The 144,179-nt window shown below is 31.5% G+C and overlaps 1 pseudogene; it reads left to right on the top strand.

The window, feature by feature from the left end:
- Nucleotides 1–38,989: 38,989 nt before the first annotated feature.
- Nucleotides 38,990–138,559, top strand: LOC143637784 (cadherin-9-like; annotated as a pseudogene).
- Nucleotides 138,560–144,179: the final 5,620 nt, after the last annotated feature.

Genomic DNA, 144,179 nt, shown 5'->3' with positions numbered 1-144,179 from the left:
GAGCAGTTTATAGTAAAGAGATTTCCATTTAATAAAATTAATCTCAATAAATTACCTCTCAGGAATAAGAATATTTTTTTCTTAGCATATTAAGATTCCCTAGGATGAAAATTTACAATATAAAATCCATAATACTTTTATTATTGCATAATCATTGTGAGTAAAGTTGGCTCAAGAGTAATCTGAAAATTAATACAACATCTCCTTTGTAGATTATAAAACTACCATCAGGTTTAACCATGAAAAAGTAATATAAATGATTGATGATCAAAATTTTCTCTGTGTTAGCCACTCAATGTCCAAACAACTATCATACTGGTTTTCATTAATGTCAGTAGGGATCAATTATTTTAAAGCAAATTACTCAATTATAGTGAGATAATTATTTTTGTCTATTATCTCCTGTTATGTTTTCAGAATTTTCACAGTAGCAAATTTAGAACCTTGGAAAAATTAAATCTTTGATTCTCCTCTTATATTACTAATGAACAGCTTCTAGAGGTATAATTAGATGAACATAGTAGTTTAGTATAATTGAAGGAAATATAATTTTCTTGTGTTTTATCAAAACATTTACCATGATGTACACTAGAAATTGTGATGTCCACTCTGTTAACTACATGGCCTTCTGAGGCAATACTGTGATCCTGACCTTATACATGAGTCCTAGTTTCCTGTCACTTGAGCAAATTATAGTGCATTTCTATTTGTGTCTGCTGTTCTTACCTCAAAATATAAGATTCAAAAATTGTTATTATACTTTTCCTTTCTCTCTCAGTACTCATATCTCAGAATAAATACAGGATATAAGAGTAAATTTTCCTTAAGGTCAAGTCCAACCAACAATCACTGATGTCTCAAAGATTCATTCTTCACTCAAATCTGCATTGAAATAGTCTGCATTGTTCTAGGTTATCATTTATTATAAACAAAATGCCCTATAAATAATACAATTATAGTATTATTATTAATATACTATACTTCAAATTACTATATTCAAATTATTATATTTCAAATTTGTCCAGAGTTGCTATTAATTCTAATTTATTAGTGTAAAATCTGATGCTTAGAGAGCTCTGCCACCTTGCTCATGATGTCATTGTAGATGAAACTGGAAAGAAATATAAAAAGAAAGGGAAACACTGACATTTATGGGCAAAAAGAAGAGGGAACATCCGTGAGATAAGGAGGAAGACTGCACAATTGAGAGGAGATAAAGAAGATTGCAAAGTATCATGGTGTCAACTGAGTAATACCATCAAATACTTATGCTATTAAATATTAATGTTTATTAAGAAAATAATGTATCTTGCTATTGATTTTTTATGTTTAAAATAAATGACAACTTGAACTCTGGTTTTCTTTGATTTAGTTAATATTTTTATCTATTATTAAGAAATTTATAAACTATAGGATTTTGAACATGATCTTGAAAATATTGTTTCTACATTGATCTGTCATAATTGTTCATTTTTACCTTTCTATATGCAAAGTCTAGTAGAATTTTCTGCTCAGTCCAATATTATAACCAGTTGCCATCTTTGATTACTAAACACTTGAGGTCTCACTAATATGATTGAAGAGTTGTATTTTAAATTTAAATTTAATTTTATATAGCTTCTTTATATTTTCCAATTTTTTTCTTTTACAAACAACACCAGTAGACTCTTACTGAGTCTGCAATCTTACCAATTTAAACATTATTTTATTCTACTTATCTCTCTTTGCTTTATGGGCCATATATATATGTGTGCTTGTGGATTTATGTGTGTGTGAGTTCACAACCCATGTTCTCAGCTTCATATATTATTCTATTGAAAGCATAGTTCCACAGAAGGTCCTGATTCTGTGAATATATTGTATTCTGTAAGTTAATACTCCACTTAACAGAATCTTGCCTCCAAACTGGTATTTATCACCTCACTCCCCATATGACTCTTATTCCTATCTGGTCATTTACTTCTGGCTGGCATTTTACCTCCTTTTCTGTGAAGTGCGTGTACTAATTAAACAATATACTGTCTAGGGTTTCATGTCTATGGATTTGATATTCCCCTAGCTCCTGGATAGTGGTTCTGGCTGAGCCTCTGTAAGTAAGAAAAATAAATCTCTAACTGAAATAGATATATATTCTTGTTTTAATGAACTTCTGGCCCATTGAAGATGGAAGAAACCCAATGTAGTTAACTGGCAGCAATGTAGCCGAATGGTTTTCTTCAGGATGGTACCAAACAAGGAGTTGGGAATTAGTCTTTTTTGATAGTTATTTTGGCATAAAGTTAGGAAGTACCTCACCTTTTTAAATCTTGCTCAGACTCCATCAACTGGACTTGCAGTATCTCCCTCTTTTTATAGTATTTACCCCATGGAAATTAATTGAAGGAAGGGTAATAGTATAACCATGAAGTATGTTGTGAAAGTCCATGTTATCAGCTCATGTGTTTACTAATCATATTGATCCCAGATACACTATTTCAAAGTAACATAAACTATTTCTATGCCTGCCCAGCATCATGTTTTCATAGGTATGAGAAAACAGAGCTCACAATGGTTATTTTGTGTCACAGGTGAGGACCAAGTAGCAGCCAGGAGTTGTGTCTCAAAAAACATAATACATATAGTTCTCTGGCTGTAGGTACCATGATTTGGTTCCTGATTTCCAGGGACTTATATCATGATTTTCTCATTTGGTTTTGCCATAGAATCCACATTTCTTATAATGCTTTCCAAAAAAGAGTGCCAAAATATATGGTCCACACATCAGGGCAGCTTATATCACAGACTGGAAGTACTGTTGCTTGGTCTTACTGAGAGCTTGTAATCTGCCTAGATGAGAGCAGTACTATTTGAATTGTTTGTGATTTGTAATTTTTGAGGTGTAATGATATATGTATTTCTCATCTCTGAAGCACATAATTTTTATTTTTGTTCATTTATTGTGTACACCTAGAACTATAGCAAGCTAGACATCTCTTGTACACCCTACCTATCAGCCTGATATCACTGATATAATTGAGCATCCTGGGAGATGGACATACAGTATAAACAGATATGGACACTGTTATAATGTAAAAGAAGGAGAATTGTATAGCTATGTCCAAATAGTAAGGAAAATTTTTGATTACTCCATGTGAATGAAGCATTTTTTTTCCTTTTCCCTGACTTCCATAGTTCAGAACATGTTTGTCCAATAAATAACCATATACCATGTATCTCAGCCCCTTTAATCTATCTTAGCAATGATACCACATCTAGCCCGCAGCTCTGATCAGGACTACTGGTTGGCTCAACTTCTGTAATATACAGGTATTCCCCAGGATTCATGTTGTTGCTCTAGTAGCCACATTAGTGAGTTAAATGAAGATTCAATAGAGATCACCAGCACCGGATTCTATGTACTTTAAATGTGTCACGGATCTCTGAAATTTGGAGGACAGAGCCTGATTCCTTAGCCACATTTCCCTTTAGAGACTAAAATATGTACTAAGTTCATCATGGGGAGAACAGTTTTTTTTTACCATGAAGTTTTCCAGGTTAAGCCATTGTAAATGCATATTGTCAAACTGAAAAGAGATAAATAATATTTTGATCTGCACTCTGGACTCCTCAATCTCTTTGGATATCATTTTAAGACTTATTTCATCAACAGCCCTCTGAGTTATGGCAGTTTACAATCTGGTTTTAATTCATTTAGGGTTCAAAAATAAGTCCACTAATGAGCAAGTACAATGACTACATCTTCTACCCTCAATATTGACCAGCAATGGAAACTACTCAATGAAGCTGATACACTCTCCACCAGCATAATTCTTAAAGAACTAAGATGTAGCCTGAAATACAAAATAATCTTGGTATGCTCTAGGAACTGAGAAAAAATAGTATAAATAGAAAATAAGACATAATAATTAGAAACATAGGGAAAAGGTAAGACAATGAAATCTCCTATAGCCTGGAGAGGTAATTTAGTTTTATTTCATATACACAAATAGTCAGCAAATGATTTTAGTCATATAGAATATGTAACTTCACTATCTTCACTAAATATTCAGCTTGTTTAATCAACAAATGTAGAGGTGGTAGAGAAAGCTGAAATAGAGATATTAGTCTTACAGTAGTCCTGGAATAGTTAGAGAAGAGTATATAATGAGGTAAAGGATCAACAAGCATATGCAAATATATTTGAGCTGTTAATGTGAATATGAATTGAGTAATTGTTTTTAAATCTTTTTTCATTATCCCCTTTTAATTAATTTTTAAAAATAAATGACAGTGGGATGCATTACAATTCTTATTACACATATACAGCACAATTTTTCATATCTCTGGTTGTATATAAATTATGTTCATGACAATTTATGTTTTCATGCATGTACTTTGGTTAATGATGTCCATCACATTCCACCATCCTTGCTAACCCTCTTCCCGCTCCCCTCCCATCCTACCCCTCTCCCCTATCTAGAGTTCCTCTATTCTTCCTATGATCCCCCTCCCTACTTAACTATGAATCAGCCTCCTTATATCAGAGAAAACATTAGGCATTTGTTTTTTGGGGATTGGCTATCTTCACTTAGCCTTATCTTCTCCAATGCCATCCATTTACCTGCAAATTCCATGCTTTTATTCTCTTTTATTGTTGAGTAATATTCCATTGTGTATACATGCCATATATATATTTTTATCCATTCATCTACTGAGGAGCATCCAAATTGGTCCCAGAGTTTAGCTATTGTGAATTGTGCTGCTATAAACATTGATGTCACTGTGTCCCTCTAGTATGCTGTTTTTAAGTCCTTTGAGTATAGACCAAGGAGAGGGATACCTGGGTCAATTGGTGATTCCATTTCCCAGTTTTCCAAGGAATCTCCCCCCATCCTCTTCAACACTCATTGTTGTTTGACTTCTTATTAGCTGCCATTCTGATATGAGTGAGATGAAACCTTAGTTTTGATTTGCATTTCTCTAATTGCTAGTGATGATAAACTTTTTTTCATACATTTGTTGATTGATTGTATATCCTCTTCTGAGAATTGTCTGTTCAGGTCTTTGGACCATTTATTTATTGGGATATTTGTTGTTTTTTGTTTGTATGTTTGTTTTTGTTTGGCTTTTGTTTATTTGTTTGTTTTGGTGCTTAGGTTTTTGAGTTCTTTATATACGCTAGAGATTAGTGCTCTATCTAATGTGTGAGGGGTAAAAATTTGAAGTGACATAGGTTTCACTTCACTGATTGTTTCTTTTGCTGAGAAAAAACTTTTTAGTTTGAATCTATCCCATTTATTGATTCTTGGTTTTAATTTTTGTGCTATAGGAGTCTTATTAAGGAAGTTGGGCCCTAATCCCACATGATGAAGATTGGGGCCTACTTTTTATTCTATTAGATGCAGAGTCTCTGGTTTAATTCCTAGGTCCTTGATCCAGTTTGAGTTGACTTTTGTGCATGGTGAGAGAGAAGGGTTTAATTTCATTTTGTTGCATATGGATTTCCAGTTTTTCCAGTACCTTTTGTTGAAGAAGCTATCTTTTCTTCAATGAATGTTTTTTGCACCTTTGCCTAATATAAGGTAATTGTAATTTTTGGGGTTAGTCTCTGTGTCTTCTATTCTGTACCATTGGTCTACCAGTCTGTTTTTGTGTCAATACAATGCTGTTTTTTTTTTTTTGTTTGTTTTTTGTTTGTTTTGCTCTGTAGTATAGTTTGAGGTCTGGCATAGTGATGCCACCTGTTTTACCCATCCTTCTAAGGATTGCTTTAGCTATTCTCTTATATTTCCAGATAAATTTCATGATTGCTTTTTTTTTCTATTTCTATGAGGAATGCATTTGGGAGTTTGATCGGAATTTCATTAAATCTGTATAGTACTTTGGGTAGTATGGTCATTTTGATAATATTAATTCTGCCCATCCAAGAGCAAGGTAGATCTTTCCGTCTTCTAAGATCTTCTTTGATTTCCCTCTTTAGGGTTCTATAGTTTTCATTGTATAGATCTTTCACCTCTCTTGTTAAGTTGATTTCCAAGTATTTTTATTTTTTGAGGCTATTATAAATGGGGTAGTTTCCCTCATTTCCTCTCAGAGGATTTTTCACTGATATACAGAAATGCCTTTGATTTTTGAGTGTTGTTTTTATACCCTGATACTTTGCAGAATTCATTTACTAGTTCTAGAACTTTTCTGGGGGAGCTTTTTTGGGTCTCCTAGGTATAGAATCATATTGTCAGCAAATAGTGACAATATGAGTTTTTCTTTTATTCATCACATCAATGGACTCAAAGATAAAAATCATATGATTATATCAATAGATGCAGAAAAGGCATTTGACAAAATAGAGTACCCTTCATGTTCAAAACACTAGAAAAACTAAGGAAAACAGGAACATATCTCACCATCATAAAGTCTATCTATGCTAAGTCACAGGCTAACATCATTTTAAATGGAGAAACATTGAAGGCATTCTCTCTAAAAACTGGAACAAGCCAGGAATGCCCTCTTTCACCACATCTATTTAACATAGTTCTTGAAATACTGGCCAGAGCATTTAGACAGATGAAAGAAATTAAAGGGATACATATAGAAAAATAAGAACTTAAAATAACCACTATTTGTTTTCTAATCTCTAGGTCACTTATATACAGAAGTTATCACATTTAAATCAGCTGGAAGAATATATCACTGACAACAGTTCATATTAATTAATAGTGATATTTAGAAAATGATTTCTCAGTGAATATTCAAAGTAGTCATTAGAGTAGCTTAAGCCAACTGGCTTATTATAACATAAATATCAAGTTTCTATGGCTAATTCCTTTGTACCATGTCATAACTACCTCTGTGTTTATCATAACTCCTGTCAAAATTCAATATTTTCACCACAACACACCTCAAATTCTTTAATATTTCTTTGTCCATAAAATATAATTTTCTTCAGGACAAGAGAGATGTAATTCATCTTGTTTATCTTCAGATTTTGATAATTTTTCAACACAAAATATGTGTTCATTATTTTTTTTAAAAGGGAAGTACTATTTTAACAGGTTGAAAAAAATCTATTTATATTTATATGTGCATTTTTGTTTGACTAGTGATATACTTTATTTAAATAACAAATGGTAAGTTATCAATTTATGTTTAAAAAATAGATTCAGACATGTAGATTCATACAGAATCTGAACCTATAATTACTTTTTTACTAAATATTGATAGTAACTGAGAAAATAAGTCAGTTACAGAGTTATAGTTATCAGTTGAGAATACAGGACCAGGAAAAATTATCATAGACATTGTATAACTTTATAAAGGCATAGACCAGGAAATGGAATTTTGACACATTTTAAAGAAATGTCTCTAAAAATGGACCAACAAAAATCATAATTATTTCTAAAGTTAAGTATAAAGTCAACTTTTTTCAGAAAACAAAAGCCAATAAATGTTTTTCAGGTTTGGAAGATATAATACAAGCACTAGTGTTTATAATAATGTTAGAAATACAGGTTGAACTTAGGGCAGAGACATCATCAACATCAGAATAGCTATTATTTTAGAGCAAGAAGACCACCATAAAATATCTTAACTAGAAGGTCTAAAATGGATGTTTCTCAAGATGTCAATTGAAAGTCTCTGAATTGTGCCTGTGCTTGTTTCTCCCTGCAAACTTATTCAGAAAATTAATTTTTTTTTCTTTTTTTTCTCCGTATCTCACTGCATGCCTCTAATCTGGAATCACACTGAGTAGGCAATCTGGGAAATGCAGTTCTTAGAATCTTGTGTGAGTTGCAGAGATATCATAGATGGCAGAAATTTTTAGTGAACCCAGGGAATGAGATTCCAAAAATTTAGTTCATAACCTCTCTTATAACATTCAAAGAGAATACAGATCATGGACAGTCCTAAAAAGCCATACTGAAAACAGATATGTCAAAAAACAACTGTCAAGTCAGTATCCATAGAGTAATTTAAAACATTCAGTTGCAGAATGAAGTTAAAAAATTATCCCATATTATTTTTATGTCACCAAGCTTGATACAACCTTTCCTTGTTAAATCAAAGATATATATATATATTCCCTTCAAATGGAGATGCTAAATTTAAAAGTTTTCTTAATCTTTGAGTGATAATCATATACTTAGTTTCCCAATCAAGTTCACTCTTAAACAGACTGTAACTTCAATTTTTAAGTGTCTAGTTAAGAATATATACATCATGTATGCACGTATATTAGAATACACTCTACATTCATGTATATCTAAATAGAACAGATTTTTTAAAATATTGAAAATACAATTTCTTGCCTAATCCTAAAAAAAAGAACAATCATTTTATTAATTCAAGGAAAATGTGTAATGAAACCAGTGGTGATATAAAATTACAAAAGAAAATATGTTTACCTATCACCATCATCAACTTTGCAATGTGCTATGTGGTTATGAATAGTATCTATAATTTATTTCTATTGTATTATGTTACCCCCTCCCTTTTTTGATGCCTTAATTGGCCATGATTTTGTACCTGGAAAAGTAAGCCAAAGCTTTGTTGCAGAATTAGATTTACAAATAACAGTCCTGTTTTCTTTCAAGGAGCAAATTTTCATTACTTTTTATCTATCAGCATAAGGAGTCAAAGCCCAGATAATCTTCTAGGCTTTAGAAACACATCTCTTCTTGCTCCCATTATATAGCAATTACTTTATTCCATTTTTCCTGACACTTATAATTGAACTATTCAATATAATAATCATATTTTTTTCTTTTTTGAAATTTTAGTGGCAAGAGTGACAGAATACTCAGGTGATAGTCTTAGCTTTCAGATCAAAAGAAATGTTGTGTTTCTCTATTCCAGTGGATGCCAGGGTATAAGGAGGAGGGACAGAAAATAGAGAGAGGAGCCACTGGAATTTCCACATTACTACTCCAATTTGTCTGATATGCTGACTATATGAGTTTAAAGCATACTAATGTGTTGCCAATAAAAAGCACATATTCCATCATAGGATAGCCCTTGAACTCTTTTTTTACCTGTCACCACACCTGTGTCATGACATGGTCAATGGCAGAGGCTGACTCTCTTGTTTCTTTGGGACAGTGAATATGGAGGACACTTAAAATTCTGTTAAACTCCATGTCTTCTTCCTCTAAAATGAGTACTTTGTCTAAAAGTGATTTTGGAAAGAGTAAAATGATTAGGAGCAAATAATATTATGGAAACCCATTGATGGTGCTCTTGAAGAAATAGTGTGAGCCTGGCATACATACTCAGAAATAAGTATGTCTTTATTCAGTACAAATCAATGCCTTGTCTAATATTTACACTGGAGTTCAATGCAATGAGTATGTCATCATATGGCTAGACAATATTAGAGTTCAGGGGATCAGTTTTTTTCTCTGCTTTTCAAAGTTTGGAATTAAGCTGGGATCATGGACAGATTATTCACAGACTGTTACAGAGATTTCTGTTCTTTTTCTGAACTCTATTAACAATCTTATAACAATTTGTGTATTATTTTGTTAATAGATCCAAATAATATACACAAAATTATGCCTCAAAACTATAAAAATTCTACTAAAAATTACTCTTTCTTAGTGTGAGAAATAATACAGGGGGACATCTCAACATAGCCCACTGGGAACCTATAAATCTCACTGAACTATAGGATTTCCAATTTAACTGGCATTTTCCCTACTTGCTCCCCTATAAGACATAAAAGGTATACTCTGTGGTTTTATTACCATGTCTAATTGGCATTGTCACATTTTTAATGTATATTATCTAGCTTTTCACTGCTAACCTGAGTGCTTTTTACAAGCACACTTTGCTACATATGCAGTACACTGAAAATGCTGTGAAACTGACACCCATCTCTCAGGAATAAACTAAACAAAAGACTGAAGAAAGCAAGATGTGAATATTACAGTTTACTGCATCTGCTAAGGCTTTGAGTAAATTAATTAAGAAATACATGTTTTATGTTGGCTCCTGAATTTCCTCCATGACATTAGATGCCAGGTACTAACAATGGTAACTTCACTGATAATAGTACAGTATAGTGTACCTTCTTTTAAAATAGTTCCTTTACTTAAGATGAACTTGAAATAAACTCCTTGGAATCAACTTGATATCTTAAGATCTGATTGGAAAGACAAATCATGACAATAAATTTTCATTGCAATGCCTTCCACAAAACAGTCTCATAAATAAATTGACTTGACATTGGTCACATACTAAAACTAAGACAAGATAATTTAATATGATGTAGAAGGAAAGTTGTTTTTATTTGCTTGGGAGCTAGACAGCACCCACATAGGCAGTTGTAACATTTAATTTTGCTGCTTTTGATAATTGACAGATGACATAGTGCCATAAAATGTCAATTTTTCATGTCTACTAATTTTTATTAGATTAGCTGCTTATGAGGGATTCTATTTAGACCAATGCTTTTTAGTAAATTATAAGGGATAAATTTTATTTTTGTAACTTAGAATAAAAGTTGGTGTATGTAGGAAATTAGGAAAGATACTTTTATATACTCATCAAACTTAGGAGGCAGCACAGGTGCGATGATTTCTTGAATATTAACTCTTTGCTAATAATGTGTTCCAAACTTGAAGTACCTTTAAGCAAATAAAAATAAATAGAAGAAAAATAGAAACAGTAGGCAAGAGGGAAGAGTACAGAGGAGGGGGTGTGAAAAGAATGCTCATCTTCACAAGGAAATATGACACTTTGTCAATGACTTTGAAAATAAACCTAGTAGTAGTCCAATTTCAGTGTATTATTTAGTCTCCAGGTATTAGAGGAAGTCCTATATTTGTTTAATCATTGATTTCGAATTTAATTTCATTGTGACCTGATACAATGCAGGATGTTCTCTCTCTCTCTCTCTCTCTCTCTCTCTCTCTCTCTCTCTCTCTCTCTCTCTTTGTATTTGGTAAAAGTTGCTTTGTGGCATACAGTATGATCAATTTTAGAGAAGAATCCTTGCTGACAAGAAAGTGTATTCACTCATTGATGGAAGAAATATATTTTATATATGTCTTTTATGTTTAAATTACTGATTGTATTATTTAGTTCTATAGTTTTTTTTGTTGAGTTTTTGCTTGGAGGATCTATCTAGTAGTGAGAAAGGTGTGTTAAAAATACCCAGTGTCATAGTGTTTTGCTCTATTTGATTCTTGAAATTGAAAAGGGCCTGTTTAATGTATGTACATGCCACATTGTTTAGGGCATAAATATTTATGATTATTATTTCTTGTTGATGTATAATTCCCTTGAACAGTATAAAATGTTCTTCTTTCTCTGTTATGGTTAATTTGGTTTGAAGTCTACCATTTCTACTATGAGGATAAAAACACCTGCTTATTTATGAGAAGCATGTGAGCAATATGATTTTACCCCATCCTTTCCCTTCAGTCTGTGAAAATATTTGCCTATGAGGTGAGTCTCTTAGAGACAGAATAATGTTGGGACTCATTTTTTAATCCAATCTGCCAGCCTATGTATTTGAATTAACATTGAAGCATATTATTGAAATATGGTTTCTATTCCTGGTAATTTTGGATTATTACTAGCTTGTAATTTGAATTAGTTTCTCCTTTGATTGACTAATTAGTGTACTTCCTCCATTTTCTGGTTTTCACTTTTTTTTTCTTTTCATTTCTACTTCATAGAATAGTTTGTTGAGAATGTTCCATTGTGCAGGCTTTCTAGTAGTAAATTGTTTTACCTTGTATTTATCAAGGAAGGTTTTTAATTCATTTTCTAATCTAAAGCTTAATTTGGCTGGAAATAGAATTATTGGTTGGCATCCATTTTCTTTCAGAATATACTTTATTCCATGATCTCTTAGCTTACAGAGTCTAAGTTGATAAATTAGCTGAGATTTAAATTGGTTTCCCCTGTATGTAATCAGATGTTTTTCTCTTACAGCCTTTAAAATTCTATCCTTATTCTGTATGTTAGGCATTTTCATTATAATGTGTCTTGTGTGACTGGTGTCCTGTAAGCCCCATGTATTTGATTTTTTTAATTTCATTATTTATGTTTGAAAATATTCTGATACCATTTCATTGAAAAAAATTTTTGCATTCCATTGTTTTTTTTTAATATCTCTGCCTTCATCTATTCCAATAGATCTTAAATTTGGTTTTTCTATGTTACCCATAATTCTTGGAAATTCTGTTCATGGTGTGTTACCATTTTCTCTGAGTGGTCAATTATATTTTCAATACTATATATTTTAATTATATTTTCAATATTGTGTATTTTGTGTCATTGCCTGAGTTTCTGTGTTCCAACTGGTCTAATCTGTTGGTGATGCTTTCCATTGAATTTTTCAATTTGGTTTATTAATTCCTTCATTTTGAGAATTTTTTCTTGATTTCCTTTCAGAATCTCCATCCCTTTATTGAAGTTAGTCTTTCACCTTCTGAAATTTATCTCTGATTTTATTTCTTACATCTTTGTTTACATTGCAGATCAGTTTAACTATGTACATTATAAAATCCCTTGCTGACATTTTTTTCTACTGTGTTGTTGATGCATTGTATTATTGGAGCATTTTGGTTTGTTTGGGGTGCTTTTTTCCTTTGTTCTTTCATGTTGTTTTTGCATCTGCCCATCTACCAATGTGGATCTGAAGCAATACAGTTTATTCCCTATATAGTGTCCCTGAAAGATTCCAGTACCTTGCTTTTAAAGGCAAAACAAATAATAACAGCACCCAATGCAAACAACATACAGCCTTAAACCAAACAGGTCCTATTAAGACATGTGCACTTTTGTCACATGAAACAGAAATGATGTGTTCAATTATTGTTCATAGAACACACATTAAGTTTGCTAAAGGGTTTACAATTTCAAATGTTAGAGAAGAGAAGAGATGTAGGTTGTGACTTTTATGAGGAAGAAGAAAAGGTAGAAGTAAAAATTTGTTAGAAAGAGTGAGAGAGGAATCAGTAGAGGTTGGTTTTTAACAGAAGATAAAGATAAAGAGAATCAAGGGAAATAGAAAAGTGAAAGGAAAAAAGTAAATCTTAAAAACAAAGCAAAAAAATTGAAAAGAAAAATGTAAAAATAAAAGAATATACAAAAGTACTGTAATATACTTTTCAGAAATCCCAGTCATCAATAAACCGATGAATGAAAAAATGCTTGGTTTCAAAAATGGTAGGAATGTGAGAGCAGAGGTGGGGAAAAGGATTTTAATGAATAATTGAACATTTTTTCCCTGTTGTTATTCAAAAGTTTCTCAGCTTCCCTTCTCAGCAGTTAGGTACTATTGTCTGGACTTTGATGCTAACTTCACTCTTAAGATGGTTGGGGTTGCTAGTATAGGAGGGTTAGTCCTGGAGAGGGGACTTGTGGAGGTGGGTATAGTCTTAGTTATGATCTGGTCTTTTTGCTGGGGCCTATCAGCCTGGAGATTTTAAGTAAGCATACTTTCAAGGCCCATCCATTGCTGGTTCATATTGGAAGACTTCATCCCATGAATCCTCTTTCATTTTAACTTGTATGGTGTAGGGGTCTACTCATACCCCCATAGGCATATGGACTCCACAATTCCTAGTCTCCAATTCAGTCCCTGAACTCATTCTCTCCTAACCCCACCTTTGTAATTCCCAGTTAGCAGCTTCTTCCCCTCAGGTCCTGCAAGCTACCAGATTGGAAAGGAAGGGGTAAGCCATGTAGCTACCCAGAACTAATATTCCTCCTGTGTATAAACCTTTCTCCACATTTGCTTTTCTCCTGTTCACTTAGGCAAACTCTCTGTTACATAGCATATGTTTGTTCTGCTCATTTTGTGGGTATACTCAGGTCTGCTCATAATTGGCTTCCCAAGCTGCCAGGCCCTACAATGCAGCTGCAAAATGGTTCCTTCCACTATCATCATTCCATTCCACTTAAAGAGGTAATGAATTCTCTCCTGTACATGGACACTATGGAGCATAGCTCACTGTTGTTTTTTTTTTTTTTTTGAGAAGTTTCTCTGATCTCTAAGGTCTCCATAACTTGACATGCCTCAGTCTCCCAAGAATGAGAGTCCCTTTAATTCTTTGTTGCTTTATTGTGTTCACATAGGGAGTCTTCTCGTTTGCATCACTAGCCACTGTCACGGCAGTGAGGTTGAAATCTTGCCCCCTTATTTTGTTATACAAGATCTCCTGAGTCCCTGAGCAATTTTGAGTGTCCAGTATTAAATTCCAGTAAAGTACCCTCCTATTTCTTGATCATTCACCCACCTTGTTGAAAAGCTGCCTGTCTGCTTTTCTTGGTACACACAATGATCCACCAGGGAAGTGACCCATCTGTTCTGCCATCTTCCTGCTACCTGAGTGTTAAGGGTTGACAATGCATTCACCATTCATATTGAGTTTGAAGCTGCAGTAGAGAGAGTGAAAGATTAAAATGAACAGGAAACTTTATAGTCAGATGAAATTAAATATGGAAGTAAAAAAAAGGAAATGACATGCTGTATTCCTGGAAAATTGGAGCACATGAGTTGGATTCAGGCATGTGTGCAAGCATGGATATTTTATACCATAAGGAGTCACATCACATCAGCCATCTGTATAAAAAAGAGATAATAACATCCTTATAAATTGCTGCTTTCCCTCTTGGAGTTGATTAATTTAGAAACTAATTTTTCTCTACCAGAGCTCTTCATAAATATATGCAGTATATAATAAAAAAATTCTGAGCAATTACATTAAAATATTTTGAAGAATAACTCTTGAATTTTAGTTTGCTTAACATAAATAAATGCAGAGTTTATGAATGAAAGTTTATCAGGCTAAAGTATACTTGGTAAAAATCATACAGACTTTTCCTTTTTGTGTGTCCAGTGAAATCAAGAAAGTAAAATGCTCAAGCCAAAATGACTTCCTCTGAGAAAGAGGCTTCACACATGTTATTCAAGATACTCTTTATTACTCCAAAATAAAAACATATTCTTATATGAAAGAAATAAAAACAAACAACACAAACTGAAAAGTCACATCTGACTGATTCAGGTCACTGCCAAAAGAAGGACAGGGTTCATATATTTCTTAAATATTTATTGAAATGTGTTTTTTGATGTTGATACATATTTTGACAAATCAGTTTTCTAGTTGTACATTATCATAATATGTTCTCTAGACTTTTTTTCCTTTATCAAACCTAAAGAAATAAAAATTCATTATGATAAAATATATATTTTACATATGATTACATGCCTGAACCACCTGTAGAATATCTATTGTTTGTTGGAAAGTGACACTCCCAAATTCCATAGCACTTTCCTTCAGCTCTCTGTGCACTGGCAATTTTTCTAAATTTCTTTCTAGGTAATTCAAAATAAAAGCAAGAATAGAAATCCATAATTTACATAAAACATTCTATTGAAACCTCAAGAAAAGGAAACAATCAGGAGAGTGAGAAGAAAATCTACAGAATGGGTCAATATATATGCAAGTCTTCACGTGATAATGTTAATATTCAGAATATACAAAGAACTCGAAAAAAACAACAACAAAGTAATCCAAATAAAAATGGGCAAATTATCTGAATCAATATTTCTCTTAAATAGAAGCACAAATGGTCAATAAATATGTGAAAAATGCTCAATATCATTATCTACCAGGAAAATGTAAATGAAATGTACAATGAGATAATATCTCATCCCAATGAGAATGGTTATTAGTCTAAAAAAATACAGCTTAAGATGTAGAGAAAAAGAAACCTTACACACTGTTCATGTAATAATGTAAATTAGTATAGCCACTAATGAGTGCAGAATGGAGATTGCTCAAAAATTAAAATAGGTCTACCATATGACCCAGTTCTTACTCCTGGGTACATATCCAAAGGGAATGAAATTTGCATACAAAAGAAATAAAGAGATACTTGTTTATTGTTCGTTAATCCCAGAATCTAAATATCAGAATCAATCAAATTTCCCACCAATATATAAATGAATGAAGAACATAGTTTGGATTAACTTCTATGATAATTACAGTAAAAATATGTATTAAATTTAGTGACTTACTTTGATGTCTACTTGGCATCGGAATACTTTATATTTGACAAGTTAAGTCATTTTGATTGTTTTAGACTACCATTCCTAAATGACAGTACACAAAATATAACCAATGATTAAACTCTTCAGTCAGTATAATTCTACTTTTTTTTAATTCAAAAAAATAATGTGGCCATTTTATTTCTGGTCATAGTGGATTAGCTGTTAGTGAATTTTACTCCAACCTAAAACAGATAAAAGATCTGGACATTTTTCATATATGATTGCAAATAGATAGATAGATAGATAGAACGATAGAACTAGAACAGCAAATTCAATGCCATAACAATTAAAATACCTGGGATATTAAAGGTGGGCTCCCTATTTACACATTTATTTGTCTCCTTCATTTATTTCTTCTTCTTCTTCTTCTTCTTCTTCTTCTTCTTCTTCTTCTTCTTCTTCTTCTTCTTCTTCTTTTTTAGCTTACGTATATTTTCCAAAGGTGGAAAGGAAAACTTGCTGTTTTCCCATGAGTGAAAGAGTGAAACAGATTGAAAATAAAGCCAACCAGGGTAGTAGAGTTTGTTTTTTTGTTTGTTTGTTTTGTTTCTTTTTAAGAGAGAGTGAGAGAGAGAGAGGGAGAGAGATAGTTTTTTTTATTTTTTAGTTTTTGGAGGACACAACATCTTTGTTTGTATGTGGTGGTGAGGATCGAACCTGGGCCGCACGCATGCCAGGTGAGCGTGCTACCGCTTGAGCCACATCCCCAGCCCAGGTAGTAGAGTTTTGAAGGCAGAATTCTGGAAAGGTAGAAACTATGTTTAAGGTGTCCACAATATCTGTATGAAAATTCCAAGATACCTTTTATTAACTTATTCAACACCAAAATTGGGCACATTTTAGTGGAAAACAGATTCTGCATGTTCATATCCAAATTAAAACATGAAAGATTACACAGCACTGAGAATAATTTGGTGTACAGACCAGTTATAATGGAAATAAATTATCAAAGAGTCTAAATACTCAATTGAGACACTGAAGGATACCAGTGAAAATAATATAAAGAAGTGATACATCCTAGTGATCCTAAAATGAAGTCTCAAAGAGATTACAGTGACCAATGAGAATACAAGAGCAAATATACACACTCTTCAGAAGACAACATAATTCAAATTCTCCAAAAAGTATTATTCACAATGGCCAGTATAAGATAAAAAGTTTGTAGACATGGTAAGAGATTCATTTATCAAGTTATATTCAGGAGGCAAATGTGTCAATTGAAGCAAATCTGAAAATATTTCCATTATTGGAGTAAGAACAAGAGGAAACATAATTAATTTGTTAAATAGGAAATTATTTGATGAAATTGATTTAAAAGATGACTTAACACCGGTTAGTATTAGTAAATGGAAAATTGGGTTAGAAAACTTGAAGTTAATTAAAAAGAAAATATTCAGTCTAAGGACTGGGTATAGTGCTCATTGGAAAGTGCTTTTATCACACGTGAGAGGCCCTGGGTGCAATCCCCAGCATGTGTGAGCATGCATGCACACACACACACACACACACACACACACACACACACACATATATATATATATATATATATATATATATATATATATATATATATATATTCCCACACATACCAAATATATCCAATCTGAAGTAGTGCAAAAAGAATGAAAAAACAGATAAAAAGCATAGGAGAAATGTAGCATATGACCAAAAACTAACAAACATATAATTAAGGTCATATAAAAAAAGAGAGGAAAATTAGGCAAAAATAATTAAGTGAAAAAACATATTTTCCAAGCCTAAAAAGACATGCACTATATATCCAAGAAAATGAATGAGCAAACCACAAAATGAAATTCAAAAGAAACTACAGCTAAGAAAATCTTAACAAAATATAAAGAATGAAATGTAAAGAATAAATCTTAAAATTATCCAGAAGACAAAAATATTTATTTCACAATCAATAATAAAAATAAACCTTGTTTCATAACAAAATTATCTCAGCTCATGACAATGGAATGTCACCTTTACAGTGCTGAGAGAAAATAAGCCTGTTAACAAAAAATTCTATATCCAGCAAAAATATCCTTCAAAAGTGAAGGCAAAGTAAAAATAGATTTATACAAATAAAACCTTTGTTTTCAAATATTTAAAAAATGCCACATTCCCCCCAAAAGCAGAAAAATATAAAAAGAAAACACTATTGAAAGTTGTAAAAATATGACTAAATATAAAATAGTATTATTATTTAAATATTTAAAACAACATTAATTTAAAAAAATCTTATGTACTTTAACTTAAGCAATATTAAAATATGTAACAAATATGTGCAAAAAGCTAGTAGAGGAAATGAAGCTAATCCATTGGAATAAGTTTTGCATTGTTTTAGGTATAAAAATACTACCAGTTTATTGCTAGGAATATAAATATGTGGTGTTGTGTCTGACATGCTAAGGCTGTGTTTTCAATTTAAAAGACAAGTAGAAAAATAAAAATGGAAGATACAACAACAACATCATAAAGGTAGTTATAGAAAATGAAATAAATACTTAATATAAAAGATACCAAGAGGGGTTGAGTTGTAACTCAGTTGTAAAGTACTTACTTAGCACATGTAAGGTACTGGGTTCAATCCTCAGCATCACATTAAGATAAAAAAATGAAATAAAGGCATCGTATCCGCCTACAACTGAAATAAAATATTTTTTTTAAAAGATACCAAGATAAAAAAGGAAGCAGTAAGTGACTCATAAATACAAAGAATAATAAGGAAAACTTGAAAACAACATTTTCAGCAATTGATGATCTAAACATTTCACTTAAAAGACTAAGATCTTCAGGATAAAAATAACAGCAACCCAAGTCATTTTTAAACACATACCCACACAGATGCATTAAAAATAGTGAATCACATAAGAAGTCTAACACATCCAAAGTCATGTATTACTGTTAAAATATGTGATATGTAAAGCTCCTAGGAAACTTTTGTTTAACACACAGTTCAGGATACTTACAGTATAAAGTATAAATATAACACTGATTATATTACTACTATGCTTTTTTTTTTTAATTACTCTGCTTTTCTCCTATGTAAGAAAAGGTATGTGTTCTCATGTGGAATATTGTAGTTTTTCAGCAAATGCAATTGAATTTCCTTTGGTTTCCACTATAACAATTTTGGAAGACTTTTGTGTTTGTATACAATACAATGATTTTCCCATTATCCTTCTTTTGCCACATTATACATAACTGAGTTCATATTCCATGAACAAGGTTGGTCAACCTTACCTTATAGTGTCATCTTGAATTGTGAATTGGGGTAAAAGTCAGACATATGAAATTTTATTTGTGAGTGAGCTGATGTTAGCTATGGTCCAGGACCCAAACAGTCGGTATATACAACATAGCACATGCTGATATAAGCAGGTCAGTGGGAAGAACTTTTGATGCAGACAGGTCTTGCCTCTGTTGGTGCTTTAAAAGTACTATCCTGGGACTGACATTGTGGCTCAGCAGTAGAGCACTTGCCTACCAGAGGTGAGGCCCTGGGTTAGATCCTCAGAATCACATAAAAAATAAATAAACAAAGTAAAAGTATTGTGTCCAAATACAAATAAAAAATTTTAAAAAAGATTTTTAAAAAGTACTATCCAGAGTTGATCATGATCCAATGTAGACAAAAAACATCACATTTCACCTTATAAATATGTTCAAATAATATATGTCAATCAAATTTTTAAATAAAAAAATTAGAAAAAAAAATTGATTTTGAGGCCACTCATTTGAAACCTAGTTCTCTCTAACAATGTCATTATTTTATTTGGTCCTCATGACAAATCTCTGTTCAGAGCCTTAATTCCTCCTTTGTGTTGTCAAAACAGGCTATGATCATGGACTAACTTGCCAAGATCCACAAAACATGTGACAGAATTTTGAATGACCAAAATGATCAATTACCATATTCCTTTAGGGTAAACTACATAAGCAAATTCAGTTGTTTGTTCCAACAAGATGTAATCTGATGTTCTTTTGTACAGCATGCTAGATATAGCAAGAGTGTCATGCAAAAAAAAAAAACCTGGGTTTGATCACAGTCATGCACTGCTAAATATCCAATTTGGGCATTGCATTGACCATTTATGAGCATGATTTCTAATATGTATCATGAAAAAATTAATGTATGCCTATGTATTTTGTTGTGGAGATCCCATGAGTTAAACTTAAGGAGTCTAGTGTCATAAATGTCATGGTTGAATTATTTCAAAAACATAGTAGCATTTATTGTTTAAAAAAATTCAACAATTTCTTAAAACAAAATAAAGAGAAAATATACTCTAATTATTCTTTCTGCATTTTTAAGGCTTGAAAATATATGCAGGTATTAACATACTAATCTTTCTACATCAATAGCTGAACTTTTCTAATCAGGTATGGACATATTCTATTTACTTTTAAGATGTGTCTGCAGTAGTATTACTGGAGCTTTACATTTTCAACTATTTTGCTGCATGAATAACTTTAGTCATATTTTGCAAATAATAAAGTGATTTTAGATAACTTCTCTTTTAGAAAAAAGATCTGAGATTTTATTATTAAACAATATAGTAATTAAAAATTTAGAGAGCTCTTTTTAGGAGTCCTGTTGTATGCCAAGTAACAATGTTTATGCTGGTAATGTCACAAGTACAAGTGAGAAAAGATCACAGTCTCCAAGGAACTCATAGATTGATGGTTGGAAATAGACCTGTCAACACCAAACATAAAGAGGCAGAATAAAATGTGTGTCCACTATGAGTACCTAAAAAACAACTTGTAAATTGTTACCCAGAGAATAAGGAACTCTGTCACAGAATAGGTGCCTTTTATACTGTCTTGAGGGATGAAAAAACACACAGAATAGGGCTTTCTTGGTTGAAGAAACATTGTATGTCAGAGCTTACAGGTACAAATGGAAATAACTACAGACATTCAGAAAGATGTGAGCAGTTCCATTTACCTTGAGCACAGCATGCTGAGATTGGAATCATTGGAACCTCCAGACACTACATGCTCCATGAATCCTGAACATAACAGCGGCTGGAATTGCAAACCTATGAGATTATGTCCCTAGCCTGTAGTTGTCTATTTGACAGAGACAGAGATTGCTAAGATCTTGTTTTTACCCTAGAAAAATTGATTCAGTGTCTCTGGACGAGGAGATGGGCAAAGGGCATCCTAAAATTAAACCAAGACTGAAAAACACTGACCCAGTTACTCCAGTCTGATATAAATTACCCTTTCCAGTAATTAAGAAAATAAAGGCTTTCTCCTCTGGTGTGCTAGTGTTTCTAGCAAAGTACTCTGTTCAATAAAAGTACTCCTTATTTGTTTGTTTATGCAAATGATGTTATAGTTAGTGTTTAACTCAGCTATCACTATGTTTTTGGCTGTGCAACTATGGCAGATCTAGCAATCTATTTATCTACTTATTATCTATCTAATTAATTATATTTATTGTAACTATAAAATAGTGTCTGATATATACATTATAAAATATACAATATAAAATTTTTCAAGAATTAAAATATAAACTAAAAAAATGTAAAATTTTAAAAAATTCTAAAACAAATAAAAAAGGACTAATAAGATAATTTTTGTCTTCAAAAGATTTGAAAGTTAAAAACAGAATGGAACATGGTTAGCTAAATTCTTTGTCAGACTTTTATCTCAAAGGAACAGGTGACTCATGATAAAGGAACTATTAACATTTGCTATTAACTGAATACAACATCACACATAGGGATAAATATTCAGTGGAACCTTTATTTTTAATTTCTACCATTTGTGCTATTTTCATGGGCAGGCTTCTCTTTTAAAGTTTTGAGGTATTTATTCATCATAAATCAAAGTTTTTAAAATTTAATTATTAATACCACACTTTTAAATACTAAATCTCTCAATAGATATTTTTCTTTTCAAACTTGAAGATAATGCCATTAATTTTGATGTTCTTCAATTGTTTTTCTAGTTTACTGATGAAATAAAATCTTAGCACAGAATATGGAACCATCAGAAAATTGAACAAATATATATATATATATAATTTTTTAATTTCCTTTCTGATAAACTAAAAAAGTATATTTTTAAAAATGTAGAAATGTCAACAAAGGAGAGAATAGTAACTAAACATTTCAAATTTGAAAGCAGATAAGAAAAGTGATTCATCAAAAAGTCAGATCTTAAATTGTCAATGAGAAGAACTCATAACCTGGCTCCCAAATCACTGTCCTATGACTTTTGGAGTATAGGGAAGGTTTACAACATGGGTGGAGCCAAAGTAATGGTTATGTTCTAATCTTATTTTGGACATACAAAAGGCCATCATACAGTTATTCTTTAAACTGCGTGTTTTGTAACCATTAAACAATCAATAAAAATACATATGCATTATACTTTATACTTTCCTTTTTGTTTCATCATTGAAAGTTAAAACAGTCTTTCTTCTAATCAGAATTTATTTAATCCCTAATTTGTTGTCATCTTTCTTAATAGAGAAAGGAATGATCATGTGTGATGAATGCAGGTGAATTCAATAAGCATGTATGACATTATGTCTTAGCCTTATGTTTATAGACCGGGACACATCCTTTAGAATAAGAGTTCACAAGAAACAGACAATGCTTTTTTTAAAATCCACTGATAAAGTAAGCAAGAGGGTCAGACCAGACTAAGTTTCATCATAGATTTTCAAATTAGACTTTTTTATTATTTTTTTCTAATTAGTTATACATGACAGTAGAATGTATTTTGACACATGATACATTAATGGAGTATAGCTTATTCTTCTGGTTGTACATGATGTACAATAACACTGGTTGTGTAATCATATATGCACATTGAGTAATAATGTCCAATTCATTCCACTGTCCTTCTCACCTCCATACAGCCTCTCCTCCCTTCATTCCCCTCTGTATAATCCAAAGTATTTCTCTTGTTCCCCCACCCCCTCATTATAAATCAGCATCCATATATCAGAGAGAATATTCAGCCTTTGCTTTTGGGATTGGCTTATTTCACTTAGCATGATATTCTCCAGCTCCATCCATTTATCTGCAAATGGCATAATTTCATTCTTCTTTAAGGCTAAATAATATTCTGTATACTAAAATTTATTTATCCATTCATCTATTCAAGGTCACCAGGGTTCGTTCCATAGTTTAGCTATTGTGAATTGTGCTACAATAAACATTGATGTGGCTACATATGGTAGTTTGCTGCTTTTAACTCCTTTGGGTATAAACCAAGGAGTGGCATCACCAGCTGAATTTAAGCCAATCTAGATTAAAAGCTAGATTTAAATCAAAGATTAAGAAGTCAGTTTTGTTGTTGTTGTTGTTGCTATTTTTCAAAACTGGATTGAATTAACAGAAATGAGGCATGGTGGCAAGGAGTTGTATTTCTGTAAGTTATACTTTTGTGATGTTGATAACAATACCTACATCTGCACTTATATCAAAGATGAACTCTAGTCTTTATGTAATATTATTGTATGTTCTGAGGCATTATGTCTCAGATCCATCTTTGGGATACATTTATTACTTAAGAAAGAAAGTAGAACTCATGTTTGTTTATCTCTTGTCTGGAACATTTTGTATTGAATAAAATCAAATCTACAAATATTCAAGAATATTAGTGTCAGGAGGTGGATTTGACATATCAGTTAGGAAAACATGCCAGGAAGCTATAATTATTAAGGTAACAAAGTGTTGTTTTCATAGAATTTGGGGTAGATTTTTTCCCCATTATTATAAAACAACTCCCAAGAAAATGAGAAGATGGCACACAAAATGACCAGCTTCTAGTAAGAGCAGGGAGCTTAGAGAAATACATTTAGAAATCTAAAAGACGAAGGAGATTTTGTGATAGCAGATAAAGGTCAATTTGTGGGTGCCATTGTTCTGAGAGGATTCCAATGAGATTTGAAGAAACAACAAACCACATAGTATTAAGAACCATGATTATGAGAGATGATTGAAGATACTAAATTCCTTACATGGACAAGTATATGTAGGTTGTGAAGAGTGATGGAATTAACATTAATTTTTTTTTAGGAAATAGGAGAAAATTTATAATTTCTGCTCTATTCCTAATTAAAATTTAATCTTAAGTTTGCAGGAGCAAGCCCTTTGATTTTTTTTAAATATCTTTATTTTATTTTTTATTTATTTTTATGTGGTGTCGAGGATTGAACCCAGTGCCTCACGCATACAAAGCAAGCACTGTACTACTGAGCCGCACCCCGGGCTCCAAGCCCTTTGATTTTAAGGTCTGATTTTATATGTTCAAAATAGTATCATGCAAGCTGGATGTGATGGCATACAACTGTAATCCCAGCAGCTTGGGAGGCTGAAGCAGGAGGATCATGAGTTCAATGCCAGCTTCAGTAATTGAAAGGCACTACACAACTCAGTGAGACCCTGTCTCTAAATAAAATACAAACTAGGGGTGAGGATGTGACTCAGTGGTTGAGTGCCCCTGAGTTCAATCTCTTGTACCAAACAGACAAAACTAATACCATGCAAAAACTGTTGTGCAAAACATTCTAGTTTTATATGGGGAGGGGTGAGCATGACTCACCATGAGCAAGGGTCTTAGACTCCAGAGTGATCTTTTGAGCGATATAATCACACAAGGGGCTTCTGTCTAAAGGTGGCCTCAAGATAATGCACATAGCTTTATGAACCCATTTCATAACTGTAGAAAAAAATACGGCCAAGTGCTCATTCTTTTTATTTTTTATTTCAATAAAAAGATGAGCTAGTGCTGTGTCAATTTTACTTTAAAATTTCTTTCTCAATAATTTGTAAAAGGATTATTGTATAATAGAATAATAGTTATAGTAATAAATTTTTTAAAAATGGAATTTTCCATGTGGCAGGGGTACATTAGTATGGATATAATTAAATAAATGGAAAACTTAAGTATGAAGATGCATTAAATGAAAAGAAAAAATGCATAAATTTTTTTTGCAGTAAGGTAATACCCTTAATGTGCAAGATAATTAATAAAAATGTTAACTCATACTAATCTTGAAAGATTTCAGAGAGCATTTTACATTTACTGTTAGTGAATTTTTAAGTTTAATGTATAAGAGAAAATATATTCTTATTCCTGCAAAAGTTATGATGACTAATAGTTGTGCAAACCTATTTACCATGATTAATATTCATCATTCCAAGTATTCAAAACTGGTTTCAGACTAGGTGTATAGCTCAGTGAAAAGAGTGCTTCCTGAGCATGCTCCAGGACTGGGGTTTGATCCCCAGCACCACACACACACACACACACACACACACACACACACTCACACACACACACACAAATACACATATGCACAAACTTAGAAGATAGAGTGCTACTCATTATTGAAAATGTATATGGAACTGTGCACAATATAAAAAAAATTATAATTCAAAGGTTGAAGTCATCCATTTTCAGAGTACTCTCACAAACAGAGAAAGGCAGAAGACTTTCATTTAGTAAGAGTTGTCCCTACCATTTTCTATGATTAGTAAAAATAACTTAAAATCAAGTAATAGACTGCTCTGTGGGATTTCAGGCAAAACAGCGTTTCCCTGTAGTTGAATTTCAGTGGGAAATTAAATGTGTGTAATATCAAAGATTTAAAGCTTTTACTTGTGAATATTTACTTTAACGCTATGACAAAATATTTTGTTTGGTCCCTTTCCCCCCACTTTACATATATTACTTTATCTCAGAATTAACACAAAGGTCTCTATAATATGTAGTTTTATTTAAAAAAAAAAACAAGTAAACCTCAAAGAAATAAGTCTGGAGGAGTCTTGAGAATTTTAAATTAAGTTTTTTTGCCTCAAGAAAATACTCAGCCTCCATGAAGAATTCACTAAGCTGTCTTAACCACTTGGATTTTCTAAATTTGGAAATGTGAATGAAGTTTTTCCTTCTTATTTGCCATAATTTGCAGATGAACAAATTCAAACATGCTTTTTTGCTCAACTTCTATACTTAAAACACACAATCATTTCACAACTATGAACTCCAAGTTTAATCACCATGCATTAGTGATGTCACAATTTATTTTAGGCAAGGTAAAGTTTCATTTTTCTAAGCATTTATTTTCCCTTCTCAGAAATAAATTTCCATAATGCACAAACTTCAAATAGGCAGCTTTATTATATTCACTCATGGGTAAGATTCACTATTGAAAAAAAAAAAAGTGAAAATTTCATTATTTTTTTCCCTGTTGTCTGTTTTTCTTTGAAGCACCAAATAGGATATTGATATTTTTTTGCAGTTAAGTTATTTACTTACTGATACTTAATGAGCCGTTATAAAGTGAGCCATATTCCCTCTGTGCATTTCATATAGCTATTACTAGAACTTCTCTTCAGAAGGATTTATCTACTAATCAATATCTTTCTTATTGTGCCATTTCCAGAAGTACTGAAGAGACTTCCCTTCTGAAGCAGGATTGGACTTTCCTCCTTACCCGCATTAACAGTTGTACCATTTGCAGCAGGGACTCTACAGGTGGACTGTGAAGTTTTGTGATGTGCCAAGGTCATCATTATTTTTAGGCATTTCCAGGGAAAGTGAAAATCCCCCAACTGCATTTATAAGTAAAAAACAAAGTGTTCCAGAAATCTGGAACTATACTTTAAACTGTTCTCTTTACTGAAAAACAACATGTCCAGACGCCACTAATGAGATGTTTTTAAATGACTTTTTCTGAAAAAGTATTTTATATTATAAACTCATAGAGGTATAAATAAAAAAAAATTATAATTACAATGATGAATATACTCTGAATTCCTTCTCTTTCTTTCACTAAACTTGGAAATTTGGCAGGAATCAAATAGGGAGCAGTAAATTCTCCAAGGATTATACACAAAATTCCTTTTTAATAATAGCACTCTCCACGTGATTATATGTATTTCTACAGATGATTTACAGGTTACAATCATGCTGTGACCTCTGTCCCAATTGCAGACTGATTAGGCAGAGCTGAATAACATGGACTAAAAACACTGGGCTATTTTCTCTTATGGGGGTCTTTGTTAAAACCTGCTCTCTGAGCCCTCCCAGTTTATTCGCTTGCAAATCACTGTTCCCAAAGAGGTCTTCACTTCCCCAGCCCCAACCTGGAGCCCTGCAGCGCCATCAGCTGTAATATCTTCCTATTTGAGGGACATCTCTTATAAATCAAAAACGCGGAATGGAAACCAATCAGATAGAGAGTTCCTTTGGCTTCAGCTTTCTGCCTGTCTGAGTTAAAAGTGAGGCTGAAGAGAGGCACACTGAGATGCATGAAGATTCAGCTGTGAAGATACTATAAAAAGAGAAGAGAAGGAATGAGACAGAAGCAGAAACAGAATTATCGGTGCTGAGCACGGCTAAACTCAGTTCTGTTACTAAACAAGGTATGCGGTTTTTACTCTTTTCTTGATAATATAAGCTATTCAGTTTTTGCTTTCTTAGAATCAAATAGTACAAATATTGCTTTTCTCCCAGTTGCTATATTTTGCTTCTCTCTCTCTCTCTCTCTCTCTCTCTCTCTCTCTCTCTCTCTCTCTTTCTCTCAACACTTGGAAGCAGGTAAGAATACATTTTGTAGTGCTTAAATAAGACTTGCAAATGCATAGTGATAAAACATGTATTATTTTCTTATTGTACTTTTAGAAAATCTGATATCTACTCAAGCTCCTTATAATAAAAAATGTGCATATAGAATATTATCCTAAAAATAAAAGTAAACTTCAAATTACATTAGAGGCCTTGAATTCCTCTTATTTAGTGTATTTATTCATATTCTTATTATATTAATTGGAAATGGACTTTAAGCATGTTCATAACTTTTGTTTAAATAATTTGATTCAGTACTGTCAAACATAAAGGTATCTTTATTAGTAATTTAATAAGTGACTTTCTTATTCTCAATATTAAAAATGAAATGATACATAAATAGTAAAAATGGATCACATTTAGATGGGTATCAGATGTCAGGATTAAGGTGAGCATTTTACGTGGTAAAGGGGGTTTCTTCAAATATTTGTGGTTCTGACCTGTGTCAACATTCTAAATTATGCTTACTGGCTATACCTGGCAAATACATCTAAATGTCATGAAGACTTGACAGAAAAATCACAGGAAAGGGAAAGTGTCAAAAGTAAAATAGTCATTTTTATATTTGAGCTCATTGAAAATGCATTGATTTGATGGAGTATTGTTCCTTTTTTCCCCACTGCACTCTAATATATACAACTCACGTTAATTATATTTCTTTGCAAGTTCACTAATCTTTAAAAAAAAGCTTGATTAATCAAATTTTACCTGTTAGATTATCAAAATTCAATAATATTTAAAGTTAGATACTGTTAACAGAGACAGGTATCAGAAAATGTTTAAGTAGCAATGATGAAATAAAAGGAAAGTTAAAATTATCTAACTAGCAGATAAGTTCACATTTATTTGTATGGTTACCTTTTGGGTAAGGATTAATAAAATGTGAGGAGAAATCAGTGTTGTTTTCTGGAGATCTGTTGTTATTTATTACCTTATGCTGTAGATATATGAGACTTATAATTTTCTTTCACCAGTCTCCAGAATATTATTCAGTAAGAAGAATTAGTGATTTTGTGACATCAAAAACAGTGGTAACTTTGTAATATATGAAGAAATATTCAATTGTTTGCCTTTGATATTATCTATGAAATTAGAAGTTACCCGTTTTAAATATTCTTATTTGGTAAAAAAAAAATTCTGCACTCAATAAAAGATGAATCATATTTTCAGATTCCAACACTGACTCATACCCTAGGCAATGTTATGTCAAGTGCAGAACATGTTTGTTTATGAAACTGGTTAATACAGGTATAAATAGACCCTTTGAAATAGAAAATGAAATAGCATGCTCTTCCAGCACATAGCACCAAAGAACTTGGATATAACATGAGCAGCATGTATTTGCAGTCCTTTCACCTAACATATTATGGGTTCAGCTGAAGTTTTATCAAATCGAGAGTGCAAAAATAACTGTAAGCACTTAATAGATATGTTGTTGAAATGTCATCAAATCTATATTAATGTGTTTTTAAAAATGAGTAAATATAAGGTAAAGTGCATGCTACAAGTAAATCTAATTCCAGATGTAATAAACAGGAAAAGGTGTGAGAAAGCAAATAGTATTATCAATTTAAAAGCAGTGCACTAACTTCCAGTTAAATTAGTACTAATAAAGCAATATTACATAAGCTAATGCTATTGTATAAGAATAAAAACATTTCTTCCATCATTACACTACATGGTAATTAAGGAAATATCTGAAATGGTTTTCATAGTAGTATCAGCAGTTTTATATTTATTTCATTATTGAAATAAAAAGTGTCTTATATACTACCTATGTGTAGCCACATCCCAATTCAAAGCCAATCTTGAAAGTATGTCTTAAATGTTGTGTTAATAGACTTGATGAACTGTGTATGGATCAGAAGCTCCTCTGAATGTCGCCTTGCATGGAGAGGTTATGGTCTTGCTCTTTCCTCTAGTCCCTGTACACACAAAGCTTTAGTCATTGCTGTGTCTCTTCTGGGCTGTATTCACCACCTGAGATTGTCTTTAAAAATGGAGATTTTTTTCCCTCTTCTTGTTAATGTCTCTTTAGGCATCAATAGTTACTGATGAGTCCTCCCACACTATATTTCAACACTATATGACTGTAGTAAACCAGAATGCTTTGGTGTATCTTTAAATTATATAATATAAATTGTGTGAGTAATGTGGCAATATATTTATTTGAGAAAGGATGAATTATGATGACAGAGAAGTTGACGAATACATGGGAATGTGTTGTAAATAAACATTGACTGTAACTCATTTTCAATGGAAGGAAACAGACTAGATGCATAATTATTTAACATTAATACAAACACAGATGCTTCAATGTAACTGATCATTTGTTTGCTAAGATTGATTTGGAACACTGATTTGTACATTTGACTATAATGTAATTAATCTGATATTTGTAAATTGTGAAACTTTTAAAAATTTTTGATATAACATTTTAAACATGTATACTTCTGAATATCAGGATATATCTATTTATGTATGTATAGTTAACCAGTAATAGTATTAAATGCAGAGTAGGTTTGGGTTTTGGTAAGTTATTAGTGACTAAAACTATAGTTAGATTATTGGGTTTTTACTTCTGAAATAATCTAGTTAGATTTAAGTTTTTTTAAGGAAGAAGGAAGAATACTAAATATCACCAGAAGACATAGTTTAAAGTTAGCTTTGTTTGATTTCACATGATGCTGTATTTGTAAACATGATCATTTTTATTGCAACACTTAAGACTTGTTTCCCATGATACAGCAATTTCTTTCTGTGTATCTTACATTTGTTTTTAAAATTGAATTTTATCTTTAAATATATCTTAAGTTAATTCTGTTAATCCCCATGTTGTTATCTTATTTAAAGGTTGAAATAAAATTCTAGAATATCAGAAAAGGGATTTTAAATACCTTCAACTCTGATTTTGCACATGAAAAAACTGAGGATTAGAAAGATTGGTTTGAATATACTAAGTTCTTCAATCATAGATGTATAATGGGCAAACTTATGTAATAACAGCTCACATTTAAGTCTTAAAAAATAGATTAAGACTGACAATTACATAGGTAGGTAGCTATATTGGTAGATAGAAATAACTTCTGTGTAGTTAGAAAGGCCCTCTAAAACTTCTATCTCATTAGATGTTTCATTTCTCTGCCTAGAACCACCATTATCTTCAATATTAAAAATATGGTAAGGAGAGCACAGTGAGGAGAGTGTCCTTACAGCACTTTTATACTTTTTCATTGCTGTCCTAACACATTGATGAGCTTATCCCTAAATTTAGCACTAGTAAGTGATGGTCTTATAGCCACATTAGAAATGAAAAGTGCTGGATAAAAGCAGTCCCTGGAGTCTAACCAGGAGATTTTATATTAGCACTACCAGGAAACAACTCCCAAACATAAAAGGCATGGTAATGTGTTTTACTAACTGTGAAGGGAAAATGGAAACATCATGAGGTGTTGTTATCAGTTGCTGTGTGTTTTATTTATTTTATTTTTAGGATGAGAGCTAGGATTTTTAGGATAAGAGATGCCAAATGTTTGTTTAAAATGATGTTGAATGTTTCACTTGTTTGTATTTTTTTTTTGCTATTTATTTATTTTGGTGAATTATAAATCAATTACAGGAGGAATGAGTGCACTCATGTCTTTAATTTCTCTTCAGAACAAAATGACTCTTGGTCATTCTAGTTATAAAACATCAAAACATACTATTTTTCTCAAGTGTGGTTCAAAATGTTTGCTCCTCACATCCAGTTTTAGAGGATTGCTCTACAATTCTGAATAACATGGTTGATTTTATTTTATTTTATTTTTTAATTCCAAAAACTTATTCAAAGCTGTAATGAAAATACTAGTAACTAATAATTACTTATTTAAATTTGAGTTTAAAGACTTACTATACCAAGGTGCATTGGTTGAAGCAGATATATTTGATGGAATTGTTATTGGATTATGCTGCATTTTCCACACTTCATATATTATTAATAGAATATACAATGGATAATGGAACTTTCCATCATATTTAGTGATACAGGATCTTGTGGAAGTCATACAGAATATCAAATAATTCCTACGAGTAGTGTAACAAGGGAGACATCAAAAACATAAGATAATGGGTAGATAAGGCCATAACTCACTTCCTGGGTCAAAAGACATGACAAAAAAAATACATACTGCTGTGATAAAACTGGGACATTAGTCCCAAAAGTTCTCAAAGGGCGATTTCTCCTAGATTTTTTTTCTACCAAAACAGGTTAAAGTAATAATTTTCTATAAGTGCCTGAAGTTTTTGTTTGCTTGTTTCTTTTTTCAAAATCTTCACATCTATGTGTACACTTCATCATACAAGAATTTAGAAGAAATTTAAATAATTTCACCTGTAATGCTAATAAGGATACAAATAAAACATTCAAGAAAACTTGTAGTTCAAATGACAGAATATCATCTCTATTACCTATAAATATTTCCAGAAAATAAAAAGGGATAGCAAATTCAATTATTTTAACATAAAATATTTGAAGCCTTTAATAATTATGATCCTGTAACAAGAGGCACTAAAATGCCACTGTTTTTCTGGTCAACTATAGATATACCACAAATAAGTGAAAAAAGTAGTACCAGAACTTTTTTTGTAAGTTATACACAATTATAATCCATGTATTATAATTGACTCAGATAATTATTTGAATCAGATAGACTGATTTTTAAACATTATCCAGAAAACAAATATGTTCACAGTTCTTGAAGTTCCCATAAAAAATATATGTATCTGTTCATCATTTGGTGAGTGGGGAAAATATTATGGAAAGTAAAAATGATAAAGTTCTCCCAACCCAGATTTAAATGTAGATTAGATTCTTATCAGAAAATAAAATTCTTATAATTTTTCATTTGTCAGGAATCTTAATTTTTTTGACCACTTTTCTTGAGGATCAGCTCAATAGGCATTTGATATATTTTTTATTAGTAAATTAACAATTTGCTCCACTAAAATTTTCTTTTGTATTAAAGCCTTCATACTAAGATTGAATCTCATCGCCTTGTAATTAATATGATGTACTGAAGAATTAATAACATTGTGAAGAATAAATACTTTTGTTAATGCTATTTCTTCTAGATTAATTTCACAACTTATTTGTACATTATAAAACAATTATACATGATATACTGGGCATCGTTTGGAATAAGATTAACTATTTAAACAGAAATAGAAATTTTGATATTTTTACTATGCCTTCATTTTAGTCTATCTTTTTAAACAAAGGAGTATTTAAGAAAAATCAGGTTTGTATTTCTGAAAATAAATACTATTTTAAAAACTAAATAATTAGTCTACTATTTTAACAGTATATATGCTTATGTATGCAAACGATATTCATCTGACTTTTATATTTTTATTTAGAATTTGGCTCTCTGATTCAATTGTTTGCAATGAAAAATGTTATTATACCTTCACATAAACATGTTTTTCTTTGTCATGAAGAGTAACTTTGGTTAGATTAAAGTAGGAAGTTCTATAAAATATAAATTGTGAATTCTAGAAATTAAGTTATAATTTGAAAACTCACTGTTATTTTCATACATTAAAATGACAAATTTTCTGTTATTTATATCTATATCTTATCTCTCTAAATCTAAGCACTAGACTACATCTTATCTCTCTAAATCTAACATTATCATACATCATCTGATGAGTTCACTAGTTTGGATCTGTGGGCTGTGTTAAATTCAATTTTCAAAAGCTAAGTAAGAGACAGATATTTAAATCAAAAGTGAGTTTGAACTTTGGAAATGGTTATTATTTTAGATAGTTAAAAGAATTGTAACAATAATTTTTGTAAATGAGTATATTTCAGTACGATGCTCTGAGATTATTTTTCAACTGAGATGTGTTTATTAAAACCCCCAGGAACCAAATGATAGAACTGGGGAACATAAGTTTTGAGATTCCATAGCACACTCAGTAGCATAGTCATGCAACAGTTCACCTTTAATAAAGATACCTTCACAGACATTTTTTTCTCCCCTGACCTGAACTGAACTCGGGTTTGCTGTTTCATAGATGAAGTTCTGGCTCTGGGATCTTACAACACTTTATTTAAACATGGGTCCAGAGATTTTTCTATTTTATGCTTGAGACTAAACTATGTTTTGGTAGTCTTAAATTGAAATTGATCTTTAGACATATGCAGGGAGTAACAAAATGTTATGTCAGAGTGAAAACATCACTTACATATGTTTTACATTATGTTTTAATGACCATAATCATAAATTACACTTTTCCAAATTTGCAAGAAAATATAGACAAAAAATTGATATGAGAAATGTCTGAGAAAATCCTACATTAGAATGAAATCCCTCTCCAGATTTTAGGTTTGGAGAAACATAACTATTTATGAAAAAAAAATGTTTTGGAAAATTTGTATTTTAAAGCTGATTTTGAAAAATAACTAATTATTTCATAATTATAAAACATACATACATATTCATAAGATCACAGGTCTCTCTTATTTAGCATTTATATGAAAATGTTCTAAGTGACATTACCATAATACAGTGTATCAACTAATATACTAATAAATACATATTTTTTATCCAGTGCATATGTATATATAATGAATTAATGAGCTACTATTTACAAATACGCAAGGGGGCTGGGAGTTGAAGCCAGGAACTCACCCATGCTAAGCACTTGCTCTGCCACCAAGATGAACCACAGTAAGGCATTATGTATTGAAAGTGTTACATTTATTTTCTCTCACTCTTTTTTTAAAGTAATCTATGAAGAAAGATCTCCACACCCTTCTCTTATCCTTTCTCTTTAGCTTGAATTCTAAATCATTTTGTGGCTATCATAGACTTTATTTGTCTACTTTAATTGAACATTGCCTATTTTTTCCAAAACCCTGACCATGGTTTTATGGTGGTTAGCAGAAAGCAGACACGGACCATCTCCAGCAGTAAACTGAGGTGGTGCATTTTTCCTGTTGCTTGGTCACCTTGAGCTTTCCTACCTCACCATAGCTTTAGCTTCGCTGACCCTTCTGTCTTCACCCTTCAGCTTTTCTTCATTAGCTCATCATTCTCCCCCTCTCCACTTCTCCACTCTAAAGACAGAATATATTTAACTACAAGTGTCTATCCTTCGTAACTTGGCTTTCACTCTGGGAGATGATTCAGTGTGTAACAGAAAGTGACTTTTGCAACATGAAAAACTCCTTAGATGCCAGGATTGAATAAAAAATTGTCAATATAGTTCATGACCAATTTTAGAAACTCCTCTCCTCTGCTGTATCTCTCTATATTTTCACTGTCTAATTCACTGGAAATGGGCCATTTAGGGAGCTGAGAATTACCAAAATCACATTCTCTTTTGTTTCCTTTTCCATATTTTTATTGTTGCATTGTAGTTGTACATAATGGTGGAATATATTGTTACACATTCATATATGTACACAATATAAGATATAATTTGGCTCATAATCTCCAGTATTTCCCCCTTTCCTCCCCTCCTCTCTCTCTAGTCCTTTTCTTCTATTATACTAATATTTAAATTTAAATGAGATCCCTCTCCCTCACCTTTCTTTTCCCTTTTTCTCTCTAGTTTCCACATGTGAGAGAAAATCACATAATTTTAAGAGACATAGTAAATCAAGCAGAAGCATCTCACTAATAAGAAGACTGATGAGTCCAGCATTATATCCCACCATGTACACAGCTACTTGAGTACTTTGGAGAACTCTTCATTTTTAAAAAATGAATATTTAAAAGTTAATCTTACTGCAAGTGGTTGAGAAGAGAAAGTTTGTCAACATATTCTTTACATAGACAGTATGGCTGCAGGAGCCCCATACCTGATACATTCAATTTTTCAAACTAAAAAAAAAATTTCTCATATTCTACTTCAATGTGGTAAAAACATCAGTCTATCTTGAAATTTGCAGGTGCAATAGGAAACAGTGTTTCCCTATCACTACAAGCACAAGAGTCATCCTCAACCTGTAGATGCTTGTGGAGAAGCCTATTCAGATATGTCATGGGCCCTTCATTTTCCTTTATTACAAACTGATAATAAGGAAAAAGCCTTTTATATTATTCATAATAATTGATTAGTCCATCTGTTGACTGATCATTTAATTTTCTTACATTTGAGTTTACTCCTTAGTGAAACTGCTGTATCCAAAGTATGTAACTATAATAAAAATTGCATTTGGTCTACTGGGTGCTCTACTGGGAAGGTCACATTCAGATGGAGACAGCAGTTGTTTCCAAATAACTTCAACCTTTAGACATTTCTTTTGGCCATCATGTCAAAATCTGCTTGAAACTTCCCTCCCCTCCCTCTCCTCCTCCCCCTCCCCCTCCCACTTTGCCTCCCCCTCTCCCTCTTCCTCTCCCTCTTCCTCCCCCTCTCCCTCTCAGCTTTTCTTTTATTATTTTTCCCCTTATATAGCTTGGAATTCATCTAATAGCATTAAATGCCTTTCCAATAACCATTAATTTTTTTTCAAATAAAAATTTCCCCAGTTATTTTTCTGATTATTATACATTCTAGTTACTGCAATTTATAAATAGCAGCATTTTATAGATTACTCTATTATTCTAAATTAATCCTGAATGAAGGTAAGTCTCATTTTTATATTGTTCCTAAAATTTAAATTAGTAAATCTCATATGAAACACAGAGCACACAGTAAGTAGAACTATTTAAAAGAGTTCTACAATAAATAGAATTATAAAAGCTACTTTTCAAATTAGTTCAATACAATTTTTAAAAATTTTCTTCCTTGTTTACAAATGACCTGCATAGAGAAAAAAACTTCTTCATAATTTGTAATCATGTCTTACAGGTTATATGATATAAATTCTGAGAGATATAACCTTTGTCAAATTATATTTTGGTCTTTCACTGTCTATCCCTTTGTCCTAGTTCTTGTTCAGAACTTCAGCATCTTGGGAATGTGTGTTTATGTGTGTGTGTGTGTGTGTGTGTGTGTGTGTGTGTGTGCATGCACGTGTGCATATGTGTGTGTATGCAGTACTGGGGATTCAACTCTGGGGCACGCTCCCATTGAACACATCCCCAGTACTTTTATTTGTTTGTTTGTTTGTTTGTTTGCTTATTTTGAGACAGGGTCTTGCAAAGTTGCTGAGGCTGATCTCAAACATAGTCCTCTTGCCTCAGCCTCCTATGTCCCTGGCATTACAGGCTTTGGCTAAATTCCCTAACATCTTTTTATATTATTTGAACAGCCTTTTAATTATGTACAATTCTTTTAACTACTGAGACATTCTTTATTGTGTAATTTTGTAAATTAGGGATCAGTCCAAGCAATTTTTCTCTCCTTACACTTACCACCCCCACATCCCTTCCACTGATACATCAGCTTTGAATTCAAGATTCCTGCAATTTAATTTATCTTATATTTGTGGTTTTTCCTGCCATTTCTAAGTCTTAAAAGCATAATGTCTCAATTTATATCTATATGTTGGCACACAGATATATACTTGAAACACCAAATTTTGTCAAGAAATATTTGAATAATTGAATAATGTCCATGCATGACTTCAAAATTGCTCTAATCAAAATCTAGTAAATATCACTTCAGTCAAACCAGATATTATGCTTCATTGGTATAAATATTATACCCATTATGCTTTATGGGTGGGGGGCTACTTACCCATCCCTGTCTCAGATTCTTTTTTTCACATTACTCTGTTATTCAAATATCATTTCCTCTACCATTCCATTGTAACAGTGGCTACCAGTTATTATATAGTATATTTGTCCCTATCAATATATTCTAAATTTAGGAAGTAGACTCTGAAATCTTATTTTTACCAAAGAATACTAGAAAGCTTGGTCACAATTTATCTGAGAGTCATTGCCTTAAAATGTAGGTCTCAAATGGTCAGAATTGGTTGTAGAACTTTTAAAAATATAATGTCTATGATTGAATACAAGTTAATTGGGAGAAAGTCCATAGCTTTCATACTCAAAAAAGGTATGAATTACTTACAATTAACATATCAAACTTCATTTTCAATTAAGACACAATTTTATTGGAATATAAAAGAAAGTACACAAGGTTTATGAAGTGAATAGACCCATGATCTCTTTCAGATTTCCACAGTTACTTATTCTGTTTTATTTGTAGGTTATCTTCACTTCTTGGTGCAAATTATAATAAGCACAAACTTTAGATAAACAATGTTTTGTGGTTAGAAAAGACAGCTTCCTGTGGTCAAATATCTTACTTGTAAAACTCCATTCTCCTACAGGCCTCAAATGTAAATTCAAGAAAATAAATTTAATATCCACAAGCTCAAACTTTTCTGTGCAAAATTCAGGTACTGGTGGTATTTATAATTCAGGACAAGATGAAGAGATACAAAATGGATTCTACTGTTATTATTATCTTAGAATGTGTTCCTTGGGTTCATGATATCTGAACCTGACCATGGAAAGGTTATTGGAATCCTCTATTTGTATAAGTTGGAATGATACTTTGTTTTGTTTAATGAATAAAATTGATTGTTTTGATAGTAGGAGAAAATTGAAATTAGGAGAATTTAGAAGTAAGTTTTATATTATGAATACAAATATTCTGACAAAATATGGTTCCTTAAATGTATGTATCATACAGTGGAAGTATTCAAATTTTGAATTATTTTGTGCTTCAAGTTTATACCATATTGAAATTAATATAGAATATTTACTATCACAGAATATTACCAACTTTACTGCTTAAAGTTTAAATGGTCATATTATTCACAGATCTTAGAAATGTGAATGAATTATTGCAGTCTTTTAGACCAATGGTAATAAAATTTTATACTATTTCATATCATCACATATTTTAATGCCAGATATTTAACTTTCCTTTTCTATCATTTTTATTCTTTTGAATTATATTAATAATGACTGCAAAGTAAATGACATTTTTACCTTAAAATGAACAGTGCATATAAAGATGGTTTATGTGTGGAAGAATTTTACTGTGGTTTAAACAAAACAGGTAATAATTGCATATGTGTGAGCAATGTTTACTAAAAGTAGCTTAACTGTTATATTTGTGGTTAATTGTAATACTTTGATAGTTGCCTTTATGCTCTATAAATCAGCTATTGCTATTTATAAAATATATAAAATCTTAAATTATATTATTGAATATATTTGCCCTATAATCATAGTTACAAATAATTTTACTCAACCTTCACTATAGATAAATATTTTTCTGGGTACTGAAGTTATAGAAATGAATGTTATATAAGGAGTTTTAAGGTATTCTGAGGTACTTTCCAGACAATTATACAAATAATAAATAAGACAATTATAGGTATTAATGACTTGTGGAAATAGATGGAGTGATGGAAAGGTACTGTTGGATTTGGTGAAACTTCCTGGAGATGCTGGAGGAGTTTTCTTTGAGAAAGTAACATTTAATGGAGAGGAGCAAAGAATGGAGAACAACATTTTAGGTGGCAGAAATATTGGGTGTAAGTGTAGAAGTATGTTAACAGAATTTGCTTATTTTATAAATAGTTTTAATTAATTTAACCACAATTTTATGTATTACTTATTATAAATTTATGTTTTGGTGAGCTTTTTCCTTGCTGTGACCAAATCACCCAATAAGAACAACTTCTAGGAGGAAACGTGTATTTGAACTCATAGTTTTAAAGGTCTCAGTCCAACTTTTTAAGCCCTTGAAGGAACTAGCTAGAAATTCTTTAATGATAGTCCATGGCACATATTGAAAGGTTTATACCACTTTTGCAAAAGAAACAATTATAATGACACTGTTCTTTCTGAAACTGACGTGGAGATCAACATGTTTTTACTCATAGCTGATAAGCTACACATTTTGACTAAAGTGTTATGAAATGAAAATAAGGCCCAATTTAAATTTTTAATAAAAGTTCAATAGCTATTTTCCAAGAGGGAATACAATGTTGTTTTGGGGGCGTGAATTGTGTAGTTCTAAGTTAATCCTTAGGAAAGTTCATCATTGCTAAGTTGTCAAATGATTCATATGCCCTTTTGGAAATGATAGGGTATTTATGACTTTGGTCTGAGGCAAACTACACCTCTAACTTTCTATTTCTCTTTTTATACCCCACACACTTTCACCCTTGTTTTGAGCTACACAGTAGGCAACATCTCAAGTTTACTTAAGTATTAACTATAGTGGGTAAGAGCTCAGGTTCTGAGTCAGAAATGTTTGCTTTATTTCTTTCTTCTTCTGTGGTTTCAATGTATTTTATCTTCCTAAATCTCAGTTTTCTCACGTAGAAATGTAGATAATTCTAATTTTCAGGTTTGTCAATAATTGTGTTAAAACATTCATCAAAGTACTTATAATAGATAGTAGTCTTTAAATCATTTTGTGTGTGTGCACTAGTTACTTCAAATTGTATAATAAACCCATTTGTTTAAACTCATTATATGTGTTTCTGCTACTATAAAATCATGCTATATTTTTACGCTGCTTATACAAACTAATATTTCACTATATTGAGAAATTACATAATATAGATAATTTAGTTAATAAAACTGACCAATCATTTCTAATAAAAAACAGGTAAGTCAGTTTGACCATTTTAATGATAAATATTGAGATAATTTGAAAAGTAAATAATTCTAATTTCTAATAAATCTGTACTCAATTTGGGAATACTAGATTTTTTTAAAAAAAGAACTTAAAGATCATTTAATTCTTTGAGAGGTCATTTATTATCATCTTTACATAAATCTGTATTCTTGGTTATTATTTCATCAGTTTATGTCTTGACAAAAAGCCTCTTTTAGACTGGTCAGATAATAGAACCACCAAGCAAACCTAGAAGAAATTGCTATTCTTAACCAGTTTATCAGTGGCATTCTGGAAATAGCAACAACTTAACTGTGGAAGAGAAGCTCCCCTAAATCATAAAAGAGCAATGTCCTCTGCTTTAATGTGGTTTCTTGAGAAACATAACAATAGGAGTATCTGATAGTCAATTAAGCATTTCACTTTCACAGCCTATTTACATGAAAATAAATTATTTATAGTAAATTATGTCTTGTGATTTCCTATTGGAGTGAAAGATTTCTGTTTGATGTTCCAAAGGAAAAAAAAATCTATTCATTTATTAAATTAATTGCATTATATAATATCATTTTTGCAGGAAAGTACTTTCAATTTTATTTTACTTTGGCAAAGAAAGCTTATTCTATAATGATATCTTGCTAAGGTCTATAGGGAAAATGTTTGTACCTACATTGGATATTCACACATAATATCAGTTCATATAATCTCTTTGCCAATGATTTTGCTGAAGTCATATAAAATCATATATATATTCCTGGGTTGTATTTTATATATGCATCATATTTTATTCTACTATAAAGGGTGTTTATATACATGGATGCAGCTTCAGTATTGTTGTTCTTATATATAAGTTTAGAGAAAATCATGTATTTCAAGTTCCCGGAGGCCTGTATGATTCCACTCCTTCCTTTGTAAGACTTAAATTTATAAAGAAATTTTTACTTAATATTTCATCAAACTTTCATAATTTGCTTTTATTTTTTATGACTGAAAATGTTTTCTTTTGGTAGAATACAAAATTTTAGAACATAAGTTAATTACTGTCCATTAATATGTCAATAAAATAAGTGAGCATCTGACCCAGTTAAATTTGCATCTAAAACGTTTTTCAATTCATATTTGAAACAGCTTGAAAATCTTACATTCATAAAACTATGCTACTTAGCACAATGCTTTAGCTCCCTCTTTTGGATGGCCCAGATTACAATATGCAAATAGGTGAAAATGCCCTAGCACATTTCCACAGACATGGAATAATATATGATGCAATATTTATTTCATTATTAAACTCTGTCATCATTTTCATCAGTATTCACATAGCCAAAATTATATCTTTAAGTAATTTTACAAGTTGAATGCTCATTGAGCATTTTATTTTAATGCTATTTTAAATAATAAATTTTTGATGGAAGTGTTTTAAAAAATACTATTTGAAATGAATTAATAGATACTCAATTTTGTAAGGACTTAGAAAAAATGTTTCTCCAAATAATATATTTGAGCTCAGATAACCCATAAATCAAGTAGCAATTTTCCATAAAACAATTCAAACACCAAGAAAGACTTTGAGATGTTCCCAGATGTTACATATTTCACAAATTATTATTTTAAATATTTTTACTATTTTCCTCAATGATTTAAATAATGGCACACAAAACAATATATCAATATGTGTAAAACAGGAACTTCATGCAATATATATACATATGTACACACACATATAACAAAGTCCTAAATATATTTCTTTTTCTATTATAGCATCATGACATAATTTAGTGCTGAAACTAAAGCAATACAAATTGATAAAAATCAAATATCACATTTGGTTTTAAGCCTTTAATTTTTTCAGTGAACTATATATATTACTTTATTTTTAAAGTTTAATAACAACAAACATAATTTGCACTTTAAAATACAGTAATTGATAGAATAGTTGCATTCCAGAAAAGAGAAAGACTGTTATTTTATTTATTTACATATTTATTTATTTCTTGTCGTTGCAAATGGATAGAATGCCTTTATTTTATTTTTGTTTATTTTGAAGTGGTGCTGAGGATCAAATCCAGTGCCTCACACATACAAGGCAAGTACTGAGCTACAGCCCCAGCCCTAAGCTGTTATTGTAATTATCTAAATGTATAAATGCATGGTGTATTTTTATTTTTATTTACTTCCAATTGAAATTTCTTTGCTTAGTCATTATTTTGGAAAAAAACAACAACTTAAAATTACCAAATGATGTTTAAGTTGTGATTGTCATTAGTATATTTAAAGTAATGTAAGTAAACAATTAAGACAATTAAATTTCCACATGAAATTCAGACAATTGTATTTCCATTTCTCAAAATATTTTACACTTATGTTTTGAAGTGCACATGTTATTATCAAGTATATAAAATAATTATAATGAAAATATCAATCACCCAATAACCAAATGAAATACAATTTTATTTTATACATTCCCCAGATGTTCACATCATAAACCCAGCCTTCCAATATTATAATACCTCTCCTTGAGTTTTATATTTTACAATAATTTAGATTTTAATCATGTTTTAAGAATTTGAAAATATAAAATAAATTTCCATTCTATAAGCAGTAGATTAATACTAGTAATATATTCATACAGGAAATAATTATCTTATTTGGTTTTATTTTCTCTCTCTTTTAAATATAATATTATTTCAAAGGATTTATAAAATTGATCTCAATTGTTTTTATTTACACACTATTTACCCATTATTAATTGGTTATTTTTTTCTCAATTGAATCTAAGTTGTTTACTCCCTCTTCATACCAATTTTTCTGCCTTATGTGTTCTGTGGAAGAAGAAATGAATGTACAGATATACAAAAGTTTTGCCATAAGCTTCATTTTACCATATGCAAATGATAATATGGCTATTACATTGCAATAAACTTCACAAAATAACATCATATCATAAAAATAAATAATTACGGCATTTGCTAATGTTGTCTCATGATAGAAAAATGGCAAAATAAAATAAAAAAGAATACTGGGATTAATTTTAGGTTATAAAAATGTGTTAAATATTTTTTGGGTATCTAGTAATAAGGCTTAATATGTGAGGTCCTAGATTCAATCTCCAGGACCACAAAAAAAAATCATATATTTCTATGTCATATAAAAATTAGAAGATGAGTCCAATATTTTGGAAAAATTGAAAATTTTATAAATCAAACATTTAATTACTTAGGGTCAGACTAAAAGCATTTGTATCATAGATGTCTGATGCTCCATTATTACCAATATCTGCATCTTTCAGTCTTTTTTGCCACATGTAACAGAAGGTATATACCTAAGCTTTCCAGTCTCCTATAATTGTCTTTTTTTTTCTTAACCAAATACCTAATCCTAATTCCACCTAGAAAAGTGAGTCAATCCCAGAATTTATGTCCTTAAAATAAGAGTGCTTCTAAAACTCTATATTTCACCTATTTCCAGTTATGATTAATGACAAACCTTCAAAGTTGATTTTGATACTCAAACCCAATTAGCCCTTATTCTTTCCCTCAGTATTACTAAGATCTACTAGTAAATTTATATACATATATATGAACATATTTAAGTGTATATGTATATACATACTTAAGTATTACAATTTAAAGGTGGGGTGACGGATAAAGATTATGTAGAGGACACAGGTTCCCAGGAAAGAGAATACTAAAATCCAAAACATCATTGCTAAATCTCAATTATAATTTCTGGCATGGATTCCGGACTTGGCTGCAAGTAGCTGGGCTATATCTCTCCGAACAAGTATTATGTGGCAGGAATTTTAATTTGAAAGTCCAGAAGCCTTAATCCTCAGATTGTAGAAAATGATTTTTAAACATAAAATAATACACTGTAATTTTATTAGTCCAGAGATGCCAGCATTAAAAAAAATACACTGTTAAACAGAATTCTTTATATCTTGGTATGATACATGAACATTTGGATTTCTCTATTATAAAATGTAACATGAGCAGTTTAGCTATTAAAACAAATACTATTATTGTTAATATTTATCATTAATTATAAGTATGTTTAATTAATTAAATATTTTGTTGTTAAATCAGGACTAAACATATATGTGAGTATATATATATATATATATATATATATATATATATATATACACACACACACATATGTATGTATGTATATATACACACACATATGTGTATATATCTGAGGAATATTCTATACATAATATGTGAGAAACAAGTTGCTTATAGAAAATAATAAATAATACTATTTGTATCTTTCAGTCTTATCAGTAACAATGCCTATTTTTACTATTCTGAAAGGTAAGATTACATTCACATACATAAATTTCATAAAAATTACCAATGTGCTTCCCAAAATGTAATATCAATGAAAAGAGAAAGAATACAAAACACATGCACAACTACAATAGAACATACATTAAAGCTTCTGTATATGAATCAGACAGACATCAGTGCAGATATTATCAGGAGTGCTGGATTGGGGTTTAATAACCCCTCACTGGTCTTGCCTTTTAAATGTGTCTTTCTAAAATGCTTTGCTATTAATGAATTTCTAAGCAAAATGAATGTCAATCTTTCTTTGACTTACAATGTAGTTGGAAATTTACGTATTCTATTCTAAAATTGTTACAAAATAGATCTAATAGAGTGTTAAAAATTTAAGTGAAATAATGAATACCGAGTTAGGTCCTAGAATCAAAAAGTAAAAGATATCTACAGACATTTCACCTGCATGAATATGGGACACAAGAAAATGCTTCAATGTTTGGAGTTTCCCTGAACCATGCAGAGTACTTGGCATCCCTGATCCCTGTCCTCAAAATTTTGTAAACCAAAATAGAGAAAGATTCACTTTGAGCAAATTTCTCAAAGACAACCTGGGGGACTTTCTGATGTAAATATGAATGGAAAACACAAGGGTAATTTTGGTGTTAGGAAAACAATAATGCCAGAAATAATGACAACGAGTCTCAATTATCTAAATTCTCTCTGCATCTGTGTCTTTCATATACACATATACACATTCTCTCTCTCTCTCTCTCTCTCTCTCTCTCTCTCTCTCTCTCTCTCTCTCTCTCTCTCCTCTCATTTTTTCTCTCTCTCACTGGAAAGAAGATATGTACTAGGATTTAGTGGGCCAGAATTTGGAAGACCAAGTGGATCTTTCTGAGTCTCAATTATTTTTTCCCTGTACAAAGGACTCATAATAGTTTTCCTTATAGATGATGTTCATCTGCCATCCTTAATTAAATGTACATGAGAAGCATGTATTTCCTATGAAAATGGAAATACAGGACAGAAATAGTATTTTTGAAAAAGTACTTTGACATTTGCATGACAGAAACTGACAAAAGTGAGACTGAGTAAAACTAGAAAGATGACATGAAGAGTTTTGAGGTGATGAGTTCCTATTGTTACTAAAGTTAATGTTCATACTGTAGGAGAAGAATAGTATTATGGTTTGGATATGAGGTATTCCCTGAAAGCTCCTACACTAATGCAGGAATGTTCAAAGAGACATAACCTAATCTTCTAATTAATTCATTTATTGGATTAATAATATGAATGATTGAGTAGTAACTGTAAGCAGATGGGCTGTGGCTAGAGGTGGGGCCTGGGAGATATGCCCTGGAAGGGTATATCTTCCTTTCAGACTCTTCCCCACCCTCTTTCTGCTTCCTGCAATTCATGAAGAGAGCACGTTTTCTCCTCTATATCCTTCTGCTCTCATGGTCTGTCACCCAGAGCATTGTAGTCAGCCCACCCTGAAGTGAACCCCTGAAACAATGAGGTAAATGGAATTTTGATAAGTCAAAATAACTTTTCCTTCTCTAAGTTGTTTTTGCCAGGTATTTTGGTCACAATGATGAAAACCTAACTTACAAAGGATGTTAAAAAAATCCACAAAAACAGAATTTGATAACACTGGCTTCCATAATTTCCCTTGATATTAATGCAATCATTTAGAAAACTGCCAAAGATTAATACTAAATGAAGAGAAAAAAATACCTTTCCTTGCTTTCAAACAAAAAACAATGTTCTTTGAAACTTTTTGTCTGCTTCTTTAATTTTTATCAGTCTCAAAAAATCCCATTAATAAAAAAACATATTAAATGTTTTTGACTCTTAAAAGCATTTCTACTTGTTGAAGGTAATTTTATTTAATAATATCTACAATATTTTCATATTATTTTTTATTTAAAACTACTATTGTAGGAGAAAATTATGTACCATCAATGCTGAAATTTCTCCATAAATGAATAGAACCAAATCCTCAGATTTTTTAATGCAGGACTTCAGCACCCAAACATTAACTGTATCTTCTTATGTCATGAATAAAATAAGAGATTTTTAACTACAATGCAAAATGGGCTTACCTTCTGAATTGAGGGCAGAATATAATGTATAAGGTAAGGAAACATTTTACAGAAATCTCAATTGTGTTCATATTATGAAATTCTGTAATGGTAACATCTTTTTATTGAATGATAATCTCTCTCAGGTTCATTTTTTACCCTACCCATAATAGAGTATATTGATTATCTTATAATGCTATAAAACTGGATTGTGAATATGTCCAAAATCCATACTTCTGACAAGTTTCTGGAAAACACTCTTGGATAAAGTTTATTAATAGAAAGCACTAGAATTCCAGTACTATCAGAGATTTATTAAGAAATTATAGTTTTCATCTCTAAGAGTGGTTTTTAATTAAGAAGTGAATAGTGGTTATTCATGTTAGAACATGCACCAAATATTAAAGAATAGGTTATTTTGATAATAATTATATAAGATACCATCACACATTTGAATATGCCTCAATCTGCACAGTCCCTCTTCCTATTTACCTACATCAGTTCTCTTGATGATGATGTCTATTAGATCAGAATGACAATATCATTAACTAAAAATAGTGTTGCACTGTATTATTATCAGGAGATAATGGCATGGTGAGTTTTCTGAGTGCCACTGTTGACACAGATGACCCTCAAATGCTTAATAAGCAGAATCTTATTAGAAAGACAGCTGTAAACGTAGTGACTTTCATTTGTGAAAGCCTTTTTGTCAACTGTTTGACAGAGTACATGGTTAGGATATTATGCAGCAGAAACATGAATTAAATAATGCTGGGAATCTATATTGATATTTAAAGAATGAAAACTTATATTTTAGATTTTATTTTTAGTAATGGACAACTGTCTAAGAGGCAAGCATTTGAAGTTATTTTAGCTTTGATAAATATATTTCATTTTAGTATTTCATATCTCTAATGCCCAATGTGCTACTTAAGTAACAGTTAAATGTTGCTTTGGTAAATACATAAAAAATCTAGTGAACTGATTTTATTATGTGGCAGTTAAATGAGTCTCCCACACAGAAGACTCTATACATAGCAAGAGATATAAGGAATTTAAATAAGGTCTGATTTTAGAAGATGAGCACTGATGATTTTTTGTCTAATTAGATTTTTCTTATGAAAGAAAAGATGTGTTATGGTCAAGATTAATAGTGAGAACATGATCATTTGAGAGAAAAATAATAAATTACTTACCTTTAGAAGTGTCTCTGTCCTAAAAGAAATATTGCAGTCCTCTATTAATCTCCTTAGTTTTGTAGTAATGCTCTCTTAAACTTAGATATTTTAAACTTTAAAGTGTTTTAGAAATGGATTCCAATTATATGAAATAAGTGCAAAGTTAAAGAAAACATGTCTGAAGTGGGGAAATAATCCACCAAAATTGTATGTCCCATTGTTTCCCCAATATATAGAGCACAGATGACACATGGAATCTCTTCAAGTCTTGGTGCAGTATTCCTCCTACAAACCAGATCATAATTCTACATTAACCTCTTGGTATGTGAAAAGGATAGCTAATTTTTATTGTAAAACATTTTAGATTCGTGGGTTCTTATTAATCTATATCAACATAGATTGTCTCTATGTCTATCCAAGACTTTATCTACATCTGTATTGATATTTTATATTTATATGAGGCCTATATATTGGGTATCACATGCAGTCCCCAATAAATCATATCAATGCAAATTTTACCACACTATCTGTTACATGATATTTTAATCAGATTCCTTGTTTGATTCAGCCAAATCAATTTATTATAGAAAAAGTTGGAAATAACCTGTTCTAACCATCTTATTAACTCTCAACATTCATATTTAGATTGCAGCTTATCAGTTACTTTGTGGGCACCAGAAATATACTCTCTGATGATAAATCACAGCTACCACTGACAAAAGACTTAATACACCCATAGTGTCAGGAAATCAAATATGTTACGTATATATTATATCTTATAGCAAGGGAATATTTAATTCTTACCCATGAAAGGGAAATATGAGAGTTTGGTTCAGGGGTGGATAAAATTAATGTAGAGTTTAGGAAAATGCAAGAGACTCTAAGGTGTTCTTTTTAAAAAGGGGGTAAATACCTGATTGTCAGGAAATGAATGAAAATTCCCTAGATGTATATTAATTTCTGGATAAACAAAGTTTGAATATATTATTGGAAAAGTAGCAATAATTAGAAGAAGAAATCTGGTCCTATTCTGAGGTTCTCAGTGCCCTTAATTGTCTGGTTCAATCACAGCTATTGAGAGAGTTCATCAATTAGGATATTCTGTTAAAAACATTATGTTCACTAAGGGAAATCATAGTCTTAAACTTAATCACCAGGGTCAGTCAGTACCAGATATTGATTCTCAATCTTTTTTTTATATATATATATCACTACCTAGTAAATGTGTTACCTTAGGCAATGTGTTTAATTGCTCTGAACTTTTACTTTGTGTGTGTGAATGGGAGATAACACCATTTGAATCAAGTGGATTTTGAGAATATCATATGATTTAAGATGTGCCATTGATGAATGGCTACATTCTAAGTGAAGTATCATGGTTTGAGTGTGTCCCCCATGGATTCATGTATGGGAAGCTTTATCTCAGCATTGCAGTAATGGAAAGTGGCAGAATCTTTGAGAGATGGAACTATGGGTAGTTAATTTGGTCATTGGAAGTATCATCCTCAAAGAAGATGAGTAAAATTCTCATAGGACCCATCTTAGTTCCCATAAAAATGGATTGCTATAAAAAGAATTATGCTGGTCCCTGAATCTGCTTTCCCTTATTGCCCTGTTATTTCTTCAATACTTGATCCTGTAATTTTGATGCTATTGCCATGAGGATTTGATATAAGACAAATAGATGAGGCCATCTTATTTTGGAATTTAAGCTTCCAAAACTGTGAGCTAAATAAACCATGTTTGTTTGAAAAGACTGAAATTCAAGTAGTTTACTAAAACAAGAAAAATAACTATGATAGCATATACAATATAAAGATGCTAATGAATCCCAATCCTATATACTGGCAAGAGTGGATACATATAATGAATAGAAAGAGATGATAAATGTGTGAGGAGACATATATATTTAAACAGATTAGGACATCACACAATTTTTACATGCATCAAAATATTACATGGAAATGTACATCAGTGTACAATGATTTTTTTCAGTTTCAGTTAAAATTAATTTTAAGTGAATATTTTAAGTAAATTTTAACTGAAAAATTCTAAAATAATTTACAAAAAGATGAACTTAGTTATACTAAATTTATAGAGTTGAGTGAAGCAGGCAATGATTCATGGATGAGGTACCACCAGACCATAAGCAGTTTGACTCCACCAGAAGGATATGTGGGAACATCTAAAGTTTTTGTGAAAGTAAGAGAAAAAAAATTCATTGATTAAAGGAAAATGTGAGCCTTAAATTTCTGAGTTAAAGACTTGTTGGCAGTCTCTGACTGGTTTAACCTACTTTATTTTCCTAGGATATGGCCACACACATTGAGCTGAGTTTCATTTTGCTCACATGGGGATCCAGGGTGCATGAGCCACCTAAATATAATGGCTCCATAATTAATTAGTTTAGCAAACAAATAGCTACCACAAACTGTGCAACACTTAGGGCCTGGCATGTTCTTCATAAATGCTAATTATAGCAATAATAAATGAGTATTATATTATTATTATTATTTCCCTTTTTCTCTTGCCCTCCTGCAGCTTTTAATAATAATGATTCATGCATCATATGTAATTGTGTTTGTTCATCCTTAGATAGTCTTTCCGGTTGAAATAAAACCTGGAATTTAAATATCAGTGTTTGCCATCGAGATATTAAGAATATACTCTCTGTAAGTATATTGTGTTCTGATGGGGGATTTGCAAAGGGAAGCATACTAATGTATTTTTATATTAAAATATCCTCAAAGTTTATTACAGTATTTTTAAAGTTTAAATCCTAGGGAAAATTTCATGGTTTTTCTCTAGTATGATTTTTGTTTTGTCCATTTAGACTTTATTTTCTGGTACAATTAAATTATCTATAGATCCATTATAAAGTTGCCAAATGGTACACTAGACTCACATTATACCAGAAACTGTGTCACACTATTGAAAGCATTACCATGGTGATCATATAGTAACATTTAAATTGGCATCAGTACCAAAAATTCTTTACTATTGATCTCATACAGGTTATTTCACTGTACAGTTAAAAAATACAAATGGAATTTTGCTAGAGTTTTCATTTATGTAAAGTGAGAAAAAGTGTAATTTATATATACATCTACAAGTACTATTTAGATCAATCTTAAAAACTAGATATTCATAATTAGGATAGAGTGCTATTTTTAAACATCAGACTTACCTCATATAGTTCTTTTATATATTATATTTTCAGGGTTAATCTTAAAAGCAGTTATTAAGCACCAAGTATATGTTAAGCATTGAGTCTTTTTGATCTTTATGTGCCCTTTAATATATAATTTTGAGATTTTGTTCTGTGAGATGATGTAATATATGAATTTGAAAAAATCCTTTTCTGCTTTTAAACCATTGTGTTACAAAGAGAGAGAATTAAGTATTTTAAAAAGCTAACCTAAACTGAGTATATTTATAAACCTTCAAAGAGAATTAGCAGTGAACCCATGAATTTTTTATTGAGACGTATTAATTACACAGAATGGTGGGTTTTGTTGTGGCAAATTTGTTCATGTATTTAAAAACATAATTTGTTTAGTTTCACTCTCTTTTATATTCCCTACCCTCTTTTCTGTGTCCCTCAATGCCTTCTGTCCTACTGTTCTTTTTTCTAATATCCTGAAGTCCCCTTCAGTTAAATCGCATTTTACACATAAAAAAATTAAGAAACTAGCAGTGAAACAGATTAATGCACAACCAGTAAATTGAAGAGCTATCTGGAACAGTTCCAAGTATTAAATCATAAAAAACTTTTCATGTGAATTCTTTGTAGTATTTAGAACTCAGGAATGCTGCAGCATAGACAACATCTCTTGACCTCTCTTGGTAAAATGAAGGAAGTATTACAAATGGATAGTAATTATTAATGATTGATTAGCACTGTATTGGTATCCTGAGGCTAACATAACAAATTAGGCCAAACTGTGTAGTTTCAAGGAACAGAAATGCATTCTCTTACAGTATCACACACTAGAAGTGAATTAAGGGTGTTGGCCACACTTTCTCTAAAGTTTTCAGTGAAGCAACTTTCTTTGTCTCTTCTAGTGTTTACTAATTTGGCTTGTGGCATAATTTCTTCCCCCTTCACAGTTCTATTTTCCCTCTATGCCTGTGTATTTTTCTCTTCTTTTAAGAACATCAGTAAATTAAATTGGGGTCCACTTTAATTCAGGATGACCTCACCATAACAGAGTTATATCTTTGAAGATACTATTTCTGAATAAGATCAAATTTGATGGTATTTTAACATATCCCTTGGGGGTTCATGATTCAACCCAAAACAAGAGTTTTCACATGCTTTTGAAGTAATCTTCAGAGCTTTTGACCATATTTCTGGAATTAAATGTGTCATAAAAAGTTGGGGTGTAGGTAAGAGAGAAATGCATATGTAGTTTGTATGAGGACAGAGGTTTGATCCCTAGCACTGAAAAAACAAACAAAGAAGCAACCTGTTGTGGTTTCGATTTGTGTTATCCCCTATAAACTCATTTGTGAGACAGTTTAAGAAGGTTTGGAGGTGAAATGATTGGGCTAAGCCACTTTAGTTCAATCAGTGACTTAATTCCCTCATAGGGATTAACTGAGTGGTAACTGAGAGCAGGTATGGTGTGGCTGAAGGAGGTGGCTCACTAACTAAAAGATGCCTTTGGGATTCAATTTCATCATGGTAAAGAGACCTTTCTCTCTGCTTCCTGATGCCATGATGTCTTGCTTCCTCTGCCACATTCTTCTCCCATGACTTTCTGCCTCACCTGGAAGGCTGAGAAATGTAGAAGGTTGTTTATGGACTGAGATCTCTGAAATTTAATCCTTACCCTGGGATTCTTCTAGCCTATTGAAAGGTGAGCACAAATGAAGTTGTCTCTTCTCTGAGTAAAGCTTAAGAGCTGTGGGACAGACATGTTCCCTCTTTTCTCTTGGAGATCACAGGAGAATGTGATGGAACTTCCTATTCAAAATTCATGATAGTGAATTTTGTCAGGGTTTCTTAGCAAAACCACAGTGTGCATACAGACTGAGCAAGAATAAATATTTGCTTTGAAAACCACTGTAATTTTGAGAGCTATCTGTTATTACAGCATAACCAATCTCACTGCAACCAGTACATAACTATCTACCAAAAGTCATAGGCTTTCTTAAAGAAAAAAATATAGCATTAGCTTAAGACAAAGACAATTTTTTCAGGGTCTCAAAAGATGGAAATCCACTTCAGGAAGAAGGATAATATTTTGTAAAATTATAACTTGCGATAACTTTGGAGAAAGATTCTGGATTCTGTAAACTTGCACTAGGAGCATATTGAAAGGAGAATATTATTAGTTTGCACTTGTAACTATATCAATATCTTTGAAGTATTATATAATAAAGGGATGTATTCAGAAATGCTTTTGCTAGATTGCTGGCCAGAAGGTAAGGGGATGAAGATGAAGAACACATGGGAAACTATCAGGAAAATGAAATAGGGCTACTCTTTCTGATACTTTTTCCTAAAACACATAAGGATACATTTTGTGCATAACTGGCTATATCATTTAGCATAAGGGCAAATATTGAATGATTCTGCTTCTATGCAGTATTACAAGTAGTCAAACTCATAAAAGCACAAAGGAGAGTAGAAGTTTCCAGGGGGCAAGGGCATTGAAAAATAAGTATAAATGCTTTTCAGTGAAGTTACTTTTTTGTTATGCAAGATGAAGATACTCTGAAGATCTTCTGGATGACATCATGCCTATAGTTAATAAGAATGTACTGTACAATTAACAAAAAAAATGTTGAGATAGATCTCATGTTATGTGTGGGTGTTTTTCTTTAATATCACAATAAAGTAAAATGAATACCTTTGTGTTAAAATGGGTTATTTGAAATCTTGTAGCACAGAGAAATTCAAGAGAACAGCAATTGCATCTAATTTTAAACTTCTAAATGTATTACATAAGCAAAATGAAGGGCACTGCTAATGGTTCAGTCCCCAGTAAAACCTTTTCATTGTACAAAATTTCTCATGTTAAGGTTGTGACTGGTCCAATAAAGCTGAGGAGTGGTAGTAAAAATTAAATAAATAAATATAGAAAACCTAAGAAATATGCTTAAAAAGACACTGTCTCTGTGGTGTGTCTCTTGATATTATGAAATTAGAATCAAATAGAGAAGAAGCCTGTGGTTTTAGAGAGTTGTCTTGCTGAATAAACCATCAAACAAACAAAAAATGTCTGATCTCATTGAGCTTAAAATGCTGTGAGGTCCATCAACTTTCACAGCTAGTGTGTGCATAATGTCTGTGGCCTTCCACAGGTGTGGCCAATAAGGCTACTGAAACAATTCCAAAAGGTGAAGGAAGACAGAGAGCCCTAGACAGGGGAGCCCTTCTCAGTTAGCAGAACTGAAGACTGAACTCAGCTCAAAGCTTCATTCTTCACTCCTGGGTTACAAGGGCATGTAACTGGTGTTCAAAATGGCTGTGGCAATGAGAGGAGTTGAGGAGGAGGGAGGTTGATCAGTGGGGACAAAGCTATAGTTAGAGAGGAGTGAGAAGTTCTGGTGTACTGTTGTATATGAATGGTGTGCATAATGGTAGATCATGATAATGTATATTATGTTTTCTTTTTAAAATCTAAAGAAAAGATTTTTAATGTTTTTTACCACAAAGTAATGATGCAGTTTGAGAGGATAAATTATGTTTAAACTGATTTTAACATTGCACAGTAAATACATATGCTGAATATCACATAGTATCTGGTCATAACATTTATTTATATGTTTTTACAATGTCACTTAAATAAATTCAGTGTACAAATTGCTATGAATTACCCTGTGTTTCTCTTCTCCTTTCAGAAGAAAGGTATTTATGGTGCTTACAGTGCCCTTCTCTCACCACTGTTTATTGCTTGTGGGGGAAAGCAGGTACACTGTCATTTGGTTCATAAATCTCTTGGTCAGGATCTTTCTCTGAACCTGATGCAAAAATTATTGCCTCTTACATATCCCTGCATCTCGCCCTCCCACTCCAAACACATTGAATCAATATACAAACTATCAAACCCTTCAACTTGCACTTCAGAACAAACCTGAATGTGGCTCAGATGACATTTTAAAATATTTTCTCTAAGATGAAGAGTCAGCCTCATATTTGCTAACCAGGAATTCAGTGCCAGGATCATCTGTGCTATTTACCAACTATTTCTATATCTGAGGGCATGATGGGAAGATACTTCACACGTCTTGGAAGTTAGACCAAGAAAAATGATCTTATCATTTTTTTTTTAATTTGATGTGTACCTATTCTGGGTGGAGTTATTATAAAACTTAGTCCAAATTGCAAGACATTTGTTTCCTACCTTAGCAAAGTTGAAAAACATGATACTTGTAATTGTATTACACATGATGAGCTTTGGTGATCTAGGTCTTTAGGTTTTTGGATTGACTTCATAAGTAGGATCTGAATGGAACAAAACATCATCTACTACATTTTACTATCTACTATAAATGTGCTTATGCCTTTAAAATGATTAATGTAATAATTTATAATGACCAGCTTCAATTTCATTTGTAGTTCCCTGGGTAACTGTATTTAAATTAACTGTATTTAAAATTCATTCTATTCAAATGTTTTATTTAATCATTTTATAAGGTAAGGTTATGATTCCTAGTTTAGATAAAATGGGGAAAAAGCCAGTTAATAAATTCACACAAACCCATGAAGAGTGTAGTAGCAAGCTCCAAATGTTGATTTGTATCTACTTACTACAGGTTTACTCTTTATTCCCCTCTTCATTCTGCATGTCTATGACTATATAAAATTCCATAGTTATCAAAATGTAAGCTTTTTTCTGTATTATAGAGTTAATATAAGGATTTTAGGACTCAAAATGTAAAGTAAAAAACAAAAATTCCACCAACATTTCTACCAATCTTTTAAAGTGACATTTAGTGTATACCTCAGTTATAATTATGAGTATCCACATCTGTATTAGAAGTGTCTAATAAGACTTTCTCATCAGTAGAATTTACATATCCTGCTAAGTGCCTTGTGTATACAGTCCTTCTCTGAAAAGATGATAATGATTAGTTCTTCTACTGGAGCTTATTATTTACTACATTAATTAGGAAGCACATATATTTTTTTATCACAACTATTTTCTAAAAATACTTTTGTAGTTCTATGTTAAAATTTTTTTATATATAATAGCATAAGACTTATTTCTTTTTTTGTGCTTTGAATACATTACTCTGTCATCAGACTGACAAAGCACCATTAAAACAACAGGAAAAATCTATATTGAATATTGAATTAATATAGTGCTTATAATTTACATGTCTATTGAGAAAAATATCATAAGTTATTGCATGTTTATTTTACAATGTATCTTTCTATAGTTATTCAGTTCCCCTTGCTCTACTTAATATTGCCACAAAACTTGGCCACCTACCTCTCCACCATTCCAATTTTTCCCTCCCTAAACTATGGATTTCCAAAACTGACTGATAAAAGAAGCACTGTCAAATACAATACAGTTTTAAATATGAACATTTTTTTAACACTGAGTCTTTTCTTGTGTGTGAAGTACTTAGTGTAGGCTGACTCATATAAGATACTCATTAACTTGCATCTGCCAGCCTCTGATGTTCATTTCTGAGCTAAAAGTTGAAATGAAACCACAGGCTGAAAATTCATTTATAGCTTTCTGCACTGATTAAAAGTTTGGCATATAAATTCAAGGTTTTCTTTCATTTTCTCAGGAGATTAAATATTATTCAGTAAATGATTCTAATGGCCGTGCTTTATTCAGAGATATGTTATAAACACTCCATTGTTATATATATGGATTATTTTCCTACAATATAAACTCTTCTAGAAGTCAGCCATTGTGTTCACCTAGAAAAATGCCTAGAAAACAAGTAGGCATTTCAGATATATTTGGTGAAGGAATAACTATTTAAATTTCTGAATGATTTTATATATTTCATAAAATTGGCATGATTTGTTTACCTTTCTGTTCTTAGATATTTACTTCATTTTCATCCTTCCCCTGAAATTTTCAACAGAGAGCTTTAAGAAAACTGGTGATGTACTCAAATGAAATACAGGGAAAAGGTTTAGTGGAATATGCAGGCATACTTGAGGGAAGGAACACTTGGGATGCTGCCAACAAGAATTCTTAATGGCAAAAACCTTCTTACCCAACTTGGGCATGAAAGTCACAGGATTGGTGCTGACATTATCCCAGAAAAGGTACCTTGTTATTTTAGCACAGTGTCATCTGTAAAAAGCTGTGGCTCACATCATAGAAAAGCAATCAAATCATAGATATGCAACATGAAGGAAAAGATACCCCCTATCATCTCCCTAGATATCCTGCCTGCACTTCCGGCTCTGGAAAACCAACTTAGGAGTACTGGGCCAACAAATTCAATTCTTGGAGCTTTATTTCCTGTAACACTGAGGAAAGTAAAGAAGAGCTTGGAGTTGATCTGAAGGGGAAAATCTTCTAGCAAATCTAATAATAAAATGTGATATAATAAACAGGTTTCTACATAAATATATCTCTCAAATGACTAATTTCTTAGTAGACTTTCTAAAACTTAAGTTACTTGGTCAAACATTTGTAAACAATTTAAAGATATTTTTTTTGATGTATATTGTTAAATTACATTGGAAAAAAAACCCTCAAGTTATTTTTCCTTTCCACTTATAATATTCAAATAATTATTTTAGTTTCCCTCTTTATACAAAGAGCTATGCCTTTCCTATAAGAGCTATGCCTTTCCTATTTCATCTAGCTATGCCTGTCCTATTTCATCTTTAATAACTATATTTAATATAGTTATTATTATTATTTATTTGAATACTATACTTATTTGTTTTTTGTTGAGGCATTTAGATAAAATATTTTGCTGGATATTTTATCTGGAGTATCTTGCTAATATCGAATCTCATAAAATCAAACTTTCATTTTACCATGTGTATTTTCTCAACTTCATTGCAAATAAAATTTTATTACTGTTTTTATTGTATACTTCCAACCATTTTGATAATTTCAACAACTGTGGAATATACTGATGGACTACACTAGTATTATTCTACTCCCAAAAACTATAATTTCCAGGCTTGACTTTTCAAAAACATATTTGAGTGATGATATGTACTTGCATGTCAAATAAATACTTGATTACCTTGATGTAGGTGTTAAATGGAGCACATGGCTCTTCACTGTTAAAAATCAAAATTTTGGCCAGGCACAATGACCTGAAATTCCAGCAACTTTGGAGGCTGAGGCAGGAGGATAGTGAATTGAAAGCCAGCCTTAGCAATTTAGGGAGACCTAAGTAACTTAGTGAGACCCTTTTGCAATTACAACATAAAAGGGGGTGGGAATGAAACTCAGTGATTTAACACTGATACCAAATTTAAAAATAAATACATAAGTAAATACAAAACTTGACTTTCCATTCCCACATAAAACCATATTAATACATCTAGTGGCTCTTCTTAGTAAATTACAACTTAATTTGCTGTTCAAGACAAAGTCATAAATTTATCACTATTTTCTCCACTTCTGTTTTTTAAATTAAATTAGTGATTTATTTTGAACAGATTATTTTATTTTAAATCCATTTTTATCATTTTTCTACCTTTTTCCTTATGCTGTAAAGTCCTATTTTCATATAGCAGCCAGAATTACTAATTCAACATTTCACTTGCATCATGATCCTACTCTTTCACAAACCCTCTTGAAGGTGAAAACAGTGTATGATTTTAAGGACTCTGAAGCCTACTGCCAGTTTGACCTCATTGTTATATTTCTCTTGTTCACTTGCCTATAGGTGTTATTTTGTCCTTTCAATGAGGTCTTCTTCCATAAATATCATTTCACCCACCTCACAGTCAAGCATGTGCCTTGTACTGGGTCTTTGCTCTGCAGAGCTGTTCCTATTGAAATCCTAACAGCTTGTTCCCTATCTCCTTTGAGCTTTCTACTTTAGTGTCACCATACTAAACAGGCCTTCTTTGACCACAGTACTGAAAATAACAGTACTGTTATGGTTTGTATATGAGGTGTCCTCCAAAAGCTTATGTGTGAGACTATTCTAGAAGGTTTACAGGTGAAAAGACTGGGTTCAGAAAGCCTTACCCTAAACAGTGAATTAATCCCCTGATGGGGATTAATGAGGTGGTAGCTTTAGGCTGATAGAGTAGGGCTGGAAGACAGGGGTCATTGAGGGTGTGTCTTTGGAGTATATATTTGGTGAGCTGAGCTTAGTCTCTCTCTGCTTTCTGATGTGATGTTTTGAGTCCCTTCCCTCGATGGCACTCTTCCACCATGATGTTCTGTATCACCTCAAGCTCCAAGAAATGGAGCTGGCCTTTAATAGATTGAGACCTCTGGAACTGTGAGTTCTCAAATAATCTTTTTCTCATCTAAAATTGTTCTAGTTAGGTCTTTTTGTGACTGCAAGAAAAGCTGACTAAAACAAGTATCTACCCCCATACTTCTCACTATTCAAACTGCTTTGTTTTTCTTGTGTAGACATATTTTTATCATAATTTTAGATTTATCAAAAAATTAAGAAGATAGTTTATGGTACTTCAAAACCCTGCATCCATTTGTGTCTACTTTCAAATTTTATATTCACGTGGTATACTTTTATAGTTGATGAAAGAATGTTCATATATTAATTATCAAAGTACACAGGTTGTTCAAATTTTCCTAGTTCATAGGTCGCATCCAGGATTCTATCTAGGATACGACATTTAATTTAGGACTCATGTCATTTAAGGCTCCTCAGGGACAAGATAATTTGTTTTTTCTGCCTTTGATAGCCTGGACGTTTTTAGGAGTACTGTTCATATACTATGTAAGATGCTACTCCATTGAAATTTTTCAGATATTTTTCTCTAATTAGATTGGGATCAGTGCTTGTGGAGGAGGTTCAGATAGGTCAAGTGGCTTCTTCATCTCTTCATATCAACGGTCCTTGTACCCTTTATTTAGCTTTGTTGATATTGGCCTTAATGATACGGTTGACCTGCTGTTTGTCAAGTTTTTCTAAAGTAGAGGTACTTGTTTCTTCCAATTTCTATTGTGTCCTTTTGATAAGGAAGCTATTAAGTGCATGCCATGCTTAGAAAGTGGTCATTTATGTTCTTCCTCCATGAAAGCAGAACATCTACAGAAATCACTGGAATCCATCTTTAGAGAGCTTCTTCTCTTCTTCTGAGTCTTTAATTATTTCTTACAGACTTAATTACTCATTTATATCAAAATGAATTTATAAATTATGAGCATTTATTTTACCTATTAGGTTATGATACTTCTTTTTTTTTATTCTATTACTCAGATAATTTTAGTTTCATCCATAAGGATCCACTCATTATTTTCTTTTAACATACCCCCATTAATATATATTTTTATTTTGTATGAGAAAGAAAAGCTAGGGAGGGTGAGAGGGAGGGAGAGAAAATGTGTAATTTCTGGTATATTCCTTGATCTAGTACTAGAATCAGCCATTTCTCTTTGAATCCTAGTTTCTTTTATTGGAAAATATTAGAAACGAAGGTCTGAGCTATAGATGATATATTGGTAATGTGTGTTGTTCTTTCTAGGCCATCACAGCTGACAGAGCAAAGAATATGCACGTTTGTATAAACCTCACACATACACACTCATCTCTAAATATCGCACTATGTAGCCATCTATATTATGATAATGAGTTTACATTGATAACTCCTACTTTTATACAAAGAGATCATTCTGGCTTCTTTTTCTTATCTGTGAATTTCTAGAAGATTAAAACAAGATTAAGAAGCCTGAATCTAAGATCTAAGATCTATATACTTAATTGATCAGGTCCAGCAAGAAAATTGTCAGCCCACGTTGTGTGGAAAACAACTCTACTAACTACACCTCAGTGCATAGGTATGATTCATTTTCTACCTACTCTGAAATGCCCCTAATTTCCAAACATACTGGCATGAGAATTTTGCCCTCTCACTGCCTTCATTGGGTCTGTTTCACCCATTTGTAATGAAACTAAATGCTCACGTCACAGTCTGCATTCTATCCGGGGCTGTTCTTCAAGTCTTTATCTCCAAAACACCTTTTTCTTTTTCTTTTTTTTTTAATCTTTTAACTTGTTTACATTATTTTTTCTCTTCACAAACTTTTATGAAAAGTTTTATGAGTTTTGATAAATGCACAATTTGGAACTCACCACTATACAGAAAAGTTTCATCACCCAACACTTTTCCTGTATTTCACCTACTAAGCCCTCCTATCCTGCTCCACAACCTTTGGAAACTGTGGTGATTTTAGGGTTTCCTAGTTTGGACTCTTTCAGAAAGGCACAGAATTAGAATAATTAAGTGTGTAGCCTTGTCAGACTAGAGACTATCACTTAGTATTTTGCATTTAAGTTTTCTCACTTTTGTGTGTGTTTTCAACTCAAAAGCTCATTTCTATCTTTAAATAACATTCTATTTTAGTAAATGTCACAATGTTTATACTTGTTCATCTAGTAAGCCACCTAGCAAGCCACCTAACAAGCCACCTAGCCACCTCTTTCTTTTTGGTTTTGAGAGATTATGAGTAAAGGTTAGATAAACATTAATATACAGGTTTCTGGGTGTGAGTTCTTTTTCCATCATTGTGTACATACCTAGAACTGTGCCTTTTGTGTTACATGGTAAAACAAAGTGTAGTTTTGTAAAAACAAAACAAAACAACAACAACAACAACAACAACAACAAAAAGAGCTTCAAATAGTTTTCTAAATTGCCTGGTCCATTTTGCATTCTCTCCAGCAATAAAGGATAATTCCTACGTCCTTGTCAGCATTTGACATTTGTATTTTAGACACTCCTATATGTATATTATAGCATTTTTAATACAATTATCTAACTGCCAATGATTTTGAGAATGTTTGCATGCTTATTTTCCAATTGTATTTCCATTTTTCTGATGTATCTTTTCAGATAATTTTTAGACCTTTGGTTCACATTTTAATTCTTTTGGGTCTTTCTGTCGAATTTCAGGGATTTTTTAAAATATATTTACATTATTGACCTGTATCATGTATATTTTATTTAAAACTTTGCCTATAATTTTATTCTCTTAAAATAGAAGATTTTTTTTAATTTAATGAAGTCCATCTTATCAATTGTAGTGTTTACCAAAGTATATTATTGATGCTATATCTAAAACTCTACCAAACACAAGGTCACTGAGGTATTGATTGTCCTGTATTTTATTTCAGAAATTTTATACTTCATAATATTAAATTTGTTATCTGGGATCTATTTTGACTTAACTGATGTGAAAGGCTTAAGGGTTTTATGGAGATTAACTTTTAAAGAATTTTTTTTTCTTTTAATTTTCTGGATAAGCTTTTAATTGTCTATTTCTTGCACATGGTTGCCTGATTGTTTTCACACCTTCTGTTGAGAAGACTATCCCTTCCTCATTGAATTACCTTTGCCCAGTTGGATGTGGATTACACTTGGCTTTATTTAGCCTGATTTCTTAATGCATGTTATATTTTTGGGGTCACCAACTTGAAAAAAAATATTTTTTCTAGTTTCCATTGTTTAAGAACATATTTACAAAAAATATCAGATTTACTTGAGATGATACCAAATTCTACTTTCCCCCAAGCTAATTCTGTTTTGTTAACCAAATTTCTTAAGCAGGCCATGAATCTATACTTGTTGCTGTCCTAACAGTTGTCTTTCCATCTCTGACACTAGCTAAAACCATTAACACAGTATACATCCAAATTAAAATGTATATGATATAATACCCCTTTCAGCTTTCTTCTTTTTCACCTGGATTTTTACAGTCTTGTGTTGCATTAGTTTAACTGATGTAATAGAAACTTTGTGACCTTCAAAGAGCACATTTTTGTGGTAGGAACAAAGGTAAATTTTGATTCCTTGATACTTATTCAGGCAGTGGGGTTAGTATTAAAGAAAAATTGTTGGCCAATGTCCTTTGAATTGAAAGTGGATGTGTGTTTCGATGTGCTATAGAAAGTCATAGATCATTAATTTTTTAATCTAGTTCCACTATCATAGATAATGATTTTTTTTTCTCAGAATTTGGCAATGGTTGTTGGTACATTTTTTAGAGTCTATCCTTCCATTTATCTCTTTATATTCTATGACATATATGCCATTATTGTTATTTTGATAAGTTATTACTAAAACCTTATTTCCCAACTGTTCTTATCATACTAGTTTATGCTGTCAATTTTCTAGGGAAGGTTAAAAAACTAAATTTTTAAATCAAGAAGTTCATTGATGTACCAAATAAAGACTGTTCACATGATGCTGGAAGCTTATGTTTCTGCAATATAAATTTGTTTTCCTTGAACTAATTTTGTGCTCTTTATTTAGATAAAAATGAGATAACAAATTATAGAACAATAGTGTTAGGCATAACATTCTTGAAAAAAAATCTATAACTGATTGTAGGAAACTTAAATATGTATATATTAAATAAACATAAACTAATAGTGAAATATATATATAAGTATATATATTTACACAAACATATATATATTTACATAATAAATATCAGAGTTGTCAATTACCATAAAAAAGATTTTTCTAAAAACATATTTCCTATAAAAAGATTATTGATTTTAAAAGATCCATAATTTTGGTGTCACACATATTGGCTGAATATGTTCTTTATATATTTATCATTTATTTAAGTTGTGAGACGTTTTTCTACAAATGATCCAAGAGATAAAGAAAAGAGAGTTGAGAAGATTACAGGAATCAAATAATCTGAAAATATATGCAAAACTTTTCCAAGACACAAAATTACAGGTAAAAAAATGGTTTTGCTTCAACTCTGCAAAACTGAGATATGTCATATTAAAATATAAAAAAAAAACCCTCAGGGATGTAATATGTCTTATGATTCTTTATCAAAGCTTTTCTTGAAGATCACTACTTTAATATATGTGAAAATTCATTGTTGATTACAAACAACAAAATGATAAGACAGCAAAATTAATCACACACACTTGCTTTATGTGTACCTTTCATCTGATAAAATTTGCCTAAAAATAGGAATAAAATACCTTATCTGAATAAAAAGCATACAAATGTGCATTTACAAGGAAAAGAATATGAAAGAATGCAATTGAATTTTAGATGTGCTGTTTATATGCTAAACAATCTACTTAATTACAAAAATGAATATTTTTTCTTGATTTATAAATAACCAAAAAAACATTTCTTTTAAATGCAATTTAATATAATTAAGGGAACAAGGGAATAATAATAAAACAATTTTCAGTTTTTAAAATTAACAAGATTGCAGTGAATTCCCTGATTATAAAATCAAAGTTAATCCAAATTTAAAATATTGTACTTCATCGTGCATCTGATAGTATTTATTTATCAACAGAAACATGATTAAAATGCAAAGTATTTAAGGCTGATAGAGATAATTAAGCATAGAAATTTTGGTAGTCAGCTTGTTGCTATTGAGTGAATAAAGACTATGAGGAATTTTTAATAAACCTCATGGGATAAGAGCTTGCTAACTTTAAAATCAAAAGCAGCAGGAAACCTTTTAAAATGTTCACTTTTATCTAAGAGCCAAGGAATGTACAGGTATTAAATTAGCCTCAAGAGAGCTGTACTAATGTTCCCTAAATGTGAAACAAATATGTGAATAGTTATGAGAAAAATAAAGGTATTTAATGAAGGGGATGTAAAGTTCATATAAACACTCTATAATTCATACCAATCACTAGTGAAGTTCATACTTAATCACATTTGATCCAAATTCTTTTGAATATTAATCATATCACTGAAGATTTTTTTCATTTTTATAGGAAGCAAAAACATGCCCCATTCTTTCAGAAAAGATATTTTCTCCTAGGTAAATTCTTCCCATTTATTTATTACCTTGTTCATGCAACAGAATACAAAGTCAATCTCAAATGGAATACTGGACTCAAAATGGGGGTATCTATATTAGCATTAATCTATTAAACAATTAATTTAAAACATATCTGTCAACTATTTGATGCAAGACACAGATGTATGCAAAATATCTCATATCACATAAGTTACATTGCAGCTAAGAGAAATAAGCATATATACACTAAATAAAAATGATATTAAAAGTTGTCACAAACAATGTGAAGAACATACAGTGTAGAAGAAAAGTAAAAGAAACTATAATGTGGTAAACTATCTTTTGAAAGATTTTTTTAGAGACTTTTCAAAAAAAGGAGAACATTATGAAGGAACAGGGAAATGAGAAGGAGATACTTAGATGAGTGTCTAAAGAAAAGTGCTGTTTTTACTGATGCTGGCTTTGAACTTTCAGTCCTTCTCACTCAGCCTCCAGAACCACTGGAATTACAGTTGTTGGCATCCATACATGGCATAAAGGCAAGTTTTAACACACATAAAAAAAACTTCAGGTTAGTGCATATAGAGTAATATCACTGTGTCATAGTTGATTCTGGCTGCTATTACAACTTGCCATAGAATGAATAGTTTAAATAGCAAACATTTATTTATGACAGCTTCAGAGAATGAGGAGTCAAGGTCAAGGTGCCAGCAGATCTGGGGTATTATGAGGACTCTCTTGATTTGCATTTTGCAGTTTTCTTATAGTGCCCTTACCCAGCTGACAGTCACAAAAGAATTTGGGCTCTTTGATGTCTTTGTAGAGGCACTAAACTCATTATGAGGGTTGCATCTTTAAGGCCTGATATAAATCTAATCACTTCCTGAAATTCCTACCTTCTAATAATATTATCTGGGGTGATAGGATTTCAACATATGGACTTTGATGTGATGCAAACATTCAGTCTGTATTTCCACTACAGCCCCTCCTCCATGACTTCCACATGTATAGTATGTACATTTTATCCCCAAAGAACCAAGTATCTTAAGACATTTCATTAGTAACTCTGTAGTCAAGTCACAAAACTCATCAATTATCATATAAATCAGATATGAATGAGATTACAGTATGATATATTCAAAAGTAAAATTTCTCTGTGAACATAAAAAAATCAAGCAAGTTATACCCTTTCTCACTACAGTGATGGTGAAAGCACAAGATAGACCATCTCAGTCCAAAAGGAAGAAATAGGGAAGCAGGAATTGATAGAAAGCAGAACAACCAAGAAAAAGAAGCCAAAGACAGGTGTCAGATTTCCAGATTCAGCATGATTTTGCAGGGGATTCTTGCAAATAAATAATGTGTGGGTATTCCCACTTTTGCATCTAATAAGTACTGGCTAAGGAAATCCATGGGAGATGCTTACAAAGTTGTAGAATTTCAGTCTCCATTTGCATGAGGGTAAAGTGACTCCAGTCACCAGAGGACATGGTTCAAAGACAGTTGCAGGTAAAGGCTATGAGAAACTAAAGAATTCCAAAATTGTAGTATGTGTGTGGCCATATTAAAGGATCAAAGGGATTTATAGTAGAGAATCAGCTTTCACATCAAAACACTTCTTTGTATGCTGTGCTCATTTCTTTCTGAACTAGAACAACAGACTCCAATTGATCTTTCCCTTAACCAAATCCCTTTCCTACTTTTTAGGCTATTTCCTATTTAACCGCCAGATTGATCTTTTCTAAATATATTATGTAAAAATCTTTCAACAGCTTTTCATTTCACTGGAAATGAATGTGAATTTCTTACTCTAGCTTGGCAAGGCCTATGGGAACTTGACCCCTGCCTGAATGTCTGGATCCAGTTAATACAGATAGACTTTTTGTTCAAAGGCCTACAGTCTACATAAAGGGTGCATCTAAGTTAAAATATACCACAGATCATTTAGAGTGATATTCAATGTCTCCTGCAAATGTGGTTATCAAGGTCAATGGACAAAATCATTTCTTCCTATGGGAAGAAATCAGGGTAACCAGTGTAATCAACTAAGGAATTTGTTGTGTTTTATATAAGTGAAGCATCAGCTTCCTTGAAATTCTCTTGCTGCTAATTTTTCATTTCACCATGGCCAAACTACCCACTACTGGGTATGTTATGCAGTAGTGGTGATTAGATATTTTTTCCTCCCACAAGATATTTTCTAAGTACTAGTTGTTAATTTGGATATTTATTAAAGAATTTTAACTTGATTGTGGGTAAATTTGCCAGTTACCCCATAGCTCTCAAGATTATTATTAGCTATAATAGCCCTGATGAATGACAGTTATTATCCACTGATATTTCAGATTCAGAAAATGATGAGGTCTAGGATTTCTTTTACTGGGGAGTGTTTTTGCAATCATGTATATGTTTTATTATAAATCATACCTTTTTAAAAGTAATAGATTTGGGAATTAAGTGACATAGGTATGATGGACAGAGCTGATAGTTTTGCACTGTAGCAAACATCTATAACAATACTTGCCAGTCTCCATTCTCTTTTCTGCTGTTCTGGGCCCATATCTCTGAATTCATTTAGATTGTATTTAGTTTACTTTAGTTATCCATATGTATATATCAGAAGATATGCATATCTCCCTAATTATCTATGTGTTATATGAGTTTTTAATGGTGGCTCACTGCTTTATAATAGAAAAATTATATATAAACTTAAATAGCAATCAGGATAGATTTTTAGTCTACAGGTTGTGTGAAAGTGTAACACAGGTTAGTAAAACCATTTTCTTCCCTCCTTTTCAGGAGATACAGACAATACATTGAATTTGACATCCTTCTGAAGTAGCAGATAATGAGGAGTTACATTATCTACCATTATTCATCTGGACCTACATCTTGCACACAGTTGACACCATCCCATTACAAGAAAATGGTAGCAGTTACTTACCCAGCCAGAGGATATTGAGCTTGACAAAAGATGATGGTAAAATGCTTCATCGCACCAAGCGTGGCTGGATGTGGAATCAGTTCTTCTTGTTGAAAGAGTACACAGGTACAGACACATAATATGTAGGCAAGGTAAGGACTTTGATATGAGAATTCCAAAACTTGAAAGTGATAGCTGTTTATTTATTTTCCACACAACTAATAATTATTCAGAAAAAAATTTTCTTAAATATGATGTTTGAAAAGCATGCTCTTGCAGATTATTTCAGAAAGGTAGTATGTGGAATGTGTTGTATTCACATGCCTATGTTATATCACTATCTGAAAAAAGAATCAAAATAATATAGCTCATGTGTGGCCTTGGTTCAGTGTTAATCATGACATATGAATTGATTCTATTCATTTTAAAGACCACTTTCCTTGAAATGTTATTTAAAATTATGATAACTGTCTGCTATATAAGAAAAACAAATCACAATTTTAGTATATCATAACATTATTAAAATATAGTGGTATCTATAGATGACTAGTTCATCATAAGAATAGCATGTTCTGTGTGAGAAATAAATTATTTCTAGATGCTTCCATATCTTAATATCAGACTAAACTACTTCCTGACTATAATCCAGACTAAAAGTTTAAAGGCAGAAGGAAGAAGAAAAGACAAAAGAAGGTGAAAGAAGACACTATCTTTAGGGAAGTATACCTTTATGTTAATAGCAGCAACATGAATGGTTTCTCATCAGCAACCAATAACAAATGGTAATTGAAAATGTATAACTCACTTCCTCATGTCTTCCTTTTGTGTTTAAAAAGATCTTTCTCTTTCTTTCATTTATTACCTATTTTTTCAATTCATTCTTATTTATTTATTTTTTCTTTAGTGGCACAACCTATCTGTCATATCTTATCAATTTTATTAATTCTGTTCTATACTCAGGACAATTCATTTTTTCACCTGATTATATTTGATTTATTCCCATTGCTGAGGCTTTACCCAATTCTGAGAATAAGCATGCAAGTAAGCATAAATGCTAACATTATACACAGACCATATATTTATTTTTCTTGATTCTTGAGAACAAAAATCCTAGATGGAATTCTAATAATTGGACTATAGACTCACTGACACCAGGTGAATACATTAGAATAATCCCAAAATAAAAAAAAGTAAAAGAGTACCTGATAGCACAAAGTTATAGCTTTCTATATTAAGCCAGAAATGCATTTATTCTGTGAAATTGCTTAAATGATGGTCTACTTCTTTATTTGTGTGTGAACAATATGCTTTTCAAATGCAGCCTCCCTTTCCAGAAGCCCATTTTTCCACTTCTTTTGATATAACTCCTCTGGTCCCATAGGTCATCTCGCTTGACCCTTCAGTTCACTGGCTGCTTTTTTCTCTGTTATTTCTCCTCAGGTTAGTCATATGGCATCCTCCAGCATCCCTCATTTAACATCATTTTTCACACCATAGTTATTAACTAACGTGAAGACGTTTCCAGTTCAACAAGCAGACATTTGTGTCTAAGGACTTGAAATTGCCTTAAGATTCGTTTTCTAAGGCAGTGTATAAAGGACACATTCAGATCACAGGGCCTTACTACAGAAATAGTTTCATCCTTGGAGACTCACAGATACAGAAAATAGCCACTGATATAAAGAAATACTCATAATCTCAAGACAGTTAAGGCACTACTACAAGCATTTGATTTTAGTTGAAAACAAAAATGCTTCCTTCTGAACAATGAGTTGATTAATTTGTATGTTGACCACATTGCTACATGAACAACTTAAAATACACAATATGTTTTAAATCTTTAGGTACTACTTTCCTTATTTTTAATAAATTGTATAATCTCTTACAAATGATTACTAAAAGTAGGTGACAAATCTGTTTTGTTACTTTTCATAAAATGTTTTATCATTTGTTTTAGCCAAGTGACATTTTTTAAACCCATGAACAAATTTAAGATGTGTAATTTGTTTGTCTTTTTAACCTCAACAAACAGAAAATAAGCCAAAAATAGAAAACTCATTATGATTATGAGAATTTTCATTTAATGAGAATAATTAAGCCAAACATATATGTTCACTTTTTATTTTTTCCATGTAAAATCTACATATATAAAAAAGTCTTCAACAAAATAAGACACCCAATTCTTTCTCAGTTTTGGTGTAGAAGCAGGTTTTACATCTGCCCTTACTACATATGTAGTTCACTGTAGAAGTGGGATACTAACCACTTCGGAGCCTTTGTTATCAGGAGCTAATTCACCCTAGCCTACCCTGTTCTCATTACTTTTTACTTCATTAGTTATATGCCTATACAGAAGCTAACAGAGCCCTTGACCCAGAACGTAGAGAAACACAAGAATTCTAGTAAAAACTGAACCTCTCGAACATCACAAAGACAGTGTCTGTGACCATATTGCTGCTGGTTGTCCTGGTAAACTAAACATTTATCCTTCAGAATCTACTGCACTGGAGGCATTATGCCTTGTGAAGTTACACCTGCCAAATTCACCACGCACCAGGACTGGAAAGAGACAGGAAGTTTCTAATAAAAAAAATTATATTTCTTATATTTTGTATAATTTTATAGTTTGGTTTCTGTTTTTGTACATACTAGGTAACACAGAAAATTAAAAACAAAACATTTATTCACAGGTGATATAAAATTATGTAAATTTGAAATAACAAATAGTCTGAATCGAAACTAAGGTTTCATCATAAATATAAAAGAAGCAATTAAAGAATAAACAAAATGACAACAGCAAATTTAACCTTTACATATATGAACACCCACAAATATGCAACTTACAAGATTTTATCCTGATTGTGGCATTTGAAATGGTATAGAATTTATGTCATTTAGTTTTCTAACCCTCATATTTTTGTTATATTAAATCAATTGCCATTAAAATTTCTTTTTTTCTAAGATTCTGCTATTTTCTAGGCTTTTGTAAGAATCTGCTGATGTGGGCAGGAGGATTCAGTAAAAATGTTAATGTAAACAAATTTAAGAAGGTGGGATTGAAAGCAGAGGGAAAATGCCTAATCTAATGTATCAGAGATTTACTAATAATCTTTTATGTAACATGGGAATCCTTTATTTCTTACTCAAAACAATTTCAAAGTCACAATCGCCATCTAGTTCCTTTTCTATTTGAACAAAGACATTTCATTGAAATTTTTATGCAGAATAATAATATTGAACAAGACAGAAATGAATAAAATTTAGCAAGAAGTTTGGCAAGTGATTTTACTCTTTTGTTGAAGAATCTTTACATGTACTTTTTTGTGTGTATGTGTGTGTGCACACGCATACAGGTGTGCATGCATGCTTGCGTTAAAATCCAGGGCCTAGCATAAGCTAAGTAAGTGCTCTACATCTGACCTACATACCCAGTCTGCATGAGATTATTTGTTACATTAGAACAAGATCCTAAAGAACTTTTACTTATTATGGATCAACAATCAAGTTATATGTCCAGTATTAAGAATTGGGCAGAATTTCACTCTTATTTAAATATATGCTTGCTAAATCGCATTTATTGTATGAAGAGATGCTAGCTTTCCAGACATAACTGATATAGCGCTAAATCTTGAAAGAAAATGTTAATATTCCTTAAATTTTTATATCAATTTAATTGACTGTTACATTTTAATTTGAACATATGTATTTAGAACTAGTTTTGTTCAGGACAGGGAGTGTGGTGGTCAATGACCTGCATACAGTATCCACCATAAGAAGATAATAGGATCTCTGTTACAGAGTGAGTTCTGAAGTCCTCATAGATTTACTTCAGAAACTTCCATTATTCCATAACTGAAATAATTATGACTATAGTCAGAAAATATAAAAGGGGTGTTTTTCATTGATCAAGTGCTGTATATTTGGTTATAATAGATTTTGTTGTAACTGAAAACAATGTGAAACACAGGTAACAGATATGAAATGGGAGAAAGGGTACAGTCTTGTTTGTATTTGATTGGGTATCAAAATTCACATGATTCTTTCATGCTCTCTCATGATGATACATGCAGTAAATACTAATATATCCCTAAAGCATATATAATATATTGGAATGACTGGGAATTTTGTCTTAGGCTTTTAAGATATGGCACTTTGATGTGTATAAGTATCAGGCAGAGGAGAAATCAAAGACTGAAATAAAGCCTCAGATTTACTAAGGGAAAACTAATGATTTTAATGGTATATTATATTACTTTTTAGAATCTAAATAAAATATTTTTATGAAGGTTTTAGAATGTCATTATTTATGGTGCAGTACATGTAGCAGCAACTTTTTATTTGTGAATGCATCATATTTCAAAATTTTCTTTATATGTTAATTGGTTAAAACTCAAAACACATGAGGAAAATGTTAAACATTATAATCCTTTATATCCAGACTCCCAAGATAGTCTATAAAGGCTGGGTCCGGTGGTGCAGCCTGTAATCCTAGCAGCTCCAGACGTTTAGGCAGGAGGATTATGAGTTCAATGTCAGCCTCAGCAAAAGCAAGGTGCTAAGCAACTCAGTGAGACCTTCTTCCTAAATAAATACAAAATAGGCCTGGGGATGTGGCTCAGTGGTCATGTGCCCCTGAGTTCAATTCCCAATTCCTCAGAACCAAAAAAAAAAAGGATAGTCTACAAAGATTTGTTTCACACTGAGTTCTATTTAAAAAAATCTGCATGTAAAAGGCAAAAGATTTATACGATCTGAAGAGAAACCTTAATCAGAGCTATGATAAATTATAGTAGAATGGTGTAGGAATTGTAATGCAAAAATAAAAAAGACCAGCATGAGTAAATAATTTACCATTACTTCTGACATATTAATTGAATAAATAATATGCATTCATTTTTTTTAAAAATCCGCAATTAAAGTTGAACCAGTCTTCTAATATTTACTACCATTACTCTTATTGACAGTACTGCATTACCAATTTACCAGACCAACCACTGCATTTCAGCACACTAAACTAATATTTTAATTTTAAATTCTCAAAAACATATTACCCACTTTTTCTTTCTTTCTTTTTTAAATGACATAATAAGTGTCCTAATTTATGGAGTATAGTGTAATGTTTTGCCATTTATTTATATTGTATAATGGGTAAAAATCATTGTGATTTGCATATTTTCCTCTCAGATATTATTTCTTCACAGTGAAGCACTAAAACACCTCTTGTCTAACTACTTTAAATACACAGTTTATTATTCTAAAACATTTTTTTTAATAATACCTATCTCTTGTAATTTTATAGAAAATCAATCTAAAGTTACTTAAATAGAATTAAGTGTTCAATGGTCTCACATGTTACCACCTATGTTCTATGTATCCCTAATCCTTGGTTCTATTTAGTATGAAATATTTCTTCTTCCATGCACCTATCTATTTCTTCATCATGTCCACTGATCATATTTATTGTATGAAAAGATGCTAGCTTTCTAGACATAACTGATATAGCATCAAATCTTGAATAACTGATCCCTTTTCCAGAATCTCTTCCTTGGGGTATCACTAAAGAAAACCCATCCTCATTCTTCCTAGCTAGTATTTTCCCACAGAATTGTAAGATTATAAAAATCATAGTCATGGAATATTCCCATTACTGTGTTCTATCTTTCATTATTTTCTTCTAGAATTTGTGTACTTGAATCTGCTTTAGACCCAAATGTTTTTTTTTCCTTTCCTCAAATGTTTAACATCAATTTTTTTCTCAAAAATAATATTTAGTTGGTATTTCAAAACATTTTTGGGGTGGTGGGTATTTATTAGTCAGTATTCTGAGAGATTATACTATGGAAAACAAAACAAAAAAAATAGATAACATTAACCATAAATACATTCACTTTCCCCATTATATGCAACAGCAAATTCAGACATTCTCAGCAAATGGTGTTTGTTTTTGCTGTTCTTGTAATTTTCCCTCCTTATTCTCATTACTTTCTAGGTCCCTAAATGCATTCACACCCTGTCATTTTCCCATATTGTCTCAAATATCACATACTTTAAAATGATTTCTACTAAAAATAATCACTATTCCTAATAGAAATTATTTTAAAGTAGTATGTAGAATTTAAAAATAAGACAAAGCCAATTTGGTCTGAATTAGGATTTGCAGTACTCCTACATACACCTGATTCTAAAAATTAAATGAACTTTTTTTGTTTTATTTATTGTTAGAAAATAAATAACTGTGAAACTATTTTAAAAATATTAAGTGGCAGAATATTATTAGTATGACTACCAAATTATATGTGTAAATTTTCATCACAGCGTCACTGGTTTCAGTAGTATTGAACTATTTCTAATATTACAATATTCTCTTCTCCTTCAAATTTGAAAGGGTCAGATCCACTATTACTCATTAGGAAGGAAGAAGGAAGGAAGGAGGGAAGAAAGGAAGAAAGGGAATTGAAATAGCAGAAGTAGTACTGCCTCTAGAAGTGTTTAGAGGGAATAATGGGGAAAACATTTACACACAAGAACATCAGATATTATTATTGTCATTATTATTTTATAAGTATAAAATATATCACTATAAAACAATATATATTACCTATGAAAAACCATGTGCAGTGAATTTTTTAAAAGGATGAAAATATTAAGATAACTATAATCATACCACAAAAGATTAAAATATTTAAATATTAATTCTATTTACTGAATATATTCTTTAATATTGTGAGTTTTCTGTTTCTTAGACTTTTTTCCTGCCTTTCTCAGATAATGCTACATTTTTGCATATTGTTAAAATGTTCCAATAAGCTATGATATATGTTAAAATTTTTGTTTTGTTTCTTTCCAATTTTATACACATATACACATAAATGTGTGCACAAACATATCTGTGAAGGTTTTGTACTAAAAAATATTTGTATATTATAAATTACTGTGTATAAATCTAAATTAATGAAATGGAAATTCTTAAAGTTAAAATAAAAATTTTAAGACTTTGAATATATTAGCTATTTGTACCTCAAAAAATTTATAGTTCTTCTATACCAGTAGCATTTAATCAATGCTCTAACATAGCACATTAATGTTTTGCATATTAATTAAAAGTTTCCAACTTCATTTTAATGTTCATTGTATTCCTGTGTAGTATTATTAATGAGTGTGAAAATGGAAAACCTGAAATGTGAAACCGTAGAAGGAGGAATAAGAAAACCTCACCACTTCTTAAACAACTTTTTCCTGTGTAAAATAAACAAAATACTATTATTCTGGCCTAATATGGGAAAGGCCTACCAAACATGAAACTTCTGTTCAGAGTAAAATAGACATATTTTAATTTATTATCTAATGCACTGAATTCTTTTGTTTTGTTTTAGAGTGTGTGTGTGCATGCGTGTGTGTGTGTGTGTGTGTGTGTGTGTGTGTATGTGTGTGTGTGTGTGTGTTAATTACTTGAAATTCAAACCAGGAGATTCTGCCTATGAGCAAGATCCCCAGTTCCTGTTTTTAAACAATTATCATTTTGAGAAGGGTCTCCTAAGTTGCCAAGGCTGTCCATAATCTTGTAATCCTACTGCCTCAGCCTTCCAAGTAGTAGGGATTACAGGTGTACACGACTGCTTCTGACTAAGATTAAATCACTAATAAATTCTATGGTGTCTAATTTGACACTAGAATTATTCTCAATTAATAACGTATGCAAGCTTGATGCTTTTGTTTAGGAATTATTATGTTTCCTGTTCCCAAAGAACAAAGACTTTTGTTCCAGATAAAAATGTTTCAACTATACTCACACAAACCTTTTGAAGTTTGTCCTGAGCAAATCTTAAACAATTAAAAAACACAGAACTGAACTGTTGGTATTTATGGAAATGGTGTGAAGAAGGTACTCTAAAACTGTCACAGTTTTACACTAAGTATATGAGGTATTTGAAGTCACTCTCAATATGCAATTGAAGCTTGGGAATTTGGCTGAAGTGGTAGCACACCCGCCTGGCATGCGTGAGGCACTGGGTGTGATCCTCAGCACCGTATAAAATAAAATAAAGATATTGTGTCCACCTAAAAAAAACTAAAAAATAAATACTTTTTATTAAATGCAATTGAATATATACTTAATTCATACAGTAAATACTCTTATTTCAAATTCAGAGTTTTCTAGGAATGTGAGTATAATAAATTATCATATTCAGAAATAAACATTAAAAACAAAGGGACAAAGATGAGTTCAAGATTAGTAGGCAAATAGTGACTCTGCAAATGTATGATAAAAAGATATACATTGTAGCCGGGTGTTGTGGTACACACCTGTGATCACAGGTTTGAGGCTCAGGAGGCTAAGGCAGGAAGATCTCATGTTCAATGCCAGCCTCAGTAAAGGTGAGGAGCTAAGCAACTCAGTGAGATTTTGTCTCTAAATAAAATAAGAAATAGAGCTGGGAATGTGGCTCAGTGATTGAGTGCCACTGAATTCAGTCCCTGGTACCCCCACCCAAAAAAAGATATACAGTATTTCTGTTTAAGCAATTTTTGAAAAAATGATACTCTTAATTTTTTCTAAAAACAAATGTTTTATAATAAAAAATTATAATCATTTTACAGGGTTTATTCTATTGGTCATAGTTTATTATTAATATTCTTAGTCTTAGGAAAATACGATGCTAATATTAAATTATCTATCCTTGTAATTTTTTATCTCCTTGTTCAATTCTTACTGGGAGTAGAAATTTAAAACCTACAGTCTGCATAATGCCTATAGATGTCCATCAAACTTGTCACTGAAGGAAAAAGAAAACTTTAATGTAATTTCCAAAAATTTATTTGAATATCAATTCAACAAGGTAAAGAAAATCTTTAAGAAGAGGTTTTCTTATTTCTAATTTATATTTTATTTATTCACTTTTTACTTAAATACAGCTCATTTTATTTTTATGTTTTAACACAGACATAAAACATAAAAACTGCACATATATGTATTATACTATATAACGTTGCAATGTGTATGCACTGCATATTTATATATAGGATATATATATATATATATATATATATATATATATATATATATATATCCTAAATATTTTCAATTTCCTTATGCTGAAAACATTTAAAAATCTTTTCTTATAGAATTCTAAAATATTCACTATGCTATTATTATCCATTGATACTCTAGCATACAATAGCACACCAGGACACCCCACTTCCATCTAGTATTTAATATTCATGTAGCAAATGTTTCCCTTTCCTATTTTTTCCAGCTTCTAATAATTCCCACTCTACTCTCAATTTTCATAAGTAAGATCACATAGTACTTGTCTTTCTGTGACTGGTTTATTCACTTAACATAATTGATTCCATTTATATCTGTTTAATTACAAATGGGAGGATTTCATTGTTGTTTTTTTTGACTGAATAATACTTCATTGTGTGAATGTACACACATTTTCTTTATCCTTTTATCATATGATGGAAACTTAGTTTTTTTGCATTTCTTGACTATTGTGAATAGTGCTTCAATGAACATAGGAGTATAAATGTCTCTTCAACACACTGATTACATTTCCTTTGTGTATATACCTAGGAATGGATTTGTTTGATCATATGGTTGTTTTCTGAATAAAATTTCCAAAAACATTTCTTAAGAGAATTATAGTAAATACTTCTTATTAATATTATATAATGCCCCCACAGTGCTCTTATAACAATTATCAAACATAATTAAATGTTTTACAGAGGATTTTATTTCCTTAGTGTTTTAAATGAAAATCAAGTGTATAATATTAAAATCAGCTAAATAAAGGGACATTTTTGATGAAACTTGTAAGTTCAGTAAGAAATTAGAGGTATAGATTTAATCCCATGAATTCTGACACAGTATTTTAAAGAAAAAAACTAAAACTATGTAGAAACATAGGAAGGTAGTTGAATGACCACACAGTGAAATTTAAAAATTAAAGCAAATAAACATGTTGAAAGATAACTGCAGTACAATACACCCATGGTTGTAGCTATTACTCACTGAGTGCTAACCTTAGCCTAAGCAATATTTCAAACATTGTGTATATTTAACAAAGTTCATTGCTAATGTTAAGAGTGTTTGATATTATTATTTTATCTTCATTGAAGAAATTGAGATATTAAAATATATATCATTGACTCAAATAATCATCATTAAATCTAAGATCTTGGATTAGAATCTAGTGTGTCTGTCTCTAAAACACATTCATTTATCAACTACACTATATTGAAATCCAGATAGCTCAGTGTATAGTATATCAGCACTATATCTGCTAATTGTTGAAAGACTAGTGTAAGAAACTCATGTGAAGATGTGTGATAGGCAAAATGATGGTCCCTAGGACTGGGGTTGTGGTTCAGCGGTAGAGTGCTTGCCTAGCACATGTGAGGCCCTGGGTTCAATCCTGAGCTCCACATAAAAATAAATAAATAAAGATATTGTGTCCAACTAAAAAAAATTTAAAAAAAAAATTATGGTCCCTAAACATTCTTGTATCCAAAATCTCAAAAATCTATTTCTGGTACATTTTATGGTGAAAGAAAATTGAACTTGCTAATCAGGTGACCTTGTGATTCAAGAGCCATAGAGAAAAAAGGAATGAGAGAGAGAGAGAGAGAGAGAGAGAGAGAGAGAGAGAGACTATCACTAAGAAGATTCAGAGAAATATGTGAAGATTACAGAAACTATTGTTTGCTAGTTTTGAAGAGAGGAGAAGAGGAGAAGGGGACTATAAGAAGACAAGGAGTCCAGTTAGCTTCTAAAAAATAAATTAAAAAAAAAAATTTATTATTCCTACAGACTCCAGAAAGAAAGGCAGCCCTGATAACACTTTGATTTTAGCTTAAGTAGAATTGTCAAACCTAAGGATCTGTTGGTACTATACTATATTTATGTTGCTTGAGGACACTAACATTATCATTTGTTACAACAACAATGAGAAAATAATAAAATTTATACTGGTATAAATAAGGTCTTTCCACAATATAATATTTCACTTGAGTTTTAAAGAAATACCAGAGAACAATACTTCAAAGAAGTAAGAAGAAGACATTTCAGATAGTGAAGTAATGTCTAAGAATAAATTTGAGGCAAGAGTTAAAAATGGAATTGAAATAATTGAATAATAAAGAACAGTGAGTTTGGTTTTAACTTACATTGAGGACTAGCTCATTATGACAATAGTCCACTATAAGCTATTTAAATTGAATTTTATAAAGATACACATGACACAGTATTTATTGTAGGAAACTGTATAATAATTATTGTAATTGTAAATGCTTTTTTTTTCTTGTACTGTAATCTTAACCATTATTTTCACTCTGTTAGGGGACTTCTTAAAATCCAAAGAGTGGTAACATAAATTTTTAAGAAAGAAAAAAATTGGGCAGTTGCCAAAACACAAATCTTTAAAGTTTCTAGAATTCCAGTTGGAGATAATTAATCTTAAAAACTTATAAATAATCAAAAGATAAGGGAGCCATGGAAAGTATTATTATTAATTGGAACTTGCTTATCTATGGAAAAGAATGAAGAAAAATTATGAATAGTAGGAAATCTTCCAGAAAATACCTTTCTACAAAAAATTGTTACACAATCATGAACAAAGTAATAAATGTGTCACTCTAACTTAAATGTTATTGCAAAATTATGTTGAAATCCATTATTCAACATAAAGAAAGTTATTATATGGTTATTTAATAAATGAGAAGGAAAATTATGACTAGATAAATCCTTGAGGTAACGAGTAACAAACTAACGTGAGTTCATGGAGGCCATGGTAAAATTTTGCTAATGTGTGTGCATGTATTTGTGTGTGTGTGGGGGGGGGTGTATATGTGTCTGTGTGTGCATGGGTGCATGCATGCTACTGGTAGTTAAAAGTCATTGGTGTATTTTAAGCAAGGGAGTCTAAGAACTTGCTCATATTTTGAGAAAAAACCTTTGGTTGTTATGAACGACACGGATTCTAAAGAAGAAAAAGAAAGGAAGAGCAGTTAAGAGACCCTAGAAGTAATTCAAGAGGTCATAAATGATCAACATGGTCATAAGTGGTTTGCACTAAATTGTTTGCAGAAGAGATGAAGTCATAGGATTTGCTGATGGATTAAATGAAGGATGGGAGAGGAAGAGAACAAACAATTTTAACATGATCAGTCTTGAAAGTGAACTGCAACTTGTAAACATGGGATGTGTTGGAAAAGGAAATATGCAGGGTCAAAGAATGGGTGGCTCAGAGAAAACAGAAGATTCTAATTTAGGCATTGCTGTGCTTTGGATATTCTTTGATTATGTCCAACAAAAGTTCATATATTGGAAGCATGGTGCTGCTTACGGCAGTGTTAAAATAAAGTTGAACTTTTAAGAGGTAGTGCTTAGTGCAATGGAATTAGGTCATTGGGGTTGCGGCACTCAGAAGGTATTGACAACATATCTGTGACTTGTTATTCTCTGTGAAAGAAAGCTACTGTAAAAGACCAATGCTTATCTCTGCCTACTCTAAGGATTCCTTTCTTACCACATAATTTCTTGTTTTGGCCTGTTTTTTCCAGCAGGATGTCAAACAACATGATGCCATTCTGTCAGGGGTACTCTTGGACAAGCCATCACCATGAAGCTTGGACCTTTATCGATCAGCACTGTGAGGCAGATAAATCTCTTCACATTATATACAACTCAACCCCAGATATTTTCTATGGAAATGGAAAGTGGACTAATACAGTCACATAAAATTTTAAATAATTTATTTGACACATTGTGGATTTAACAAGCAAAGATAAAATTTCAGATTCAAAAAGATTGAAAAATTTAGGATGTGGATGTGGTTGTGAGACTCATTTGATATAACTGATACTTAAATCTATTTGGTAAGCTCTTTATGGATAAACTATAAATAGAAGACAAAGATAAGGACTGTTATGTTTGTGTAATAACAAATTCATTAAGGCAATATCCATGGTAATATACAAGAGAAAAATGCATTGTGAATATAATTGTAGAGTTCACGTGCATAAGTTTTACTTTTTAAAAAAATATTTTGAAGCACAACAGAAAATATTTAATAGAATAACAGTCACATTTTCAAATTCACTGAGCAATAATAGAATCAAAATTATATAGTGTCTCTGTAAAAGCCAAATTATTGCCTCATTATGCTTTCTGAAGTGGAGTGGTTGATATACAACAGACAATGAACTTTAATGTTTTACAATAAAAATGAAGGAAAAACATTGCAGAAAAATAAAGGCTTCTATAAATCCTAGGATTTTCTGAATTTAGTGTGAAGCATCCAGAGAAGGCAGCATGTCTAATGCTGATACAGCGTAGACTATTAAGTATGTATTATGTCTCCTAATTACATATTTGTCTGATTTCTTTTAGTTTTATGAATTTTCTTACCATCCAAATTACAACTTTATTTTCTATTAAAATCATGTATTCTTTGGGTAATGCCACATTTGGTTCAATGCAACAAGAATTATTGAAGAATTGCAAAATTTCCAAGAATTTGTGAATTTCCCCTTGTCTTTTAAATTGGGTCTATACCTTTGAACATACAAGTTTATTGGGCACATTTGAATCAAGGAAAAAGATACAGTTGAAAGTGGTACTATGATGATATTTGATTAAGAAGCAAAAAAAAACTTTTCTTTTTATATTCTCTTATTTCTCAATCAATTATAGTCATCTCAACTTTTCTATGTATGTTGATGTAAGCATTTATTTGATGTGTAAGTTTCATATGGCCAACTTTGCTTTCTTTTTATATATTTACACAGGCATTTTTTTAAATCAAGTAATGACTTCAGTTTATATTTTAATATATTTTCTCATTTTTTGAAAACTATTGTTTTTATAAGTCTGAATTTAATTCTGTAAATGATTTTTCAAAGGCTTTGCTCATCATGTGACTTTGTCAGAGAATATTTTTCCCAAGCTCGTATGTTCCCACTGACTGGGGTGGTAACCAAAGGACATAATCTTGCCATTTCTAAAATGCATTTTGTGTGTAGACAACATAATATCCCAGTCATCACAGCAACAGCTTCACAACACTGGCTTTTAGAGTTAGCATACTAGTTAGTCGATCCATACTTAGTAGGTGTAATTCAGTTTGTCCATCTATCTCTTTAAACTCAGAATAATTTTTTCTCTGTGATATCCAGGACACTAGAAAACAATGACCAAAGCCCACTCTAACTTAAGTTTAATATAACAATTCAAACTATTAAACATCTGTTGTCTAAGCCACATATTCGACAACCTTTAAAAACTACAGTGCAATGGTAAATGATGCCTTTTCTTTATAATAGATAAGGCTTGTCTGCCATTGTTAATAGCTCTGCCAAGGTAATTAATGAGTTCATTTGTATATTTAGAACTCATTTTTTTTTCCTTCAAGACAAATTTCCAGCTATGGACAACTGACTATAAAAGAGACATTTCCTTGTGTTCATATTTTAATTAGTAAGACTTTGTCAACATGGTGGCAACTTCCTAGGAATGTTATTCCTATCCCACTCAGAATCTGAGGATCATATGAAGTGTCCCCCCAAAAAAGGTCATGTGTTAATGCATGAGGTGAAATGATTAAATTATGAGAATGGCAACTTAATCCAAGCATTAATTCATTAGATTTATCAATAATTTGAAGAAACACTCTTTTGTGGGGCAGGGGTTACTGAGGACTGAATCGAGGGGCACTTTATTGCTGAGCCATATCATCAACCCTTTTTATTTTTTTTAAGAAGGGTCTAAGTTGTGTAGGGCCTCACTAAGTTGCTGAGGTTGGTCTTAGACTTGTGATTCTCCTGTCTCAGTCTCCTGAGCTGTTAGGATTACAGGTATGCACACTGTGCCCAGATTGCCAGAGCTACTCTATTGAGTGGTGATTGTAGAAGGGGGCATGGCTGGAGAAGTTGGGTCACTGAAGGGTGTGCCTTTGGGAATTATATCTTATTTCCCTGGATCCTGCCTCTATCTCTGTGCTTCCTGTCCCCATGATTTGAGTAACTTTTCTCCACCTCACCCTTTAACCATTATGTTCTGTATCAGCTGGGAATCAGAACAATGGAGTCCAGCCTGCCATGGACTGAAACCATACTCTCCAAATAATTTGTTCTTGTCAGGTATTGTATTCACAAAACAGACTAACACAAGTTCCTACATAATTATAGAACACTTGAAAGAGTGGGGAAAGTCCTAATCAAATCACCACATATGTTATGCTGTGAAGAGTGAGAGAGTTTAGTATTGTTCTGTGACAATACAAAGTCCTGAGGTTTCTCCCACCACCCGCCAGTGGATGTTATGAGATGACAAGAAAGACTAGGAGTATTACTGTCTTGTTCTGACAAATTCACTTGGAAATCACATAGTTGCAGGCCTTCCCTGGGAATTAATCCTTTTATGAGTGCCTTTTTCATTCATTACTTATTTTTACCTATTACTTTTACTTTCACAACAGTTTAAAGACAAGGTCAAATGTTTTTCTCATATGTGGAGGCTAAACCAAAGGAAAAACAGGGAGAAAAGGAGGAGGAGAAAATTGAGGAGGAGAGAAGAGACTCAGGAAAAGGGAAAGGCAGTGGGATGAATTTGAACAAACTTTCCTATGTACATATGTGAATATGCCACATTGAAATTTTTATATGCATATATATGTATATATATATATATATATATATATATATATATATATATATATACAATGCACTAATTTTAAAAAACTAAATAAATAGAAGAAAGATCTGCTGAATAGAGAAAAGTGAACAGGGGAAGGGAGGAAAGGAGAAAGTACAGGGGACTGAATTGGAATACATTTTCTTCCATGCCTGTATGATTATGTCAAAATGAGACCCAATATTATGTAGAACTAAAATGAACTAATAAAAAATGATATTGAATTTCTTTTAAGGTCAGCAGCTATTTTATTTACCCAGACACTTGACAATTATATTTTTCACCTTTCCCCTTTTTTTCAGACCAATGAGAGATTTAATAGTTCAAGAATATAGGACAGGTCCTGTTTCTTGGTAATGGAGCTGAATTTACTGCTCATCCTAATTTAATCACAAATGTTATAGTACTGAGTCTTTCCAAAATATTTTTAGAAATTTGCACTGCTCAATTCAATATCAACCAAATTAGGTGGTAAGCATTCCTTGGGTCTAGAAAATGTTAAAATATAGCTAGCAATCCTGAATAAGAAAGAATAGATGAAAACAGTAGGTGAAAATGGAGAAATGCTTAATTGTAATTGCTCTGCTCTCTCATTCTTAATTTTGGATTGTAAGATGACATTTCATTAAAAATTCTATGTTGCGCTTGCTTAGACATATGAGAGAAAAATATCCAACTCTTGATGTTGAGTCTGGCTTATTTACTTAGCATGATATGCTCCAGTTCTACCTTGTAACAGGAAATAACATAATTTTATTTTTCTTTGTAGTTGAATAATGCTTCACTGGGCATATACCACATTTTCTTTATCTACTAATCTGTTGACAGGCATATGGGCTGGTTCCATTACCTGGCTATTGTGAGTTGCTCAGCTATAAACATTAATGTAGGTACATCTCACCTATATTGCACTGAATTTCACTATTTTAGAAAATAACAGGGTCTGCAATATCTAGATCATATGAAAGTTCTATTTCTAGCTTTTTTTTAAAAAAAAGAAATTCCCATACCCTTGTCAGAGCAGTTGTACTAATGCATAGTCCCACCAAAGATGTATTAGTGTACACTTTCCTTCACATTCTTGTCAGTATCTATTATTATTTGTGTACTCTCAATAATTACCATTGTTACTGGAGTAGGATTAAGTCTCATTTTAGTTTTGATTTGCAATTCCTTGATTGCTAGGGATATTGATCATTTTTTTCACATATTCATTGACCATTTATGTTTCTTATTTTGAGAAATATCTGTTTAGTTCTTTTGCCCATTTTTTGGGTGGGTTATTTGAGGGTTTGTTTTTGGTGTTAAGTTTTTTGACTTGTTTATATATTCTGAATATTGATCCCCTGTCTAAGGAGCAGGAGGAGAAAATTTTTCTCCCATTCCATAGGCTCTCTCTTCAAGCTCTTAATTGTTTTCTTTGCTGTGCAGAAGCTTCTTAAGTTGATAACATCCCACTTATTGATCCTTGGTTTTATTTATTGAGATTTAGGGGTCTTGTAATGAAAGCTAGAGCAAAATAAGCTAGAGGGAAAAGAAGTGGGAGGCTGGATATCATAAAGACATAAAGAAGATCAGTGGAATAGAAGAAAGAGATCAAGAATGAGTGAGGAAGGATGGGAAAAGGGAAGAAATGCAGAATAAATTTAACAAAACCATGCTGTGTGCATATATTACATATATTTATAAATATATCATAGGGGATTTTAACTTGATTTATGTGTATGTAAAGCACCAATCAAAGGTGGGCAAATTGAATGAGCAGGGGAAAAACTGGTGGAGACAGGTGGTGGTTGGGGAAGGAAGGGAGGTTTAATGGAAGGGTGGGGTGACGACCAAGGACTGAAATGGAGTGGGTCAGATTCCATGCATGTATGATTTTTTCAGGATAAACCCCCGGCTACTATGTATAACTATAGTGCTCTGAAATATAACCTCTTTTATGTCCTCTCATATTCAAACTTAGGATGTCTTTATTTAAATATTAAGTCAACCTAAAGCCTTTCCAGTTACCCATTTTCAATAGTCAAAGTTTGAAAAGAGCACTGTTCTGAGTGTAACATGTTCATAACATATATGATTTATTGACTCTTTCTGTACATTGATAACAAACATGTGCTTGAATGGAAGAGATATACTCATGGATATTGTAAGAGGGGAATTTGCTATCCCCAAATTTTTAATGTTTTTTTTTTTCTGTTGTTGTGTGTGTTACATGATTAATGAAACTGATTTTAAAATTAGAGCACAAAATGAAGTGTATTAAAAAGCCCTCCGGTATGCAGCAGATGTCATGTCACGTGTGCTCTATGCTCTTATGGTCCTTACAGATTTTAAACCACAGATATTTTCAAGCAATTTCTTCCTTGTTGCAATTAGGTGAAACTCTAGACACATTAGATTATTTGATGGATAAAAGGAATGTTGCCATCTCTCCATCAGTGATTACTCGAGTTCCAATATAGCTTTTCATTTAAGAAATCCAAATAGCTCTCTTGTCTGAGGCACTGCCTTTGCATTGGTTCCTTTATGAACTGTTATATTGATGCTGGCTTGTTTGTTTGCTTGGCAACTCCACAGAATATGATAAATCTGCATTAACTTGCCTGACCACAGAAAAAGGCTATAGCATAAGATTCTATGAATATCATAAAAATATTCTGATAGTGGGGGCATATTTTTTCTTCAATGCTGAATGAGTTTTAATAAATAACTAATGTTGAAAATTTACTTTTCTTTTTCAATCAGTTTTATAATCTGCAAGTATGTCTGCTATTTACCAAGTGAGTGAACACTCCCTTGAGTGTGTTGGCCATGAAAAAAATAAAGTGCCTGTGTGTTATTAGTTTATATTACTTGTCCCCAAAATCTCATGTTTATGACCATGCAAGAAATTTTAGAGGTGAAATGATTAGGTTCTAAGAGCCTCAAACTATTTCTGTATTAATCCCTTGATAGGGATTAACTGGGTGATGACTGTAGGTAGGTAGGGTGTGACTGAAGTAGGTAGGTCACTGGGAGACTGCTTTGGTATTTATATTTTGTCTTGGTCAGGGGAGCTGTTTTTTTCTATTTCCCAGTGTGATGTCCTGACTCTCTGACTCCACCACACACTTCCTTATGGTATTTTGCCTCACATCAATCTGTAAGCAGTGGAGTCTAGGTACTGAGACCTCTGAAAATTGTGAGCTCCTATGTAAAGTTTTTCTCCTCTAAAATACTTCTTGTCAGGTCTTTTGATTGCAGGAAGAAAAAAAGAAAAACCTGACTAAAATATTTTTGAAGAAGAATGATGCAATACGGTGTTAATGGGTGTTTCTATTTCCAGCCTTTTTTTCAATGAAAAAACATGCTAGTAAGTGTGCTTATGGGGCTGGGGTTGTGGCTCCATGGTAGAGTGCTCCCTAGCACGTGCAAGGCCCTGGGCTCAGACCTTCGCACCACATAAAAATAAATTTAAAAAAAGTAAATTTGCTTATGTGGTAGACTCCTCCTGAAATGCATCCTCATGAAATACTTCTTCCCTTGATCTTTCTTACTCAGCCAAAAGATGGAAAAGCCATCTCATGATATACTTCTTAACAATACATCATTGTGTGTCTTTTTTCTTATCCTTATATCTCTCTGTCATTAACCAGGACAGGACGTATTTTCTGCCTTCAGTCTTATCTGACACCTTTTCTTGGTGAAGAAACTTTTTACATTAGTTAGCAATTGCCTTTCAATGTGTGAGGGTGTGTGAGTGTGTGTGAGTGTGTGTGAGTGTGTGTGTGTGTGTGTGTGTGTGTGTGTGTGTGTGTATCTTTAGGCAATTTCTGGGGTGGAAAATTTGAGGTCTCTGCTAAGGATCCATGATTGGTTTCTGTTAGATCTTTGTCTGTGTATGCTTTGGTCACAGCTGTGTCTAACATCATTGAACAGTGGCTTATAAGAGCTTTCTGGAATTGTTTGTGTCACCATGCTTTGTAAGCATTTTAATGGTTATTCTTGCTCAGGCATTCACTCAAATTCATATTTTGTTCTATGAATAGAAATTGTATTTGCTGACGAAGAAAGACAGATTCCAAATTTGATAGTGAAAAGAAATTTGTCATGGCAACCATTTCTTGAAGCTTAGAAATGATACATTGATTAACTCCCAGAATTGTATATTGGTTAGTATTTTCTATCAATGAATACTAAGGCAATCCAAAGTTTTCCTTTAAATGTGATTGAATGGAAAATATAGTGAAATGACCCTAGGTAAAGAGTAGAGAACATTCCCCTTTATACATAATGATATTCATCAAAATTATGCATCAGATAAAAGTCAAAGAACTGCTGAAAAATCTCATTAATCACACTTTGCAATTTTAGAATGCACTTCAACATTTCACCAATTTCATTAAATTTAAGAATGTATTTCTCCTGATATTTTTCTCAATATTTTAACCTATTAAAAAATACCTTCAGGATTCAGTAGTCATGTGTTCTTGACCCATAGTTGCCTATAGACTTTTTCAGGTAGTCAGCAATTTTTTGTTACCTCAGGAGTAAATAGGATAATTTTTAATGTAGCTACAGAATTATGAAGAGGCCTGTTACCACTTCCTTCACTGAATAATCAGGCTTGTACTAGGGGTGATAAAAATTGCTAGAAAATAAAAGTTTTTTGTTACCTTCTTTTTGACTTTCTTCTTTTAATTCATTAACTTAGCCTATGCATCTGGCTTTCAAGTCTTCTGCCATTAAATTTAATTGGTGAGATTTAGATCATCATCTGCTTGAAAACCTTTGCATCTTAATGATAAATATAAGCGTCCTGAGTTCCTGCTATAAAATTTTCATCCTACTTGTCTTCTCTTATCTACCTTCCAAAAGAGACCTGAGAAAGTTTATGGTTTCAATGCAATCTTGCCCATTATCACCAATCTAAGCTAACAGAAAGCACTTACAAATCAGACTTAAACTAATCAGATTTTACTGAATAAAATCTTTATGATCAATTTCAAGTATGCAAAAAATCAAGAAGCACAGATAAATCAGGGAGGAGTTTGAGATATTCAAGTGTAAGTTATTAAAATCTTCTTTTAAGCTCTGATGATTCACTCCAAGGGAGGTCATGGAGATGTTGGTTGTCTGGATTACAAGAACAGGTATGTTGAGTTTATGAACTCAGATTGTTACATAGTTTAAATGACAATATACAGCAAATTATGTTGCTTTAGTCATCACAGCTAGAAAATATAAGCCCAGCAATCCTAAGCTACAGATTTATTGTTAAAGCTATCCTTGAGTCAAGATTTTCTCCTTAATTTGCCCTTAATTCATTTGTCAAATAATCAATTTACAAGGATTCACCTACATTCTTGCATTCCTAAGAATAAAAAGCTAGAATTAGATACCTAAATGTACCACAATTTATATGAAGAAATAAGATGAGATAGTCATAGGAAAATTTTTAAAATAAAAAATAAATATATGGCAAGAAAAAATGTTTTTCCCAAAAAGGTTAATACATTATTCATTTTTGAAAAAAAAAATAAGATGATTATTGTGTTAATACTTGAAAAAGTTGATTTAAAACCACATTTGGCTTTCTATCCATCCATAGCCATTTAATATTAGCCTTGTAATGGCTTCAGATGAGAGAGAAAAAAATTAGGAAGAAAACACACACACACACACACACACACACACACACACACACACACACAAGTAACAGAATGATTATTTTAGTTTAAGAAAGGAATTAGAGAATAATCACACAATTTTGAACTTTATTAGAAAAAAGACAATTTTGAAATTTTGTTCCATGAATAGAAATTGTATTTGCTGACAAAGAAAGACAGTTCTTTATTTAAAAGAAATATTTAAAAGAAATCTAAGTTTTATCTATTATGTTTCTGTATAAAATGTGAGGTACAAACTCAATACCCAAGGGATATAAATAGGGACAGTGTATCTGATCCTCATGGGGAATAGAGTCTAACTCAGAGTCACACTGAGAGTTTATTCCAAAGTTTGTAGATTTGATATAAGTTATTTTGCATTATCATTTTGTTTTAATTTGAGTTGTGTGTTTAAGAAAGTAGAGTAGAATTGTATTAGCTTCTGGTCAGTATCGGAAATGGAGCATATTCTGAAAAGCATATTCTGTTCAATGTAAGCAAAAAAAAACTAAAAAAAGAAAAAATTTGGATTCAAAATATTGAAACATAAATATACAAGCATAAAATGATTTTAAAGAAAGAAAATAACAAGTTACATTTAACAGAGAAAAGAAAGTTTGGAAAGCCATTTAATTTTTCTTCAGGAAAAAATTTTATAGAAATTAGCATCTATGATACAAAAATATAGAAATAAGTAAAAAAAAAAAAAGGCAGAAAATGGAAATATCAATGAGTGAGAGCAGAAACCCTAGGAAATTTACAATGCAATTACATTGAAGGAAGTGAAGATTAGCATTCACAGAGGGAAAAAAAGAAACAGAAACAAAACATTAATTAGGGGGCTGGGGTAGTGGCTCAGCAGTAGAGCACTCACATAGCATGCACGAAGCACTGGATTCAATCCTCTGAACCACATAAAAATAAATGAATAAAATAAAGGTATTGTGTCCAGCTACAACTAAAAAATAAATATTAAAAAATTAATTAGTGAGGAGCAAAATACATCCTAATATGGAATAAAAATAATAATAAGCAAAGTAAAAGTAACAGGAATGCTGATAGGTATGATTTAATGAGAATTGAATTTTTATGACTTAGGACAACTAGAAATAAAATAATAATCAAATTTGGTTGATTTAATTCAAAAATAACAAAAGAGCCGTCTTTTTTGGTTTTATTTTTTAAATACACGAGAGTGGAATGCATCACAATTCTTATTACACATATAAAACAATTTCATATTTCTGTTTGTATATAAATTATGATAATACCAACTCATTTCTTCATACATGTAAATTGGATAATGATGTCTATCATATTCCACCATCCTTACTAATCCCCTGCCCCCTCCCTTTCTCTCTCACCCCTCTTCCCTATTTAGAGTTCATCTATTCATGCTCCCCCTCACTACCCTACTATGAGTCAGCCACTTGTATCAGAGAAAACATTCAGCATTTGTTTTCTTGGGATTGGCTAACTTCCCTTAGCATTATATTCTCCAACACCATCCATTGCAAATGCCATGATTTTATTATCTTTTATTGCTGAGTAAAATTCCACTGTGTATACATGCCACATTTTTTAATCCATTCATCCACTGAAAGGCAGCTAGGTTGGCTCCAGAGTTTAGCTATTGTGAATTGTGCTGCTATAAAAATTGATGTGGCTGTGTCCCTCTAATATGCTGTTTTTAAGTCCTTTGGATACAGTCCAAGGACAGGAATAGGTGGGTCAAATGTTGGTTCCATTCCCAGATTTCTAAGGGATCTCCATACTGCTTTCCATATTGGCTGCACCAATTTGCAATCCTACCAGCAGTGTATGAGTGTGCCTTTCCCCCCATATCCTCACCAACAATTATTATTGTTTGCCTTCATAATAGCTGCCATTTTGACTGGAGTGAGATGGTATCTTAGAGTAGTTTTGATTTGCATTTCTCTAATTGCTAGAGATGATGAACATTTTTTCTTATATTTGTTGATTGATTGAATATTGTCTTCTGAGAAGTGTCTGTTCAGATTCTTGGCCCATTTATTGATGGGTTATTTGTTTTTTTGGTGTTTACCTTTTTGAGTTCTTTTTATACTGTAGAGATTAGTGCTCTATCTGATGTGTGAGAGGTAAAAATTTTCTCCCAAGATGTAGGCTCTCTATTCACGTCATTGATTGTTTCTTTTGCTGAGAAGAAACTTTTTAGTTTGAGTCCATCCCATTTACTGATTCTTGGTTTTAATTCTTGTGCTATAGGAGTCTTATTAAGGAAGTTGAGGTCTAATCCCACACGATGGAGATTAGGGCCTACTTTTTCTTCTATTAGACACAGGGTCTCTGGTTGTATTCCTAAGTCCTTGATCTATTTTGTGTTGAGTTATGTGCATGGTGAGAGATAGGGGTTTAATTTCATTTTGTTGCATATGGACTTCCAGTTTTCCCAGCACCATTTGTTGAGGAGGATATCTTTTCTCTAATGCATGTTTTTAGCGCCTTTGTCTAGTATATGATAGTTGTAATTTTGTGGGTTAGTCTATGTGTCCTTTATTCTGTACCATTGGTCAACCAGTCTGTTAAGTCATATGACTTGCCCAGACTGAATCAGGAAGATATACACAATTGAAACAGATCAATATGAAGTGATGAGATAGAAGATGCCATCAGAAACCTACCAACCAAGAAAAGCCCAGGACTGGATGGTTATATAGCCATGTTCTACAAGATCTTTAAAGAAGAGCTAGCACCAATACTCTTTAATTTATTTCAGGAAATAGAAAAAGAGGCAGCACTTCCAAACTCATTCTATGAGGCCAATATCACCCTGATTCCAAAACCAGGCAAAGACACATCAAAGAAAGAAAACTTTAGACCAATATTCCTAATGAACATAGGTGCAAATATTCTGTAAATAATTCTGGCAAATCGAATACAAAAACATATCTAAAAGACTGTGCACCATGATCAAGTGGGATTCATCTCAGGTATGCAAGGTTGGTTCAACATTAGGAAATCAATAAATGTAATTCGTCACATCCATAGACTCAAAGTTAAGAATCATATAATCATCTCAATAGACGCAGAAAAAGCATTTGACAAAATACAGCACCCCTTCATGTTTGAAACTCTAGACAAACTAGGGAAAACAGGAACATATCTCAACATCATAAAGGCTAAGCCCCAGGCCAACATCATTCTAAATGGAGAAAAAATGAAGGCATTCCCTCTAAAAAACGGAACAAGACAGGGATGCCTCTTTCACCACTTCCATTTATCATAGTCCTTGAAACAGTGGTCAGAGCAATTAGACAGATGAAAGAAATTAAAGGGATATGTATAGGAAATGAAGAACTTAAATTAACATTATTTGCTAAGTATTTGCTGACAATATGATTCTATTCTTAAAAGACCCAAAAAAGCTCCAAAAGAAAACTCTTAGAACTAGTAAAGGAATTCAGCAAAGTAGCAGGTTATAAAATCAATACCCATAAATCAAAGGCATTTCTGTATATCAGTGACAAATCCTCTGAGAGGGAAATGAGGAAAACAACCCCATTTATAATAACCTCAAAAAAAAATAATAAAATACTTGGGAATCAACAAAAGAGATGAAAGATCAATACAATGAAAACTACAGAACCCTAAAGAAAGAAATCAAAGAAGACCTTAGAAGATGGAAAGATATACCTTGCTCTTAGATAGGCAGAATTAATATTATCAAAATGACCGTACTTCCAAAAGCACTGTACAGATTTAATACATTTCAAATCAAAATCCCAATGGCGTTCCTCACAGAAATAGGAAAAGCAATCATGAAATTCATCTGGAAAAATAAGAGACCCAGAATAGCTAAAGCAATCCTTAGCAGTAAGAGTGAAGCAGCTGGCATCACTAACCAGACCTTAAGCTAAACTACAGAACAATAGTAACAAAAGAGCAGTCTTAATCAAATTCTAATTTATTGAGGGCATGTTATATGTTAGGAACTAAGATAAGTTTTTACCAACATTATCTCATTAAACCCTAAATAACAGAGCAAAGTAATGAATATAACATAATTGTTACGTGAACAGGACTTAATTCTCCCTTGGGAGTAAATATTTTGAGAACACAGTTTGTGTGCTATGCAGCAATCTGTCATCTTCTGACTCATTGTTCTGCAGACACTCATAGTTCACCCAGCTTTAACAACAGTTGCTGCCACAACCACTAAGCTGACAAACTCCATTGTAGTCTTCATCATGCAGCTGTCTCAGCCCCTTGGAACTTTTGTGCAGTATAAGTCACTTTTAAAACTGAGTCAATCTACAGTAGGTCATTTTGCCCTCTTTATTCTTTTAAAATGCCTACTAGTCAGCTGTATCCCCTAGTGATAGTTGATAGCTGTGTATGGCTAGATAATTAAGAAGAAATTAATCAGCAGTGTATTTAAGGAGAGTTGAAGGATTAAGATTTTTTGTATGTTTGTTTGCTTGAGGTTTTGTTTTTGCCTATTTGTATTATGAGAGTCTCTCAGAAAAATATGGTGTTACTATTGGCAGAAAGTTAAATTCATCCACTTGTTTGATCTTTAATAATAGAGTGACTAATTAATTTGGACTCCAAATTTGTATTTTTTTTTCATCACAATCCATACTAGATATGAGGAAATTGTCCTTTTCTTTAAGGTTGCTGAAATCAAAATAGGGGGGAAAAGCAAGTTAAAATCTTGGTCAAGTTGTGAAACACCAAGCGAGAATAAAAATTTTTGGTATCAGAGTAGCTTTGGCAGAAGATATCAGAGAGAATATTTATATCCCCCCTAGGTTTGTACGCAATTTAGACATGCAACTGATTAAACCAAGCTGTCAATCTATAGGATCCTAAATATTATAAACACATTGACCCAGGATATTACCATAGATTTTTTTTGTTCATTTGTTTTGGGGTTGTTTTGGTACAGGGGATTGAAAACAGAGGAGTTTACCAATGAACTACATCCCCAGTTCTATCTATCTATCTATCTATCTATCTATCTATCTATCTATCTATCTATCTATCTATTTATTTATTTATAATTCAAGACAGTGTCTCACTAAGCTGCTGTGTGCTTCCTTAATTTCTTGAGACTGGCACCAATCTTGTGATCCTCCTGACTCAGTCTCCCATGTGGCTGGGATTACAGGATTGCCTCATCATACCCAGATGTAGTTTGGAACTGTAAACAGGTATTTTAAACTACCAGTTTACCCAGCATATTGTGTTTCAATGAAAAATAAATACCAGACTTTGATGCATCCTGAGAAAAGTATAGAATTGTCACAGTGCAGGTCTAAAGTAACTCCCATACACAGTGTATAGCAGTGAAATTATCCCTAGAGTGTGTAATCATTTAAAACTAGTTTTCTTTTCCCATATCCATGGGCTATTACACAAATACATAAGATTAGTTACTCTGTGAAAAATCTGAGGACAAGTGACAGTTCGTGTTGTAGGGTTCTTCAGTCAACTTTGATTGTGTATACTAAACCACTAGAAAACATTGTGTTTGGGGAGGGAAGGGTACCCTCCTAGATTCCTTCCTTAACTCTGATAGGCAGTGGGTTGGTTCTTATTCTCTATGCCACAATGACAGGGAGCAGTTAAGTGGAGAAGTCTACATGGCATTCTAAGGATAGAGATTTCCTGAGCTGTGGACAGCAAGATATTGCCATTCTGAAAATGCATAGAAAAATGGAAGAAGTCTCTGTGTGAATTGAATGAGTATGAACATTTTCTCTATGGAAAGTTACCTACAGCTGAGCAAGGGCTCTTTATAATGTAACAAAGTTTAACAAAATGAAAAATGTCAAAGTCAATTTGTGTTCACCTTATGGAAACAGAAAAGTTTTCTCAGAACCAAGTGGGCTGATCCTTTCATCATTGTTTGTATCCAGTAGGAGTGCTTCTTGAAATGCATTAATATGGCATTGATCCTTGTTTAAAACTGCATTATCTTGAGCCATTTAACATGAGGAAGTGAGGAGTATAAGAAACTTTGTTTATATATGTTGGTTGAACAGAAGATGTTCATGCATTTTTTTTAATTCAGTGATTATTTGCTAACGGACTATTCTAAGCACAATTTCAGTTTTCTGAAACAATGCTTATTACAACAGGCTCAACCTGGATAAACTCAAGCTTATTTTCAAAAGTATACTATGGAAGATAGAAAACAGGACTTTTCTTACTAATTCCTGAATTAACTTTACAAATCAAGTGAGGTGTTCCCAGTATATTAATACAAATTCATTTTCTCCAATAATATTTCTTGATTAATTATTCTCACCAGTTTACTTGTACTTGAATTTCAAAATCAACTCCACTGTACCATGTAATTTGCCTTATTTCAGATCACTCATGAGTTAAAATCCATGTAGAAAATGGCTCTGCTCCTTTTTAATGTCTGAACAGAAGTTTTTCAGTATTTCACACACCTATCATTCTTTTCATTTTAACTTTTAACTTCAGTTATCAATAAAATTTATTTCTTAGAGTAATTTTAGTTTTACAGAAGATAGCATAAAGTAATGAGTTTTCATATGCCTACACACACACACACACACACACACACACACACACACACACAGTTGTCTCTCTTATAAGCATCTTGGGGTTGTTTGGAATCATTATTGTTACATTACTGTTACTATGGTCCATATAGTTCACATTAGAATTCAGTTTCTGTCTTGTACAGATCTGAGTTTCAACAAATGCATGTTCCTTTTATCCCCCATTACAGCATCTTATAGAGTAGTCTCAATGCATAAAGATTCCCTTTGCTAGATCTATTCATTTCTAACATTCATTTAGTCTTAGAATGGCTATCTTTCTATTCTCTACACTCTTGCCATCCTGATAATGTAATGAAATTAGAATCATGTAGTCTATAAAATATTTTGCAGACTAGTGCCTATCATGTAGTAATTTGAATTTAATGTTCCTTTATGTATTATTTAGTTTGGTAGCTAATTTCTTTTTACTACTGAATAATATTTTTTTAGGGATGTATAATCAGTTATCAATTCAGCTACCAAGGGACATCTTGACTGCTTCCAGTAATTGGGAATTATGTCTAAAGTTGTATAAACATTTGTGTATGGGTATTTCGACATATTCAGAAAATTACCTGGTTAGCTAATATGGTAAGACTATTGAGCTTTGTGAGACATTTCCTAACTGCATTACAAAGTGGATTCAATATTTTGTATTCATACCAGCAATGAACAAGAATTCCTATGGTCGACATCCTTATCAACATTTAGTGCTCCCAGGACTTTGATATTTAGGTCATTTTAATATGAATGAAGTGGTATCTCATTTAGTTTTTAGTTCCCTAAGGAAATTCAATGTTTTACATTTTCATATGCTCATTTTATTTGTTTGTCTTATTTGGTAAGGTGACTCCTCAGATCTTAAGTTTTTTTTTTCTTTTCTTTAGTTGGGTTGTTTGTTCTCTGACAATTTCTTATATATATATATATATATATATATATATATATATATATATATATATATATATATATATATTGAGCTTTCTGCCAGATAAGTAGTTTGCAATCTGGACTGTGTCTTTTTCATTCTGATAATAATAATTTTTACAGAGAACATATTTGTAATTTTCATGAAATTCAGTTTGTGATTTTTTTATGGATCATACATTTGTACCTATAGTACATTGCCAATTATAAGATGATTTAGATTTTTCTCATTGTCTTCTATACATCTATAGGTTTTCCTTAACATTTAAGTCTGTTATGGTTTAGATACGAGGTGTTCCCCCAAAAAATTCATATGTAAGACAATGCAAGAAAGTTAAGGGTGAAATGACAGACTCATAAGAGCCTTAACCTAATCAGTGCGTTAATCCACAGATATGGATTAACTGGGTAACTATAGGCAGGTAGGAAGTTCCTGGAGGAGGCGGGTCACTGGGGACATACATGGCTTTTGGGTTTATATTTATATATCCCCAATGAGCAGAATTCTTTCTGGTTCCTGTTTCTGTGACATGAGCTGCTTTTTTCCACCAAGACCTTCCATTGTGATGTTCTGCCACACTTTGGACGCAGAGCAATGGAGTCTGTCATCAGTGGACTCAGACCAATGAAACTGTGAGCCCTAAATATATTTTTTCTCCTTTTTGTTGTTCTCACAAGAGCATTGGGTCATAGAAATGAACAAACTGGGGAAAACAAGGGTATGACTATTTTGAGGTGTGTTTGTGTGTGAAATGTGTAAACTGTATCTAGATTCATTTTTCAATGATGATATTCATGTTTGCAGCATTACTAATAAAAAAGCTATTCTTTCTCTTTTTACAAAAGAACAATTGAATATATTAACTTGGATCCATTTCTGAGCTTTTTAATTTTTTTCTATTAATTTGTTTGTTCTTTCAACAACATCACATTGTCCTGATTATTACATTTTGTAGAAAAACTTCAAATTTGTTATTGTCAGCTTTCCAGCTTTTTTTCCCCCCAATGTTTTGATGATAATTTTGAGTCTTTGGCCTCCCCACATAAATTTTACAGTTAGTATGTATATATCTACATATAACTTCATTTAAATTTGGTAATGATTAGATCAAGTGGGGAAGAACTGACATCTATAGAATATCAAATTTTTCTACTAATGACAATGTAATACCTCTTCATTTATTTTTTTTTTCTTTTATGAGAACTGTGTACATCTTATAGATATTTATTAAATATATGTAAACATTTTTATAAATCTAAAAAGTTAGTTATGTTATTAATTGCAAATTTCAATTGCTTATTGCAATTGGTTTAAGGGTAATTTTGGTCTGACAGAATGAGTTAGTATTTATTATTTTGCTTTTATTTTCAGGAACAAGTTTTTAAAATTTTATAACAAACTTTTTTAATTGTTTGATAGAATTCAACAGTGAAACCATTTTAGCCCAGTTCTTTCTGTTTTGTAATGGTATTACTTGTTGATTTTTTCCCCTAATTGTTAGAGTCCTGTTTAAAGTATTTCTTCTCATGTTGTTGTTGTTGTTGTTGTTGTTGTTGTTTTGTTTTAAAATTTTAATCTATTTGTATTTTTGGTAGATGGTGACTTTTAAGGAATTGATTTCAGATTGTGAAATTTAATTTTCTGTTTTCTAAGGGAGAACTTATGAATTATTTTAGAACTTTATTCCTTTCTATTATATACATGAAGCCTTCTCTCACTCTCTCTGCACTTATTTAGACATATGGTAATAAAGCGCACGCACGCGCACGAGAGAGAGAGAGAGAGAGAGAGAGAGAGAGAGAGAGAGAGAATGTTTGGCAATGGACAAGCCATGTTACAGATATAATAATTACTTATGAAATTTTATAAATAATACTTTAAAAACTGAATTTCTAAACACACTAATGAGAGAGTGGATAAAAAATACAGGGCAAGTATATGTTGTGTACAGTAAATTCACTTTAAAATGAGGATTAAAAAGAGACATAAAAAGTATTCTTAAGTTTGTCAGATGCTTTCTCTTCATCTATTAAGATAATTATGTGATTCTTGTCCTTAACTCTATTTATGTGGTGAGTTGCATTTATTTTGATTTGCATATGTTGAACTGTCCTTGCATACCTGGGATGAATCCCACATGATCATGGTATACTCTTTTCTTAATGTGCTTTTGAATGTGGTTTGCCAATATATTTTAAAGGATTTTTGCATCTTTGTTCATGAAGGATATATTTATTCTTTGATGTGTCTTTGACTAGTTTTGATTGTGGTTTTATAGAATGAATTTGGCTCTATTTCCTCTTTTTCTATTTCATGGAATAATTTGAGGAGGATTGCCTCTAGTTCTTCTTTAAAGATGTTGTATAACTAGGATAAGAATCCACCTGATCTTTGGCTTTCTTAGTTGGGACATTTTTAATTGCTCCTTCAGTTTCATTGTTTGATATTAGTCTACTCTATGTTTTCTCTGTGTTTTAAGCGGTGTTGAAAAAACTGAATGAAACTAGATTCCTATCTTTATGATGAATAAAAAGTCACCTTAAAGTGAATCAAAAACATTGGAATTAGATCAGAAACTTTTTAATGGCTAAAAGAAAATGTGGGTTCAGAAATCCAAAATATTGACACAAGCACCAACTTCTTTAACAAGAATTACAATCAAGAATCAATAGGTGGGATGTCATCAAATTAAAAAGTTCCCTCACTGGAAAGGAAAAAAAATCTAAGATCATAAAGATAGAGGCTACAGAATCGGAGAAGGTCTTTGGCATTGTTCCTCAGACAGGGGATTAATAAGTAGACTATCTAGAGAACTAAAAAAATACCAAGAACCAACAAAGAACCCAATTAAAAAATGAGCAAAAGAACTGAACAGACACTTCTCAAAAGAAGAAATAGAAATCACAAATATATAAAAAAAAAGTTCAACATCTTTAGTAATCAAGGAAATACAAATAAAAGTTACACTGAGATCTTATCTCACTGAAGTTAAAATTTGAATTATTGAGAATTCAAATCAAGGGCTGGAGTCGTAATTCTGTGATAGAATGTGTAAGGCACTGGGTCCGATTTTCAATACCTCATATAAGTAAATAAACTAAAGGTCCTTTGACAACTAAAAATATATTTTAAAAAAGAATTAAAATAACAATATAATGGTGAAAATGGGGAGGGGATGTACACTCATATATTATTGATGGAACCGTGAATTAGTACAACCAATCTGGAAAGCATCATGAAGATTCCCCCAAAAAACTAGCAATGGAATCAATGTGCATCTATCTCATTCTTTGATATTTATCCAAAAGAACCAAAATTGTTGTTTTATATTGGTACAGGCACATCAGTGTTTATAGCAGGGTAATTCAAAATCATCAAGTTATAGAACCAGCTAGGGGATTGCAGAGGATTGCAATTCTGTGCATGTGCCACTTCTGTGCCATAAAATTCTTCCCAGAAAACTCAAGTTCAGTCAATTGTATCTTAAACCAAGCAGGAATACCCCCTGCTGCCCTCCAGGTACTAGAAATTCAGTCCATGGGTTCTCTACCACAAGCTACATCCCTCACCCTTTATTTTATTTAATTTTAATTTAGAGATAGTGTTTTGTTAAATTGCTGAGGCTAGCCTCAAATTTGCAATCCTCTTGCTTCAGCCTCCTGCCTCTTTATGATTACAGGTCTATACCACCATGCCCAGTCACAAGCACAAAATCCTTATGGTGTAAAGATATCACATAGTAATAATATTATATTGAGTTTGCATTTACTACACATTCAAGCTCTAATATAGTAGTCATGAAGCAATATTTAATATGAGTTGATTTAAATATATAAATTGACTTACCTGAAATAAATGAGAAAAATTTAATTTATTTATTTATTTGTTTGCTTGTTTATTTATTTATTTATTTAAGGTACTGGGGATTGAACTCAGGAGCACTCAGCCACTGAACCACATCCTCAGCTTTATTTTGTATATTTTATTTAGAAAGGTCTCATTGAGTTGCTTAGCACCTAGCTTTTGCTGAGGCTGGCTTTGAACTTGTGATCCTATTGCCTTGACCTCTCAAAACTCTGAAATTACAAGTGGGAGCTAGAAAAAATGTAAATTTTGTACTGAAATGAAACATTTCATTTTTGAAAATGTTTTGGAAATGTATTTGGACATGAAATCACCAAAAATACTGTACTGTACTAGTTATTTTAGCTATTATCTATGCCTTTCCTCATTACAAACCAAATAAGATAATATAAAATAATGAGATATATTTAAGAACACACAAGGACTATTGATATTATATATATGGAGTTTGTTATATTTTGGACTTCCACCATTTTAAGCAAAGTATAAAGCGATTATGATGCATTATACTGTATCAACTCATAGTCAGACATGGTAATCAACTAAAATACATATCAATGACAGATATATACATGTCGAAATTATAATATTTTATAAATTAAGTGTACACTTTTTTATTGAATACAATTTATGTCTTAAAGTCATTTTTAAAAGGTTAAACAAACAACCAAAAATCCTCACTCCTTATTTTGAAAATGATTTGTTATTGAATTTGTTTTGATTTCACAATTTATGTTTTTTTTAAAAATTGAATTTAGATTATATGAGATTTCCAGAGAAACAGCAAATATATGTCAATTTACTGCAAGAAGTTAACTTACAGTATTGTAGAGTTTGAGAAGTATAGATATGGGAGGCTGCAGCTGGTGAGAACCCATGATATTATTTTCAACTGAGACTAAAAGAACTCAATGAATGGAATAAGTCCTATCCTGGATCTGAGTTCAAAGGATGACCAGCCTACTGTGTCAACTCATAGTCAGACAGGGTAAATTCCTCCTTTCTCAAGATTTTTTTAGTACACAAGACTTCAAGGCGTTGAAGGAAGACCATCCCATGTGGTGGTGGTGGGCAATACCCTTTGCTTAGTCTATGGATTTAAAGGTTAATCTTATCCCAAAACATCCTCACCCAGACATCCAAAATAATTTGTTACCAGATATCTGGACAAGCCAGTCAAGTTGACACATGAAATTACCATCAAAATTCCAATCCTTGCCAAATTGACATTCACAGGCGACATCTCTTTACACAACACATTGTCTTCAAATAAAACAGAAACAAGGTCATAATCCCACCCACCATGACACAGCAACCCTGCTTACAATAAAATACTAACTCCTTCCCCAGAGGTTACCTCCACCCTTGAGTCCTGTTTATTTTCTCAATAGTATGCTATAACATAAATGCCATGATATATAATTAGCAATAATTAAATTGTAAGATTTCAGGTCACCATCTTTAATATTACATGATAATGGAGAGAATAAAACAAGTTTATTTGAAATATTTGACACATACTCACAAATACATTCAACAAAATAAGGAAAAACAGTCACAAAAAGTATGTCCTTGTTTCTCCAAGTGGTTGCATGGTCATACCTGACCTTTACAAACATTTTTCACTACCATTCAGTATTTTCTTTTCATTTACAAAATACCTCAACCTTTTAGAGTAGACATGTGGGAAACAATGGAGAAAGATTGATCAATAGGTACTAAGTGACAGTAAAACATTAAAAAAAGCTCTGGTATGGTATTGCACTCTGGGTTGATTATAAATAAAATAAAGTAAGTTTACAAATAGCTATAAAAACAAATTTTTAAAGTATTCACCATAAAAAAAAAATAAATAATCAAGGATATAAGTATGTTTAAATTGATTTAAACAAACACAATGTAGATGTGTATTAACTATTAACTAATATTGTGTTTATATGTATGATTTTTATGTATCAGTTAAAAATAAATTTTAAAAATATACTAAAAATAATAGCTAAAAATGACCTTTTAATATGTATGTATGGTATTATATAAAAATTCCTGAAATAATATTTTAATAAAAAGGTAAAAAGTATATATATAAAATATTTTGGAAGAAATTAGATCAGGTGGATATAAAAAAAATAAAATCACCATTATTACAATCTCAATAGTAAAATGAATAAAATGATTTTACCATTTTTTGCAAATCTTTTATTTATAAATTAAATTATATTCAATCAATATACTTCTTTATAATATCCTATAATTTCATGAATGTTTCAATTTGTCTTGATCAACAACTTCTGTGTAAAGAATATGTGTAATGCTCCATTTCTTTGACATTGTAACACTGATTATAAAACCATTCAAATAGGAGTGATTATGAAAGCTATTGTGTTTATGTAAACATTTTCCAGACTGTTATGTATTTTGAATGAGGATAAAATAACTGAAAGTGAAGGTATTTCCATGAGTATTTAAACATTAATCTAAACAGGATATACAATCATATCTAATTTTGTTTGAGAATTACAAGTTCAATTTCATGAACAGATCAATACAAGACAATAAAGTGTTGAACATAACTTAAATCATAAAAGGCAAGAAAAATACTTGCTTAAAATAATACCATTATGTTAAACACATTGGAAAATAACAGGAAATGACATTGAAAAAAAGTACAATTATTTTTAATTTTATTTTCATATGTATTCAAAAATTTTTATAGAGTTTATTACAATCATTTAGACTTGGGGCTGGGATGTGGCTCAAGTGGTGGCGCGCTTGCCTGGCATGCGTGCGGCCCGGGTTCGATTCTCAGCACCACGTACAAACAAAGATGTTGTGTCCGCTGATAACTAAAAAATAAATATTAAAAAATTCTCTCTCTCTCTCTCTCTCTCTCTCTGTCTCTCTCTCTCTCCTCTCTCACTCTCTCTTTAAAAAAATCATTTAGACTTTCTGCTATGTAGCTAAGTTGCTTATCAAAAATTTCTATAAGAATTAAATAGATTTCACTGAAAAAATTATCTATACTTTGTCCACAGTACTTAGTATTCCATGACTTTAAGCAAATTGCAGCATCACAGTGACACTTCCATACTTACACTCTAAAATTATACAGGACTACATTTCTTTTCCTGTAGGTATAATAAGCATGAAGCAGAGAACAGTAGAATATAACTGTGAAGAGGTACTTTAATAATTCATTTATATGTGGTTTCTGACTCTTTTTTTTGTTTTCCTGTTTCAAGAAATCAATACAAATTTACTCCTAATATGCATAAAGTATGTATAGCTTAAAAATTAAAGATAAATTAAAAATTTAATAAATATTATGTGTAGTTGTTTATTTTTATGAAAAATAATGACATAAAACCATGAAAAGATAAACTGTATTGCACCATTAATATCCTACCTAAAAGTATGTTGCTTAATCAAAGATTTACATTCAACATTTATGTAGACCAGAATTTTGATGGCTCCAGGTGATTTTCTTGTACATTAATTAGCCTAGCCAACTCAATAAAGTGAATTTTCAGCTAATTCTACAATTTTTGCCAAATTGACAGACTTTCATAATTACATTATTCTCTATTTACCCATCCTTCTCAGTCATCTTTTTTCAATAATTTTCTTCATTTTCTTCTCCTCTTAAAGTAGAAGAACAGGTGATACAAAGATAAATATACAAAATACTTTTATAAATATTTTGAGGAATAATAATCACTGTTCAATAAAATATTATGGACTTTAGAGATTTCTAATATGTAATATAATTTATTTCTGTTCTGATTTTTTCTATTAATCAATGATAGACAAATCCTTTTATTTATTTGAGAAGATAAATAAATTTTGCTATTTAAAAAGAGAATAATCGGGGCTGGGGATGTGGCTCAAGTGGTAGCTCGCTTGCCTGGCATGCCACCACATACAAACAAAGATGTTGTGTCCGCCGAGAACTAAAATAAATAAATAAATATTAAAAAAAAATAAAAATAAAAAAATAAAAAGAGAATAATCATTTGGTTTTCTTATGAATATACATGTATAAATATATGTGTGTGTGTTTGTGTGTGTGTGAGAGAGAGAAGAAATATACATTGAGTTATTTAAAATGGATATCTATGTTTTCCTAATTTATTTTACCTTTTAGTAGCATGGTTCATAATTATACTTAACTTGATGAACGTCAGGGTGGGGAGTAAAGTGTTACATTAGAAGTTGCCCTGAAAAGAAAATGTCAAAATGAGATATGCCAATTATTTATTTAGGGGAAAACAAAAAAGAGTGGAAAGTGTCTAAAGGTTAAAGATACATATGTAAACACCAGCTGTGAAAACAGGTAAAGGCTTCCTGAGAAATGAAATTAAACGAACAATGGAAAACAAAACAATTGGTATGTATGGGAGGCATAAAGGAGCAAAGTGGCAGAGCCTCCAGGATGAAGGGCCACATTATGGATGTTTGAATGAGGTAATAGACATCAGCAAATTATAATGACAATAATGTAAACACTATTTTAAAATATTGACATTAACCCTTTTCAATGGAGAAGGCTTAAATTATTAAATAAATAAGAAAGCAAAAGGATGTTCCCAATATAATACTTACATTTGCATGAAACTAATCCTAGTTTGTAGGACTTTAAGTTCATGGTCATAAACACTATGCCTTGTTGGAGATTTTTAATTTCTAGTAAAATGTCTATATTTGTGATGTAGAAAAGTGAAATTTTTTTGAAATAGAGCAAGAATAGAGGTAGCATGATCAGGAGACTACTGCAGTGATCTGGTGAAGTATGTTGTAGGAAAAGCCAGAGTATTAGCCAAGGAGGAAAAACAGATGAAGAAAGTATTTCAAAGAATGACAGATTACATATGATGATTATTTTAATAGGTTTAAAACAAAGAAGGATAAAAAAGGAAACAAGTTTCAAACTTCGGCTAACATAAAAAGTAGCATTTATATTAACAAACAATTCAAAGATGGATTTGGTCATGATGAATATGTAAGTTCAGAACAATAAGAATTGTGATGAATGTGGTGTAAGACTGCCCCAGAAGGGGAGACTAGTTAGGATTCCAGTCTTACTAAAATTTACAGTTTTAGCAATTTTGAAATAGCATTATTAGTTATTATTATTATTATTATTATTATTATTATTATTATTCCTGAATAGGTGAAGTGTTGTACCATTTAAATAACACCACACTTTCTCCATTGATTTTTTTGTAAATGACTTTATCACACAAGAAAAATGATAAGCCTGAGATGATGGATTGGTTAATTAGCCTGATTTAATTAATCTACAATTATTTACTCATTCTGCAATATACACATACATCAAAACATCATATCATAACCCACAATTTTTTAACATACACAATTATTATTTCTCAATTTGATTTTTAAAGAATTGCCAAAACTTTTAAAACTTTTACAAATCAAAGTTTCTTTGATTATAAAACTGTTTTAAATTTTCATTGGTGAGCTTTCTACATTAAGAAGTTATTTTATAGAAGGGTAGTTTGTGAAAGAAAATAATTTGTGAATAAATATTTATTTCTATTAAGACCTAAACTATATGGACAAAGAGGAAAGTCATGTTTTGTTTCACTTTAAATTTAAAATATCTACAAAATAATTTCCTCCAAGTGAGAACATTGTGATTGAAAAGGTACTCTTCAAAAGTGATACAAAAAAAATGAGTTTGAAATTCTCTCTGACTGGCCTCCCTGTATACAGAGTTTGCAGTTTGACAATGTTATATTGCATTGTGATAAAATCAATTTAAAATTAAGTTATTCATCTTAAACTTAGCATTATGTCAAGTTCAGAAATTTCATATACCATAACTTTGAGTTTCATTATTTTAAATATTACAATGATTACTTGATATTTAAAACTCGAGATCTGAGTTAATGGATTTTTTTTAATCTCTAGAGGTAACAAAGATTTCTTTGTAGTGTTCTACTTAAAAATATCTTTCAAATACTATGCATTGAAAGAGATACATTTATTTTCCTTTTTATTTCAATCTAGCTTTGTATGATGTATAAATTAAATTGTTAAAAATATTTAGCAAAACAAAACCTGAAATGCTTAGTTTCCACTCAATGAAAATAAGACAGCATATTTGTAGTGATATTGTCTAGTTGATATGCCAAAGTTATTTTTACTCTAATAATGCATGTGTTTACAGAACTCTTCTTTTTTACCTCTTTGAAGCTTCATACTGACCAAGATAAAGGAGATGGAAATTTAAAATACATTTTAACAGGAGATGGGGCTGGCAGTCTGTTCATCATAGATGAAAATACAAGAGACATTCATGCTGCAAAAAAATTAGACAGAGAAGAAAAATCCCTCTACATTCTTCCAGCCAAGGCTATAGACCGAAAGACTGGTTGGCAGGTGGAACCATAATCAGAATTTATCATTAAAATTCATGATATCAATGACAATGAGCCAATATTTACAAAAGACTTATATACTGCCAGTGTTCCTGAAATGTCTGGAGTGGGTAGGTATTTCCTAGTCAACTAATCAGTATGTTTGTTTGCTAAATTATATGAGGATATGGTAATTATATGTGACCTCTTTCATGATAAGAGCTGTAACATAAAACTGCTATTTAGTGTAAACTTCCTATTTAGTTTCAATTACATGTACCTTAGAGTCTCTTATTACATAACAAGTTACTGAGAACAATTATTTCATTGCATTGTCATGGATACCTTCAGCTCTATTCAATTGTCACTCAAATGAGAGCAAGTAAAAGACATTTCTATGAGAAGGGAAAAGAATAATAGTTCAGGCAGTATTGGACAACTTTGCTTGCATTATTTTGAATTACAAAACCTAATGCTTGCATTTGACAGATTTCTTCTGAAGCATTATCTCATTTGATCTTTCAAAAAGCTTTTTTTTTAAGAAGCATGGGAAATAAAACTTTAAATCCCCATTCTGTTAATTAGCAATTCAGAATTCACAAAGATTTAGCAACTGGATTAGTATCAAATAACCTGGTAGCTTCATGGGCAGGATTCCAGGCTTTTTTTTTCTTGTTTTTTAGTTTATTTTTGTTCATGTTCCACTACTGAACAAAGGTTTATAAATGAAAATGAAAATAACTTTTTCTCCTATTACATCTGCGTAAGATTTTAAATTTAACTCATTAATATCCAAATATTGTATCTGAGTAAGTACATTAAACACTATTCATGTAGAAGGTTTATATTTGTTAATAAGAGTAGACGCTTAAGTATAAAATATTTCTTAAAAATGATAAATCTTATAGTATACAAAATATACAAGCTGCATATGAGGATTTATAGTCTAAAGTACATATTTGATTTTATTATAGCTAGCATAACTTTCAATCTAAAATAACTTCTATGTAGGTAAAAAAATACTTGTACACATTTTTACTGAGGATTTTATGTGAAATACTTGTTAAATATGAGTATCTGGCAAGAAGAACCAAGAGTTTATAAAAAGTAATTTCCTCTAATGGCAAATAAGATCTCATTTATTTGAAAAAAGTGCTGTTCTATTGTTTTTGGGGGTATTTTCTCCAATAATATAAAAAGAAGTCCTGTGAAATCATAAAGCCTGGAATAAAACATGAGTGGATATGTTTTCTTTAATATTATTCTTATATCTGTTAGCCTGGTACAGTTCCTTGTATTGGTCTATAGTGTTTCATCACAAGGGTAATTTAGGTACATATCGTGGTCTTTTTATATTTCATATGAGAGTACATTTTAAATTATATTCCTCTTTAGTACTTAATTTACTATTGAATTGTTTTCAAGTGATGTGGTTTTTGATAATACTCTTTAAAATTTCTAAAACATTTTATATGCATGATATTTTAACAGATATTTTTACATTTTAAATTAAACTTGAAAAGTTGTGTATAATGTACTCAAAATGTTCTATAAAATCATTTCACACAGGGGAATCCATAGTAGGTTTCAGTTAAGATTTCAAAATTATTCTTTAATCTTTATAGCAATTGAGTTAAAAATATGTACATATTTTTATGTATATATACATTACAATGTATATATATATATATATATATATATATATATATATATACACACACACACACACACACGTGTATGTTTGTGAAACAATTAATATATTCCATTTGTTTATCTCCTAAAACTAATTTTTAAAGCACTTCTAGTTTTTAAATGATTGGGATTTCTTACTAACCAAAAATAAAGAAATATTTGTAATATAAAATTAAATAGATATCAGTATACATTTTTTAGAGAATTTTACTAAAATTTTTATTTTAGTCTTTATCAGTAAATACTACTAACTGCATTACTAAAAATTTTTGCATAGTACAAGTACACAAGTACATTTTTCCAATTTGGAAGTATTTACGTGTTTATATTTGGGGGCTTTTTGTAGGTACATCTGTTATACAAGTGACTGCAACAGATGCAGACGATGCCAACTATGGAAATAGTGCCAAAGTGGTCTACAGTTTATTGCAAGGACAGCCATATTTTTCAGTGGACCCAGAGTCAGGTAAAACACTTGTGACATGGTATATTTCTCATTATATACATCTGGATGTACTGATTTTATGGAGAAAAAACCATGGGAAAAATCTTTCTGCTTTATGAGTTATGTTGAATTAATTGTGCATTGAAGGATATGCTTAATCACACTGCTGTTTTATCTATTTGCTATGATTAACTTATATAAAGTGAATCTTAAATAACTTAATTTTAAAAGCCAGTGGTTTAATTGTCTTTTTTTTTCAAAAGGCATAATAAAAACTGCATTACCAGAAGTGAGCAGAGAAAATCAAGAGCAGTACCAGGTGGTTATAGAGGCCAGAGATATGGGTGGCCAGATGGGAGGCCTTTCTGGAACCACAACAGTGAACATCACTCTGACAGATGTAAACAACAATCCTCCTCGATTTCCACAGAGTAAGGAAGGTTTAGTGATCTCTTGTTGGAAAACTTGTCAAACGTACAATTATTTAAATCTAATGTTTGCACTATCAGTTCACTATTAATTTATGCAAACTATCAAATACAAAACCCATCCCTCTACTCACACACACACACAGAAGCACAATTTCTTTCAAACTGAGAGTGATGGGTATCATTTTCTTCATTGGGTAGGCAAAGGGTCAAAACAAGGACATGAGGTTCTTTTGTAGTTTGGGCTTTTTACTATCCTTTTCTACTTTTTGAAGTGTTGGAAAACGTCCCATGCTAAATTCTGAATGATCTTCCTGTTTGGAATGTGGTCTCTGCAGTTGGTCTGATTGGATCCTATTTATTTATTTATTTATTTATTCATTCATTCATTCATTCATTCATTCATTTAGTGGGTGCTGGGAGCCATCAGCTGAGTAGGTATGACAAATTCCTTGCCAGCTTACTCCCATGCTGTCTAGTGGAAGGACTTCTGAAAGGTGACCTTGCTCAAGGACCAGGGCAGGATCGTGTTTAGGGTGTTCCCCCTTTAGAATAGGGCATATGCTGCTGCTGAGTTCCTCTTGAGTTCTTAGGGTCAGACAGTATATTTTGGGAGACAGAAGCCCATGTGGTGTGGATTTGGGTAGAGAGTGGATTTGGGAGAGAGTGGATTTGGGCAGAGAACATGGATTCCCCCAGAACGTGTTTGTAGACGGCCGGTGTGAGTTCCGGGAATAAAGAATTGCTGTTTGAATCTACAAGCTGTGTGGAGACTCGTGATTTGTGCCCAGCCAGAGACTGCGGCATTTGGCGGTCCGTACGGGGGAACATCTGAAGACAAGGCAAGTAAAATTGTTCGCCCCTGAGGAAGAGCGAAAGAATGGGTGACCATTTCAAAAAACAAGGTTTAAAGTTGTTTACCTCCGAGGAAGAGAAATTGTTAGAGAAAAAAGGCACCCCAGTAAGACCAAGAACAGCTAGGGCATATGTTGATACAATACAAAAATGCAGCCCATGGCTTTTAAATGAGAAGTTGTTAAATATATCAATGGGACCATCATGGTATCCTGTAGAAGGATTTTTCTTCAACAAGAAAGAGATGGCTAATTCTGTTTACTACGCTTGTCTAAGATCTTGGTTTTTACAGACATCTGATTAATTTACAAAACTAAAGTGTTAAAATATCAACCACTAAATATGAAATCAAGTACTCTTTACTTATTAAGTTCCATAAGGTAATATATTTAATCATTATGTGTGTTTTCATAAATTGGTGAATGGAAAAATGTTTAATATTGCTTTGGTCTATGTCTTTGCTGAAACAAGGTTACTAAGTGTTAAGATTCTATCATGTGTAATTTATATACAAAGAGTATAAGAAGTTTCAGTTGGGTTTCAATTATAGTATTATAGTACCATAAAAAACATGAAAGTATTTCATCTTATTTAAGTGGAGTAATTTGTCTAGATCAGAAATTTTATAAGGGTTATTTCAGAATGTAAATTTATAAAAAGGGTTAACGGTTAAAAAAGAGATATAAAAAGATTCAAGATGTGAAAATATATTTTAATATAAAGGTTAAAAAAAAGAGAAATGTTTCTAGATGAGATAATCTCTGTGTGGTAAAGTAAAAAGTTGTAAAATGCCATTTAAAAAATTTTTGAGAAAACTAGACTTACTTTAAAAGCTTGAGAAAGGAAGAAAGAAAAAAAAAAAGGTATTTGTACATGGAGATTGAGACAAAGCTTCTTAATGGAGTAAAAAAGGCCTTTGGTTGAAGGGCAGCCATGTAAACTAACATTAAAGTGATTTAAACAGAATCTAAGCCTCGTTTAAAAGAGTAAAGCTGTAGGTGGTGAAAAAGTACATTTAAAAGTACAGTATAGATTATAATTGGAAGGCTTTAAAAGGTTAATTTGAAGGTGGTTAAGATGCCTTCATGACGGAGGAAAGATTGCGTGATTCAAAGCCTAGTTAATCTTAAAAATTGGAAAGGGGTATATATCCCCCAAAGATAAACTTAAAATAACCCTTTTTACTCTAAACTTTTTAAATTTGGATTAATCAGGACTTAGTGCTACAGAAAGACATATGTATCCAAAAAATGTACATAAGACTAAAGTACTTTGGAAAGATATTCTAACAGGACAATGGAAAGATCCTGACCCAGTGATTTTCTGGAGTCGGGGTTCTGTTTGTTTTTCCACAGGAGAACAGCAGCCGATTTGGATTCCAGAAAGACTAACTAAAACGATTTCTACAGATCGAAAAGAAGATGATTTGACTCAAATCCATAACAGCTGAAATCCAGAACTCCAGCTTGGCCATTCTTACATCTGCGACTGTGATTAACCAGGATGCTTTTTTCAATATATATTTTATTATTGCATTTTTCCACATCATAAGGTTCTATTTTTATTTTTTGAGCTCATGCAAACTTAGGTTAATGTTTTTCTGATCAGTTTTATTTTTTGACTGTGGAGTTTTTAAACATTGCAATGGAGATTTCACCTAGGTAAAGCTACAAGGCCTTTATTATTGTCTTATGTGTTGTACTCTTGTGTTTTGTGTTGTATGTCTGTGTGTGCATATGTTCATATTTCATATATGAGGAGCGCTCATGAGAAAATGGATCCAAATTATTTTTTTTATTCACGTGATTTAAATGGCTTAATTTAAATTAGGTAAACAACTGTTAAAGATTGTTTTTAAAGGTGGTTAACAGATCTGCTTGTTTACTAATTTAAATCAGGTAAACAGCTGTTAAGGATTGTTTTTTAAGGAAGTTAACAGATCTGTTTGTTTACTTTCACCTTTCCTTTTCATTATATTTAATAATTCTTTTCAGGATAATGTCTTTTTAGCATCATTGCCAGAATTCCTATCTTCATCCCAATGAATATTACTCAACAAGTATGCTCAATCAAGGAGTCAACTTACTTTGGGAGGCAACGGACTTTGGGAGGAGATGGACAGATTGATAGATTCCTCCCCTTTGAACTGCTTACAGAACTTGCCTGGACTATGTAACTACGTTTAGTGCAGCAAATTGTGGTAATGCTGGCATATCTTTGCTGATGGTGTCACCAGTGATCTTTGCTGATGATGTCACCAATGATGCGATTTTTCCAAAGGAACTGTCAATTGGCTTGGTGTCGTGGCATTTCTGTATCCTCCTCCCTTCTGCTAGTGATGGTCTAAAATTTGGGGGCCAATGGCTATATGCTGGACCAGTAGTCAGTGACGGGTATGATCCAATTGCAGTGGTATCAACCTAAGACAGAAGGCTGACGCCTAAAGGTCAGTTGCCTAAAGGTCAGTTTTCCGATGACGGGTAAGAACCATATGTTGAATTGGACAACCTACCAGGCGCGGTCCTTAAGCCACATTAACCTCACTCCCCCACTGGCACCAAGGCCAAATTTGGGGGCCAACAGAGGTGAGGCAAAGAACCTCACCCCCCCACTGGTGCATAGACCTATCCACAAGTATGGCTGTATGCTGGACCGGTAGTCAGTGACGGGTATGATCCAGTTGCAGTGGTATCAACCTAAGACAGGAGGCTGACGCCTAAAGGTCAGTTTTCCAATGACGGGTAAGAGCCATATGTTGAACTGGACAACCTACCAGGCATGGTCCTTAAGCCACATTACTTGTTGTTTAATTAATCAGAAGGGGGGAGATGCTGGGAGCCATCAGCCAAGTAGGTATGACAAATTCCTTGCCAGCTTACTCCCATGCTGTCTAGTGGAAGGACTTCTGAAAGGTGACCTTGCTCAAGGACCAGGGCAGGATCGTGTTTAGGGTGTTCCCCCTTTAGAATAGGGCGTATCCTGCTGCTGAGTTCCTCTTGAGTTCTTAGGGTCAGACAGTATATTTTGGGAGACAGAAGCCCATGTGGTGTGGATTTGGGTAGAGAGTGGATTTGGGAGAGAGTGGATTTGGGCAGAGAACATGGATTCCCCCAGAATGTGTTTGTAGATGGCCGGTGTGAGTTCGGGAATAAAGAATTGCTGTTTGAATCTACAAGCTGTGTGGAGACTCGTGATTTGTGCCCAGCCAGAGACTGCGGCAGTGGGAATTGAACTCAGAGGCACTCTGAGCCACTATCCCAGCCCTATTTTGTATTATCTTTAGAGACAGGGTCTCACTGAGTTGCTTAGTGCTTCACCATTGCTGAGACAGGCTTTGAACTTGTGATCCTTATTGCTCAGCCTTCCCAGCCACTGGGATTACAGGCAGGTGCCCACGTGCCCAGCCCCTGACTAAATTCAAATTCTATGCCTCACACTGGTCTCTGTTGTCATGTGTGTGCATAAGCATTATAAGCCTTTGATAATTGATCCTAAGCAAAAATTTAAATTTTAACATCTCTGAAATAAAATGATTTATGAAAATGGGTTAAATTGGCCACATTCTATATTTTTATAGTGAATTATAGAGTCATGACTTACCAAGGTTGTGTGTGATGGCATGTATTGATACTGATATTGTTAAACATGTGATGGCATACAAAAATTCAATAATGTCAATGCTGTTGAGTCATGAAGATTAAATTATTTAATTCCCTTTTGGTTGAAACAATTTTAGGATACACTTTAAAACATGGATATTTTGCATCTCTTGAGGTCCTACAAAAACACATTTCAATTATCTGATTAAAATTTTTGACTCTGCAGTGTGTAAAATGATAAAGAATTCTTCCTTAAAATTCTCAGTTGAGGTCCGATTTAAATTCATATTTATTTCAAACAATAAAATATTTTTTAGGTTGACAAAATGTGAAATATGTGATGCAACAGTTTTGGTGAACATATTCATATGATTAATTTTTAAAAGTGAATTTTGCTGAGAACATGAATAATAAGACCAGGTAACAGAAACTTAAACATTGCATTAAATGTTAGTAGTGTTTACTAATAATTTTAATGTAAACTAAAATTGTAAATTGCCAAATTATTTAATGTCTTGCCACTTGGTAATTCTAAGATCTGTTAGAATCTTAACAAATATTTGAAACTATGATAGTACTAATAAAATGCTGAGGACTAGATCTTGAGCTGAAGGAATTACAGACAGGATTTTATATATAATACAACAATCTTGTAATTCAAATGCTAGCATTTTCTTTTTCATTTTATAGATGAAAACATGGTTTCATTGTTTAGAAAATTTGAATACCTTGCACAGGAGGACAACTTAAACTCATACAGTGGACTTATAAGCTTATATTTTTAACTATCAAACACTGGAAAAAGAATAGACTATGAAGTCAGAGACAACTGGCATTTTCCTTTATCTAAATTTGGAGGATGATTTTCTTGAACCTGATCCTGAAGATAATACCTACATTGTTATTTAGAGGAAAAATAAACTACTGTAGAGAGCATTTGACTATACTGTTCAACACATAAAAAATATTTTAAAAAGTATTTTTTTTTACTTTAATTAATTTTTTTGGACGTCTTTCCTATTGATTCTTGAATACTTACAAACTAAAACACTTCCAGGAATGACAGAATGTGAGGTATTGAATGGGTGGGTCTACAGAAAACATAAACAAACAAACAAAACAAAATCTACTAAAAATACATTAAATTTGAAACAAATAAGCAAAAAATAAAAGTGAGGGGAGCATTAACATTGATCTCTGCAGAGTTGTTTTTCCATCCCTGATTTTTAAAAAAAAAAGAAGAAACACGTATTTTTAAAACAATTGCATTGATGTAAAAATATATGATAATAATTTTGAATCTCCATATAAGCAATAAATAGTTGGTTTTTATGTTCTTTTAAATAAATAATTTTAGATTCTAATATCACATTTCCCATCTGTAAGTAGCTTCCCAAAACTTATATTTCTTACTTACGAATTGTTTGCCTTTATATATTCTTCTCCTAACTTAATAAATCTATAAATTCTGACAGCTTAAAATTCAATAATATGGAAATCTCTTCCAATTTAAAATTAATTTATTTAAGTAAAAATGAGGAGAAATGACACAGTTTCATCATCTAAAAAGGAAATGCCAAAGCAGTGCTGATTTAATTTACAGGTACATATTAGTTTAGTTCTCCAGAGTCTGCACCTCTTGGAACCCATCTCAGAAGGATAAAAGCCAATGACCCTGACTTGGGGGAAAACGCTGAGGTGGAGTACAGCATTGCAGAAGGAGAGGGAGCGGACATGTTCAATGTCATCACTGACAAGGATACACAGGAAGGGATTATAACTGTCAAACAGGTGTCTTTTTGCTGTCTTCATTTTTCCCTTGAGTGCTCTTTAGTTTATTCTTGCTTCTCAGTAAAAGAAGGAAAGTCTTGGATTTATTTTTCTGTATCTTTTATATGCTGTCTACCTTTCACGTAAGTGGGAATAGTTGTGATTTCACTTCAAATAAGTAAAGCATCTTTATCATTCACACTTATACAGTGGTTTGAAAGCTCAATTGCTTGCATTTGTAGTATACAGCCATCAAACTAAGTTAATACTAAAAGTACCTGTTTAATCTCTTCTTATGGGAGAAAAAATAAGCATGTAGCTATCACTGTTATTTCACACAGTTTTTAAAATGTTCTAATTTTAGCTGTAATGGTTTATATAAATAAATAAAAGATAAAAATGATATGTGTTTTATGTTGATTATATTAATTCTTAATGCATTTTAGGGAAATATTTTGAAACTTTACATGGAAAAATGTAGGTCAATATTATTTTACATTTTACTCAAATGTTACAGTCAAATAAATGAAATATAAACAATTTTGCTCTAAGATTTTACATCAGTCAACTTTTTTTCTGGTTTTAATTATGTATAACTTTAATACCAATAATATATAATCATTATATTCATTAAAGAATGTCTCATTTATCTGTGCCTAAAAATATTGAAGTACAATACTGAATGTGAATCAATCTTATTTGCATATTCCATTATATTTAGTTAAACCTGTAAAAGTAAGTATGAGGCAAAAGGAAAAAAAAACCTGCAAATTTATTTTATATATTATATAAAATAAATTTGTTTATATATACAATATTTATATATAATTAACACTATTATATATAATTAAGTATATACATATGTGTGTGTGTAAGTTACTTAGTCTTAATTGCCTGTATCATTAAAAAATCAGGATTTTATATCTAGAAATTTTCACCTGTGGTTATGGCTTGTAAATTGTGCTAATATTTTCTTGTTTTATCTAATTTCAGAATTTAGCCTTTGAAAAAAAATGCTATATACATTAAGAGTGGATGCAAGTAACACTCATCCGGATCCCCGATTCTTACACCTGGGACCTTTCAAAGACACAGCTGTAATCAAAATATCTGTGGAAGACACAGATGAGCCTCCTGTGTTCAGTAGACACTCCTACTTGATAGAAGTCGATGAGGATGTAAAGGAGGGTAGCATTATTGGACAAGTCACAGCATATGACCCAGATGCCATGAACAATTTAATTAAGTAAGTACTTTCAGAAGAGTTATGTTTGCAGATATATAATCTATTTTCAAGCCATCTGGAGACAAATGTGTTGCACAATGTCAGTCAAACACAGAAATAAACACAGATTACAAGCCCTTAGTTGAAATGTTTTTAAGCCAATTAGGTCTATTATTTTATTAGAGTCTTACAATTCTAGATATTACTATGATATTTTTCTGGGGATGATAAGATCAAGACACTAAGTATTTAAATAGCCCAATAGTGACAAATTTGGTTCTTAAAAAATCAGGCATTCTATCTAGCTTCAGGGTTAGTCAGGGATTTGAATCTCACTTTTGATTCAAATGATTCCCCATTGTTCTTCTTTATTAAATAAAAATGCATGTAAAAATGATTTAAGAAAGAAATTGGAAATATACATTTCTCTCCTAAAAATATAAAGCTATGCCCTTTCAAAAAGAGCCACTAAACCTACCTTAATTAAAATTTTGGTGAAACATTGCACTAGTTCATCATAATTCAAATATGAACACTTATATGTTCATACACTACAGAATTACTAAAGAAATAATGATATATAAGTCAATGGAAACGTTAAAGTACTAACAACTAGCAGACTATAATACTTTTCCAATATTTCAATATTATATTCATTGTTTCAAGCTTTAAAAAAGTATAACTTTAATGCCAATAAAATAAATAAATATAATAAAATATATTTATAAAATTATAAGTTTACATAAGAAAAACTTCAATGATTCTTAGAAAAAAATTGTCTTAAGGAGAATGAGAATGTAATTGATACCTAAATAACTATGAATAGGACAGAAGGGTGCTGATGTGTAGAGATGTAGAGGAAGTTAGAAGTGACAGAAGATGTAGATAAATAATACCTTTTCCATTTAAATATTTGGCTAGTAAAATACCTATAATTTCATTTTTCTTTAAATTTTACTCTTAAGAAAAATAATTGGTTTGATGTTTTTATGCCATCCTTTACACATAGAATATTAATGAATATATGTATTACCTAGTTTTTATTTTAGGACTTTCCAAATGTGTCAATTTGCAAAGTAATATTGCTGCACAAAATATATTCTGGTAAAAATTCTATTAGTTATTGGCATTAATATGCAATTGAACATGTTAAACTTTGTAACCAAGAATTATTCTAGAATATTTTATTCTGTAGATTATAACTAGAGCTTAAAATTTGGTTAGTTTTAGGTTGAGTAGAAAAATCATTTACTGAATCTCCCTATTTAAAAAGTAAATGATTGTTTTCAAATTTTATATTTTGTGTACTATTAAACATTATTTTTATGAGATTCATTCTAGTTTATACAAGAAATATTTTACTCTTAAAAATATTTTTATAAGGGCTAAAGTTGTAGCTCATTGGTAGAGCATGTGCCTCACAAATGTGGGGCACTGAGTTCAATCCTAGCACCACATAAAAACAAATAAAGGCATTGAGTCCATATACAACTAAAAAATAAAAAATAATAAATATAATAAAATATTTCTATAAAATTATAAATTTATATAAGAAAATATTTACTCTGAAAAATATGATTATCAATATACATAAAAGTATGCATATCAGTATACACATATTTTTATCAATATACATATATTTTATCATTATAAATGTCCATATTAGGGACTGGGGTTGTGGCTCAGCAGTAGAGTGTTCATCTGGCAAGCGTGAAGCTCTGGGTTTGATCCTCAGCACCACATAAAAATAAATTTAAAAGGTATTGTGTCCAACTACAACTAAAAAATAAATATTAAAAAAATAAATTCCCATATTATTTAAAACAAAGCCTTTAAATAAAATGAAAAATTAACAGTTTTTCTATGATTAATTTATCTGTACTAGAATGTTCATTTCTAATACAATGTGAATTTTTATGTTATTGAAATGGGACATGCTTATTGCCTTTTTGTCATCATATGTGAATATGTTCAAACTCAGTGTTTAAAATGCATCCAGCTTCTTTGCAATGCTCAAAGAGAAACAAATGCTTATTTCTTTTTTACTTTTATATCACATATATTTGGAACTTGATAAAGGGCTTCACAAATTTGGCAATTATCCAAAAATTTACAATGTATATGATAGTACTAATAACACATTGTAATAAAATGTTCTTATAGTGAAAATAGAGATAGTTTGGCTGTTCTACTAGAATAATGGATTGGCTTTTCAGTGATTGGTGTTAACATTTTTTCCCTCTAAAGTCTCAACTTGATAGCACCTTCCTATTTTTAAAGAAAATAAGAGGTTTGCCACATTAGTAACTACAAATGCTTAATGAGTGTCTGCCTTTGATGGTTTGGGCCAGTTTCTAAACATGTGGTCTAGGTTTGGTCATACCTTCATTTCTTCTTAGCATTTGATATGAACAAATTTTTTTGATAGAAATCCTACATGTTCATTTTAAAAATAATTACTTGTACCTTTTTAAAATGAAAGTAATCCACTTTTTAAAATTTGTTGTCAATGACAGTGTCTCAACATATTTAGATAATGAACCATCTTATTGTTTGACCATTAAGCATTTCTGAATCATAAGGAGATAACATCTTAACAGTAGTCTGTGGATCTTTCCTAATTTGTATCCTATATTTGCATATTAAGAAGTCAATAAATGTTGCAAGAGGCATGTAAATTATTCCATGACACCAAGGTTACTTGTTCATTTACTCAGGTGAGGTGTCTCATCAACCTTTATCAATTCTTAACACTCCTTTCTGCAGAAATATTTTCATCTCATCTCTAAATTCTGCACCAGGCAACAATGTGTATGTTTTATTAGTCAAATCATATTATAAAATTTATAACAGTTAACTACCACACTTTGTCTATTTTCTCCATTCAGTTATTTCTGTTTCAATGCATTTGTCTTACTATTACATTCTTTTTTCTGTTTATATTGTGGATACTTTGCTTTCTTCCCCCTCCATGTTTCTTTGACTTACAATATGAGGTTATTTATTTGAGATATTAATTTTACATTTTTCTTAAATATACATCATAGTGATATAACTTTCTCTGTTAGCATAGCTTTAGGTGTGTTTACAACAATCTAATATTAATATGTGGTCTTCCTCTTTTTTAATTATTGTTTTTAATTAAAACATAACTTGTATTGTAGATAGATGGTCTTGCTTTATAACCCAGTTTAATATTATTTCTTTTAAATGAAATGTTTATACTGTGATTTTTCATACTGTTAAGTTTGTCATCTTGCCACTTTTTTTTCTGATTGTTTCATCTTTTCCTTGTTCCCTCTTATTTTGTGCCATTTTGGATTAGTACAATATTACAGATTGCTGGTTTTCTAACAGTATGGTAAATATTTTGCTCTGTAATAATGTTTCTTCCTTTATGGAATCTTTTGTTCCTCATGCTGCTTTTAATTTTTCAGTAATTTTAATTCAATTGATTGGAATATGACTTAGAAAAATGGACTTCATTTCCTTTTTGCTTAAACTTTATTGAATTTCTTGGATATGTGAATTTATATCTTTTGTGAAGCTGGGAAAATTTTTAGGCATTGAATCTTCAGTTTCTTAACCCATCTTCTTCTCCTTCAGGGAATATAAATGTTATTAGGTCTCATGGATGTGTCTGTCATTTTGTATATACCACATTCCACAGCATCTTCAAATTCATTAATTATTTCTATAATGTTTAATCAATTTTAAATCCATGCAAAATATCTATCTTTTTTAATATTTATTTTTAGTTGTAGTTGGACACAATACTTTTATTTTATTTATTTTTATGTGGTGCTGAGGATTGAACCCAGAGCCTTGCATGTGCTAGATGAGCACTCTACTGCTGAGTCAAAACCACAGCCCCCAGAATATTTTTTAACGTACATGCATTGTCATTTATTCTGTAGATGTTCTATTAAGATCACATATATATGTATACTACACACATATATGAACATATATATACACGGAACACAGATAAACATCTTTTGAATGTAATTTTGAGCTAATTCTATCGACTGTGTCATCTCTGTGTTAGTTTGAATTAATAGATTTTTCTTTTCACTCATGCTTTCCTGTCTTTTGCATGCATGTAATTTTATTCGATAATAGACATTGTGATTTTTACCATGGTTACTGTTGTCTAAGTTTGCATTTTTATGAAAATTCCTGAGCTTTATCTGATGTAGTTAAGTTGGTTGAAAGAGTCAGCCCTTTTGGAACTTTTTCTTGTGCTTTCTCAGCAGCCCTTAGTGTAAGCCTAGTTTTGCTCCATTGTTCACAATATCTGTTTGTTTGAAATTATATAGTTTTCCATCCTGTATGATAACCAGCAAACTATCTCAAGGTTCATAATATTCCACTAATATTCCTAGTTGATACTGTGTACCCTTTAATTCATAAGATAATTTACCTTCATAGTGTTGTAGCCAAGTTGGATCCTCTTCAGATTTCAGCCTTCTCTCCAGTGCTCCCTGCCAACTTTAGCCACTGTTGTCTACCTCTACCTCTCTGGGTTTCTACTCACAATACTATAGGAACCTAGAGGATACTCGTGAAAGTTCAGGAGGTCACCTCCATTTCTTCCCTTCTCTAAGAATTGCTGATTTCTGTTGTTGTTGTTGTTGTTGTTGTTCTTCTTCTTCTTCTTCTTCTTCTTCTTCTTCTTCTTCTTCTTCTTCTTCTTCTTCTTCTTCTTCTTCTTCTCCTCCTCCTCCTCCTCCTCCTCCCCTTCCTCTTCCTCCTCCTCCTCCTCCTCCTCCCCCACTTCCTCCTCCTCCTCCTCCTTCTTTTGTAATACAATAGAGTGGATTGTTCTTTGATGTTGTTGTAGTACATGGACACAATTCCTTTATTTTACTTGTTTTTATTTTTATGTGGTGCTGGGGATTGAACCCAGTATCTCACACATGCTAGGCAAGCACTGTACCACTGAGCCACAACCCCCAGCCTCTAAATGTCCAGTTTTTTAAACATCATTGTTCACTTGCAATTTGAATTTTTTTGGTGTTTAGTGTGTATGGGAAATCCATCCCCTATTATTTCATTTTTGTCAAAAGAAAAATGAAAAATAATTTTAAAAATTGTCCCCGAATTGTTTAAGTGTAGCAATTCATTTTTAAAAACACAGGAAATTTTGTAGCAAATAAAACATGAAATTCTTTGTTACTCCTGTATTACTTTACTGCCCTTCTATTAAATATTCCATCATTCAAACAATTTGTCAATCTATCTCATTTTTATAGTATTGAGTCCTTTAGCCTTTGTATGTTTTAAATTCTGTGTGTTCACTTATGTTCCAAACTCAGTAATTTTTTTTTATAAATAATGCACTATTATGTCAATAATACATCATTGATAAAAATTTAGATTGCTTGGAGCTTATATAAATATATATATTATAGATTACACATAATACATATATATGAGATCACACATATATAATATATATAGATTACATATACATGTTCTGTATCAATATATGATTACACATATAGATTACATATAGAGGTTACACATATTTTGATTATATTTTAGGCATATATATATATATATATATATATATATATATATATATATATAATATATGTACAATCTTCACCTAAATATAATAATTTACTGAAGGTACAATTTCAAAAATAAAGTTCTGTGTCAAAAAGATCTATAGTCAAATTTGTATTCTTGTTTCACAGTGTTAAAAATTGGTTGTCACATTTTTAAGTTTATAGTCCTCCCAGAAATATTGGCATTGGATAGAGAACTCACATCCTGGAGAAAAAACAATGAGAAATAATTTTACCAGTAAATCTGAAAAAGTGCCTTTCAAAGAAAAATATTAAAAGAACAAATTAATCTCAAATTATATTTCTTAAATTATATTGCCAATTCTTCCCCCCCCAAAAGCATTATAGACTGAATGCTATTAACATGTAAATATATGGGGAAAAATACTTTAGAACTCCAAATATAGTATGAAGAAAAATCAGTATTAATTCAACAGTGAGTCAACAATGTAATTTGGGGCAGGGGGCTGGGGATTGAACCCAGGGCCCCCCATGAGCTAGGAAATTGTTACATCAAAAGCCCATGTAGAAGTCTTTGCTTTGTCTAATGCAATTTAGAAAGATGACTAAATGACTGTTTCCTAAATGCAAAAACAGGCTGCAATTAGTATCATGGGGATTCATATTTTTCCAGAAAATATTGGGAACTACTTCTTCCTGCACCCACCCCTGTAAATCTGTCATCAAACATATTTTCTGAAATACATCTGCTATTTGCAACATGAAATTTTTGTTACAGTTAGCAGCTGTTGTCACCTCTGCTTCACCACATTAGTTATCATGGAGTTACTTATCCCAAGTTGTAGAATCGATTATTGCTTGACAAGGTCTGAAAGAACATCATGCTTCATTTCACACCTATTTTATGCTTAATGTATTTAAAATTCAATGATTTTTTGAAGAAATCCTCTATACTGCTGTTAAAACTAAAATAAGGTACTTAAGGCAAAAATTTTGTTATGCTTCAACAAAATATATATGATTCCAACATAAACAAAAATATGTGCATAAGTGCATTTATATATAGTGGTGCTTTTATTTCAGAGGGTAACATAGTAATGGTGTAACAACAATACTAAACTTAGAAAAGAATATTCTGAATTAATATAATTAACAAACATGAAAAAAATGTTAAACAAGTCCAGCAATTACAGAAATGCAAATTAAAGTTACACTGAGATTTCATCACACTTGAGTCAGAATGGAAATTCTGACAAACAACAATAAATATTGGTGAGGATGTGGGGAAAAGGGTACACTCATACATTGCTGGTTGGATTGCAAATTGGTGCAACCACTCTGGAAAGCAGTATTGGAATGGAACTAGGAATGAACAACCATTTGAGTTAGTTATCACACTCCTTAGTGTACATCCAAAGGACATAAAATCAGTATACTACAATGATATAGCCAAATTAATGTTTATAGCAGCTCTTCACAAAAGCTATGCTATGGACCAAACTTGTTGTTCATCAACAGATGAATGGATAAATAAAATGTGGTTTCTATACACAATAGACTGTTACTTAGCCATAAAGAAGAATGACTTTATGATATTTACCAATAAGTAGATGGATGTAGTGACTATCATACCAAGTTAAATAAGCCAATTCCTCAAAACTAACAGTTGAGTGTGTTCTCTGATACATAAATACTAACCCAAGGGAAATTAAGGGAATAGAGGTGGTGATAAGAATAAGAAAGACAGTGGAGTGAATCTGACATAACTTTCCTATGTACATCTATGAATACAGAACAGTGAATCTCAACATTATGTATATCCATAAGACTGTGATCTTAATTAGAATAAGATATATTCCATGTTTTTATATAAATAAGTCAAAATAGACTCTATAACTAAAAAGAACACATAAAAATAGAGAAAAAGAATTATAAGTAATTTCATCATATAACAAACATTAATGTTTTTAATCATTTCATGGTTCTCAGCTATGGAAAATTCATAAGTAGAAGCTAGAATGGAAAGAGTAGATCCATATCAGGACTCTATTGACTTATTGAAAGAAGTAACATGAATCCAATAAAAGAAAAATAATGTAATGATATGATATTATAGCATATTACTGATTTGACCTCCTGTCTTAACTCAGTTTCCTTTTTACTTGTAATTTTTTTAGTAAAAAATTTCAGGTATATGATATGGGTTTGATTTTTAATGGTAGAATATGAAAATGGAAAGAAAACAAAAAATGGAATCTAGAGATTGGCTACAGGTTCAGTTCTCTTTGCTTTATTTCACTTGTTATTTGACATCCAATGGTTGGATCATCTTTCTAGAACAGGCATTCATACACAAAAAATTATGCCGGTGTTCTTTTGTAACTTACCGTTCAACATTCAGTATAGGGAAATCAATAATGTATTACTGCTATTATAGGCCATCTGCTGGGACAGAGAGAGAGGTTTTCTTCTGTGTTAAGTGTTTATCAAGCTCTTTCTGCTGGTTTGTTGTAATCCAATGTATTTATTATTAATAGGTAAACCAGAATGTTCCTATTCTGTGTTGAAAATAGAACTTGGCTGTTAAATAAAAGAAAATTACTTTGGGCTTTTGACAAATAGTGAGGCATCATTTGCACTTACAAAATTTGCTAAATATAGACCTGTATCATTAACAAAGTAAGCTATTTCTAAATTGTTAAAGTGATTTTCCTCTATGATTCTTAACTTAAAAAGCAATGTCTTTCAAGGTTAAACCTTGGAGTAGGGGCAGACAGAAACACATCCATTTTGATCCTACTAAGCTACCAGACGGTCAAACCTTGACTTTCATACTGGTAGAATTATTGTTTATTCCATCCTCACAGACTGCAATGATAATCTCTAGGGAAAGTAACCATGGGGATTATAGAAAATTTTATTTTCCTTTTTGATCTTAATGGAAACAGTAGAAAAAAAAGTTCAAGATCTATTCAGACAGAAATAGATAATGGCTGACTGTTGACCTTTCCAACAATGATGAGACGCAACTACAGAGGATACTGTAATTGCTTCATTCCACACAAGATGTGGTCATGTTTTTTTTTTCTTTCCTTGTGTGCATTTCATGTTTGCTTTTACTCATAAATAGAATTTGGTGTATGTAAGGAAAAATAAAGCATTCTTAATATTGCAGTAACTTTCTTTGTCTTTCTCCTAAATACCTTATAATAGAGATGTGATCCCAAAGGTAAAAACAGCCCAGATTGGGAAATAATTTTAGAAATGCTGAAACTTATGGATTAAAAAACCTCAAAATTTTGTTAGCACAATTAATCAATAAAGTTTAAAAAGACACAATTCGAAATACCTGCCATCTTCAACTTAGGTGTACTGGTAATGATTTTAAAAATCAGATCTACTGCACATAAGTATGTAACAGAGAACTATTTTTAGAAATCTGATGTAGTTTTGTTTCCTTTATTTCCTTTTATATGTTCATTGCTATATAATAGTTTTTTAATTGTCCTGTGTCTCCTTAATGTTTCCCACTCTAGAATTACAACTACTTCCTGTTAAATGATCATAAATCAAATATATTTTTTTCAGTGCCCCAAATACTGTCTTTGAAATAGTATTTCTGAGTTTAAAACATTCATTTAACATAGTTTAAAATAAACTAGTAAAGAAAGAACCTTTATGAACTACATTGAATTGTTAAAATTTTTTCAAGATCTATATTTTCTTTTTGGATTTCTTAAGTTCAGCAGAGCTTTTATAACAATAGATCAACTTGTGTAGCCCCTATTAAAACAACACCCCCCAAAAAAAGTAGAATTTAAATAAACATTTTTTGTTCAACAATATTGAAATTGCCAACTTTTCATGATGTTTAGAATCTTAAAAAATGTATTATTAATATTTTTTTGGTTTTTGTGGGAGAGGGGTACCAAGGACTTTACTCAGGGGCACTCAACCACTGAGCCACATCTCCAGCCCTATATTGTATTTTATTTAGAGACAGAATATCACTGAGTTGCTTAGTGCCTCACTTTTGCTGAGGCTGGCTTTGAATTTGTGATGTTACTGCCTCATCCTCCTGAGCGCTGAATTACAGGCATGCACCAACATGCCTGCATAATGTTTTTCAAAGTTAGTGCCAGAATGTCTCATACAGAATTATAATTGGGTAGTTACGTTTTCTAATATATTGTAATCAAAGGGAATTCCTTTGTTAAATATCTTTAATGAGACACATATAAAAATGAGAATTGAACCAGATGCTGATTTTTTATGTTTTCTGTCTTTCATGGTTGTTCTTCTGTCTTCATTCTGAGAACTTTATCCAATAGGCTATATTTGAATGTAGGCTTTGCCCAAGATAGGATTCACCTCAGTTTGTCAAAAATGCAGAATTCCAGCTCCCATAGTAGACATACTACTGCAAATTCTAGGGTTTATTGTTGTTGTTGCAATCTGCAGATCAAACCCAGGTCCTCATGCATACTAAGAAAGTAGTTTACCAATGAGCTATAACACCAACCTATGAAATCCTGTTTTATTAAGAACTACCCATGATTCATGTGAATGATAGTGTTTGAGAAACATTCCCTTTCCTATATGGCTCCTGAAAAACTCAGAAACAGAAATCTCAAATTTTAGCTAGTCATGCATAGCAAGATTGGATCTATCTACCATCTTGAATTTAAGACAGCTCTTTAAAAAAATCTTTAGAGAGTGTATTAGTTTTCTGTTGCTGCAATAAGAACATATCACTACACTAAAAACTTAAATAAAGAAACACAAGTTTGTTTTCTTGTAGTTCTGTGGGTCAAAATTATGGTGTGCACCTCACCAGACCATGAGTAAAGGTGTAATTGTAGACAGAACCATGCTTCTTTCCACAGACTCTAGGAGAAAATTGTTTTCTTTCCATTCTGGTGGCTGGCAGATTTCAAATCCTTGCAGTTGTGGAGCAAGTTTGCTGTTTCATCATTGACTGTCAGTTTAAAGACTGTTCCCAGATTCTACAGGTTGCCTTCATTCCATTCCTTGTTCCTCCATCTTTGAAGCCATCCACAATAAATCTTTCCTTATCACCCCTTAAATCTCTCCTCTTTGCTTGTCTCCTCTTCCTAAACCACTTTTTTATCTTCCCTCCAGTTTCACTTTTAATAACTCTTACGATTAGTTTTTACCCATCTGCATAATTGACAAAAATCTTCTGTATCAATGTTTTCAGCCTTAATCGCACTTGCAAAGTTATTTTTGCCATGTAAAGTAACATATTCATAGGGATTAGGGTATGAAACTCTTTGGAAAAGGAGACATTATTTTGGCAACTGTAAAATAAAGTTTGGGATAACATGTGCCATATCTATCCTTAATGGGAAAATCACAGAACTCTGTGGTATTTGAGATTAGATTTTTATGTGTAATAAGTTGAGGCATAGATTAGAGGAAGACCTTTTATTCAGCTGAGATGTTACATTCAAGAACAATGCATTTATGATAGCCTTCTCTATATTAATATGTACTCTTTGAATACATATTTATATTTTTTAAATTTTAGAGTATATTTCATTTACTCAATGATATTGACTCTATCTGATTGAACAATACTATTATGTTTATATTAAATAATAAGGTAAAATAAATGATTTAAGTGACAATAACTCACTTAACAGCTGCACAAAAATTCATAACCATAAATAATGCCTTTAGTGTGCATACTAATACAATAGTAATACTGGAAACAATAATATAAAATTGTTTATGAGATAAAGATTCCAAGCCACATCAATGTTTATACTAGCAAAAGTCACAATGGCTAAACAGTGGAACCAAACTAGGTGCCCATCAGTTGATGAATGATAAAGAAAATGTAGTATATATACACAATGGAATACTATACAGCATTAAAAGAGAATAAAATCATGACATTTGCAGGTAAATGGATTTGGAGAATATAATGCTAAGTGAAGTTAGCCAATCTCAAAAATCCAAATACCAAATGTTTTTTCTGATATAAGGATGTTGATTCATAGAGAGGTTGGTGGAGCATGGGAGAATTAGATGAACTCTAGATAGAGTAAAGAGGAGAAAGGGGAAGGGAGGAAGCATGGGGACAGGAAAGACAGTGGAATGAGATGGAGATCATTACCCTAAGTACATATATGAAGACACGAATGGTTTGACTCTACTTTGTATATAACTGGAGATATGAAAAAATATGCTCTATATGTGTAATTTGAATTGTAATGCATTCTGCTGTCATATATAACAAATTAGAATAAAAAGATTCCAGAACGTTATCAGCACTTCATATTTCATGCCTTTGTCAGATCATTGAGGAAAGTCCCTATAACTTTAAGAAATATTTGAAGAACTAATAATCTTAAAATAACGCCAGAATTTATGAGTCTCTTTTCTGCCAGATACTCTGTTGATTGGAATACTGATATGGACCGAATTTTTAGTATCAACTCAGAAAATGGCTCTATTTTCACTCTGAAGCCTCTTGACAGGTAATCATCCCCTTGGCACAACATCACTATTACAGCCACAGAAATAAGTAAGTTGTCAACACATCTATCTGAATGCATTATCTTTTACTAAAATAATCAAGTAATGGCTTAAGTTGACTCTTTCTCTCCTGTAGAATGGCTACATTGTGAGAAATATTTTAGAGAAATTATTTCAAAAGTTTGGGGTTTAAGGATTATTGAATCACTCATTTATTTAAAATTTTATTTTTTATAATTTAGATTAGGATAGAAACATAATCGAATCTCATAAAAACTTATTAACCAATCTATAAAAATAGAGTAGTTCATTCTTATTGGTATTTTCATCTTATTATTGTGCTTTCCCTGTGGACCATGTTGATGTATTCATCAGCATCAGCTAAGAAAGTGAATACCCCAGAACTGATCTGTTGCTAAGCTACAAATGGGCAAGTGGTTTTAGTTCTTCTCTGTAAATGAGCCTGAAATCTTACACATGTTCTTGTTGCAGATAATCCAAAACAAAGTAGCCATATTCCAGTCTTCATCAGAATTCTGGATATTAATGATCATGCTCCAGAATTTGCCATGTATTATGAAACATTTGTTTGTGAAAATGCAAAACCTGGGCAGGTAAGTGAAATTATTATAAATTTAAAATAATTTTTTTCTTTATGAAGGCAGATGACATTAATTTATTTGTAAGATTTTTTTCATGCCACTCTGTTCCTAGTTCCTTATTTACTTCTGTTTGATCTAACCAAAATTATTTTTTAAACTCTTTTTTATTGTCAATCTAATAGAATATAATAGTGAAAATTTATAACCAGGCATATAATAAATATTATATATATATATATATATATATATATATATATATATATATATATATATATACAAAGTTCATATTTGGATTCATATTTAGGCTGAGTTATATACATTAAAGTATGGAGGTACATTATTAGATAAATGTGAAGTATAAAATAAAAATTTTCTCTTTTAACGAGAATAATGATAATTATTTATTTTTACATTTTTCTAATTTAAATAGCTCAATCAGGAGTTTTTGTTTTGATCTAAATCATATTTGTGATTTATAATATTCATATTATTGAAATAAAAAAAATTGTTAATGACTTGTAAATTCCAATTACAAAGTAATGTTTCAAATATATCTAAAGTAATTTAAAGAAATGCAAAATATGCCCAATTTTTATTCAAACAGAATTTTCTAATACCACCAACTCTATATCTACCTATCTATCTACTTGTATATCTAAAGAGTTATTCAGTTACTTCCTTTTTTTTAAGAGAGAGTGAGGAGAGAGAGAGAGAGAGAGAGAGAGAGAGAGAGAGAGAGAGAGAGAGAGAGAATTTTAATATTTATTTTTTAGTTTTTGGCAGACACAACATCTTTGTTTGTACGTGGTGCTGGGGATCGAACCCAGGCAGCACGGATGCAAGGCGAGCGCGCCACCGGTTAAGCCACATCCCCAGCCCTCAGTTACTTCTTTAAGGCAATAATAGGTAGATGGTAAGAATCATCGACAATTTCACAATGTCCATTTAAAAAAATACAATAGAAAACACTCATTCTTTTATTTCAATTGAGATTTTTAAATGTTTACGCCTCCCCCCCCCCATTCATTCACATGTTGAGGTTGTGAATTTGGAGAAAGGGTCTCCAAGGTAATAATTAAGGTTAATTGGGGTCATGAGAAATGTTGATCTGATATAACAAGTGCTCTTATGAGGAGCCATACCAGGGATCTCATGTTTTCTCTTTCTCTCTGAACTCACAAACCCAGGAAATGCCATGTGAATACTCAGAGAAAAGACAGCAAAACATAAGGCAGGAGGACAATTCTCACCAGAGGCCAACCATGTTGGCAAGCAGATCTCCAACTTCCAGCTTTAAGAACTTTGAGAAAACACATTTCTTTTGTATAAGCCACAGTCTGTAGCATTTTGTTACAGCATCCTGGCTAGGATGAAACTACTTTCCACCTTTCACATACACTCAAAAATTACAATGGAAGCCAGGCATGGTAGCCTCTGCCTATAATCAAAGCTAATCATAGCTATTATCCTAGCTAATCCTCCTAGGATTCTGAAATTGAGGCTAGTCTTGGTAGCATAATAAGATGTCTGAAAAATAAATAAATAAGGTGAAGTGTTTTTCTTTTTCTTTTTTGATTCACATAGATTTACTACATGCTTATTTCAGTTCAAAAACATTTTTCTTTTTCCACTTTGGTACATGATAATGGCCACGTTCTCAGTTCAGTATTGATTACTGTTATTTGATGTTTATTTTTTTTATAGCATGGCCACACATTAATAAACTTACTAAACTACTTTTCTACTAATGAACATTTACTTAATAAGATCTTATTCTTTCAGAGAGCATCATAATAAGTACTAGAGTACATTATGCATTTTTACTTACTGGTATAATTTTTCTTTGTTATAAGCTTTGAAGTATGAATGATTAATCTATAAATATTAATAGATGCTGCCAAATATTTTCAAATATTATTTAAGGGATTCTTCTCACAGTTATGATTGCCTGTTTACTTGGATTACTCTAGATTTTAAATGTCTGTGAACTTCTAAATATCTCATGAGAGTTTAGTATAAATTTCTTCAAACTCATTTAAGCTGAATGTTTTCATAAATGTATGCTTTTTTTTAATCTTCACACTTGTATCAGGTTCCTGGAGTTGCCATGAAAAATTACCACATACTAGATGATTAGAAACTACAGAATAATTTTTCTCATAATTCTAGAGATTAAATGTCCAATATTGATCTGTCACCAGGCTATGCTCTCTCTGAAGGTTTTAGGTTGGATCTTTCCTTAACTTCCATGCTTCTTGTGGTTGCCATGATGTTGTGACATTCCTTGGAGTGTGGACTTCCAATCTCAACCTCTATCATTACATTGCATTCTTTAAATTTTTTTTAATTGTAGTTGGACACAATATCTTTATTTATTTTTATGCGGTGTTGAGGATTGAACCCAATGCCTCACACGTGCAAGGTGGGCTCTCTATCAATGAGCTACAGCCCCAGCCCTACATTGCATTATTGATGTAAATCTTTGTGTATTCAAAATTGTCTTTTTTATGAGGACTCCTGTCATTGAATTAGAGCTCTCACTCATCCAGTAAAATTTAATTTTTACTTGATAATATCTGCAAAAAAATTTGTTCCAATTGTGATCATATTTATAGGTAATATGATTTAGGACTGGAATTTATCTTTTGGGAGCCACAAATGAATCTACCTGAATCAGTAGGTGTTCTTTACTTATTTATGTATTAGTGTGCTATCTTTTATTGATTCATATGAGTTACTGATACATACTAAAATTAGATACAAAGTATGATTGATAATAATTATGATTATTTAATATATATTCTTACTGTTTCATTAAATCAACAAAGATAAAAATAAAATATAGTTCCTAAAACATAAAGCCCACCAAATCATTTGAAGAACATAAGTCATGCAATTAATGGACCAAGATTTTTTAATGTTTAAGAATAGTTCTACAAATAAGATTTATTATTATTATTCAGGATCAGGAGGTTGAGCAATAATACTAAATGTTTTGTGATTTTTTTAAATATTGTGCTTCAATTTTCTAAGGAAAAAAGATTATTAATTTTGTATTAACAATTGTGCACTTTCAGAAGCCTCATACAAAGAAACACAAGGTCACATGTTAATCTATCAATAAAATGAATGAACTCATATGTAATATGAAGTTAAAGTAGAAGAGTATTGGCTAGGTGTTGTAGATGGTATGGCTATAATAGGTACACAAAAAACAAAAATGTTTAAAATCATTGTGAAATTCAGTAATAGTTCACCACAGAATATTGGACTAGTACACCTGGAAATGGCACAACTGTTTATTTTTCTAGAAGAGAAAACTGAATGTAAGCATAATTACTTGCCTTTAATTTCATATCGCACAGATGGCAGAACCAGAATGAGGAAAACAGAACATTGATATGTAGCTTAGTGCCTTTTGGTTATGAAGTTCTCAATTGGATTTTCCTCCCAAACTAGTGCTTGCTGCTCCATCTTCCTTTATGGCACACTTCAGAATTATTATGGCTCAGCAAAGAGGGTCCTGATTTTGCAACTTCCACAATGATTTCACAATACTTGAGAAGCATTTCTTTTTATGTATTTATCTTTGCAAACAACATTAAAAGAAAGGCAAACAATCTGAATTAAATATGCAATATGTTTCGATAATGCACATAGCTGTAAAATCTTTTTCTTTATGATACTATGCGATGAAGAGTTCACTTGTCTGGAAACATATTAATAGTATTCTTGATTTGGAATTGTGGTAAAAGTTATATTTTTAAAAGGAATCTTGTATGATTTCTTCCTTTGAGAAAACATTTTCTAGTGAACAAAAGGGGTTAGGAACCAAATACTAATAAAATAGGCTGGTGCTTTACAAGACGACAAAAGAGGATACTTATTGAACTGATCACATCTTTGTTTGTTTGATTTTTTTAAGTTCATTGTTTCAGTGGCAAGTTAACAGATGATGAAGCATTGAGAAGCACTGACAAGCAATAATGATAGACATTTATATTTATTAATTAAATATTATCTTTAACAAAACCTTTACAAAACACCTTGGAATGGTTTACTAAAAAGGACTTTTTTTGTTTCTTAAGTTTAGTGACAAACTCAAAATTCAAAGCATGAATGCATGGATTTAAAATATTTCTTTAATTAAAAAAGATGACTACTTTTAGTTTTGTTTTGTTAAATATATGCATTTGTTTCGCTTTCAGCTGATTCAGACTGTCAGTGTTATGGACAATGATGACCTTCCCCGAGGTCACAAATTCTTCTTTGAGCCAGTACCAGAATTTCCTCTCAATCCAAACTTCACTATTGTAGACAATAAAGGTAATAGAAAAAATTTTTAAAACAAAAACTTTGAAATCTTAAGATGAAAAACTACAAAAGTGTGAAATATTTTCAATTTCTCCCCCAGATAATACAGCAGGAATTATGACTTGCAAAGATGGGTACAGCCGCAACAAAATGACCACCTACCAACTTCCAATTTTAATTTTTGACAATGATTATCCTATTCAAAGCAGCACTGGCACACTCACTATTCGGGTGTGTGCCTGTGACAATCAAGGGAACATGCAAACCTGCAATGCAGAGGCCTTGGTCCTCTCAGCGGGCCTGAGCACAGCAGCTCTTATCGCCATCCTGCTATGTATGTGTCCTCATACTTCTCAGTAAGCTATGCCCTTCTCAATGCTCAGTGAACCCATAATTCTCTCCTCCATTGTCCAGGAATTGTGCACAAAGTAACACTCTCCTCCACAGCTAATGGTGAAGTATCTTAACATTTATCAAAATTCGCTTTTCCATGAGAAAAAAAAAGTAATTCTAGCTTTTATCTGTGTGGTTAGTTTAAGTTTTCTAGAGGTCAATAACAGAGAAAGTGCTTGCGAGGGAAATGCAATAAATTATGTTATTTGCAGGTATCTATGTTACAATGTACCCCACTATCATGTATAGTTACAATGTACTCAAAAAAAACATTAAAAAACACAAATATAAAACAAATGCTACATACATATTTTTACAAAATTTTATAGCATTAACTGTTATTTCTCTGATTATGGTTACTTTGCAAAGGGCATTTGATTTAATAAGCTGATCTAATCATTGTATCAACTTCATCAGGTAAAACGTTTATACTTGTACCGAATGGTTATGTAACATGCAAAAATCACTCTTCAGAAAGTGTTTTTATACTGGCATTAAAATAGTTGAGTCTATTTTAGAATACTCTTTTCTGTTATTTTCAAAACTGAAGATTGTTTTATCTTTACAAATAATATTACTAACAAATATTTATACTTATATTTATATATGCCAACAAATACATACATATTATCTATATAGATATAGATATACATATACATACGTACATACCCACACAATTGGCAAATTTATAAAAGTTGTCAAAATAGGACATTTTCCTCATAATACTTTCTATATATAGATGCAATGCACCAAATTAAAAAGTTAAATTTCAGTTTTTAAATATCACTGTGACCCTGTGGTATACTTACCCTGCAATATTTTCTAAATAAATTTGTGCCTCCAGTAGCAAATGTTTTATTTGAGCATACACTAACAGTACAACAATTTAATTCAATTAAACAGTTGTTTCACTGCAAAACACTCCAAAAAAATATTTCCATCAAATATTCATCCAAAATTTTTATGCATAGGGCAAGAGAGTAAGCCAAATTTATATTCTAATGCTCATATATGCTGGCTTCTTTTCATTGCAAATCCTTTCAAGCTATCTGGATGAAATCCCTTTGGCCAGATATCCTTGAAGGACTTCACTGGGGGATTGATGAAAGTGAGGAGAAAACATTTGTCTCAGTTAAGATGATCCAACTATCTAGAAAAAAAAAAGTCTCCGAGATGAGAACACAGGCACTGCCACCATAACCATGAGCAGTTCCCATCCTCACCTGCTTCTAGAAAGTTCAGGTCCTCTATAAAATATTTTTGAAGCCCTGTGAAGATTTAAATTTGGTTTACCCTTTTAGCTCTTACTGATTTTGTAGCTTAGACAGTTTTCCTAATTTAAAATGAGGTAAATATATGTATATTGCAATTTATAAAATTTCTATATTAATGTAGTACACACACAAAGCTATTTATTCACATATGATAGAACAAAACATCCACCAAATATTCTGATATTCAAATACAATCATTTAAAACATTTTTTAAAAAATTTTTGCTATGCAGAAATCCTAGAAAGTTTTTATTATTATTCTGAAAAAAAAAGAATCTGTCACCATTCTTCCTGGAGCAATATAGAAGACACATATTTATTTTTCACCTTCCCAATATATTACTTAAATATGGAATGATTGTGTATCATTTAGTTAAAATTGCTTGTAATTCAGGTTTCATTATCAAAATTACTAAAACATTCTTGCTGTTATTTCAAGTCTTTATAGTAATGGCCAGACATAGTTACTGCATTTCTATAGTTAAAAGTTAGGACTTTGTAAGACAGAATGGGAAATATTTCACATCTGTGCTGATAATTTTGAAGAAATGCAGTCCTTAGTTTCTCTCTATGCTGGTGGGGGCATAATTAAAACTTTAGGACAGAGCTTTATAAAAGTTTTTATTCCCAGTACCACTTTGACAGTCTGATGAATCTTTTTAATTTTTTTCAGAACAATTTAAATAGTTGAGAGCTCTGGGGTGTAGCTCAGTAGTAGAGTGCTTTCCTGGCATGCTTGAGGCCCTGGGTTCAATTCACAGTACTGCAAATAAGTGAATTCTATAAATATATAACTTTATAAGAAGGAATCAGAAGAAAATAAGATGTCTAACTAAATTCAAGAAAAAAGCAAAAATCAGAATTTGTTTGCTTATTGAATTATTCCTTTGTAGAGGAAGTTTAAATATAGTTTGAGGATAGCTGTCATACTTGAAATGCAATATAAAGTATCTGTGATTTCTATTGGTTTAATAGTCACAAAAGCTGCTACTATAATTTTGAATATTATTTACTATGGCAAGAAAGAAAAAACATGCTAAATTATAGTTTCAGCTTACTAAAAGTGTTCAAACATGTTTCATCTTTCTTTATCCTAGCTTATCTGAATTCCAATTCCATATCCTTAATTATTAACTTTAATATAGGAAATGAAGAAAATAATTTTTTTTCTGCCAAAAGAGAAAAAGAAAACTGTAAAATGTCTCTCAAATCTACTTACAAATTTCAGTAAACATTTATAGGTAAACTTTAAGATAAATTTACTATATGATTATTATGCTATTTACCAAAATTAAAGAAATTTAAAATTATTCTTAAATATTAAAATTAGAAAGAACTGTTTTTTTCCTAGGTATGGCTCAATTTTATGGATGTTAGATCTATGTGGGACTCAATTAATCTTATGTTATCCTTTTATAGGAGCAAATACAGATATATCTCATTTATACAAAATAATTATTTTTTAAAAAATGTCTCCAAGATGATACTGAACTCAACACCTGAAGCTCTTTCTGATGAGGTTAACTTAAGATGCTTCTAATTATTTTTATAAAAGTCTATTAATTAGGAAGAGCAAAGGAAAGCATGCTGGCAAATATAAAAATGACATTGGACAGGCCTTTATATTAACAAGGAATGTTAATTTTTAAGAAAATATTTTCTTATACAATGAAACAAATAATTTTGTCAATATATTTAACTGCTCTCAACTAAAGTAAATGTAGCTGTTATTTATCTGAAGTAATATTTAAATGTTTTGGAGAAGTTTTCTTTCATTAGTTCTTGTGTAACTTATACGTAAAATTACAAAGTTGGTCTCTTTACAATAGAAGATATATATTTTGGAAATCACAAGGAGTTTTTTGTTTTCTTAAAATGAATTTTATTGACTATAGCATATATTTGTTGAGAAAGAGTCATTGCCAAACAAATAAATAACAATTTAAGTACAAGTTCTCTTGCTATACATAATACAATATACTATATGGGAAAGTCCACAGTTAACTTTAAAGCAAAAGTATGTAAATAATAACAACATACAAGTAGAGAGAACACTATTAACAATTTAGTCTCAAAGTTTGAATGCAACTCTTTAAATCATGGAAGTCCTTGCTCAAGAAAATATTTAAGCTGTCATGATAATATTTAAGATAGGTACCAGTTAAAGATATGCTTGAGCTTAACTATTGTAATGCAGCAGTTGGAATTTATTTCAAATTTTGAGCAGACATTCAAAACCAGATCAATTAAAGATTTAGTAAAATGGCCCAATTTGGAATAGGATTAAATCAGTAGTTCATACATACTAATGTTCTTATGTGTGCTTATAAACACACACACATAATATAAGACTATAATGCAAATATAAGCATATATTCATCTCTAGATGAGTAAATTATTTGTATATATTGCCTTGGGTCATTAAGAAAATATTTAATAGCTGCAAAAATTCTCTTGAGATAAAAGGAACTGGTGCTTCAACATGTCTGTATTTGGAATCATATGTGCATTCTCAAGGAGTGATGTGTCAAATTAAACAATATTTTTCAATATCAGAGGCCCACAGAACTTAAAAATGAATTGACCTTGTATTATCTGCTTTTTATCAATTTACTGCATCCATTCATTGGCCCAAGGCACTCTGTGCTTATACAGAATACTCCTCCTGCCAATCAGTCCCACAAACTTCCACACACTGAAGTATGCATGCTGTTTTACCTGGCATCATGAAACCTCACTATTTTCTCATGTTTTTAATAGTTTTAGTCGTGCTGTTTGCTGCATTGAAGAGACAAAGAAAAAAGGAACTTCTCATAATTTCAAAGGATGATGTCCGCGACAATGTTGTGACATACAATGACGAAGGCGGTGGGGAAGAAGATACACAGGCTTTTGACATTGGCACGTTAAGGAATCCAGAAGCAAGAGAAGACAGTAAACTTAGAAGAGATGTAATGCCTGAAACTATTTTTCAGATAAGGAGGACTGTACCCCTGTGGAAAAATATTGATGTACAAGATTTTATCCATCGAAGATTGAAAGAAAACGACTCAGACTCAAGTGCACCTTCTTATGATTCACTGGCAACCTATGCCTATGAAGGGAATGATTCCATAGCGGATTCACTCAGTTCCTTAGAATCCCTCACAGCTGATTGTAACCAGGATTATGATTACCTTAGCGACTGGGGTCCTCGTTTTAAAAAACTGGCTGATATGTATGGGGGTGATGAAAGTGACCAAGACTAACCATATTACTTAATATTAGTGGAACTGTCTTCGTTACTAGAATGAGTGGCCTGCATTCTCCTCCTTGGAGGAATTTTTTCAAAAATTGAAATTACAAACAATACGTAGGTGTTGTCTTAGTAAGGGTTTGCTTAACCAGTAAGTTTCCATGAAAGAATATGAATGATATAGATTTTAAAACAATAATAATAACCAGTTCACCCTCTTTGCCTAATATCCTTGGAAGGAAATTATATGACATTAATAATCAATAAAAAATATTTAAAAGGCTTTTTGTGCCTTTTCTTAGGTATGAAAACTTTATAAATGCTTTCTTAACTGACTTTCAGTCACCTTTACTATTAAATTAAACATTGTGCAACGGCTTTGTAAAATAATATAGAAATTATATATCGCTGATGAAATAGGAATGACTACTACTGCTATATTTATTTAGTTGAAGAATGTCTTTGTGTTAATTCATTCATATTTTTATAAATGTATATTTATATTTTTGTATTTTTGAAATAAACTAGTATTTATAAAAAATAAATTTCATTTTATTTAATCCATAGAGGCAGTTCTGATCTCACTTAAGACATGAATGCTTTACATCTTTAAGTGTAAAGTATGATTTACTCAGGGAAAAAGCAGTTAAGTTACTGCTTGGAATTTGGTACTAAAGTGAGGTGGAATTATAAATGAACTTTGGTATGAATTGTTATTTGTTGTTTCAATTACTTAAATATTGGCAAATGTTTATTGAACCACTGAAGTCTATGCATGGAAGAATATGAGATACTTTTGAAATATAAAGAATTATATAAACACATATATATATATACACACAAAAATATATAGTTGTGGATAATAAATAAATTAAGTTTTTTTCAAGTCTTTATCAACCATTGGATTGTATTTATAGTAAATGAAATGTCAGTGATCTTATGTAGAAGAGAAAAACCTTAATCTCTCTTCTTTGTTTTTGTTGTTTGGGGCGGGGCTCTGATTGAATAATTCATGAAATACTTGGTGAGTCTGGGGTAAAAATTTAAAATGAATATTGACAAACTATAGGATGTTTACAAATTAATTATTTTACTGTTGCTAAGAGTTATGTATTTGAGGGAATACTGAAAGAGCTAAGGACTTGTAGAAAAAAATCTAAAAGGTGCTTAATAAAGGTTAAGATTGTCTAAAGAACCAAATATAGGCACACTAAGACATAGGCAAGAAGAAGGAAAAGGTTCCTGCATGAAGATCATTTGCAAATCTTTGAAAGACTGCCATGCAGAAAACTTGACCTTGCATTATCTGCTTTTTATCAATGTACTGACTTTATCAGCATGTGAAACCTAAATCAAAATAGTCACAGGGAGACTACACGCTATTTTCTCTGGCAAATATTATTTGTTTTCTTTAATTATTCATCTTTTAAGGAGCAAATGCATGACAATGGTGATTCACAGGTGGAATTAATAAGGGAGAAATTGACATGTGACTCTTCTGTTGTCAAGACTGAAAATAGTAAGTATTTCACCAATTGCAAGCAGATAGGTATGTGTTATTATGTAACTCTTTTGGAAAATTTCTGAAAACTAACTCAATAACTTCATTAGCAACAGCTACTACACACTAAACAGTCAACTTAATGTTTAAATTTTTACGAGCATCACAAGTAAACCAGGGTACCTTCAAGTTGTAGACTTAAATTGCTGTGAAATAGTCACACTGATACCAGATAGAATAAGACAGAGCAAATTTTAAACTTGATATTTTAGCAATGTTAATTCAACTACCATTTTTTGTGTCAATTAACTTATGAGTTAGTATCAGAGTTTTCTCTTTCCTTGATTATGAAATTACCAATATACCATTTATAAAAAGAAAGTACCTAACAGATTTTATATTTAATATACTTAGCAGATGCTCTAATCAGAATCTAATTTAATTAAATAAATTATTAGATCTAACTCTAGCATTTCCTAGAATTTTTCAAAGATGTTCAAAATTTCTTTAGCAAGAAAGATGAATTTAAGAGACAGAAGGACAAGGTTTTAGTATTTTCGTGTTGATAAACTAAAGAGAAATTATTAAATTTCTCCAGAAAATACACATAATAAGATTCACTATGCGTGGTATAAATAATTTTATGTCACTAAATGCACACAATATATCCAGTAATATGAGTTTATTATCACTGGATTTCCATGGACTGTGTATTTGTTAAATTGAAGCATATTTATTCCTTATCTTTACTTACTTGTTAAATAAAACAATTAATTAGCTTTGAATATGTAAATATAAGATAAATTTAAAATCATTTGAATAGTTTCTACCAGATATAATTAAAACATTATTTCACTATTTTATTTAGAATGTTCAATAATTTTCAGAAAAAAAAATGTATTATATCTGGGTATGCTTCAATGTGAATCAATTATCTACATTATTCAGAGCAAACATTATTTGTTCATCGTTGCTCTCAGACATATAGATATAGATCCCAATAACGCAGATACCACCCTTATATAAGTAAATAAAATGGCATAACAATTAAAAAGCAAGCAAACAAATAAGAAAATAAAGAGTGACAGTGACTCCTAAGCACTAAGGTGGATGTTGACCACTCCTCCCTTGTTTTAAGTAAAACTGACTTTTCAGGATCCTTTATTATTTTGATGATTCTTTTATTTTACTTGGTCTTCTTAGCTGGTTCCTTCTCTTTTTTTCAGAATCTTGAAGTGTTTCTGACCCTAGTCTTTTTCTTTGGTGTTTCAATTCTGGCCCTTAGTCATCAGATGCAGTCTCCCAGTTATCATTTACATCTATATTTATATTTCAACTGAGATATATATCATTCAGTTTGGAGCTCTCAAATTTACACTTCCCTTCTTCACCTCCTTCTAGTAAAGCATATATCCAAATAGCTATTCCACATTTCAAATAAACATTTCAAAACTAATGTGTCCAGATTTTAGCTTCTAATCATCACATCTATATTTTCTGTACCATCCCCCTGACGCACAACAATTATACACATCTAGTGGATGGCAGCTCACCTGATGAGAATTCTATGATGATTACCCAGAGCAAAGGAATTGGGTTATCTTTTTCTTGCATTCTGTTCTCACCTATAGTACTTTTGATCACATCTGCTACCAGAAAGCTAATACTATTATCTAGCTTATTGCAATATTAAGAACTCATTCTTACCAGCTGTGCCCCTACCATCTATTTTAGTTTACACATATGTATACATACATATATTTTTTTTATTTTTCTTTTTATTTAATTAGGAAAGTCTGAGCATCTCTTTTCTCTATAAAAACTTGTAAGTTGTTCATTTGCAGTGTAAGTCTTCACCATAATCTCTAAGGACCTATCAGATTAGGTTTGCATTACCTCTCTGATCTTACTTCTATTTCATTAACTCGTTTCATCTCAGATATTCTGAGCTCCTCAAAAATGCCAAAGGACAAATGCTATTGCACAGTTTGATCATTCTCTTTGGATCAATCTTTCTGAAGCTATCTCTGAAATTAACTTTCTAGTTATTTTAAATTCATTTTCAAGTTACAGGTTTTTAATGAGGACTATGTGAGACAGTCTATTTAAAATTGCAAACTCATACCCCATTACCCCTTTCTCATTTTTAAAAGTAAATATTATGAAAAGGACATATCATGATTTAACATAACATATGATTTTCATTTAAATTTTTGGTTTGTCTATATCTATCAGAAAACTTTGTCATTTGGGGCAACAATTTCATAAAATTTATACATTAAAAACCTCAAAAATGTCTAAATTAGTGTCTCCTATCTTATTGAAATGCAGCAAATATGTGTAAAATGTTTAATACAAAACTCCAATTTTTTATTGGATAAGATACTGCAAATAGGAGACATAAAATAAAACAACTGAACAAGACAACACAATGGTCATAATAACCTAAATTGTTAAATCAGAAACGTATATTTTTTTCAAAAACAGCTTCACTCATTTAATATTTCTTTCAATAGTTTTACCTTCTAAAATAATATAGTAATGGAATTTTACAGGGTTTCAGACAATCTATCCCACTTGCTGAATCCAAACACCAGCCAATGCAAAGAAAGGATGAAATCAATAGTCTTCTTTTCTTCTTTTCAGCAAATGTAATTACTGTTACAATGGGCTTGTCATTGGACTGTCCTGGCTATTGACTTGTACATGGGAAATAGAATATGGGTTCTGGAAAATGAACAAGTCCAAAGGAAAATACATATTTTATTTTTAAAAAAACAATTTGGGGCAATCACTTATATGAAGTAGAAACATCAGCTGTTGAAATTTAAAGTCTATGTGGACAAAATAGCACCTTGGAAATACTAGGCCTCATCTCATTTACAGTCTTTTTTTAAAATAGAATCTTGTTAACATAAACATGTTAAAAAGTATAAGTTACCCTATTGTTTCTAGCACTAAAATTTAGGACACTTTATCTATAAATCATTTATTTTATATTTTCTTGAAGAATCTACTAATGAGGTTAAGCATTTTTTTCTATATGCATGTCCCACACAAGGAACTATAAATTTCTAGTTAATTTCTCTGAAACTTTTCTTTAGATACGTTATTTTCTCATTATTTCTAACAAATAAATTATTTTTCATAAATAAGAAACTTTTTTTCATGATAATAAATTTCAGTGAACTATAATTATCTATGCTAAAATTTAGGGTTTCTCTGTTGTAGTTCGTTTTGTTTTCTGTGTGTTCTTAGTACTAATTCCATACCAAATCCTAAGTCATTTATTTTACCTCCTCTCTAGCATTTCAGGTACAAAGAAGTATACACATTCTTGAAGTATATATCCTTAGTTGACCTACCTACTCCAATCTGAGAAGGACAGTGGTCTTTCATGCTGGTGCTGTTTTCATCCTGCTATCAATTCCCACCATCAGCTTGGGGACTCCCATCATCTATCTCTTCTTCAGGGCTGGAATACTGAGCCCCAACTTCCATACCAGCAGTTTCTGTTTTCTTTCTTTGTTTCTCCTCTTGACTTAATATAGGTGGAGTATTCCCTAAAATAGTTGAAAATAGTTGAAGCAAAAAGTTTTTAAGATTTTGAAGTTTTTCCAATTTTGCAATATCTACATAAATTTTGCTGTTTAAGTGTCCCTAATCCAAAAATTTTAAATCCAAAATGCTATAAATATGAAATTTTCAACACTCAAAAATGTTGAAGATTTCAGATTTTCAACCTGAGTAATATAATTCACACTTCACATATTTAAGATGATGTTATTGCTTATTTTTTCTGTAGAAATTCCATCACATTTTAACTGAATAATTCCTTGACAGTTATTGGATCTTTTTGCTCTGACTATATTGGCTACCCTGAAGTTTCAATTGTAAAGAATTTATTTTAATTCTTTAATGACTAGAAATTTCTTTGATATTATTTACACACACTATTTCATAATTTATGTTATTTGCTTGCTCTTGGTAAGTACTAGGCATTTAATTTTGTAAATTCTATTACATAAAATTAACAAGAATTTTTAAAAATGTAATGAATGCTATTACCAATAAAAATCTCAATATTTTAATTATTTTCAATACAATACATTATTCTTATTAAAAACCCTCA

This window comes from Callospermophilus lateralis, unplaced genomic scaffold, assembly GCF_048772815.1.
Source record: "Callospermophilus lateralis isolate mCalLat2 unplaced genomic scaffold, mCalLat2.hap1 Scaffold_82, whole genome shotgun sequence".
Lineage (NCBI taxonomy): Eukaryota > Metazoa > Chordata > Mammalia > Rodentia > Sciuridae > Callospermophilus > Callospermophilus lateralis.
This window is presented reverse-complemented; position numbering and strand designations above follow the sequence as displayed.